Raw genomic sequence first — 144,179 nt, 5'->3', positions numbered from 1 at the left:
GGTACCATGGCCCAAGAAGTGCGTCACAAACTGTTTTCACTCCAAAAATAACTCACTTAATTTAATATTTCTAGATGCTGGCAACTACCTTCCCAATAACACAAAAGAAATAGTAAAGCCTTATCTCGCTGTACAGAAGCCAAAAGGCACAAAAGTTTCACCCAATCACTCCTCTGGGAAGCATCCTGTCCCACGAATGGCTCTCGACACTCAAATGTGGCAAAGACCCACCTCCTTCTTATTTAGGCAGTTGCACCTGTATCTGCCAAGATGCCAGAATGTACTGGAAGTGGCTCAAATACCTGCCAATAAGCCTCCAGGGGGCGGAAGATGTAGCTGGAAAATAAATGTGCCAGTGACCATGAAAGGGAGTTAAAAAGAAAAAAATGGGGAGGATTCTACTAAACTCTTTTTGATTTTACGACTGTGCGTAGATTTTTGACTTATGTGGTCTCTCTCAGGGATGTTTTGTGTGGTTACAAAGAACCTGACAGAAATAGCTTGAATACAAACTTCATCCATTCTCAAGAAACTTGATTTTCCAAAATGGTAGAAGTGTGCCTTGGGCAATTGTAGGTGCCAGCTCCTGTGGCTTTCGTTCCGTCCTTCTCCAGGAAGTATTAGATGGGACCAACATAGTTGGAGAAGCACGTACTTTCCTGTTATGGAAGATGTGTATCAAGTTTGCACCAAAGCAAACAGTGGTAATAATACATGGTCCGTTCTTTGAAAGAAAACTTCTCTAATGGCCAGAATTGATTTCATTCTGTTAAGGAGAATACCGCTTAGACTTCTGGTTAGGAATGGGAGAGAAGGCATTTTCCATTCCCTGGTGCAGAAAACTTATAGCGACCTTATAGGACAGAGTAGAACTGCTCCATAGGGTTTCCAAGGCTGTAATGTTTACATAGCAGCCCTGGTGGTGCAGAGATTAAGAGCTCAGGCTGCTAAACAAAAGGTTGGCAGTTCAAATTCACCAGCTGCTCCTTGGAAACCCTATGGGACAGTTCCACTCTGTCCTATAGGGTCACTATGAGTCAGAATCGACTCGATGGCAGCGGGTTAGTCTTTATGGAAGCAGACTGCCACATCTTTTTCCTGTATAGCAGCTGGTGGGTTCGAATCATCAACTGGATGGCAATGGGTTTGGGGTGCCCAGGCATCTTTGGTAACACTGGAGATGATTTTCAGAAGAGGATGAGCAAAATAACAATAAAATTTCAGGGACTCAACATAACTGAAAACGGATTCACTTTCTGACTTGCTGATTACCTCAGGGGAAGTTCTTGATTTGGCTCGGTCTCTTCTTTAACACCTCTCAGTTAAAAAAGGGGATTAGCAGGCATTAAGGAGAGAACAGGCCTTGGGCTAGAACTTTGGCCAGCAACAGCATTTAATTAGAAGGCAATTGAAAACAATACATTGTTTAAAATTCCTAATGTGATAAATGATACAAAGATAACTTTTTAAGCATATTTGTTTAGGAAAAAAATGTGAATTGGCTTAAAGGCAAATATTAAGGAAATATCTGTAAACAGTGTCCTCTGGATATGTGCTGGGGAATTCTGTTGTTTCTCTATAACCTCCTTTTTGCCCATTTATTCCCAACCTGAAGGTAGAGAGGAAATGTTTGAATTAGATTTTAATCTGCTGAAAATTCTTTGAGGTATAGGACAATGGTCCTTTGGCTTTTCCCTTCATTTTTAGAGTCACCGGTTGTTTTAATAAGATAATCTGTAAGATTCGTTGGAGATGTAAATGTTCACTTTTTAGATGAGAATGCTGGGTCTCAGAGAGGTGATGGAATTTGTCCAAAGTCCCAGGGTTAGTAAGTGGCAGAGCCAATACAAAGGCCTGTTTGTCATCTGCTGAGTGAAGCTGCCCCAGCAGGTTGGGGGCAGTATCCCACCCTTCCCCAATTTCAACTGCAGTTTCATCCTGCCAGCTCTAGCCTGTAGGTATTGGCCAATCGGGCCATCAGGATTCTCAGCTTGCCAATTCCAAGGAGGGACCATCTGGTGTGTGAGAAAGACACGGGTGATGACGACCTCAGGGATGAGATGACACCAATCCAAAGTCACTGGAGACCCTGCAGTTTCATTCTTCCAAAGAGCTAGTGACGATCTCTTCCTTCCTATGGCATGGGAGTCTACTCTGGTGTTTACTGTTCCCACAGCCCAGACCCAGGGTGGGCCTTCAGTGATTGCTTCCCAGCCCCACCCTGTCTAAACATGTGGCCTCTACTGAGCTCTTGTCAGCCTTTCTAGGAAAACTTCACCAAACTTAAAAAAACCAAACCCTTTGCCATGGAATCGATTCCAACTCACAGCCATCCTATAGGACAGAGTAGAACTGCCCATTTAGGATACAGTAGAACTGCCCCATACAGTTTCCAAGGAGTACCTGATGGATTCAAACTGCCAACCTTTTGGTTAGCAGACATAGCTCTTAACCGCTTTGCCACCAAACTCTACTACTTAAAAAAGCCCAAAGACGTGGTAACGAATGCCAAAGTGTCTCCATCACTTTGTTTATTAGATTGGGTCCCACTGACAGTTGAAGGCTTACTTTTTAACAAAAAATTTCAAGTGAAAAATTTCCGTAAGAGAAATTACTTCCCAGTCTCACTGCCCTGACAGGCACCTGTGCCCTTAGAGTGACATGCATATTATTGAGTATTGACTCATGGATGGTGTATACATTCAGATACTGAATTTTGCAAAGATTGCACCGGCTCACACTTATCCATTGAACTTTTCTTTTCTCACTTTGCCATCAGGGTGAGTATTCTGTAAAATCAAGTGCTTTGGTATCTACGAAAGAAATGCACATTGCCAAAAAAAGAGTCTGGCAATCTACTTCTGAAAAATCGGTACCTGAAAACCCTATGGAGCACAGTTCTACTTTGGCACGCATGGGTTCTCCATGAGTCACTATTGGCTTGACAGTAACTGGAGCTGGATTATTGTATGCACCGTCCAATCAGATTCACAAATTCAACAGGAGCTGTATCTAAATTCTACTGGAATGACACTTGAGATGGGATAGTGCATCTTTTTGGAAATTTATGTTAAGGATGTTCCCCTGTTACCACGTTTCAAACTCAGCAGCCTTGATTGGCCCTGTCTTAAAAGTTGCAAGCATCAAATGAGGAATCATTTGCATGAAGAACAGTGAAAAGATGGCTTTACCAGAAGGGGAGCAATCCTCTCCCTTTCTCTTCTTCTGCTCTACAATGTAGCTTCCTCCTGCTCTTTCATTCTTCAACTAGAAGTTAGGATGGAAGCGTCTGATACAGAATGAAAATTCATACTATGCTGTAAATTACTGATAGAAGATCACTTCCTGAGGACATCTGGTATTGGAACGAAAGAGTAGACACAGAAGTATGGGAGAAGGAGGACACAGAGGTTGAAAGCATAGTTGGAAGTCAGATTGCCTTTGTTTGAGAATCCAGTTCAACATCAACCTCTACAAGCCTCCATTTACTCATCTTCGAAATGGAAATTATAACAAGATCTTCCCCAGAGGTTTTGGAAAGTTCATATAACACCTTAGTATGTGCCTGGCATTAAACTTTTATGGCTTTTTTATTTTATTTATTTTGTTGTTATTTTTGAGAATATATGCAGCAAAACATATATATATCAATTCAACAGTTTCTACATGTATCATTTAGTGACGCTGATTACATTCTTTGAGTTGTACAACCACTGTCACTCTCCTTTTCTGAGTTGTTCCTCCCCCATTAACCTGAATTCGCTGCCCCCTAAGGCTCCTATCTAATCTTATGAGTTGCTATTATCAATTCCATACGGATATTACTTAAAAGAGCATAATGCTCAAGGCAGACCTTTTTATTTTACTGGTTAAGCTAAACTATTATTTGGTTTTAAGAAGACTTTGGGAATATTTTTGGTTTAAGGTTTAAAGATTATCTCAGGGCAGTGGTTTCAGGAGCTCATCCAACCTTCATAGCATCAGTGAGTCTGAAGTTCATGTTCAATAGTAACTGGGCACCATCCGGGTCTGGTCTCACGGCAAAAGAGGCAGTTGTTCATGGAGACAGGTAGCCACACATTCTATATGGTTTTGATATGCATGTAACAACAATAATAAAAATTGTTACTAGCTTTCGTGCATACAGCAATCTTTGCTCACCCCAAGCTAAAAAATTAGGGTCCTAGATGCTCTCTCTTGCCTGATGTATTTGAAATAGAATGAGTAGAATTCTCATCCCGTCTTATCTTGAATAAATTACTTCCTCTCTGTATTGAACAGGACTCTTTAGTTATAAGTGACAGAAACCCAACTCAAACAAAGGTAAGCATAAAATAGGATTTACTAGATCATGCAACTTGTATTATTGCCACCCCTTCTCCACTCCACCTTTTGATTGTGTTTCCATTGTGTCTTGTCCTCATCTTCCTATTGTACACATGGATGAGTAGATGGCTCCCAGACACCCCTGATTCATGCCTTCCAATTCTGTGTCCAAAAAACAAAACCTTTTTTCCCTTCAGCTCTAGATGAACAAAGTGTTGGGGAAGAACTTGGAATAACCCAGCTTGGAGCATGGAGCTAAAGCTAGCCAAGTACCACGGTTGTAGAACTGTGGTTCTAACGATCAACTGGATCTACATTATATGCCCAACCACGTCTCAGCAGACCCACTCTGAATGGAGAAGAGCGTATCCACAAAAGAAAGAGGGATATTGAAAGAAAAAAAAAAAGTTGTTCACTTTCAATCAGAGAATGAATTGCTCTATGTTGAAGGTTTTAGATCTAGACATCAGTGGTTCTCATTGGGGAACCTCAGAAAGGGAACTAAGCATATTACTTTTTAAACTTTTCTTTCTTTTCTCATATTTTATTGTGTTCATAACTCAAGACTTTGTATATCCTCCCAAGTCAGTAGTTTGTATGTGTGTTTTTAGCTTTGAGACCCTAATCCAGTTTAGCACATTATGATTGCTATGAGGAAGGGAAAAAATGACTGTCACTGGTGTGGTCCCTGTGTCTGGACCACATGTTCAAGTTTCCACCCTTGTTTAATTTTCACACCCTGAAGAAGTAGGGAGCTGGCTGACAGGGTTTCCAAAGAGTACTTCGTGGTCTTCTTTTCAAACCTAATCCTTCTCCATCCCTCAAATCCCACATTGTTGTTGTTGTTGTTATGTGCCCTCTGGTTGATTTCAACTCATAGCGACCCCATGTGACAGAAAAGAATTGTCCCAAAGGGTTTTCTAGACTGTGATCTTTATGGAAGCAGATTACCAAGTCTTTCTCCTGTGGAGCCACTATCACGTAATTGGCCAGCTTGAGCTTCTTTCAGTTAGCAATTGAGGGCTTAACTTTGTGCCATCAGGACTCCTTTCAAATTCCACAGGGCAGAAGAAATAGTATAGAGAACTAATTCCAAGAGAATAACAAGGGATGAAATCTGGGCTCTGCCACCTGTAAGTTCTGTGACCTTAGACAAATTTCTTTTGCCTGTCTGAACCTCACTTTCTTTTCCAGTGAAATGGGAATAAGGTTAAGTATTTCAAAGACCCGTGATTAGATTTAAAAAGATATTGGGGAAGGTTTCTTCTGCTTCCAGACAAGATAAATTAACAGGATTTGCCTTCTTACCTGAAATAAACATAACAAAAAACCCCAAACAAAATATATGGGAAAATGGTTTCCAAGATACTGGACACAAAGCAACAAAAGATAGCAACCCTTGAGAGACAGGAAGGAAATGAGGATGACAATGCAATTGTGCCAGTTTGCATCCTTGAGAGAGTTTGCTTGCTATGGTGCAGCAGAAACCAGGTAAGACTTCAAAGACTCCCCGAATTGAAGAGATGCTGCTGAGAGTCCAGGGAGACCAGGATGGTTAGAGTGTCCAGGACAGAGCTCTGGAGAGGCGAGAGCTACACTTAGAGGAAAGCCCCAAAGACCAGCAGAGAGTCTTTCTGGGTATTCAAGAGTGCTAATGAGCACATGCTCGCATGGAAACTGCCCAAAATATGAGAAAGAACCACCAAAAAGGATTAAAAGAAATGTTGTCTGGGACTCACACAGGCCCAGGAACAGTGCCTTTTTCCCCAGCTAGATTGGAAAACCCCACACCTGATGGGACGCTGCAGAGGACTCAGCAAAGTCTTGCCTCAGTACTGGGGGGCAATTAACCCTAGACTGAACATTGCTCTGGACCTACCTAACAAGTCATAAATGCCAAGGCCCCAAAACGTCACAATGTTTCTAAGAAATTAACTCCATGTCAGGCAATAGTCCACAGTAGCCAGGCAGTCTAGGGTAGGTAGGTCATCCTGAGACACCTAGTTCCTTCTGTCTTGATGCATCACCATCCATAGGTGCCGTCACCATTTAAGAGGTTGAAACTGGCTTCCCAGCCCAGAGGGAGGAAATAAAAGGAAATAAAACTTCCTCTATAGGACATGACCTAGAAAATGTACATATTCCCTCTGCTCATATCCTACTGGCCAGAACTGAGTCACAAGGCCAACCCTGGCTGCAAGGATGCCCATAAGCAGAGCCTAACCTCAGGGAGGATCACCACTCTAATAAAAATGAAGAACATAGGTATTGTGGGGTGATTACCAGTATCTGCCACACGGCCCCACTCCTGTTTATTCTTTATCCAATCCCCTGCTTATTTGACCCATTAGTAAACATCTGACTGCTCCGTAAGAATTTAAGCTCCAAAAGGATAGGGATCAAGTCCTCTGGTTCACCACTCTCTCCCCACACTTGCAGCCTACTATTTTTTTTCTTTTTCTTTTTCTTTCTTTGTTAATATGCTTTATTGAGATATAACTCACATACTATATTATGCACCCATTTAACAAGAACAATCCAGTGATTTTTAGTATATTCACAGGATTGTGCAACCAACACCACTATCTTATTCTAGAACATTTTCACCCCCTGAAAGAAACCCCAGATGCATCACCATTCAATCCCCATTTCTCTCTTTTCCCTTAACCCTAAACAACCACTAATCTACTTTACGTCCTCCCCACCATGTTCTAAATGCATGAAATAACAGCACATCTCAATTCCCAGCACCTTGTGCATAATAAGCACTCAATAAAAATTATTAGATTTTTTTAAATATATATATTTTCTGTAGTTATCCATTCTTAAGCTAAAGAGTCTCTTTAGAGATTTTTCTGAGTACACATTGCTACTGAGTGAACTTTATCTACCACCAATTTAGGATTCTCGTGCCCAGAATAAAAAAATAAAAGCCCACTGTCTAAAACGGGGAGTCCCTGGGTGGCACAAACCATTAACACGCTCAGCTTCTAACAAAAAGGTTGTAAGTTCAAGTCCACCCAGAGGTGCCTGGGAAGAAAGACCTGTCAATCTACAACCAAAAACTCAGCTACTGAAAACCCTACGGAGCACAGTTCTACTCTGACACACATGGGGTCACCATGAGTTGGAATCAACTTGAAGGTAACTTTTTTTTTTTAATCTGGAAGTAGAAAATATTCAGTAAATGTCAAGTGTTGTCTTAAGTTATCTCATTACCTCCATCACAGATATCTGTGAGGTGGATACAACTCTAGCTCCCATTTTACAGATACAAACCCTCAAGGCTGTCTCCACGCTGACTAGCTGACTGATTTTGAGAATTGTTTACCTACTTGTCCAACACAAATCTGTCCAACTTCTCAGTCTTAGCTAAGCTAAAGTGCAAAATCAATAAGTGGTACCTCTTAGTGAATGCTGTCCTGAGAGGGCTTAGACTGGCTTGGGTGTGCAACCTGTTCTATAAACAATATTTGTTTTTAAAGTAAGCCATTACAGAAGCTCCATAGACACATCTCAACTCTCTGAGGGACCAAACTGCTGGGCTGAGGGCTGTGGGAACTGCGATCTTGGGGAACATCTAGCTCAACTGGCATATCATAGTTTATAAAGAATACATTCTACATTCTACTTTGGTGAGTAGCGTCTGGGGTCTTAAAAGCCTATGAGCAGCCATCTAGGGTACTCCACTGGTCTCACCCCTTTGGGAGCAAGGAATAACGAAGAAAACTAAACATACAAGGGAAAGATTAGTCTAAAGGACTAATGGACCACATCTACCACGGCCTCCACCAGACTGAGTTCAGTACAACTAGGTGGTGCCCAGTTACAACCACTGACCGCTCCAACAGGGATCACTATAGAGGGTCCCGGACACAGCTGGAGAAAAATGAAGAACACAATTCTAACTCAAAAAGAAAGGCCAAACTTGCTGGCCTGACAGAGAACTGGAGAAACCCTGAGAGTATGGGCCCCAGGCACCCTTTCAGTTCAGTAATGAAGTCACTCCTGAGGTTCACCCTTCAGCGAAAGATTGGACAGGCCCACAAAACTAAGCAAGATTAAAGGGGCATAACAACCCAGGGGTAAGGACTAGAAGGCTGGATGGAACAGGAAAGCTGGTAATAGGGAACCCAAGGCTGAGAGGAAAGAGTGTTGACCAACGTCATAAAACGATATGTGTACTGTTTAACAAGAAAGTAGTGTGTTCTGTAAACCTTCAACTAAAGTACAATAAAAAAATTAAAAAAGAAAATGATAAAGTAAGCCATTATAACCTGCTGTCTGATCTGCCTGCCAACCACCCTCATATCAGGCATTTTGCCTGTGCCATCGTCTTCCCCAAAGTCACATAAATATCTACATCAACACTCAGAAGAACTGGACATCTTCACAGACAAGAATTTTTCTGCTCCTTAAGCTGTTTCCCAGCTTGCTTTCACAGTTGGCATAAATGCCTCCACAGATTCTGGCTTTTCCTACAGTAAACTTGTGTGCAAATAGCCAGAAGCACAGATACCCTCTCTAGGTGGGTTCTGGGTGCAGGGGACATGAAGACACTTGGAGTTTTAAAGCTTTTCATTTGTATTAATATATCCACTTAATGTACAAAAATGAAAATAAAAATTGTTCTTTAAAGTGTCTATCTCATAGCTCCTGGTCCTCTCCCCAAGACACAGAGTCGCCAAATGTTGCCGTCTGTACTCTCTCTCCTTTCCAAATGGTCCTTTCATAAAAGAACAATGGCCTTTCTTTCCAGACACCTTGTAGAAAGGGGAGATGAAGCCAAGCAAAGCTGGTAAGGGCGGCAGGACCTGCCTCAGAGGCACAAGTCGGGGGTAGGGGGCAAGAAGATGAGGGTGTCTGGGAGAAAGGCGGCACAGACTGCTCCTGTGGACTTTGATGTTCGAAGGCATGTGGAAGGCAGCCAGGGAAATTCAGATACACTTACCCAGTAATTGATTATTCAGCTGCATCTCAGAAACACACAGCTTGGCTGGGCCTCACAGCTATTGTTTCCTTTTGCTGCTTTTGGGGATGGGACCCAAGGAAATGCGGGGCAGAGATGCAGCCTGAGGGGCACCGGAGGTAAAAAGTCAGCCAGCCCAGTGAATCCTGTTGTTCAGTCATTTCCAAGCCTCTTTTTCTCATCCAGACTGAGATGGGCAGTGGTTGAGAGGCAGGGCTTGATAAGAAGACAGAGCCATGGATGAATGGGAAGAGAAGGAGGAAAAATGAGTGCAGACATTATGGACACATGGAATTTTTGTGGGTTTAATGATTTTTCAATTCTTTGCAGGGTGGACAATATGAATATGCCTTAACTCAGTGTGTGCGCGAGTATTTTAAGATAACGACTATTGATGCTGATCTGCCATGATGTTATTCCACTTCATGTTGACTTTCACTTAATTTCTGTATATACTATTGAAAGAGCTTATGAAATATTATACCAGTGTTCCCCTCAATGCAACTGTCTTGTTACTTTTTGACAGATGAACAATTGGCTATGATATTTTTTGAGTTAATAACTCCCACTAGTTGATATTCCTGAGCCTAATAGGCTAACACTTATGGACTAGAAGAAAAAACTTGGAGATCTTCCAGAATAGGGATTTTAGCTTGGTGTGCATGTTTGTTGAGGGAACAGAAAATGGGAAGGTATACATATAGGATTGTCCCAGGGGAAAGTTCAAGTATACACTTAAATGAATGTTCATGTATATACTTAATTTAAAAAAAAAAAATCCACTGCTTAGATTTAATATTTTTCAAACAATTTAATCTATCGGGAAATTTCAAGAGATTGATCTATTTACACTTATTAAAAAGGGAGTAATATTGAGTCCCAGAGTGATGCAAATAGTTAATACAATTGACTGTTAACCAAAAGGTTGGAGGTTCAAGTCCACACAGAGGCACCTTGGAAGAAAGGCTTGGTGACCTATTTCTAAAAAATGAGCCATTGAAAACCCTGTGGACCACAGTTCTACTCTGATATGCATGTGGTCACCATGAATTAGAGTTGACTCAATGACAACTGGTTTTGTGTTGACAACTTCTCATTTACAGACAGGTAAATTGATGCCCAGGGTGACTTACCCAAGGTAACCTAGCTAGGGGAAGTGGCAGACCTGAGATTTGAAATTAATTACTCTGACTCCAAACTCAAACCCCTTCTCAAGGTATCCATGTGTTTGGTAGCTGCAAATATATGCTTTAGTGTCTATTCTAACTGTCTCTCTGCTAAAAAGAGAAAAATGAAGATCCTGCGAATATTGGTTGATGTGCTACTAGATGTAGTAAGTGCTCAGTAAATGTTTGTTATGACTTTGTGCCAATCATTGTAGCATAGCATTTTATATGCATCATCTCATTTAAACCTCATAATTATGGTACAAGTTGGTACTATAACTACCCCCATTTTGTGGGTGAGAAAACTGGGTGTGAGAGAGGTTCAATATCTCGCCCAAAGCCACATAGCTAGCATGTGATATGCTCAAGATAAGAACTCATGCCACCTGGCCGTAGAGCTCATTCTCCTAATATCTAGGATCAGAGCTGTTTTTGTTCTAAAACAAGGTAAGCTCCAGGTCTGGTAGAGTTTTGGTAGAATTTGACCATTGTTCCTTCTCAGCGTTCTAACTATAGCGTAGCATGTAGTGAGCTGAACATCCCAGAAGGGAATCAACCAGGTAGAGAATGTCCACCAAGAAAAGATGCCTCTGATTTAGGGTGAAGCTATTGACCTCTGTGAACCTAAGATCTTTTCAATACCGGGTGTCTACATTCTCATGCTTTGCTTTCAATGTCTTGCCTGTTGGCTTTTCAACTACTAATTTTGGCTTCTCCACTTGTCTCTCTCAGAATGTGGTATTGGTTTGTGTCACTAATGGGTATATGGTCCTGCCCCTACCACTAGGTTGCTTCCACAGAAAGACATGTAGGAATTCTAGAGGGAAGAATTTCTGAGAGTTTAATGTTTCTTTTTCTCATCTCAATGAATCTATGAATAAATAGCATTCACAGAGCAAACCTTTTGCTTGAATCCCAGCTGCTACGACGATATTACCTAGGTTGTTGCAGGATGTTAAAAACAGAAAAGTAAGAATCTTTGTTTGGAAGCTGCCTACCACACCGAAATCTAGCAGGCTGCTGGAAGCATTGATTATCTGAACAGGAAAGAACTTCGGTTATCAGCTAAATGATACCTTACTTTTGACAGAAGAGAAAACCAGATAGCAAGCAAATTGCTCTACGTCACAGAGCAAGTTGGTGGGAAGTCAGCACTAAACTTTGACAGGTACACCTCTGAGATCTTCCTGAAGGCTTCTTCCATCCGTCAATGCATCCATTTAACAAACTTCTATTAAGGATCTTTTTTGCCGTTTTCTGTGCTAGATGCTGGAGATTAAAAGATAAAGACTCCCCAGGCCCTGTGTTCTGGGAACTTATTGTCCAGCGGGGAGGAAGACATGTATCTGACAATTACACTGATTTCATAATCACCATAATACAGGCTATAAGAGTCTACGGAAACACAGAGAAGGAAGCAGTTAAATTTTCAGGGAAGGCTTCCTGGAGAGAGGTACATTTGACTTAAGCTTTGTGGGGTGAGTAAGAGTTTGCTAGGTGGCCTAGCAGGAAGAAAGAGAAGCAATTTAGGAAAATGGCACGGATATGTGAGAGGCCATGTGGAGATGAGAGAGAAAGCCTTAATCTCACATATATGCTTAAAAAAGGGGGGAGAAAGAGATTTAAAAAAAAAAAAAAGTAGAAACATTGGCTACCTCAGAAATACTATTGGGCTGTGGGTATCTCTAGAAAACCTTCTACACAGAGGAATCAATGGAAATGTGGTCAGTCTGGAATAATTGTTTTAAAACAACCCAAAATATCTAAGGACTGATCTATATGACTTACCCCATCTCAGCAGCTTGATCTTGTAAGATGATTTTTGGTGTCAAGAAGGAAGTGAAAAGCTACAAGTGTGGGGGGAGGAGCACTGGGGAAGCATAACATTTTCTTGACATATTCTTCTGTGGGTATGGCTTAAGGATGTGGTCAAGGCCATATACACCTTAGTGACCTCAAGTGACACCATATTCTGAAAGAAACCAAAACTAGTGGCTCAAAAGCTAAGGGGCGAGGCATAGGAAGCAAATGTCATGAACAATAGTTGTTTGCACCATAGATTTGCAACAGTAGTTACTCCATGTGAAGATCCAAGAGTTCTTCTGACTGAGCCTATCCTAATGTACCTGAAAAGCCCATTTCATAGGGGTCTATGGTTGCCATGAGTAAAAAATGTGCTCCATGTGGTTAGAGTGGCAATAGATTGGGCAGCTCAGTGTACTTGTTAAGAAGACCCACATACATCAACAATTTCAAATGGTCTTTCCATCAGTTGTACGTGGCAGGATGCAATGAAGACAAACTGAGGGTTTACAGTTCCAGAAGGGGTCACATGTCTCTTTGAGGAGAAAGTGGCTAGATTTCCTTTCTCTTCAGCAACTATCTTTCCTAGACATGCTTCATGTTTTATTTTATTTTTTCCAAAAGATTTGCTTCAGGTCAGCCAGAGAGAGGAGCTTTGCTTAACTCAAGATTTGGCACAGATAACTGAAGTGGAATAAATTTTGAAAGGTCCAAAATGTGGGGTCTGGAATGACTAGCCAAAGTTGCTTAACTTTTTTTCCATACAAAGTGAGAAACTATTCAAAAAGGTATTGAAAAGTCTATAATGTCTATAATTATTTGATGGATATAATTACTTAATGCATGTAACTATTTGATGCCTATAAGGGGATACATAGCTCTCAATGTGAAACACACACACACATAGTCATGCTGTTGTTGTTTGTTCCTGTCAAATTGATTCCAACTCACGGCAACCCTACGTGTTACAGAGTAGAATTGCTTCACAGGATTTTCTGGGATGTGGGTGTTAACAGAAGCAGATCACTGAGGCTTTTTTTTTTTTTTCCTGCTGTATCACTGAGTGGGTTCAAACTGCCAGCCTTTAGGTTAGCAGCTGAGCTCAAAATGTTTGTGCCAGCTAGGGACCTTATAGTCATACTATGTGCCTACTATGTGTCAGGCAATGTGATCCATTGAATCCTCATAAGCACTTTACAATATCCACAACAATGGACTCAAACATAACAATGATCATGAAGAAGGAACAGGAATGGGTAACATTCTGTTTTGTTATGTATAAGGTCACCATGAGTCAGAGCCAACTCAACCACACCTAACAACAACAATTATTATCTTCATTTTATAGACAGAGAATTGAAGCTCAGGAAGTTTAGTTTATGGAGGTCTTACAGCTTACAAGAGACAGAACTAGGACTTGAACCCAGAGACGTCACTCAATTCCCAAAGTGATGACAAGTAACTAGGCAAAATGAAACAAAGTAAGCGGCAGAACATGTGAAGGGAGAGCACCCGCATGTAAGGAATCATCTCCTAACAATTGTCACCAGTGGAATCATTTACAATTGGAAAAGACAGGCTGCTGGAAGGGATAAGACTGCCCTGGCAAAGACAAGTAGCGTCTAGATCTCTGCCTCTCACTGTCTCTGTCCATTCCCCAAGCTGCTTGACGGGTTTCAGCTGATTCCGGACGTGCCCTGGAGGAAGAGAAAACTCATGGCAACCCTAAAGGAGGACAATTAGGTGTCACATTAGCTTCCCTCATGACTTCATCATTGAATGTCTCTCTCTGTTGAAATGTTTAGAAAATAATCCCAGACAGATTTCTGGAATACATGGGATTTGGAGATTTTTAAATAAAGGACATTTTACTGAGAGCAAGGGCAAGTATTGACTCATTCGAGGAAGTACATTCTCAAGGTTATGCCAATGGATTCTGGGAGTTTAATTCCAGCTCTGCAACTTTCCGTCTGGTTGGGCATAGACATGTGGACTCTTCCCCAAGCTTCTCCCTAGATCTCCAATGTCTAACTTAGAGATGGATGGAAAGAACCACTGGTCAGTGCCACTTCTTCTAATCTTCTTCCTTCCCCTGGCCCTGCTCTTCCCTTTTCCCCAGAACACTCTGCCACAGATAACTCTGGGAAACTTTGATGGGGGGCTAATCTTGACCTTTGTTCTGTTAGAAATAACCAACTCACAGTGTCTGATGGTGAGGTCATGGGAGCATCTTGGTGTCTAGAGACAAGCATTAGATTATTTCAACATTTGCAGCCCCTCCCCATTCTTCATTACCTTGGATATTCCAGTGTTGACCAGATGATTGTCCCTCTTGCTCTCCATAGTATGAACAGTTATTTCCAGCATCCCCCAGACTTTCCATTGGTGCTTTTGCATCCCAAACATGCCTCAGTGTTCTCCAACTTTGATTCTGCTTTGTTTTTATTTCTTGCTCTGTATAGTCTTTAAGTAGTCCCCTGATGGTGTGTGTATGTGATTTCATATCACGAGAATGGTGCGGCCATGGCAGTGAGGCATTATGGTATATCATAAATCAACCACCGTTTTGGGAAACGATGACAAGTATGATTTATAGGCTATTTCAGCTCTGGTTTTCATATAGCTATTCACAATTTCATACAGCTGATTCACAATTATTCCTTGGAGGAATAAAAAGTAAAAGAAAGTACAGTGTGGGTGGTAGTTTCCCTCCCCAAAAACTCACGATAGTCATCATCTCCATATAGGAAAGCATATATTTATGCTTTCCAATGGCCAAATGTTATCCATGGCAACTGGGAAACTCTCAGAGCTGGAAGAAATGAGTCAACTGAAGATACTTTTCCTTGACCTGGGTAAAACAAGCCTAATTGTATGTATCGGTCAAGAGAATTAGAAGATTGCCATTAATTTATGGTAGAGTAAATCTCCAGAATGTAACTTAAAGTATCAATATAGAAATTAATTAGATAAATATTGATGCTCAACTTTTGTTTACACTAAGAAGCAGCAGAAAATGTGATTGATTTTACCAAAAGGGATTTCTTTTTAAAAATATAACCCTTCTGGCTTGTCTTTCTTAGCTAGCGTGGAGCATATAATTTATCATCCGAACTGGGATCCTCTTGAGTGAAAAGTGGTATTTTTAATTACTCCAGGGAACAGGGGCAGCTCTAGGCAAACTGGAGCATACTGTGACCCTAGCCATAGCTCTTATCGCATGTCCTGGTGACCACTGTGTATTGTTCATCTCATCACTAGTTCTTTAAGACTAAGATGTCTTAGTTGTCTTTATTCAGAGCCCATTTTATTCTATGCTTAGGGCTGAGGATGTTTGTATTAAGTCAAGGATACAGTAATGTTTGAAATAAATTCACCCAGTGTCTTGGTATAAGGTGAGCACTCAATAAATGATATTAATTAATATATATTAAATATAAAAATGATCACAGCCTATCATGGTTTAGGCAGTCAGCATCTTTTGCAGATGCTCAAAATCAATAGTTTTCAGGACACTTTACTAAAGTCTTTTGTTAGTATTTTTTGCACTGGACCTCTTCTTGTGCTTTTCAAATGTAATCTTACCCAGATCCCTAATACATGAGACAAACAAATGCAATTAGCATAAGCATGCTGGCAGAAACCTCTTCAGCACTTGTAGCACCCAAAAGAACAACTTCAGATCCAAATGCTTCACTTGGAGCAAAAGTCAAACACTACAACTCTAAATAAAACTGGATTAAAATATGAAAATATTAACTAAACATGATTTGGAGAAAAATGCTCAACATGTTCAGCAAGTTCAGAAGTGTATTAAGGGAGAATTAAGAACAATTTATCATTCACTAGAGTCTTGGTTTTCTTTAAAGTTCCAATCACATGGATATAGCAAGTTGAGCTCCTGAGTGATCCCTGTGGCTGAATTTCAGAGACAGAAAAAAAAAAAAAAAACCAGAAGAAGAAAAAGGTTACTACAATTTCCAGCATTTGTTCTTAGAATCTTTGAGACCCAACAAACATGCAATAGGAAAGAGAGCTTTCGGAATGAGGTCTATGATATTCTTCTTAAACTTCTCCTTCTATCTGGCCAACCAAGTCCTTGCTTGGACTCTCAAATCTTGTGTTGACAGCAGTTGTTCTTTTGAATGTTTGCTGAAGTGTAAGTAGGTGCTTTCATTTCATTGTGATCCCAGAGTATTCGATAGGATGTTCCGGTTAGGGACTGTGAGGGTTGGACCAAGGGTTTAGATTCATTGACTCCTTCTAGAAGAAGCTTCTTTCCTAATTCCACAAAGCCAGAGTTGTCTGGAGTAAGCCTGAGCCAAGGTCACAGTGAGACCACGCCCAAAAACTTGCCAGGGCCAACACAAGAGAAAACAGCCAGCCATGGGTAAACCAATTGGGGCTTCTCCCCCTTCGTGAGTGTCCTTTTTTGTCTCAGTGGATCTTGGACCATCACTGTGTTAGTTTTTCATTATTGTGTAATAACTTACCACAAACTTAGCGACTTAAAACAGCATATTTATCATCTCAGTTTTTGTGAATCAGGAATCCAGGTACAGCTTAGTTAAGCTCTCTTCTTCTGAATCTCTCACAAGGCTGCAATCAAGGTTTTGGCCAGAGCTGGAATCTCAACTGTAAGTTTGACTGGAGAAGAATCCACTTCCAAGCTCATGTGGCTATTGGCAGAATTCAGTTCCTAGAGGATTGTTGGACGGGTGCCTTGTTCCTAGCTGGCTGTTGGCCAGAGGTCATCCTCAGTAAGTACCTTGTCACATGGTCCTCTCCATTAGGGCAGTTCAAACATGGTACCTTGCTTCATCAAAGCATACAAGGGAGAGAGCCTGTTAGCAGCAGAGAAACCACAATTTCATTGTCTTTGCTTTATTCTATTGGTTAGAAGCAAGCCACAGGTCCTGTCCACACTCAAGGGGAGGGGATCACACAAAGGCATGAGTATCAGAAGGTGGGAATGACTGGGGACCATCTCAGAGGCTGCATGCCACAATCTGTTTGCTCTTAGGGACTCATTTGAAGCAGAGGAAGAACTAGAGGTCAACACATCACCAAACAAGGCATTCAAAGCCTACCTCTTGCAACTGTTCTCTAGCCTCTTGAGATACCACTGTTCCTTTGGAGGCCTCTTCTCTCTTCTGCAAGCACAGAGTATAACAAGTCTTCTAGCCTTGGTGTCTGCTCTTCTCTATCTAGAAATCTCTCAACTGTATCCACAACTGGCTTCTTCCCAATCTTCAGGCCCCAACTTAAATGTCACCTCCTTCCAGAGGCCTAACCTGGACACTTACTGAACACCTATTTATTGAGCTTGAACTATGTGTTAGGCATTGTATGGCATACCCAAAATAATAAGAAAAATGAAAACAAAAACAGAATCTGTGACCTTAAGGAATTCTTTATTTAGCAGGAGAAGCAAAGAGCCAGAATTTACTATGCCGTATTGCAATATTGTATGAGAGAGGTAAGGGCAGGGTGCAGAAGTAGTGAACCAAGTCATATTGGCTGCAGGAAACCCACTAATTTGCCCTCAAGCTAATGGAAAATTCCCCAGCTTGGTAAAAGAGTCCTTCACAACTGGCATCTTTGTAGCCTCCTTTCTTCTTACTACACAACCCAGTTACAAAGAGAAAAGGGTTAGGTGTGGAATCCTTGCTGGATTTGTCCATACTCCCTTTCATATGTTGCTCCCTCTCCTAAAACTATTCCTTCCTGCCTGTTGAACTCCCACCCGTCCTCAGAAGAGTTAAATGCTATCCCTTTTAAGGAACTTTCCCCAAATCCCCAGAAACTTAGGTGGCTACCTGCACCATGTTCTCGTAATCCTCAGGACATGACTTGGATAGCATGTGCAGCACAAATCATACTTGTGAATGTGTCTCTGTCATTAAACCATGAGCATGTTGGTGGCAGGAGATGTGTCTTCTTCATCTCTGTCTCTTAAGTGGGTACAGAGCAAGGCTGTCACCCACAGTCGCTCAGTAAACGTGTATGAAGAGCGAATAAGAAAGAATGATTCCAGGTAGCAGGAAGGCCCTTTTTTTTTTTTAACTCTCTTAGGATATGCCTCACTCACCCTGATCTTTCCTTTGGGTTCATGTAAAAGTCAACTGAACTTCTGGCTGCCTGAATCTCCACATCTATGTTTGCAAGGCCCAGCTATCCTATAGTTGGTGAGAAGTTTTAACCTGTCCACTCAGAAATTAGAAACTTGGACATCCCCTACCCCTTCAGAGAGTTTAGGCTGGTCTTTCAACCCCAATCTGAATTGGATACATCAGTCTTTAAAAAAACTTAAGTTCCAGCATGAAATTCAGGGAGGAAAATATTGTTTTCACATTCAGGGGTGGGTTTCCAGGACACAAATTTTTCTGTCTAGTTAGGATTGCTTTCTTCCTGTTAGGACACTCAGCCAATGCCTTTCCACTCCATCACTGTTGTTATTGGGTGCCATCAAGTCAATTTCAACTCACAGTGATCCCACATGACAGGCTAGAACTGCCCCATAGGGTTTCCTAGGCTGTAATCTTTACAGAAGCAGATTACCAGGTCTTTCTACTGTGAAGTCACTGGGTAGGTTTGAACCAACGACCTTTTGGTCAGCAGCCAAGGAATTAACCCTTGCACAACTAGGGCTCCTTACTCCATTACTAGTGTTCTGAAATAAAGGAATTGCTTTATTGCCTGGGTTCTCTGTGATCTTTAGGGTATAAATTTACAATGTGATCATATTTTATATGCAACCTCCAATGCATTTCAAAGTGGTGAAAACATGTCTTTTCTGAGGTGTTAAAATTTAATACGTTTTAGAAAGTCTCACTATGTGATTATTTCTGTGCTTTTAACCTAGCCCATATAGATGGTGTTAATAAAAATATCAAATGCAAGTAAAACTTTGCTGAAAATAATTCAAAAACAGTTGCAGCAATAAATCAACAGGGAAATGCCAGAAATTCAAGCCAGATTCAGAAGAAGATATGAAACAAGGGATATCATTGCTGATGTCAGATGGATCCTAGCTGAAAACAGAGAATAGCAGAAGGATGTTTACCTGTGTTTTATTGACTATGCAAAGGCATTTAACTGTGGGGATCATAACAAATTATGGATAACATATTGAAGAATGGGATTCCAGAACACTTAATTGTGCTCATGCAGAACCTGTACATAGACCAAGAGGCAGCTATTCACACAGAACAAGGAGATACTGCATGGTTTAAAATCAGGAAAGGTGTGTGTCAGGGTTGTATCTTTTCACCATACTTATTCAATCTGTATGCTGAGCAAACCATCCCAGAAGCTGGACTATATGAAGAACGTAGCGTCAGGATTGGAGGAAGAATCATTACCAACCTGCGATATGCAGATGACACAACCTTGCTTGCTGAAAGCGAGGAAGACTTGAAGCATTTCCTGATGAAGATCAGAAACTACAGGCTTCAGTGTGGATTACACCTCAACATAAAGAAAACAAAAATCCTCACAACTGAACCAATAAGCAACATCATGATAAACGGAGAAAAGATTGAAGTTGTCAAGGATTTCTTTTTACTTGGATGCACAATCAACAGCATGAAAGCAGCAGTCAGGAAATCAAACAACATATTGCACTGGGCAAATCTGCTGCAAAAGACCTCTTTAAAGTGTTGAAATGCAAAAATGTCACTTTAAGGACTATGGTGCGCCTGACCCAAGCCATGGTGTCTTCAGTGGCCTCTTATGCATGTGAAAGCTGGACAATGAATAAGGAAGACTGAAGAATAATTGACGCCTTTGAATTATGGCGTTGGCAAAGAATGTTGACTATACCGTAGACTGCCAGAAGAATGAACAGATCTGTCTTGGAGGATGTATAGCCAGAATGCCCCTTAGAAGCAAGAATGGCAAGGCTTCATCTCATGTACTTTGGATGTGTTATCAGGAGGGGCCAGTCCCTGGAAAAGGACATCATGCTTGGTAAAGTAGAGGGTGAGCAAAAAAGAGGAAGACCTTTAACGAGATGGACTGACACAGTGGCTGTAAAAATGGGCCCAAATATATCAACAGTTGTGAGGATGGTAGAGGATCAGGCCATATTTCGTTCGGTTGTACTCAGGGGTCACTATGAGTTGGAACCAACTTGACAGCACCTAATAACAACAGTAGAAATAATGGTAACAATAACTACCATTTTGAGCATTTGTTATGTGTCGTGGACTACGGTAGGAACTTTCTGTACAGACTTTCACTGTATTCTGTGAAATCTCTGAGGTTGATATTAACTTACACCTTTTACAAATGAGAAAATTTAGGCTCCAAGAAGAGTCTGAGGGAAGACAAAGAAGATATAAACTTTAAGGGAGCCAGTAAGAGGTCTCTGGTGGTGCAAACCATTAATACACTTGGCTGCAAACTGAAAGACTGCAAGTTTGAGTACACCCAGAGTCACCTTGGAAGAAAGGCCTGGTGATCTAGCTTCACCTATCAGCCACTGAAAACCCTATGGAGCACAGCTCTACTCTGACACACACGGAGTCATCACGAGTTGGCAATGACTCAGCAGCAACTGGTTAAGCAGAGGCTTCCTTCCTAGCTGGCTGTTGGCTAGCAACCACCCTCAGTTTTTCTACTCCCTTATCTGCTGTATATAATCTTTACGGAAAATGAGAAATCAAGGGCTGCACCTGAGGATACAGAATCAGTGACTTACATCCACACTAAGATACAAGAGACTAATAACTTAAATCTACACTAAGATACAAGTGAGGACAGGTTTCAATATAAAGAGGTGGCAGGAAAGATGGAAGGTGGATGGGAAATCAAACCGAGGACTCCAGATGACTAAAGAGATAGGAAGGGGTCATCTCTCCCCCATCAGAAATCACCCAGACAAGGAAGGTCTGTTGCACTGAAGATAAGACTGTTAGTAATTGTGACAAATTCTCCTACTGTTTGGTCTTGTTCATTCCTTCATCCATTCAGAAAGTATTTTTCTGTCTTTCTATGTTAAAGTATTAGATAACATGCCTAATCTAAACAAATACTCTTCAACATCTCATATGGAAAAAACTACAGTTTCTTAGAAATTAAATATTTCAAAAAGTCACCAAAGACCCAATTTATTTCTATACTTGTGGCTAAAAATCTATTTCTTACATTATTAAGTAAGGATGAATGAGCATATGTAAGTAATTCTTTCACAATTTTGCAGCACCTCAGGGTAGGTTCCTATAATCTTTATCCCTCACACCCTGTCTCTCTGTATAACTGAGGCCACTTGAGCCCACCCCAGGCTCCAGGGCCACTGTTTCAGTTCAGCACTTGATGGTCTGACTGCTCAGAGACCGTGCCCAGAAAAAGTTTTGGCCTTGCCCTGGGACCTGGCCACTTCCTGACTAGTACTGTTCTGAGAAAGACATGGCCCCTCTTAAGGACTGCTACCGTATCTTTTGTTTTCCCTGTTCCCTCCTTTTGCAATGAGTCTTCCCAAGGCTCTCTGTTGCCCAGTGTCTGCTTAGATTTCTTGGTATTGCCTCCTCTCATGACAAACATGGTGATGTGGAATCTGTCCTCATGTCTCCCTGCTTTCATTGACAAGAAAGTGGAGAAATACCACAGCCTCAAAGCTGCTTTATATGTATATATTTTTAAAATAAAAATTAAACTTTCTTCTCAAAGTGGAGAAGTTTCCAATTAATAAAAGGTTCTGAATGAGACTTCTAACATTCCAATACCAAAACCCTGAATGGCCAATGAATATTTATCAGTGCTGTTCTGAAACCCGCAGAACAGACATTCCACATGTGCGGCAGAATAGCGAACCCCACAAATGCCAGGATTTTCTAGAAGTTGGAAATTAATATCCGTACAACTTTGAACTATAGTTTCCTTGTCAGAAAAAAAGATCAGAATATATACATGTTCATCCTCAGTGCCACAGTTTTAAGCAGTAACATTTGGGTCATCTGAATTAGAATGTCCAACAGGGATGGATGGATGGTTGGACGGACGGACGGACGGACGGATGGATGAACATAGATTACATATATAAATGGTGGGTGAGTGGATGGATGGGTGGATGGACAGATGGATGGATGGATGAATGAGTGGATGGACAATCAACGATTAGTTTAAGTGGCATTTTTCTCCTCCATCACTACTGTTATTCAAAAATTACCATAAAAAAGGGGTCTGACACTACAGAACAGCTAAGTATCAGAAAAGAGGTTTCAACATGAGAAGCTGCATCATTCTATGTGAAGTCACCAACTAGGATGGTAATAAGGAATCTGAGAAAACAGACTTTATTATACTCTTGGGGTAGGTCTAATGATAGTGATGTACATTCTCATTAGAATGTGGGTGGGATCTGAGCCCTGGTCATTAGTAGCCTTTTAACTTCTCAATGATCCAAAATTTCTGTTTGTTTTCCCACCTGAGAAATCCAAAAACAATATAAATTTTCAAAGCAAAAGTCGGTTACCTATATTCTGAGGGCCGAGTGTGGTGGAGTGTGTTCAATTCCCTCCTACCCTCCCACAACTCCCAGTGCTGGCCAAGGCCCTTTTGGAGTGAAGAAAAAGAGTCACTGGAAAGGAAGGGTAGGAGGTGCTGACAGTGAATTACAATTTGCCTACACAGTAAAGGCAGCACTTAGGGAAAAAATCAGAGGGGCTGGCCCTGCGGAGGTGAAGATGATGCTGAACATGGGCCAGGGAAGAACAGGGTGGGGATGTGGCATGTTTTGTGTTAGATTAATAGACAGTAAATGGAAAACATAAAGGAATACCAACAGGTCATGGGATATTAGTAGCATATAAAAGTCAAAGAAACTGCCTTATTTCAGTTGAGGAGACGTTGACCTGCTTATGAGCCTCCCACCAGGATGAAATGCAACCTTTCTTCCTTATGGAGCCCAGAGGGAAGCTTGGGGAAACGAAGCTTCTGTTTGTACAACTTTGCTCAAAATATGTCACTCATCCTCAGGCCAGCCTCTACCCTCTTTGCAGAGACACAGGGAGTCAACGTTTATGCCCCTATCTTGACAATCAAGGCAGAACACAATCACATGCCAATTCAGATGATAAATAAAGGCACTGTTCTTCAAGCACTTACTATGTGCCAACTTTCAGCCTGTGAGGTGGGTATCCTTATCTTCATCTCAAAGATGAAAAAACTGAGGTTCAGGGACTGTAAGTCACTCGCCCAAGGCTTGATAAAGAATCAGAAGCAAGTTAATGTTTCAGTCCCAGAAATCCCAGCTATATCAAGCTTCAAGGACTATGTTATTTCCACCATAGCCCATCTTTGAATTAAAACCAGGAAGGGGGCTGAGGGAAAGGAAAGAGATCAGAGTGACATGGCATAATTTCAAAACTAATAGTGCTTTATAATTTTAACAAAAATAGAAATTGTCAGCACTGTTGGGAGACAATTCTCCATGGGTCTCATACATTTCTGCACGTCGTGAGCAGAGGCCTTATTTCTGCACTATATTAATTTATACCCAAGAATGTTTGGGTGGCAAATAGGCTTGAAAGATAGAGATAGTATCTTCCTCTGGAGCTGAGAGAGATAGTATCTTCCTCTGGGTCTGCTTTGAAATATTGAGTAGTAGGGTGAGACCAAGTATAGAAACAAATTAGAAAAAAACTACTAGACATGCATACCACACTGGGGGTTTCTGGCACCAAAACAAAATTCAGATGCCCTACTGTAGCATATCTGAGTGTGTTCAGGTAACGTATCCATTCTCAGGCAATGCAGCCTGAGAAATATCTTAGACAGCTGACATGCCCTTCTCACCAGACCCCAGTTTCTGAATAAACATCGTCATTCCCTAGCCACCATATATCTATGAAATGAGGACACTGAGTTAGATTAATAACCCTTGACTAAGTTCTTAAACCAGTAACTAGAAAAGGACATCATGGGTGGTGAAGTAGAGGGTCAGCGAAAGCAAGGGAAACCCTCAATGAAATGAATTGACACAATAGCTGAAACAATGGGCTCAAACGTACTAATGACCATGAAGATGGTGCTGGACAGGGAACATTTTGTTTTGCTGTATGTAAAGTTGGAAACTCTGGTGGTGTAGTGGTTAAGTGCTATGGCTACCAACCAAAAGGTCAGCCGTTCAGATCCACCAGGTGCTCCTTGGAAACTCTATGGGGCAGCTCTACTCTGTCCTATAGGGTCGAAATGAGTCAGAATTGACTTGACGGCAATGAGTTTGGTTTTTTATACATAAAGTTACCACAAGTTGGAGCCAATTCATCAGCAGCTAACAACAAACAACTGCAACAAAGCTCTAAAGTGCAAGACATTTCTGAGATCCTATGTACCTCATTTCACTGAATTGCGAAAATAACGCTGTGAATTAGGAAATATTGTCCTCATTTGGTAGGTAAGGAAATGGAGGCTCAGAAAGGTAACTACCACATGCAGCTCACACATCTGGTGTGTTATTTCCACCATTGCCCATCTTTGAATTAAAAGCAGGAAGGGGGCTGAGGGAAAGGAAAGAGAGTCTTTCTGAACCCATGCCTGTCATAAGCTCTCCTGGCACAGTCCATTTTTCTCTTGCCACCAGTTAATTCATCACTATTTTTGAAACACACAGTTTCAATTCTTTAAAACACTTCTTTAGACAAAGAACTTTGTGCTAGTAAGAAGAGGCAATTGTCACTCGGCGTTAAAACACACACATACACACACACAAAAAAAAACCTGTTTAGCTAATGAGGAACACCAATTCAAGCAAAGACGCACTCTAGGACAAATGTAAATTTATTTTTTTGTCCTTAATTACCTGAAGTCCATATTGTGTAATCCAAGCCTCCCCACAGAGAAGATGCAGTCTACGTAACTCCATTTTTTTCTTTTTCCAATTGCAGGAGATATGAGGACCTGGGAGTGGCCTCTTTGGAACAAAAGAAAGAAGACATGACGTCAATATGCTTTAAAAAAAAAAAAAAACCAAACCCATTACCATCAAGTCAATTCTGACTCATAGCAACTAAGCCAAAAAATATAACCAATTCCTTCTACATCAGGGTTGAGGTCAAGCTGCAAAGTACGGCTGCTAAGACAGTGTGACTGTCATTCTCAAAGGCATCTTATATTCTGACAAAGCCCACTTTGGGGAAGAATCATTGTGGAGTTCTTCCAGAGGAGTGGAAAGCTTACAAGCCAAAAAGGTTGGATCTCACTTGTGCCTCTCACCAGCTGAGGACTTCTTGGATGCTTCAACTCTCTCCTATGTCCTATTTTTCATATCTGCCCACTAGGATCTCTCTCCAGTGATGTAACAGGATATAAAGGACTCTGTTTCTTTGTGAAGGCTGCAGCTGTGAAGTTGACATTCTACACTTTGGCAAGTGGAAATGCTCTCAGGGTACAGCTGATCCATGTGTTATCATTTCCCTTGGCCAAAAGACCCATCGAAGAGAAATTAACAAGTGAGCTGCACTTCACATAGAACCTGTGACAAGCAGCATGCTGCCAGGGTCTCTCCAGAAACCTGCATGGAAACAGATGCCCAGTTCACCAAACAAAGCAGTGGCCCAAGGCTTCTGACAGAGAGAGGAAAATGGAAATTGGCCACACCAGTGTGGGAGGCAGGGTTGGAACTGGCATGATGACTCAAAGCACAGATTGATGAGGCCAGATCACTGCTGATCTTGGCAGGCCCTCAGAAGTAATCGCTTCCTGAGGAGGCAAAGTCCCTTCAGCGCATTAGTGTTTTTCATCATGACCAACAGGCAGGCAGGCTGCACTTCTCATATTTAAAAATTTTCAAATAAATGTTAATTACATTCCAGACCTGGGAAACCTAAGCTATCCAATCTGGCTCTTCTGAAATATGTATACATAATGGCCACTGGGGTGAAGGCAAGACTTGTAGGATTTTTCCTCTTGTCCTCAGCACCTTGGGTATAATAGGTGCTTGGTAAATGGTGGGAACAGGAAATGAGATTGTAACCTCTGCGGTAGCATGAACAATGTCCTGTCCATCCTTATTTTTTTATAGCTCCAAATACCAGGGCTGAATATATCAGGTGTCCAAAATAGTTGTGGATTAATCATTCCCAAAGTACATTATTTTTACATTTGTTTTCATTTTTAAAGGAGGGGGACAAGTTGGAAGAAGATTGCCCTAGGGAATGAGACAACAACAAATTTGGAAGTCAGAGTGGCCCACAAACTAAGCACACACAGACACATAAACACACATACACACACACTGAAGTCACATATTATTTAGGTGTAGGATTTTAAAGTCATCATGTAAATTAAAAAATTATTTGTAATATAAAATTACCCTTAAGAAATCAAAGAAGGAGTTTGGGGTGGGGGAAGAGTAGAAGAGAAGTGATATTTTTGTAATGCAGCCTGGGAGGGTATCAAGAGGAAGGCTTGGAACTGATACACTGCTGACTGCTAGAGACAAAAGTGCTGAGATGACAGCGAGGGATGAGGTCAGAAGGTTCCACTAGATTCTTCTATGCTCTTCTATGAAATGAATTTGAGTGGTGCCAAAGCTATATAAACTCAGATCCTGGGAGAAAGGCTGGGGAAGCTGCTGACTTACAAGGCATTTCCCTGCCTCCAAGCTAAAAATAATAATACATGGCACCATATTATCTTATGAGAAATATTTGAGATGTTCTGCACTTTCTGACCATAACCACATTGACAGACAAGAAGTACTGTATGCAGTATAATGATTTTTATACTGATTTGAACTAAAAGAGGAGTCCAGAAATACTCTGGTATTTTATGTTAATACTCTGATATTGTATATTAAAGTGCAGCATCAGCCTTTCTCATCAAGTTCTAATTCCAAAGTCTTTGATCCATGCTTTGTATTTTAATTCGAAAAGGAAAACTAGAAATCTAAGCAGGACTTCCCCCAGGTCACCTTCCCGAGTTTAGTCTTGCTCTCGGATCCTCCCCGAGCAAGTATCAAGAGAAGATAGGGGTTACTGGAGTTCCCGCTGCATGCTCCCAGTCTCCACTGATGACTACACACAATAGAGTTATTTAAACCTCTCTCATAAAAAAAGTCAAGAGGTTTCTACAATTAAAAAACAAAGATAGTCCAGAAATTATTCTTTTTTGCTGTGTAGAGCAGCCTTTTAAGGGATGCAGTGGAATGTCTTACTCTGAGGGCTCTAAAATTTACCCAACCCTCTCACTGGAAAACATACAGAAAGATTTGCATGTGATTTCTGGGGTTCAGAGTCCCCTGAAAATCCATGGTCTTTCCTCTAGAAAGAAAGAGTTTGTTAAGCAAATCAACTGTGCATAGAAATTGCTCTTTGAAGTAAGTAAAACTCCTACTTCCAAATGGTTTTGTTTCTCATGGATAAGTTCCCATTTTGATAAAGTTACTAAGAAGGCTTATGGAATGAAGTAAAAAAGATCACCTCTGGGATTTTCATTCTTCATTACAGTGTCATAATGATCATGTCTTTGGGAGAAGTTTCAGGGGAACTGAAAGGTTACACTAGGTTCTCCCTGGGTGAACTTGGACAAGACATTTCTCCTTCTCAAGTTGCAGTTTATTCATCTGTAACATGAAAGGATTGTGCTATATAATCTTTAAAGATCCTTCTAGCACATAAGAGAACTAATGCCTACAACCCAGACCCTGCAGGAATTCTGATAGGCCTTCCCTGGAGAGAAACCAATAGTTAAACTGATGTTTATGTGAACAAAAAAGTGAGAGATGCTTTGCTTTCTGCAGACAAAGCAAGAGTGAACAAAGACTGTGCTTCGATGGAGAACTGAGAAGAAACCAGTTGTCTAATTTTGCCTCAGCATCTGCTTTGAGAGTTAAAAGATGTTCTTGAGTTAAAAAATAAAATAAGTCCTCAAAAGGATCAACAGTGATAGAAAGGTAACCATACTCATTTGCAAACATGTCTCACAGAGCATCAGAAAGAAGACACACCAGTCTCTGTTTTACTCTTAGTTCCGCGTTGACATTGTCACCCCTTCTACTGAGATTACTCCCTTGTAAAATGTAGCCTGGCCACAACTGGATAGGAGGGGAAAAGGAAAATGTGAATCATCACTTGTTAGTGATCATTATAGAGCAGAAATTGTGAATACATTATTTCATTTCTCAAGGGAATTCACTGAAGTGATGAGGAAATGGAGACTCAGTGATAAGACACTTGCATAAAATTAACCAAATCAAGAGTTATGAACAGTAATGTCAGCTCAGGTCTATATATTCCCAAAGCCCATCTACTTTTCAAGACACCAGGTTGCCTCCACGAGCATCTTATATGTGACTTCCACAAAGATATTTCTACATCAGAAAGCAAAGGGGACCTGAAGTTTTACACATGACCAGATCTGTAAATGTCCAACACTGCCAAAAGGCCATACGTGTTGCCTACAAAGACTAAAACAAAGAGGGATGGCATTAAAAACCACAGTTTTCTGGAGGGCACTATGCTGAGTAAAATAAGGCAATCACAAAAGGACAAATATTGCATGAGACCACTACTGTAAAAACTCATGAAAAGGTTTACACACAAAAAGAAACAATCTTTGATGGTTATGGGGGAGGGGAAGGATGGGGATGGAAAAACACTAAATAGACAACAAATAAGTGGTAACTTTGGTGAAGGGTAAGATAGTACACAATACTGGGGAAGCCAGCCCAACCTGTACAAGGCAAAGGCATGGAAGCTCCATAGACACATCCAAACTCCCTGAAGGACCGAACTGCTGGGCAGAGGGCTGTGGGGACCATGGTCTTGGGGAACATCTAGCTCAATTTGCATAACATAAAGTTTATAAAGAAAATGTTCTATATTCTACTTTGGTGAGTAGCGTCTGGGGTCTTAAAAGCCTGTGAACAGCCACCTAGGATACTCCACTGGTCTTACCCCTTCGGGAGCAAGGAATAATAAAGAAAATTAAAGATACAAGGGAAAGATTAGTCCAAAGGACTAATGGACCACATCTACCACAGCCTCCACTAGACAGAGTCCACCACAACTAGATAGTGCCTGGTTACCACCACTGACTACTCTGACAGGGATCAAAATAGAGGGTCCTAGACAGAGCTGGAGAAAACTATTGAGCAAAATCTAACTCAAAAAGAAAGACCAGACTTGCTGGCCTGACAGAGACCGGAGAAACCCTGAGATTATGGCCCCCAGACATCCTTTCAGGTCAGTAATGAAGTCACCCCTCAGGTTCATCCTTTAGCCAAAGATCGGACAAGCCTATAAAACAAAATGAGACTAAAGGGCATAACAGCCCAGGGGCAAGGACTAGAAGGCAGGAGGGGACAGGAAGGCTGGTAATAGGGAACCCAAGGTTGAGAAGGGAGACTGTTGACATGTCATGGGGTTGGTAACTAACGTCATAAAATATGTGTACTAACTGTTTAATGAGAAACTCGTTTGTTCTGTAAACCTTCATCTAAAATACAGAAAAAAAAAACCCTGCTTAGGGAGAGACATTTATTCAATGATAAATGAGAGACATTTATTCAATGATAAATCACCGTATTGAAGACAGGACTTCTGGGCCAGCCTTTTCCACTAGCTAGTTATGAATCTGGAATAATCACTTAGCATATCTAAGCTGCTGCTCCTTTTTGTTAAAAACACAGGAAACTTTAGACCCCTTCCTCACTGGGCCTTTGTGATAATCGAACAGGATAATATACGTAAGGCACTTTTAAAAGAATAAAGCAGTGCCCTAGGAATGTAACTGCTGAGACTTTTTAAGATATATTCTAGATCTTTAGTTCCAGCCATTATTTCGGACAACTGGACCCAAACCACTAACCAGATAGTTCCCTAACCTATAGTTCACTATTTATTGTGGCTTCATTATTATAATCAGTAAAGAATAAAATATGAAATTAAAATAAAAGTATATTCTAGGTACTGATCCATTAGAATAGTCATGTGTCCCCTTACTAGCTGGAGACTCAAACATGAATTTCTAGTTTCACTTGGAAATCGAAACTTCTCTTTATTTCAGCATGCGAACCTCTTTTAGCCTAGCCCACATCTCTCTTCAATGCTCAGTTTCAAAACTTCAAATTGCTATAAGAATTTAGGGTCAGGCGTTTGCTGTCACACAGCTAACAAATGGTGGTGGTGTTCAAACCAAGGTCTGCCTGACTTAAAAGGTGATGTTCTTTTCACAAATGCTGCCCTGCCTCCTATAGCAACAAAGACTAAATATGAGAAATAAAGCTTGAAATTCCACTTGTCTGATTAATACAGAGTGCCTATCTAGAGATTTATGTTTGTTTTCCTACTAAATAAATGGTTACACCATTTCCCCAGCCAAGAATACACTAGGCTAATTAATAACAGCTTTCTTTCAAAGTCTACTGTATAGAAAAAATTCTATCCCCAGAGGCCAATCACTCACAAAGGCCATGGGTAGACCATTGCAAGAGTTCCTCAGACTTGGCCACGGATAGGCCATTGCAAGAGCTCCTCAGACTGCCGAGAGCAGCTATACATTGACATACTATCAGCCATTCACACCGGAGGAAAGATTAGTCTTTATGAGCGCTGGTGAATTGTCAAGCAGAAAATAATATGGAAAGGATAAAGGAAGGAGGAGGAAGGAGGGAGAGAGAAAGGGAGGAACTGGTGAGGAAAGAAAGAAATGCTGAGGGTCTACTATTTTCCAGGCACTTGCAAAAGCCTGTTGCTGCCAAATTGATTCGGACCCATAACGACCCTATAGGACAGAGTAGAACTGCCCACATATGATTTCCAAGGCTGTAATCTTTACAGAAGCAGACTGCCAAGTCTTTCTCCCATGGAGAGGCTCGCGGGTTCAAACAGCTGACCTTTCAGTTAGCAGCTGAGTGCTTAACCATTGCACCACCAGGGCTCCTCAGGCCCTTGATACATAACTTGTACACAATGCTTCATTTAACAACATAAAACTGTTCCATTTTTTGTTCTGTATTTACCACTTATTTGAATAATTTAAATCAACTTTGAGATATAATTTACATACAATAAAATACAGTCAGATGAGTTTATTCACAGATGTATGCATCACCATAATCATGATATAGAACATTTCCATTACCTTAAAATTTTCCCTTATTCCCGTTTACAGTCAACTCACCCAAATCCCCCTCACCTCCTACACTCAGGCTATCATTGATCTGCTTTCTTTCTCTATAAATTTGCCTTTTCTGGACATTTAATGTAAATGAAATTATATACTATGTAACCATTTGAATTGGGCTTCTTTCAATTAGCATGAGGTTCACTCATGTTTTACCAGTCTCAATATTTCATTCCTTTTTTTTTTTCCAATTAGTATTCCATTGTATAAATACTCCACATTTTGTTTATCCATTTACCTGTTGATGGATATATGAGTTTTTTCCGCTTTAGAGCTGTTACTGATGAAGATGCTATAAACATTGGTGTAAAATTCTTTGTGTGAACATATAATTTCATTTATCTTTGGAGTAGAATCTAGAGATTATCTAGGGATCTAGTTAGTTATCTAAGCAGTAGAATTTATCTAGGAGTAGAAATGTCAGGTTGTATATTAAATATCATGTTTTACTTTTTAAGAAATTGCCAGAGTTCTTAAAAGTGGTTGTACCATTTTATACACTCATCAGTGTGTGAAAATTCTAGTGGCTGTACATCTTTGCCAATACTTCTCAGTCTTTTTACTTTCAGACTTCTAGTGGGTTGGTAGTGATGTCTGATTTTAGTTTTAATTTGTATTTTCCTGATGACTAATGATCCTGGGCATCTTTTCATGTGCTATCGACCCTGATGTATCTTCTTTTCTGAAATGCCAGTTTAAATATTTTGCCCATATTTTATTAATTACTTGTCTTATTATTATTGAGTTACATATTTTTAAATATTCTGGTTGCCAGTCCTTTGTCAGATATATGTATTGCAATATTTTCTGTTTGTAGCTTGATTTTTTTTTTTTAATCCAGATGGTACCTTTCAAAGAGAAAAGACTTCGAATTTTGATACATTTAAATTAATCTTTTTAAAAGTTTTACGGTTTGTGATCTTTATCCCCTAATACATCTTTTCTTATACTTGGGTCACAAAAAATTTCACCTATGTTTTTTTCTTCTCATGTTGGCTTTTACACATAAATCTATGATTCGTTTCTGATTAATATTTGTATATGGTGTGAGGTAAGGGTCGAGGTCCTTTTTTCCTATTTGGATATCCAACAAATGGTTTACCAGTACCATTTTTTGAAAAGGATATCCTTTCTCCATTGAACTACCTTAGCACTTTTAATTGTGTGGGTCTATTTCTAGACTTGGCCTTCCATGAATCGGTTTACATGTCTATCCCTATGCCAATATCACATTGTCTTGATCCCTAGCTTTATAGTAGTTCTTGATATAATATAATGTAGTCCTCCTATTTTGTTCTTCTTTTTCAGAATTGCTTTGGCTATTATGGCTACTTTCCATTTCCATAAAATTATAAAGTAAGCTTGTCATTTTCCACCAAAAAAAAAAGCCAGCTGGGATTTTGATTGGGATTGCAGTGACTCTATAGATCAATCTAAGGAAAACTGTATCCTCACAATATTGAATCCTCTAATCCATAAACATAGTATATCTCTCCATTTATTTTATTCAACTTTTTTTCAAGAATCTGGACTACATTCTGGCTTAGATTTAAGGTCAAAAAGATATCTATTGAACCCAAATATTTCATTTTGAAAAATGTAGTAATAAACCATGTGCTTTTTTCATGTGGGTGCCCACTCTGCCCATTTCATCCAACTAGCCAAAGGAATGTCTTTGATTGTCAGTCCAACATCCTCCTTCCTCTCTTTTTTCCCCAAAGAAGAAATATTTTTTTTTTTTCTGGCTGATCAGAGGTTAATTTGAGTTAAATGAAAAAGTGCTGAAAGAGAGAAGGGGAAAAAGAAAAACAAAACAAGAAAGGGACACTGCATGGTTTAAAATCAAGAAAGGTGTGCATCAGGGTTGTATCCTTTCACCATACCTATTCAATCTGTATGCTGAGCAAATAATCCAAGAAGCTGGACTGTATGAAGAAACACAGGCCATCAGGATTGGATGAAGACTCATAAACAACCTGCGTTATGCAGATAACACAATCTTGCTTGCTGAGAATGAAGAGGACTTGAAACACTTACTGATGAAGATCGAAGACCACAGCCTTCAGTATGGATTACACCTCAACATAAAGAAAACAAAAATCCTCACAACTGGACTAATAAGCAACATCATGATAAATGGAGTAAATATTGAAGTTGTCAAGGATTTCCTTTTATTTGGGTCCACAATCAATGCCTCTAGAAAGAGCAGTCGAGAAATCAAATGACACATTGCACTGGGCAAATCTGCTACAAAAGTGTTATATAGATGGGACCAAATAAAGGAAGCCCAGGTCCTCTGTGTCAGACAGAGGCAAAGATTGCAGTGATGTAGCTGTAAGCCAAGGAATGCCAAGGATTGCTGGCAACCAACAGTAGCTAGGAAGAGGCCAGGAAGCATTATTCCCTAGAGACTTTAGAGGGAACATGGCCCTGCCAATGCCTTGATTTTAGGCTTCTATGCTCCAGAACTGAGAGAGAATAAATTTCTCTTATTTTAAGCCACCCAGTTTATGGTAATTTGTTATGGGATCCCTGGGAAAAAGCAGCCCAGGCACAATCTCATTTATTTCCTCAAATAAATTTACAGAGCAGGCATTATTGTCCTTATTTTACAGATGAAGAGCCTCAAGCTCAGAGCAGTTAAATAATCTCCTCAAAGCCAACATCTGGGACCATTTCAAGTCTGATTCTTTCCACAATACCCCATCATGTTTTATATAATAAAAGCTATTTAATAATAAGTTCTCAATTAAAATGATGAGAATCACTCTCAACTGTCCCAATTCATTTTTAAATGCTAACCACCTTTCATTTTAAGATGTCATCTTTAATGTGTTTACCGAGTCATGGTAAAAATATGAAAATATCCAGACTCCACTCTGGCAATGGCCTGCTTGTTTCTAACTTCATTGGGGACCGTAGTCCCACATGCTGGGAATGCCAAGTCATCTCCTTTAAGCACAGCACTAACAAAATCATTCACTTCTGATCTCCAACTCTTATTTTTATTAATTTATATTTTCAACCATCATTTTTTTGTGTCTTTACACTCTCGTATTATGAAATAATACATAGATTTAATGGAGATGGGCTTTGTCACAGTCAGAGGGCTGGATTTAGTGGTGTCTGGGCGGGGGGGGGGGCGGATTATTTGGAATAACTAATTGAAACCAAAGCACATTACCATTCCTTGCCTGCAACAATAAACACTAGGTCTTCAAAGGCTGACCAAGTTTCCAGTGAGTCCCAACAATAGCAGTTGTCATTTTCAAATGATGGTCCTTTTGAAACGCCAAGTGGAGTGAAGAAAAAGTGTGTGCTATTGCTGATTAGACAGGAATATGACTTACAGCGGCCTATGTTACTCTCTTGTCTGCAAATTTTCTGCCCTGATTAATTACAAAGAGTGCCAGAGCGTGTTGACGTTAGTTAAAAGCATTTGCTCTTTCCAGCCTGTCGTTATACCCAAATTAAGGATTTCTGTGTCGAGGTGAGGTCAGGAGGGTTCAGATCTGTTTTCCACTGATAAATCTTGCTGTCCCATAAGGATTAAAGGAACCCGAGGCTTTCATATGTAAAACTAATACTTGATCGTCTGTGTGTATACATCCGCATGATCAAAGAGCTCTTGGCCAAGTAGGAATGCCTCAAAGAGATAATAAGTAATTTGTTCACTACAAACATTACAATTATCTAACCCTCTACAAAGTACTGAGAATAAATTCTCTAATCAGAGTTAATTAGCATCCTTGTTGCTTTGGGTTTAGCTGACTAGGGCCCTTAAAGGCACAAGAACGTGCAGAAAATGACATGCCTTCTCTGAGCCAACTTCTTAAACTCTTTTTAAGTTAGTGGGTAGTTCTGCTCACCAATTAGCTTCAGGTCATTTACTTCAATTTCATCAAATCAGTTCAACAAAATTCATTGAGCTCCTCCTCGATATTCATTAACTCTTCCATTCTTTTATTTGTTGATTCTCTACTTTGTGCCAATCATCTTCTTACCTATTACCTATTGCTGATGAGTCAATTCTGACTCATAGTGACCCTATAGGTCAGAGTAGAACTGCCCCATAGGGTTTCCAAGGAGCAGCTGGTAGATTCGAACTGCAGATCTTTTGGTTAGCAACCTGAACTCTTAACCACTGTGCCGCCAGGGCTCCAATCATCTTCTCAATGCCCTCAAATTCACAAAACAACATGGGAGCCATAAAAAGGATGAAGCACAAGAACTCCAGGAGGCCAAAGAGAAGGGGTGGCCTGACCTTTCTCAGGTAGTGACATTCGAGGTTGTTTGGGAGAAAGAGTAGGAATTTAGTAGGTTTATATGAGGAAGAAGGGCATTTCAAGAAATATGAACAACAAAGTCATGTGAAATAATAACAGTAATAATAAAAATTAATTTATTTATTAAGAGCTAGGTCTTTTGAAGGCACAAACGGTTTGCACTTGGCTACTAACTGAAAAGTTGGGGGTTCAAACCTACCCAGTGATGCCAGTGAAGAAAGGGCTGGTGATTTGCTTCTGACATCCTTCATTTGGGATTACAGCCATTGAAAACCCTGTGGAGCACAGTTTGACACACATGGGCTCTTAATGAGTTGGAACGGACTTGATGGCAATGGGTTTGGTATGCTCCACGTGCTTTGCACATACTAATTTATTTAATCTTCAGCAAAAAACTATGAAGTAGATTCTATTATTATTATTCCTTTTTCACAGATGAGGAAACAGGATGGAGAGGGTAAAGTAACTAAAATAAGACACAGAGCCAGTTACAGGTTAAATCAGGATTTGAACTCATGCACTCTGACTTCAGGGTCTATATATTATACCAATTTTTAAACATACATGCACAATTTTTAATTACTTTGCTCAAAGTGGTCATGGTCTGTTGGGACTGAGGAAGCATAGACACAGCTAATCTTTTCTGTACTTAATACATACTTGGCATGAAGAAGTTCTACAAAGAAAATGCAAGAACCATGAAGAAGATGAAGAGATTTGTTCCAGAGGAAAGGTCAGGGAACCTCTTTGGAGGGGTAAGAGCTCTCTCTAATCTGAAGAATGTCAGCTGACCACCCAATGCCTCACTTTGCTTTGAAAACCAAATGACATGTGGATCAAGTGCCTCAGACAGCATTTGATGCCGGGGAGGTATTCGACTCAGGTCTCCTTACTTCTCCCCTCATTAAGCCTCCTTCCTGCACCAGATCTTCCCAGAGCCTCTGTTAGGGAGGCTCCTTTTCCTTTCTTGTGGTCCCATGGGATGTGGGGAGAGCTAATTATTATTTTTTCATGTAATTGCACTAATAGTGACAAGCAACTAGTATAGGTAGTGTTTTCTGCTTTTCCCACTTAAACAAAGGAGCCTAGGATTAAAAAAAAAAAAAGAGTTTACTCCTCTTTACCTTTAGGATAGCTAGTTCAGAATCATATTCTCACAGTGATGGCCCAGTGCCTGAGGAGTAGCTATTATTATATTAGATGTCTGTTTTTCATGCTATTTTCTCATTCTGTCCTTCCAAGCACCCTCTAAAATATGCATTGTCACCTCTATTTTATATAAGGAAACTGTTGCTTACACAGTTTATGTGATTTATCCATTGTCATATACTCCTACTACTAAAAGAAAGAGACTAATATTTTTTTAAACTGTAGAGTCACGCTGTTAAAGATTCCTTCTTATTAAGCTCTCCATCAATTTTAAAGAATTGAAGAATCACAAATCCAGGCCAGTTTCCCCTTAATTCTTCTAGGAGAAGAAGGTTTAGAAGATTTAGAGTGAAAAGTCTTGATATAAAGTCCCAATTGTGCATGCTAAACTCAAGTTGCATGGCATTTGGCTTCTCCAAGCATCCATTTCCTTCTCTGAAAAAAAACAATCCACTGCCGTCAAGTTGATTCTGACTCTAGAAGTTAGAAATAATGTCATCCTCCTCTCAAATACAGGTAACAAGGGGGGTAATGTATATGAAAGTGCTTTTTAAAATTACCCAAGTGATTTTATTATCCCTGTAGGAAAAAAAAAAAAAAAAGAACATAGATGATAAGAATTCTGGAACCTGTTTGGGGGCAAGTAAACATCTTTGACCCTCAGTTTCCTCCTCTGTGAAGTTCGTGGTTTGGGCTAGACGGTTTACAAACCTCTTATTCGGCAGGAGAACTCCTTTCGCAAATGAAATCTTATACCGACGCCCAACAAAGGTATAGGTCACTCTTCGATGTTTGACCATGGAGGTGGGTTTAATAATCTGTGACATTCTAGGATCCAGCAATCCTGTGCTGGAGGTCATCTATATAAAACAACAGTGGTAGATCCAAAAAGGGAGGCAATGCTATTGATACCTTAACTCTTCTATAGCTTTACAAAAGCTGCTAATTGTGATGAAATAGAATCCAAATCAAGTCATCAATGACCACGGTTCTTTAAATGATACACGGCCACACTCGTTCCAATCTTAGAGGGCCTGCAACATTTTCATATTGTTGAGCCACCAGCCTTCCGGTATGATCATCTTTGATTCCTCTCTTTCCTCACTTGATTTAATCAGTCCATCATACAACTTGTGGTTTTTACCTTCAACATGTATCTTAAATCCCTCCACTTCTTCGATTGCCACTTTTCAAAGCCAGACAGTGTACTAGTGCTATTGTCCAGACAACAGATGATAGAAACTTGCCTCCTCCCATCTACTTTCCACACAGCACCAAAGCAATATGCCCTCAATTGCAAAATGGCTTTTACATAAAATTCAAAATCCTATAGCCTCCAAGATCCTGCCTGGCATTATATCATGTCCCCATAACTCACTGGGTTCCAGCCATACTGCTGGCCCCTGACTCACAGGCCATCTCTTCTCTCTAGTCTTTCTACTTATCCTTCCATTTGGAATATTCTTTCCCTTGCCTTCTTTGCTGTTGGCCCACTTTTCTCACTCAAGCCCCTGATAGAGTGTTCTTTCTCAGAGGACCTTTCCCTGAACATCATCACAAGTTCTTCCCACCTATTGTGTAACCTGCATATTCCCTCCATAATCCTAAACACTTTTATTGATTCATTTGCATGTTTAGTGTCTTACCCACTCTCTAGAATAAAAACCCCAAGAAAGCAAGAGGACCTTAACTTTTTTCATTCACCATTGTAATCTCAGTGCCTAGAACAGTACCTGGGACACAATCAAGGGCGGATTAACCAGTAAGCGTGGTATGCACCGGCTTTCAGTAAGCTAGGTACCAAACCAAAAAACCAAACCCGTTACCGTCCAGTCAATTTCAACTCATAGGGACCCTACCGGACAGAGTACAACTGCCCCATAGGGTTTCCTGGGAGCAGCTGGTAGATTCGAACTGCAGATCTTTCAGTTAGCAACCGGAGCTCTTAACTAGTACCCAAGCAAGGTGCACACGAGCTTAATTGTGCTTATTTACTAATTGTAGTGCACAATTTCACGTGCGTACCTTGCTTATTGGATAATCTGTCCCTGGACACAAGACATGCTTACTAAATATGCGTTGAAAGAATGAGCAAGTGAATGTTCATTGACTAGGTTCTAAATATAACCATAAAGAACCACACTGTCTTAGTGTAGATCTATCAGCATGTTCTACTCTTCTGGCTTTTGAGCAGTTCTCTCAGCGCCTTTCTTCACCTAATAGGAGCCTGCGTAAAATGCCCCCAGTCCAATTTCTTCACTTATAAACGCAAGAAATCCATGTGTGGACATCCAGAATTGCTGTTGGGAGTGGTCAAATTGAGGCTTTACTTAAAATTTTCTCCTAATTTTTAAATAGTCATCTAAGTCCAATATTCATCAAGTCATGTGCACTCAGGCACAAGCATGTACATGTTTGTCTCTGAGCTACATAAAACAAGTATAGAATGGGCTTGGCAACAATTTCTATACAGCCTTACCAGAATATATGAGACAGTGCTCATACTGATGAATGTATTGGTATTATATCTTTTGCTTTAACAACTGATATCATATTGCTAGACAAGGGACACTATTCCCCATTGGTGTAATCCCTTAGAGTTTGCAAAGGCCTTTCATGTGCAATATTTTTTTTTTTCATATTAACGATGGACTGTGATCTGGGTATATGAGAATGCAGATTGTTACCTCTAGGTTATAGGAAACAAAACTTAGTCTCAGAAAAGTCAGGTAAACTCCCAGAGATTTTGAAATTCAAATACGGTGGGGCCAGCACAAAAGACAGTACTGTTTCCACTGTACCATGCTGCCTTCTCAGATCAACAATTGCCCAGTAGAGATTATAAACACATGGACCCTGAACACGGAAGCCGAGCTTACAGCAGCCCCCAACAAACAGGGCCCTTGATGCCATCTCTCCCAACTCAAAACAGTAGGGGAGAGATAAAAGCATAGATCGGTGGTTCTCAAATAAGGGCAATTTTCTTCCATAGGAGACATTAAGCAATGTCTGCAGACATTTTTATTGTCACAGCTGGGAACCGGGATGCTACTGGTATCTACTGGGTAGAAGCCAGGAATGCTGTTCAATATTCAGGATAGCTCCCCACAACAAAGAATTACCTGGATCAAATGTCAGTAGTGCAAAGGTTGAGACACCCTCACTTAGATTAATTGCCCTTAGGATGACAGGAGAAAGAAGGAAGTTGACTTGTTCTCTCCATTGGCACAGAATGATTCAGAACTATGAGTGGGGGGCAAGGGTAGGCTAACTACAATCCTATGAGGTGCTCTGCCTACCGGGACTGGGGCATAGGGCACAGGGAAGGGTCTGCTAGTACTTTGCTAGAAGTTATCCCCCATTTTATAGAGGGAATTGATAGAAAAATGAACTTCAACATATAAAAATCACTTTGTAGCCAAACTATTTTTTGTATTAGAATATACTTACTCTTGATGAATATGTTTTGAACATCAAATAATAAAGTATCCACTATGTGCAGGCTTTATGATATACCAGTGAACAGATGGACTCCATCCCTATTCTTCTGGAGTATACAGAAAAACAAATATGTCAATTCATAACAAGAAATATCAAAGGGAAATACCATCTAAAATGTTGTATAGACTAGATTTTTAAACTTTAAAATCAAACTATATTCTCAAGAATTTCTTTTTATGACTGTGACCTATGAAAAGAAAATCTTTGATAGACTCTCCATGTTTGAATAGTTTCTTTTTAACATGAAAAAGGAACTATCAAAATATTTAAAATATTAACAGTTTATCTGATATTACAATATTATAAACAATGTGTAATCCCTGAAACTCAAAGCTAGGCTAAATGTAAGTTTGCAATAATTTTCAACACACGTATTTTTCCAAAGTACAATCGCCAAACAAATGGTAGCTTGGGATGAGTACTCCGTTTTCACTGTGAAACTGTAAATCCATCATCTGTGAGAACACTGTAAATTATGCATTCAGGGGAAATTCCTCTAGCTTGGCCTGCTGAGTGAATCCAAGAAAAGCAGTAGGAAAAATGACTTACTGCTTCTGAACACTGACCTAAAACTTGTACAGATACGTCATTACTAGAGAGAACAGGCAGAACATGAGAGATTCAGTAGCAAAATTCAAAACGCACTTCTAGGAGTGATGAAGAGAAGACAGAGGTAGGAAACTGATGCCAGCGTTTTCATTTTTCCCCCTAATCAAAGGCACCTTTGGAGAAACTGATTTGCACTCCTTGAAATACAACTTTTTGATACATCAAGGTCATACACACCATAACGTTGAAAGAAACCAGGTGTTGCCTTGTCTCAATTCCACATAGATTCTTGGCAAAAGCATATCTGTGTACATTAAATGCCAAGTAAATAATATAAAAAGTACATGAAAAAATTATCAAGTCTGAGATGATCAGCCAAAGTTTTATCCTATATGGTCCAGATAATAAAGTGCTTAATTAATGAAGATATGGGAATGGATGTTGTTAATGTGCTGAGGACAGTCCTTTCCACATATAAACTGAAGCTAGAGTCAAAAGATTTGCTGGCCATCTCTGAACAGGATTGGTAATGTAAAAAGTATATGAGATTATGGGTGTTGAATATAGGCAGAATAAAAACAAACAAACCCCTTGCTATCCAGTCAATTCTGGCTCATGGTGACTCCATGTGTTACATAGAAAAACTGTTTCATGGGGTTTTCTTGGCTATAATTTTATGGAAGCACATCAACAGGACTTTCTTCCACAGTGCTGCTGGGTGGGTTTAACTGCCAACATTCAGGATAGTAGTTGAGCATCAACTGTTTGTACCACACAGGGGCCTGATCAGAATAATGTTCTCCAAAGACACCCATGCCCTAATCCCTGGAAACTGTGAATATGGTCCCTTACGTGGCAAAAAATCCTCACAACTGGACGAATAAGCAACATCATAATAAATGGAGAAAAGATTGAAGCTGTCAAGGATTTCATTTTATTTGGGTCTACAATCAATGCCCATGGAAGCAGCAGTCAAGAAATCAATTGACATATTGCATTGGTCAAGTCTGCTGCAAAAGACCCCTTTAAATAAGTGTTAAAAAGCAAAGATGCATCACTTTGAGGACTAAGGTATGCCTGACCCAAGCCATGGTATCTTCAACTGCCTCATATGGATGCTAAAACTGAAAAATGAATAAAGGAGACAGAAGAAGAATTGATGCCTTTGAATTACAGTGTTGGCGAAGAATACTGAATACACCACAGACTGCCAGAAGAACATACAAATCTATTTTGGAAGAAGTACAGCCAGAATGCTCCTTAGACACGAGGATGGCGAGACTTTGTTTCACATACTTTGGACATGCTATCAGGAGGGACTAGTTCCTGGAGAAGGACATGATGCTTGGTAAAGTAGAGGGCCAGTGTAAAAGAGGAGGACCCTGGGTGAGATGGATTGACACAGTGGCTGTGACAATGGGCTCAAATATAGCAACGATTCTAAGAACCAAGCAGTATTTCATTCTGTTATACATAGTGTCACTGAGTCAGAACTGACTCAACAGCATCTAACAACAACAGCAACATGGCAAAAGAGACTTTGCAGATATGATTAAGTTAAAGATCTTGAGATGGGGAGATTATCATGGATTATTCAAGTGGGCCTAATATAACCACAAGGGTCCCTATAAGTGGAAGCAGGAGGGTCAATGTCAGAATGATGTGATGTGAGAAAAACTCAGCCAAACATATCTGGCTTTGAAGATGGAAGGGGGCTATGAACCGAGGAATGCAGTAGCCTCTGAAACCTGGAAAAGGCAAGGAAGTGGACCCTCCTCTTGAGCGTCCAGAATAGGATGCAGCCCATCGAGACCATGATTCCAGCCCAGTTAGACCCGTGTCAGACTTCTGACCTCCAGAATTGTAAGATAATAAATCCATGTTGTTTTAAATCATCAAATTTGTGGTAATGTTTTACAAAAGCACTAGGAAACTAACACAGATTTTATTTGGAATGTTTGGAATATGTAGGCTGGTTTTGTATCCGATACAGTTTGATCGCAAGAGGAAAAGACTAAGTCCGTATAGACGGAGAACTTTTTCTGTGCTTAAAAAAAAAAAAAAAAAATTTTTTTTTTTTTAAGCTTAATGTAGCATAATTAAAGTAGTAGAGGCTTTAGTATCAGTAAAACACAAATCCAAACCATGGCCCTGCCATCTGCAAGCTGTATGACCATGGGCAAGATGCAAGGTTTTAAAAACCTTGATTAGCCAAAGTTTTATCATATATGGTCAAGACATTAAAGAAAATTCTTAATAAATGGGGATATGGGAATGGCCCATGACCCATCTCTCCGTTTGTTGTACTGTAGTGATCGCACATTGTTTTGATGCTAGAAGCTATGCCACCAGTATTTCAAATACCAGCAGAGTCATCCATGGTGGACAAGTTTCAACACAGCTTTTAGACTAAGGCCATCTAAGACTGAAAGGCCTGATGATTTACTCCTGAAAACTGTCCAGTGAAAACGTATGGATCACAACAAAACACTGTCTGACTCACTTGCTTTGGACACGTCATCACTAGAGGAAGACACCATGTTTGGTGAAGTAGAAGGCCAACCAGGGTGTGGGAGACCCTCACTGAGATGGATTTGCAGAATAGCTGCAACAATGGAATTGAACGTGGTGGTGACTGTGAAGATAACGCAGGATGGGTAACACTTTGTTCTGTTGTATATAAGATGGTTATTAGGGCTTCAAACTGGTTCATTCTGGTTCTAACCCCTGAATAAGAATTTGCATTTCTAACAAGTTCCTTGCTGAGAATTTGCATTTCCATTCCAGATATACTGAATCAGAGTCTACATTTTAACAAGATCCCCAGGTAATTCTTATGTGTAACATTCTGAGAACCTGTTAGAAATGCAAATTCTCAGCAGGGGTCTGAACCAGAGGGAACCAGTTTGAAGCCCTGGTTGCCATGAATTGGAGTATACTCAAGGTCATCTAACAACAATGACATGGGAATGGAGGTTTGCTAACGTGGGAAGGATAGCCCTTTCCTTTGATAAACTGAAGCTTAGGTCCAAAGATTCACTGGCCATCTCTGAACAGGACTGTTGACCATAGCAAGTACTGTAAGTTATTTTTCTGCAACATGAATGTACTAACACCTACTTCATAGCATAACTGTGTGAGTTAAACTAGACACTGTATGTAAAGTGGCTGGAGCATAGATATAGTCTACCAATGTTTTCAGAATGAATACAGGCAGATGTGCTTATTCTATGTAGCCCAAGAGCAGAGACATAGAACCAACATGAGTGTGACGAGGAAGTTTGGCTCACCCAGGGGAATACGTGTAATAGTTAAGAGACTAGGCTAAAAAAAAATATAACCTCGTGTGACCTTGGCCAAGAAGTTCAGCTTCCTTGAGCTTCGGTTTCTTTGTCTGTAAAATGGAGATAACATTAATATCTTTCTCAGTGGATAAATAATTTAATATAAGCAAATACTTAGAAAAGTCTGACACATCAAAAGCACTCAATAAATGTTAGTTATTATTTTATTTTTACTGTAATTATTATCTGGGAGGACTAACCAACACTGTTCTCATTCAGGATGTTTTGGGAGATGATGAGCTGTCAGCATTGGCCATATTGAATCAAAATATGGAAAACCACCATTTAAGAAAGCTATAGGAAGGCTTTTTTTATAGGAAGGAGCTATGCCTTAGCTAGAAGGTTGCTAAGATCCCAGGCATCTCTTGATTGTAGCCATAACTGGAGGCCAAATTCTTACCTGCTGAAATATGCAGGACCTTCAGAAAGGCCTCCCACTTTAAATTCTAGCTGAGCCAAGTCATAAAATTGCACTCCTTTCTCTGGTCCATTTCTTGGCAGGCAGGCTTTTTAGCATCCTGCAGCAACTCCCCAAGCCTCGGCAACATCTTAGGCTAGTTCCCATCATGCTCCCTCCTAATAAAGTGCAAGACAAATTGGTAGCTGGGGGAGAGAAGTGTCTTGTGTTACATTCTGTGCTCACGTACTATTCCGTCTGTGATTTACAACTCAGTAGAGGGGCGGGCTATAACTCAGGATGAGGGAGCCAGTTGAATAAAAAGTTGAGAATGAAATTAGAAGCATCACATAGCAGCTATACAGACCAGAGACCCTTTTCTATTTTGTGTGTGTGTGTGGTGGAAGCAGAAGCTAAGAAAACCAAGAAGACATAATAAAGGCGATAACCTGAAACTGTGACCAAATGTACATAAATAGCTGGGAAAAATTGCAAAAGGATACAACTAGTTTTGCCTCTTAACATAAAATCATGCTGGAGACTATCTCAGGAACCCCCACAAAATTTAGCTTGCTCATTTACAAAATTAATTCTGAGGGGGAAAAAACACAATAGATATTTTTGTAGGTTTTTCTAATACACTTCTCCTCAGATGTCAAGTTTATATCCTTTTTTTTTTTTTTTTAAATTAGAGTCTCCTGTATCTCAAAATCTGGAAATAAGGTAGCAACATTGATGCTTTCTAAAACATTTTATCAAACTTTTCTGATTAATCATATTCTTAAGGTGCTCATATATACTCTTAAGTTTCTGGGAAAAAAGATATAACTTTTTTTAAACTACAAAAATATCAGAATTAAATATTATAAAAATTAACCTATACTTTTGTGTGTATGTGCCTAAATAAGTAAAACACATTCATTGTTGGTACGTGCCACCAAGTAGGCTCCGACTCATAGCGATCCTATATACAACAGAACAAAACGCGGTCCAGTCCTGTGCTATCCTCACAATGATTGTTATGCTTGAGCCCATTGTTGCAGTCACTGTGTCAATCCATCTCGTTGAGGGACTTCCTCTTTTCTGATGATCCTCTACTTTACCAAACGTGATGTCTTCTAGGAACTGGTCCTTCCTGATAACATGTCCAAAGTATGTGAGAATAAGTCTCACCATCCTCACTTCCAAGGAACATTCTGACTCCACTTCTTCCAAGACATATTTGTTCATTCTTTTGGCAGTCCACGTATATTCAATATTCTTCACCAATACCATAATTCAAGGGCATCAATTCTTCTGCACCGTTCCTTATTCACTATCCAGCTTTTGCATGCATATGCGGCAATTGAAAATACCATAGGTTGGGTCAGGCACACCTTAGTTCTCAATGTGACAGTTTTACTTTTTAACATTTTAAAAAGGTCTTTTACAGCAGATTCACCCAATGCGATAGGTCGTTTGATATCTTAACTACTGCTTCCATTGATTGGGGGTCCAAGTAAAATGAAATCCTTGACAATGTCAATCTTCTGTTTGTCATAATGTTGCTTATTGGTCAAGTTGTGAGAATTTTTGTTTTCTTTAGGTTGAGGTACAATCCACGCTGAAGGCTGTAGTCTTTGCTCTTCATCAGTAAGTACTTTAAGTCCTCTTAACTTTCAGCAAGTAAGGTTCTGTCACCTGCATATCACAGGTTGTTTATGAGTCTTTCTCCAATCCTGATGCCTCATTTTTCTTCATATAGCCCAGCTTTCTCAGATTATTTTGGTCAGCACACAGACTGAGTAAGTATGATGAAAGGATACAACCCTGACACGCACTTTTCCTCACTTTAAACCATCCCTTTCTTCTGTTCAAATGACTGCCTCTTGGTCAATGTATAGGTTCCCACATAAGCACAATCAGGTGTTCTGGAACTCCATTCTTTGCAATGTTATTCATAATTTGTCATGATCCACACAGTTGAATGTCTTTGTGTAGTCAATAAAACACAGGCAAACATCTTTCTGGTATTCTCTGCTTTCAGCCAAGATCCATCAGACATTAGCGATGATATTTCTCTTTCCATGTCCTCTTCTGAATCTGGTTTGAATTTCTGGCAGTTCCCTGTCGATGTACTGCTGCAACCACTTTTGAATAATCTGTATCAAAATTTTACTTGTGTGATAGTAATGATATTGTTTGATAATTTCTGCATTCTGTTGGATCATCTTTTTTAGGAATGAGCACAAATATGGATCTCTTCCACTTGGTTGGCCAGGCAGCTGCCTTCCAAATTTCTTGACATAGATGAGCAAGCACCTCTAGCACTGCATCTGTTTGTTGAAACATCTCAATTAATATTCCATCAATTCCCAGAGCCTGTTTTTTGCCAATGCCTTCAATGATGCTTGGACTTCTTCCTTCAGTACCATCAGTTCTTGATCTTATGCTACCTTCTGAAATGGTTAACCTTAACCAATTCTTTTCAGTACAGTGACTGAGAATTTCTTCCAACTTCTTTTGATGCCTCTTGCTTTGTTCTATATTTTCCACAAAGAATCCTTCAATATTGCAACTTGAGACTTGAATTTTTTCTTCAGTTCTTTCAGCTTGAGAAATGCCAATCATTTGCTTCCCTCCTGGTTTTCAAACTCCAGGTTTTTGACCATTTCTTTATAACACTTTGTCTTCTTGAGCTGCCTTTGAAATCTTCTGTTCAGCTCTTTCACTTCATCATTCCTTCCTTTCCCTTTAGTGACTCTGTGTTGAAGAGCAAGTTTCAGAGTCTCTTCTGACATCCATTTTGGCCTTTTCTTTCCTGTCTTTTTAATGACCTCTTGCTTTCTTCATGTGTGGTGTTCTTGATGTCATTCCATAACTTGTCTGGTCTTTGGTCATTAGTGTTCAATACATGTCAGATCTATTCTTGAGATGGTCTCTAAATTCAGGTGGGATATGCTTAAGGTTGTATTTTGGCTGTCATGGATTTGCTCTAATTTTCTTCAGCTTCAACTTGAACTGGCATATGAGCAATTGATGGTCTGTTCCACAGCCAGCCCCTGGCCTTGTTCTGACTGATGATATTGAGTGTCTCCATCATCTCTTTCTACAGACGTGGTCAGTTTGATTCCTGTGTATTCTATCTGGTGAGGTCCATGTGTATAGTCACGATTTATGTTGTTTAAACAAGGTATTTGCCATGAAGAAGTCATCGATCTTGTAAAATTCTATCATGTGACCTCTGGCATTGTTTCTATCAACAAGGCCATATTTTCCAACTTCTGATCCTTCTTCTTTTTTTTCCAATTTTCACATTCCAATCATCAGTAATTATCAATGCATCTTATTTGCATGTTTGATTCCATGCAGAAGTTGGTAAAAATCTTCAGTTTCCTGATCTTTAGCCTTAGTGGTTGGTGCATAAATCTGAATAAGAGTTGTATTAACTGGTCTTGTAGGCATACGGATATTATCCTGTCACTGACAGCACTGTACTTCAGGATAGATCTTGAAAGATTCTTTTTGACAATGAATGTGACGCCGTTTCTCTTTAATTTGTCATTCCCAGCATATTAGACCATAATATCTCATTTGAAACAGCCAATACCAGTCCATTTCAGCTCACTAATGCCTAGAATATTGATGTTTATGTGTTCCGTTTCATTTTTGACAACTTCCAACTTTCCTAGATTCATTCTTTATACATTCCATGTTTCAATTATTAATGGATGTTTGCACCTGTTTCTTCTCATTTTGAGTCATGTTACATCAGCAAATGAAGGACCTGAAAGCTTGACTCCATCCAGACATTAAAGTTAACTCTACTTTGGGGAGGCAGCCCTTCCCCAGTCTTATTCTGAGTGCCTTCCAACCTGAAGAGCTTGTTTTCTGGCACTATGTCAGACAATGTTCCACTGCTATTCATAAGATTTTCACTGGCCAATTTTTTCAGAAGTAAACCACCAGGTCCTCCTTTCTAGCCTGTCTTGGTCTAGAAGCTCAACTGAAACCTGTCCACCAAGGGTGACCCTGCTGGTATTTGAAATAAGGGTGGCAAAGTTTTCATTATCGTAGCAATACGCAATCCGCCACAGTATGACAAACTGACAGATGTGTGATGGTGGCGGCCCATACAGGGAACAACCCGTGATCTTGGAGTTATCGGCACCAAGATTTATTAGCTGATTTACGTAATTACACTGAAGTATGCTGCATCTCAGTTAAAATAACAATCTAATGTACAATTCTAGTGCCATAGTTAAAACTCTGCTTGTCTGGAAACACCTGGAACAAAATTTAGTGGTGAAAATCTAGGCCTACCTTTCTACCACAAAGGAAAAATACATGAAAATGTTCAGTGGGCAGAGTATAACAGACATCTTGCTCCATCTGTCCAGGCCAGCTCATTGCCAATTCACTCTAGGACATATAGGTTTAGCCTCTGAACTGCATAAATTTGGTGGTGGCCAAAACTCACCTACTCATCTATGGATAAGAATCAGGAAACTGAATTTAAATCTTGAAATATGACCCATGACCACACATCATCCACATCTAAGAGAAATTGCACCTGGCTTTATAAGAACCATGTGGTTAATCACACTAACCTATTCTCATTGAGTTGATTCCATCTCATGGTGACTCCATGAGTTACAAAGTAGAACTGTTCCTTAGGGTTTTCTTGGAAGAAAGCAGGCCTTTCTTCCACGGCTCTGCTGGGTGGGTTCAAACCGCAAATCATTACGTTAGTAATTGAGTGCAAACGATTTGCACCACCCAGGGACCTTTTGGTCAACCATATTAATGAAGTTAAAATTACTTCTTAATTTTGTTCAGTCATGATTTGAACTCGACAAAATAGGAAATCACTCAAATACTACCGAAATAACTTGAGCTGATAAAGAAAGTTCTTCCTAAGGGATGAAACACAGTATGGAAAGCCTCCTCTTTATAGGAATTGATGAATGTTCTGAACCTTCACTACTAAAATTTTATTCATGCTCTTATTTCTTCACTGAACAAATAATTTTTGAATACTTACTATGTGATAGCCCCTAAACTCCTTCAAGTGTCAGTAGGCATCTTTCACTGGACAAAATGGAGGTTTCAAGGAGTAATGGAGGAGAAAAGAAATGTAAATAACTAAAATGGACATGAACAAATTATTATTTTTATTCAAAAAAGAAACGCGCTCAATGGAGGGCAGTCTTGACATTGTGACTGCATCTTGCATGTGATGAAGAGGACTATAGATTTCACTTACCATCCCATCCCAGCCCTATCCAAAGTGGAACAGAATGATGGACAATGCACTGAAGGGTGGGACTCTGAGAAGAGGAACAAAGGGGCTAAAGGGTCCAAATGGCCATCAGAGAAAAAGGGAGAGAGAAGTTGTAATGTTCAAGAATAAGGGGCTCTAAACCAACCATAGGAGCCCAGGTGGCACAGTGGTTAAAGTGCTTGGATGCTAACCAAAAGGTTGGAAGTTTGAACCACCAGCTGCTCTGGGGGAGAAAGGTGTGGTAGTCTACTTCTGTAAAGATTTACAGCCTTGGAAACTCTATGTAGCAGTTCTCTGTTGTATAGGGTTGCTTAGAGTTGGAATTGACTCAACAGCAATGGGCTTAGCTTTTTGGATTTTCTACTGACCATGAAGGAAAGGGTGGGCAGGTAAGGAGGCCCTGAGAGTCCATGTGATAAGACCTATGCCCTTTGATGGGTGGCTTGGGACTAGTTGAAGACTGTGTAGGAGCCATTCTTGTACCTTTCTCCCTCATAGATTCTGGATATATTGGAAAATAGGATCTGAACCTGAAATAAATGACAGCATAATATATTCTTAAGATGTTGTATATGTATTTAACCAACTAATTGAGGTTGTTTAATAAGAGGTAATAAAGTCCATTCTTAAATAGCTGATGATCTATTCATCCATCCATCCATCCAACCATCCATCCATCCATCCATCCATCCATCCATCCATCCATCCATCCATCCATCCATCCATCCATCCATCCATCCATCCATCTACCCACCCACCCACCCACCCACCCGGCCGGCCAGCCAGCCAGTCAGCCAGCCAGCCAGCCAGCCAGCCATCCTCCATTCAGTCATGATTAGTTTGTAAAAGCACCAGAAAAACTAGGACCTGTGACTCTTAGCTTTTGGTGAACTTTTCTCAGCTCTAAAGTTCCTCAGTTTGAGGAGGTCCCAGGAGATGTGGGAAATTCAAGGGTAAGAAGCCCAGCCCTGAGCCTTCTGCCCTTCCTGAGGGCAACAAGAAGCCAGCAGGAGAGGGTATCAGACTAGACCAGAAAACCTCATCCCTCAGGCAGTGAAGTATGTGAGATGAGAAATAAGAAAAGCCAGGAATGAAACAAAGATGCAGCACTCTTTACACTTCCTTTAGTCATTCTTACACACACATATGATCACCAGGAATGCCAAATGAGCTTCCCTAAATATTTCTCATGTGATGATTGGCCTTGGAATAATAAAAAAAGAAGGAAAATAAAACAATTCATTTAAAACTACTTCTTAATTGCCATTACTTGAGTTTTACTTAACATTTTTGTCTAATCATCACACAGCTTCAAAATTTATTAGAATAATAACTTATGATTAAATATGCTTATAGTTTACAACATGCTTTTACAAAGAGATCATCCTTTGATCCACAGAACAACTCTGCAAGTTAGGTGTTATTATTTTCACATTAAAAAAAAACCTGTTGCTTTTGAGTCACTTCTGACTCGTGGTGACCCCATGTGCATCAGAGTAGAACTGTGCTCCACAGGGTTTTCAGTGGCTGATTTTTCTGAAGTAGATCACCAAGCCTTTCTTCTGAGGTACCTCTGGATGGACTCAAACCTCCAGCCTTTTGGGTGGCGGTTGAGTGGCTTTAACCATTTGCACCCCCCAGGGATTCTGTTTCCACATTACCAACCTGTACACCTGCAATTTAGAGACGTTAAGAGATTTGTCCAAGAAAATGCATAATATTCTGTGTGCATCACCAATTTAAGCTATGTGATCTTCCAGTTCCCACGTTCTTCATTAATTGGTGCTAAATTGTACAGGATCATGCTACTAACATCCACCTTGGTGTGCTCAGTCCTCCTATCTTGCACTCATGCAGCATGACCTTCTACAAAAGAAATGGAAAATGTAAGGAACATTCAAAAAGAGCAGTAGAGGGTAGTTGTTAAGAGCTAAGCATGGGTGTTAAGCAGATCTAAAAGCAAATTCTGATTCTGGCACTTGCCAGCTCTTGATGGCGGACCAGTTAACTTCTCTCAGCCTTAGGATCCTCCTCTATACAGTGGGAATAAAAACAGTATCTACATCATTATATAGTTGTGAGGATTAAACACTCAAACAATTTGCATATGTTATCTACAGTGCCTCTCTGCCAAGCACTGTGCTAACAATGCTAAAGAAAAATAGTGACACAAGGGAGGTGGAGCTAAGATGGCTGAATAGACAGACGCTTCCGGTGAGTCCTCTTTACAACAAGAACCCAAAACAACAAGTGAAATGAGTATATTTATGACAAGCTAGGAGCCCTGATCATCAAAGGCAAGCTTAGAAAACAAACTGAGGGGCAGGGGGAGGAAGAGACGTTTCAAAAGCGGAGAGGAGTTACGGGACCTGAGTCACAAGGAGCCCTCAGGCACCATTCTGGGAGGGGTGGTGGTGGGCTGGTACTAGCAATTGGCCACAGTTTCCTCAAGAAGCAGCCAGCCACCCAGCCTACTCACAGATCCAGAGCCAGAGAAGAACAGTGCGGGTACTCTCGGCAAAAACTAAGTACTTACATATATTTTACCACCCCCTCCCCTACCCCCAAGCTGCCTTCAGTGGATGTTGATTCCCCTGGGCCTGAGATAGGCCCGGACGAGCAGCTAGAGCCATCCTCCCGGCCTTGGAGAAGGAATAAAATTTGCAATTATTTGCCAGCTCCACTAACCAGGGGAACTCAGGACAGAAGCAGCTCCTGTCCAGGCATAAATGGTCCATGGACTTTGAGTACCTTTCCCCTCCGCCTGGCATGGACCTGTGTGGGCCTATTTCAGGAGAATAGGCCCTTGTTGGCAGACTCCAACTGTTTCAGCTGTGTGGTGGAGAAGTGGGTGTTTGATGTTTGACATTGCTTTGCCTGTTAAACAGGGTACTCACCTACCCACATCTGGGGCCTAAGGACTGGTAGCTCCACTCAGGTCACCCAGCCACCTGCGACACGGGTCCAAGGATAACTGGTACCTTCCAGTCCTTACAACCAAAACCATTCTGTGCCCATGGTCCGTCTGCAGAACCCACCCACCTGTTCACTCTAGGGAACAGGAACACGCTTTCCTCAGAGACACATGAGGGATGATTCTCAGCCCCCTGCCTTGTTCAGAGTGTGACCCCTGCTGTAACCAGATACCGGTACCTACACCAATCACCCCTGCCACTCTAAGACTATAGGACAGAGCCTATACCACACACTTGATGATCAGCTACCTCGACACCTAAGATGAATTCATACAAGAAAAGTGAATGGGAGGCGGGGCCAAGATGGCGGACTAGGTGGACGCTACCGCAGATCCCTCTTGCAACAAAGACTCGGAAAAACAAGAGAATCGATCACATACATAACAATCTACAAACTCTGAACAACAAACACAGACTTAGAGACAGAAAACAAACAAATATGGGCAGACAGCAACCGTTTTCAGAACTAGGAGCCAGCGTACCAGGCAGGTGACCTTCGGAGCCCAATCTGGGGCAGAGCCCAGGGGGGCAGACGGCACAGAAGGGGGGCCCAGCCCTTCCCCCCCAAACCCATCCTGGGAGGAAGTCTAGCTTGTTGGCGCGGGAAGCGTAGCGGCGCAGCCGGAGGGAGAAGCACCCGGGAGGCAGTGACTGATCTGGGAATGGGGAGAACAGCGTCCCAGCCGGGAAGCCGTCCCGCCGGGAGTTTGGCGGGAAGCGGGCGGGGTGCGAGCGGGGGGGGGGTCAGCTATATTTCCCTAAAGCGACCCCGGGGCGGGGCCCACATGTTCGTGCGGGGGGACGCACACCCAGTCCGCGCGTGTGGCGCGGCACACCAGAGGGAGAAGTCCCCAGGAGGAAGTGACTGGTCTTGGAGCGGGGAAAGCAGCGTCCCAGCTGGGGTGCTGTCCCGCTGGGATTTGGGCGCCCGTGCGGGTGGGGCGTGAGCGCGGGGTCCAATTTTATTACCCTGAATTGACCCAGGGGGCAGGCCCACCTGGTCATGCGGGTGACGCCCACCCAGTTCGCGCGAGAGGTGTGGCGCACCGGAAGGAGAAGTCCCCGGGAGGAAGTGACTGGTCTCGGAGCACGGAAAGCAGCGCCCCAGCAGGGGAGCCGTCCCACTGGGATTTGGGTGCATGCGCGGGCGGGGCGTGACCATGGGGCCCAATTATATTCGCCTGAATAGACCCTGGGGGAGGGCCCACCCGTTCGTGCGGGAAACGCCCACCCAGTTCACGCGAGCAGTGCCGTGCACCGGAGGGAGAAGTCCCCGGGAGGAAGTGACTGGTCTCGGAGCGGGGAAAGCAGAGTCCCAGCCAGGGACCCGTCCCACCCGGATTTTGGCGGACGGGGGCGGAGCGTGAACGCGGTGTTCAGCTCTATATTCTGTGGTGCTACACTCCTAGGTCTCTGATCCCTCCCCCACCCTCCCCAGGCGGCTCCATTAACATCCGAATACCCGGAGCCAGAGGGAGAATTCAGATAGGGATCTGACTGCATTTTTTTTAGCTGATTACCTGGAAAATCTAGTTTCCCAGTGATGGCTCGGAGACAGCAGTCCATATCAAACCACATAAAGAAACAGACCATGACAGCTTCTCCAACCCCCCAAACAAAAGAATCAAAATCTTTCCCAAATGAAGATACAATCCTGGAATTATCAGATACAGAATATAAAAAACTAATTTACAGAATGCTTAAAGATATCACAAATGAAATTAGGATAAATGCAGAAAAAGCCAAGGAACACACTGATAAAACTGTTGAAGAACTCAAAAAGATTATTCAAGAACATAGTGGAAAAATTAATAAGTTGCAAGAATCCATAGAGAGACAGCATGTAGAAATCCAAAAGATTAACAATAAAATTACAGAATTTGACAACGCAATAGAAAGTCGGAGGAGCAGACTCAAGCAATTAGAATGTAGACTGGGACTTCTGGAGGACCAGGGAAACAACACCAACATAGCTGAAAAAAAAATCAGGTAAAAGAATTAAAAAAAATGAAGAAACCCTAAGAATCATGTGGGACTCTATCAAGAAGGATAACTTGCGAGTGATTGGAGTCCCAGAACAGGGAGAGGGGACAGAAAACACAGAGAAAATAGTTGAAGAACTCCTGACACAAAACTTCCCTGACATCATGAAAGACGAAAGGTTATCTATCCAAGATGCTCATCGAACCCCATTTAAGATTGATCCAAAAAGAAAAACACCAAGACATATTATCATCAAACTTGCCAAAACCAAAGACAAACAGAAAATTTTAAAAGCAGCCAGGGAGAAAAGAAAGGTTTCCTTCAAGGGAGAATCAATAAGAATAAGTTCAGACTATTCAGCAGAAACCATGCAGGCAAGAAGGGAATGGGACGACGTATACAGAGCACTGAAGGAGAAAAACTGCCAACCAAGGATCATATATCCAGCAAAACTCTCTCTGAAATATGAAGGAGAAATTAAGATATTTACAGATAAACACAAGTTTAGAGAATTTGCAAAAACTAAACCAAGACTGCAAGAAATGCTAAAGGAGATTGTTTGGCCTGATGACCAATAATATCAGGTACCAGGACAATACAAAGTCACAAAACAGAACGTCCTGATATCAACGCAACTCAAATAGGGAAAGCACAAAAACAAACAAATTAAGACTAAATCTAAAAAATAAATAAATAAACAAAATAATACACACAACAGGAAATCATGGAAATCAATAGATAAACGATCACAATAATCAAAAAGAGGGACTAAATATAGGAGGCATTGAACTGCCAGATGGAGAGTGATACAAGGCGATATAGAAGGATACAAGTTAGGTTTTTACTTAGAAAAATAATAAGGTAACCACAAAAAGGAATATCAATTCCATAACTCAAGAAAAAAGCCAAGAAAAACGTAACGACTCAACAAACACAAAGTTAAACATTATGAAAATGAGGATCTCACAAGCTACTAAGAAAAACGTCTCAGCACAAAAAAGCATGTGGAAAAATGAAATGGCCAACAACACACATGAAAAGGCATCAAAATGACAGCACTAAAAACTTATTTATCTATAATTACACTGAATGTAAATGGACTAAATGCACCAATAAAGAGACAGAGAGTCATGGACTGGATAAAGAAACACGATCCATCTATATGCTGCCTACAAGAGACACACCTTAGACTTAGAGACACAAACAAACTAAAACTCAAAGGATGGAAAAAAATATATCAAGCAAACAATAAGCAAAAAAGAAGAGGAGCAGCAATATTAATTTCTGACAAAATAGACTTTAGACTTAAATCCACCACAAAGGATAAAGAAGGACACTATATAATGATAAAAGGGACAATTGATCAGGAAGACATAACCATATTAAATATTTACGCACCTAATGACAGGGCTGCAAGATACATAAATCAAATTTTAACAGAATTGAAAAGGGAGATAGACACCTCCACATTTATAGTAGGAGACTTCAACACACCGCTTTCGGAGATGGACAGGACATCCAGTAAGAAGCTCAATAGAGACACGGAAGACCTACTTACAACAATCAACCAACTTGACCTCATTGACTTATACAGAACTCTCCACCCAACTGCTGCAAAATATACTTTTTTTTCTAGTGCACATGGAACATTCTCTAGAATAGACCACATATTAGGTCATAAAACAAATCTTTGCAGAATCCAAAACATCAAAATATTACAAAGCATCTTCTCAGACCACAAGGCAATGAAGCTAGAAATCAATAACAGAAAAACTAAGGAAAAGAAATCAAATACTTGGAAAATGAACAATACCCTCCTGAAAAAAGACTGGGTTATAGAAGACATCAGGGAAGGAATAAGGAAATTCTTAGAAAGCAACGAGAATGAAAATACTTCCTATCAAAACCTCTGGGACACAGCAAAAGCAGTGCTCAGAGGCCAATTTATATCGATAAATGCACACATACAAAAAGAAGAAAGAGCCAAAATCAGAGAACTGTCCCTACAACTTGAACAAATAGAAAGTGAGCAACAAAAGAACCCATCAGGCACCAGAAGAAAACAAATAATAAAAATTAGAGCTGAACTAAATGAATTAGAGAACAGAAAAACAATTGAAAGAATTAACAAAGCCAAAAGCTGGTTCTTTGAAAAAATTAACAAAATTGATAAACCATTGGCTAGACTGACTAAAGAAATACAGGAAAGGAAACAAATAACCCGAATAAGAAACGAGAAGGACCACATCACAACAGAACCAAATGAAATTAAAAGAATCATTTCAGATTACTACGTAAAATTGTACTCTAACAAATTTGAAAACCTAGAAGAAATGGATAAATTCTTGGAACAATACTACCTACCTAAACTAACACATTCAGAAGTAGAACAACTAAATAGACCCATAACAAAAAAAGAGATTGAAACGGTAATCAAAAAACTTCCAACAAAAAAAAGTCCTGGCCCAGACGGCTTCACTGCAGAGTTCTACCAAACCTTCAGAGAAGACTTAACACCATTACTATTGAAGGTATTTCAAAGCATAGAAAAAGACGGAATACTACCCAACTCATTCTATGAAGCTACCATCTCCCTGATACCAAAACCAGGTAAAGACATTACAAAAAAAGAAAATTTTAGACCTATATCCCTCATGAACATAGATGCAAAAATCCTCAACAAAATTCTAGCCAATAGAATCCAACAACACATCAAAAAAATAATTCACCATGATCAAGTGGGATTTATACCAGGTATGCAAGTCTGGTTTAATATCAGAAAAACCATTAATGTAATCCATCACATAAATAAAACAAAAGACAAAAACCACATGATCTTATCAATTGATGCAGAAAAGGCATTTGACAAAGTCCAACACCCATTTATGATAAAAACTCTCACCAAAATAGGAATTGAAGGAAAATTCCTCAACATAATAAAGGGCATCTATGCAAAGCCAACAGCCAATATCACTCTAAATGGAGAGAACCTGAAAGCATTTCCCTTGAGAACGGGAACCAGACAAGGATGCCCTTTACCACCGCTCTTATTCAACATCGTACTTGAAGTCCTAGCCAGGGCAATTAGGCTAGACAAAGACATAAAGAGTATCCAGATTGGTAAGGAGGAAGTAAAGCTATCACTATTTGCAGATGACATGATCGTATACACAGAAAACCCTAAGGAATCCTCCAGAAAACTACTGAAACTAATAGAAGAGTTTGGAAGAGTCTCAGGTTATAAAATAAACATACAAAAATCACTTGGATTCCTCTACATCAACAAAAAGAACACCGAAGGGGAAATAACCAAATCAATACCATTCACAGTAGCCCCCAAGAAGATAAAATACTTAGGACTAAATCTTACCAAGGATGTAAAAGACCTATACAAAGAAAACTATAAAACTCTGCTACAAGAAATTCAAAAGGACATACTTAAGTGGAAAAACATACCCTGCTCATGGATAGGAAGACTTAACATAGTAAAAATATCTATTCTACCAAAAGCCATTTATACATATAATGCACTTCCAATCCAAATACCAATGTCATACTTTAAGGGGATAGAGAAACAAATCACTAATTTTATATGGAAGGGAAAGAACCCCTGGATAAGCAAAACATTACTGAAAAAGAAGAAGAAAGTGGGAGGCCTCACCCTACCTGATTTCAGAACCTATTATATAGCTACAGTAGTCAAAACAGCCTGGTACTGGTACAACAACAGGCACATAGACCAATGGAACAGAATTGAGAACCCAGATATAAATCCATCCACGTATGAGCAGCTGATATTTGACAAAGGCCCAGTGTCAGTCAACTGGGGAAATAATAGCCTTTTTAACAAATGGTGCTGGCATACCTGGATATCCATTTGCAAAAGAATGAAACAGGACCCATACCTCACACCATGCACAAAAACTAACTCCAAGTGGATCAAAGACCTAAACATAAAGACTAAAACCATAAAGATCATGGAAGAAAAAATAGGATCAACCCTAGGAGCCCTAATACAGGGCATAAACAGAATACAAAACATTACCAAAAATGATGAAGAGAAACCAGATAACTGGGAGCTCCTAAAAATCAAACACCTATGCTCATCTAAAGACTTCACCAAAACAGTAAAAAGACCACCTACAGATTGGGAAAGAATTTTCAGCTATGATATCTCAGACCAGCGCCTGATCTCTAAAATCTACATGATTCTGTCAAAACTCAACCACAAAAAGACAAACAACCCAATCAAGAAGTGGGCAAAGGATATGAACACACATTTCACTAAAGAAGATATTCAGGCAGCCAACAGATACATGAGAAAATGCTCCCGATCATTAGCCATTAGAGAAATGCAAATTAAAACTACGATGAGATTCCATCTCACACCAGCAAGGCTGGCATTAATCCAAAAAACACAAAATAATAAATGTTGGAGAGGCTGTGGAGAGATTGGAACTCTCATACACTGCTGGTGGGAATGTAAAATGGTACAACCACTTTGGAAATCTATCTGGCGTTATCTTAAACAGTTAGAAACAGAACTACCATACAACCCAGAAATCCCACTCCTCAGAATATACCCTAGAGATACAAGAGCCTTCATACAAACAGATATATGCACACCCATGTTTATTGCAGCTCTGTTTACAATAGCAAAAAGCTGGAAGCAACCAAGATGTCCGTCAACGGATGAATGGGTAAATAAATTGTGGTATATTCACACAATGGAATACTACGCATCGATAAAGAACAGTGACGAATCTCTGAAACATTTCATAACATGGAGGAATCTGGAAGGCATTATGCTGAGCGAAATGAGTCAGTTGCAAAAGGACAAATATTGTATAAGACCACTATTATAAGATCTTGAGAAATAGAAAAAACGGAGAAGAACACATACTTATGTGGTTACAAAGGCGGGAGGGAGGGAGGGAGGGAGAGGGCTTTTTATTGATCAATCTGTAGATAAGAACTGCTTTGGGTGAAGGGAAAGACAACACTCAATACAAGGAAGGTCAGCCTAATTGGACTGGATTAAAAGCAAAGAGGTTTCCGGGATAAAATGAAAGCTTCAAAGGTCAGCAGAGCTGGGGCTGAGGTCTGGGGAACTTGGTTTGAGGGGACTTCTAAGTCAATGGGCAAAATAATTCTATTATGAAAACACTCTGCATCCCACTTTGAATTGTGGCACCTGGCATCCTAAATGCCAACAAGCGGCCATCTAAGATACATCAATTGGTCTCAACCCACCTGGAGCAAAGGCAAAGGAAGAACACCAAGGTCACACGACAACTAAGAACCCAAGAGACAGAAAGGGCCACTTGAACCAGAGACCTACATTATCCTGAGACCAGAAGAACTAGTTGGTGCCCAGCCACAATCGATGTCTGCCCTGTCAGGGAGCACAACAGACAACTCCTGAGGGAGCAGGAGACCAATGGGATACAGACCCCAAATTCTCATGAAAGGACCATACCTAATGGTATGATTGCGACTAGAGGAATCCCAGAGACAATGCTCCCCAGAACTTCTGATGGCACAGGACAGGAACCATCCCCGAAGACAAATCATCAGGCGTGAAAAGGACTGGTCAGTGGGGGGGAGAGAGATGCTGATGAAGGGTGAGCTAATTAACTCAGGTGGACACGGGAGAGTGTGTTGGCAACTCTTGACTGGAGGGGGGATGGGAAGATAGAGAGAGAGGGAAGATGGCAAAATTGGCACGAAACGAGAGACTGTAAGGGCTGACTCAATAGGGGGAGAGCAAGTGGGAGAAGGGAGTAAGATGTATGTAAACCTACATGTGACAGACTGATTGGAATGGTAAATGTTCACTTGAAGCTTAATAAAAATTAAAAATAATAATAATAATAAAAAGTGAATGGACTCCTAGACTGATATACCGGATAACAGCTCTAACCATCTGGGGACAGGACGTCAGAGCTCCAAAAGTAAAAATAAATAAGCTAGCTTACTCAAGCAAAACATCTGAGCATATCAAAACAAAACAAAGCAAGAAGCTACGACACAGTAAGCAAACATAAAATAAACTAATACAATAACTTATAGGTGGCTCGGAGACAACAGTCAATATCAAGTCAAATAAAGAAACAGACCATGATTGCCTCAGCTAGCTCTCAAACAAAGAATCCAGGGATCTTCTAGATGAAACTGCCTTCCTGGAATTACCAGAGGCAGAATACAAAAGATGAATATACAGAACCTTTGAAGACATCAGGAAGGAAATGAAGCAATATGCAGAACAAGCCAAGGAACACACAGATAAAGCAATTGAAGAAATTAAAGAGGTTATTCAGGAACATAATGAAAAATTTAATAAACTGGAAAAATCCATAGATAGACAGCAATCAGAAATTCAGAAGATTAACAATAAAATTACAGAATTAGACAACTCAGTAAAAAGCCAGAGAAGCAGATTTGAGCAAGTGGAAGGCAGAATTTCTGAACTTGAAGATAAAGCACTTGGCACTAGTACATTTGAAGAAAACTCAGATAAAAGAAATAAAAAAATGAAGAAACCTTAAGAATCATGTGGGAGTCTATCAAGAGAAATAACCTATGAGTGATTGAAGTACCAGAACAGGGAAGGATAATGGCAAATACAGAGAGAATTGTTGAAGATTTGTTGGCAGAAAAGTTCCCTGATATTGTGAAAGATACGAAGATATCTATCCAAGATGTTCATCGAACCCCACATAAGGTAGATTTTAAAAAGAAAGTCACCAAGACATATTATAATCAAACTTGCCAAAATCAAAGAAAAAGAGAGAATTTTAAGAGCGGCTAGGGATAAACGAAAAGTCACCTACAAAGGAGAGCCAATAAGAATATGCTTGGACTAATCGGCAGAAACCACACAGGCAGGAAGGCAATGGGGTGACATATAAAAAATTGAAGGAAAAAAAAATTGCCAGCCAAGAATCACACATCCAGCAAAACTGTCTCTCAAATATGAAGGTGAAATTAGGACTTTCCAAATAAACCCAAGTTTAAGAAATTCATAAAAACCAAACCAAAACTACAAGAAATAAAAATTGTACTCTAACAAATTTGAAAACCTAGAAGAAATGGATGAATTCCTAGAAACACACTACCTACCTAAACTAACACAAACAGAGGTAGAACAACTGAATAGACCCATAATGAAAGAAGAGATTGAAAAGGAAATAAAAAAACTCCCGACAAAAAAAAAGCCCTGGCCTGGATGTCTTCACTGCAGAGTTCTACCAAACTTTCAAAGAAGAGTTAACACCACTACTACTAAAGGTATTTCAGAGTATAGAAAAGGACAGAAAACTCCCAAACTCATTCTATGAAGCCACCATATCCCTGATACCAAAACCAGGTAAAGACACCACAAAAAAAGAAAATTACAGACTTATATCCCTCATGAACTTAGATGCAAAAATGCTCAACAAAATTCTAGCCAATAGAATTCAACAACATATCAAAAAAATAATTCACCATGACCAAGTGGGATTCATACCAGGTATGCAGGGATGGTTCAACATTAGAAAAACAATTAATGTAATCCATCACATAAATAAAACAAAAGACAAGAATCACATGATTTTATCAATTGATGCATAAAAGGCATTTGACAAAGTTCAACACCCATTCATGATAAAAACTCTCAGCAAAATAGGAATAGAAGGAGAATTCCTCAACATAATGAAGGGCATTTATACAAATCCAACAGCCAACATCATCCTAAATGGAGAGAATCTGAAAGCTTGCCCCTTGATATCTGGAACCAGACAAGGATGCCCTTTGTCACCAGTCTTATTCAACACTGTGCTGGAGGTCCTAGCCAGAGAAATTAGGCTATATAAAGAAATAAAGGGCATCCAGATTGGTAAGGAAGAAGTAAAAGTATCTCTATTTGCAGATGACATGATCTTATACACAGAAAACCCTAAAGAATCCTCAAGAAAACTACTGAAACTAATAGAAGAGCTCAGCAGAGTATCAAGGTACAAGATAGAAAAATCAGTTGGATTCTTCTACACCAAGAAAAAGAACACTGAAGAGCAAATCATCAAACAATACTATTTACAGTATCCCGCAAGAAGATAAAATACTTAGGAATATATCTTACCAGTGATGTAAAAGGCCTATACAAAGAAAACTACAAAACACCACTGCAAGAAACCAAAAGAGACCTACATAAGTGGAAAAACATACCTTGCTCATGGATAGGAAGAGTTAACATTATAAAAACATCTGTTCTATGAAAAGCCATCTGTAGATACAATGTGATTCTGATCTAAATTCCAACATTTTTTAATGATGGAGAAAAAAATCACCAACTTCATATGGAAGGGAAAGAGTCCCTGAATAAGTAAAGCAGTAGAAAATGAAGAACAAAGTGCGAGGCCTCACTCTCTGATTTTAGAACCTATTATACCACCACAGTAGTCAAAACAGCCTGGTGCTGGTACAACAACAGATACATAGAGCAGTGGAACGGACTGAGAATACAGACATAAATCCATCCACATATGAGCTGCTGATATTTGACAGAGGCCCAAAGTCGGTTAAATGGGGAAAAGACAGTCTCTTTAACAAATGATGCTGGCATAACTGGATATCCATCTGCAAAAAAATGAAACAAGACCCATACCTCACTCCATACACAAAAACTAACTCAAAATAGATCAAAGACCTAAATATAAAACCTAAAACGATAAAGACCATGGGAAAAAAAATAAGGACAATGGTAGGAGCCCTAATACGTGGCACAAACAGTATACAAAACATTACTAACAATGCAGAAGAGAAACTAGATAACTGGGAGCTCCTAAAAATCAAACACCTATGCTCATCCAAAGACTTCACCAAAAGAGTAAAAAGATTACCTACAGACTGGGAAAAAGTTTTTAGCTATGACATTTCTGATCAGCGCCTGATCTCTAAAATCTACATGATACTGCAAAAACTCAACTGCAAAAAGACAAATAACCCAATTAAAAAATGGGCAAAAGATATGAACAGACACTTCAGTAAAGAAGACATTCAGGTAGCTAACAGATACATGACGAAATGCTCACAATTACTAGCCATTAGAGAAATGCAAATCAAAACTACAATGAGATTTCATCTCACTCCATCAAGCCTGGCATTAATCCAAAAAAACACAAAATAATAAATGTTGGAGAAGCTATGGAGAGACTGGAACACTTATACACTTCTGGTGGGAATGTCAAATGGTACAACCACTTTTGAAATTGATTTGGCGATTCCTTAAAAAGCTAAAAATAGAACTACCATACCATCCAGCAATCTCACTCCTTGGAATATATCCTAGAGAGATAAGAGCCTTTATACATACAGATACATGCACACCCATGTTTACTGCAGCACTGTTTACAAAAGCAAAAAGATGGAAGCAACCAAGGTGCCCATCAACGGAAGAATGGATAAATAAATTATGGTATATTCACACAATGAAATACTATGCATCATTAAAGAACAGTGAGGAATCTGTGAAACATTTCATAACATGGAGGAATCTGGAAGGCATTATGCTGAGTGAAATTAGTCAGTTGCAAAAGGACAAATATTGTATAAGACCACTATTATAAGAACTCGAGAAATAGTTTAAACAGAGAAGAAAATATTCTTTGATGGTTATGAGAGGAGGGAGGGAGGAAGGGTGGGAGAGGGGTATTCACTACATAGATAGTAGATAAGAACTACTTAAGGTGACGGGAAGGACAACACACAATACAGGTGAGGTCAGCACAATTGGACTAAACTAAAAGCAAAGAAGTTTCCTGAATAAACTGAATGCTTCAAAGGCCAGCGTAGCAGGGATGAGGGTTTGGGGACTATGGTTTCAGGGGACACCTAAGTCAACTGGCATAATAAAATCTATTAAGAAAACATTCTGCATCCCACTTTGAAGAGTGGCATCTGGGGTCTGAAATGCTAGCAAGCGGCCATCTAAGATGCATTAATTGGTCTCAGCCCACCTGGATCAAAGGAGAATGAAGAACACCAAGGACACAAGGTGATTATAAGCCCAAGAGACAGAAAAGGCCACATAAACCAGAGACTACATCAGCCTGAGACCAGAAGAACTAGATGGTGCCCGGCTACAACCGATGACTGCCCTGACAGGGAACACAACAGGGAACCCCTGAGGGAGCAGGAGAGCAGTGGGATGCAGGCCCCAGATTCTCGTAAAGAGACCAGAATTAATGGTATGACTGCGACTAGAAGGACCCTGGTGGTCACGGCCCCCAGACCTTCTGTTGCCCCAGGACAGGAACCATTCCCGAAGCCAACTCTTCAGACATGGATTGGACTGGACAATGGGTCGGAGAGGGATGCTGGTGAGGAGTGAGTTTCTTGGATCAGGTGGACACTTGAGACTATGTTGGCATCTCCTGCCTGGAGGGGAGATGAGAGGGTAGAGATGGTTAAAAGCTGGCGAAATGGCCACGAAAAGAGAGAGTGGAGGGAGGGACCGGGCTGTCTCATTACAGGGAGAGTAATTGGGAGTATGTAGCAAGGTGTATGTAAGTTTTTGTATGAGAGACTGACTTGATTTGTAGACTTTCACTTAAAGCACAATAAAAATTTAAAAAAAAAAAACAAGAAAAGCAGCAACTAGAAGTACGAACAGCAGCAGCAGTGGTAGTAATAGTAGCATAGTAGCAGTGTTAGCGCTACCAATAGTAACAGTAATAGTAGAAGCAGCAGCAGTAGCAACAATAGTAGTAGCAGTGAAGTAATAATACTGTAACAGTAGCAGTAGCAGTTTCCTAGCAGCGATCATAGTAGTGGTAGTAATAGTTATGACATACTCAGAGTAATAATAATAGTAGTAGTAATCATAGTAGGAGTCATCATAATCATACAGTAGTGGCAGCAGCAGTAGTAACAGTAGTAATACTGTAATAGTTGTAGCAGTTTTGTAGCAGTCACAGCAGTAGTGGTTGTACTCATCATTGTCATCATCATCATTATAGTCATATTATGACTCATGACTCATAGTGTAAGTCATGACTCAAACCATAAGTCATATTTACAGCAGTAGTGTAGTTGTTGTTAGGTGCCATCCAATCGGTTCTGACTCACAGCAACCCTACGTACAACAGAACAAAACACTGGTCCTGTGCCATCCTCACAGTCATTACTAAGTTTGAGTCCGTTGTTGCAGCCACTTTGTCAATCCATCTCATAAAGGGTCTTCCTCTTTTTTGCCAACCCTCTAACTTACCAAGCATGATGTCCTTCTCCAGGGACTGGTCCCTCTTGATAACATGTCCAAAGTACAAGAGACGAAGTCTCACCACCCTTGCTTCCAAGGAGCACTCTGGGTGTACTTCTTCCAAGACAGACTTGTTTGTTCTTCTGGCAGTCCATGGTATATTAAATATCCTTCGCCAACACCATAATTCAAGGGCATCAATTCTCCTTCAGTCATTCTTATTCATTGTCCAGCTTTCACGTACATATAAGGCGATTGAAAATACCATGGCTTGGGTCAGGTGTGCCTTAGTCCTCAAGCTGACTTCTTTGTTTTTTAACACTTTGAAGAGGTCTTTTGCAGCAAATTTGCCCAATGCAATATGTCATTTGATTTTTTGACTGCTGCTTCCATGGGTGTTGATTGTGGATTCAAGTAAAATGAAATTCTTGACAACTTCAATCTTTTCTCGGTTTATCATGATGTTGCTTATAGGTCCAGTTGTGAGAATTTTTGTTTTCTTTATGTTGAGATATAATCCACTCTGAAGTCTGCAGTCTCTGATCTTCATCAGTAAGTGCTTGAAGTCCTCTTCACTTTTAGCAAGCAAGGTTGTATCATCTGCGTAAAGCAGGTTGTTAATGAGTCTTTCTCCAATCTTGATGCTTCAGTCTTCTTTATATAGTTCAGCTTCTCGGATCATTTGCTCAGCACACAAATTGAATAAATATGGTGAAAGGATACAGCACTGATGCACACCTTTCCAGATTTTAAACCATGCAGTCAGAATCAACTTGACGGCAATGGGTTTGGTTTTGGCTTTAGTATCCCCTTGTTCTGTTCAAACGACTGCCTCTTGGTCTATGTACAGGTTCTGAATGGGCACAATTAAGTGTTCTGGAATTCCCATTCTTCACAATGTTATCCACAATTTGTTATGATCCATATAGTCAAATGCCTTTGTGCAGTCAATAAAATACAGGTAAACATCTTTCTGGTATTCTCTGTTATTTGCCAAGATCCATCTGACTTTAACAATGATATCCCTTGTTCCACGTCCTCTTCTGAATTTCTGCCATTTCCCTGTCAATGTACTGCTGCAACCACTTTTTAATTATCTTCCGCAAAATTTTACTTGCATGTGATAGTAAGGATATTGTTCAGTAATTTCTGCATTCTATTACAACACCATTCTTTAGAATGGGCACAAATATGGATCTCTTCTAGTCAGTTGGCCAGGTAGTTGTCTTTCACATTTCTCAGCATAGACAAGTGAGCACCCCTCTTGCTGCATCCTGTTTGTTGAAACATCTCAACTGGTATTCCGTCAATTCCTGAAGCTTCGTTTTTGCCAATGCTTTCAGTGCAGCTTGGACTTCTTCCTTCAATACCATGACTTCTTGATCATATGCTACCTCCTGAAATGGTTGAACACTGACCAATTCTTTTTGGTACAGTGACTCTGTATTCCTTCCATCTTCTTTCAGTGGTTCCTGTGTTGTTCAATATTTTGCCCATGGAATCCTTCAAAATTGCAACGTGAGGCCAGAATCTTTTCTTCAGTCCTTTCAGCTTGAGAAAGTCTAAGCATGTTCTTCCCTTTCAATTTTCTAACTCCAGGCCTTTGCACATTTCATTATAATATTTTACTTTGTCTTTAAGCCACCCTATGAAATCTTCCATTCAGCTCTTTTACTTCATCATTTCTTCCATTCATTTTAGCTACTCTACGTTGAAGAGCAAGTTTCAGAGTCTCTTTTTAAATCCACTTTGATCTTTTCTTTCTTTCCCTTTTAGTGACCCTTTGCTTTCTTCACGTATGATGTCTTGATGTCATCCCACAATTCGTCTGGTCTTCAGTCATTAGTGCTCAATGCATCAAATCTATTCTTGAAATTCAGGTGGGATATATTCAAGGTCATATTTTAGTTCTTGTGAATTTGTTTTAATTTTCTTCATCTTCAACTTAAACTTGCATATGAATAGTAGTAGTAGGGATACTAAAAGGTGTCTGTGGCTAAGACTTGATAATCTCTCAACCAAGTAACACGGAAAGAAAAACGGCATCAAGAAACACGTGCAAAGGCCAACCTTAAGTTCGATGTGTTTGAAGTTACCGTTGAGGGCACCTGGCTTCAGAAAATATTTCAGTGGAAGAAAAAAATTTTTTCATTTCGATAATCGGAAACCACTAATGAACAAAAGAAGCCCCACATAATCACTGTATTTTACTACACAGCAGTTAGAAGCAGTGGCAGTGAAAGACAGTTCGGTGCTCATCAACTCCTGCCACCTAGACATTATTTCTGCATTGTGTGGAAAGCTGCAATCACAACCAACGCACATAAACATTATTGTTTCTACCTCCACTTTCTCTTTCAGTTTTCTTTCTACCAATTTCTGAAAGCAAATGGGGCCAAATAAATTTTTGTTACTAAGAAAACAAAAATAACAGTTTCTTGAAGTCCTACCAGGTATCTGACCCCATGGTAGGTGTACATGGTGTCTGCATTTGATCACTGGCTCTGACCTTTGACGGTATAAGGAAATCAGAGCCTTAAGAAGCCAAGCAGCTTAGCCACTGCAAGAAAGCTGGAAACAAGGATGAGCTATGAATGAAATTCAAGTCTGTCTGACTTTTCGATTCCATGTCTTTCCCACTAATCTATGCTGTCCCTGAAAATGCACATTAGAAAGCTATTTGCCTTAAAAGTAAGACATTTCTGAAAAGGCACATCCAACTCAAATTTAAATTTGTGTTCAGCATTGCAGCTATTGGTGTCCAAGCACTGTCCTCATCCTCACTGTGCTCACTGGCTTCTGCCTGAGGCCTCCTCTGGCTGCTGAGCCCACTTTACCTGCCCACATGCATGTGCAGCCCTCCAGAAGTTCTGGAAAATCCATAAGGGCTCAGGAACAGCCCTCAGCTTATGACTGGAGGGAGTTGGTGTATAAATACCCCAGCTGCCTCATTCTCAGAAGGGGAACTCCAAGCAATTTGTTCTATGGCAAGATCAAGCTCCAGTGATCAGGACATTAACTGCCTTGATAACACGTCTTTATCAGCTGCGTTCCCTTTCCTAGCTCACTTTCTATTGTTAGTTGCCACTGAATCAACCCTGACTCATGGCAACCGTATGCAGAATGGAAGATAACATTGCCTGGTACTGTACCATATTCATGACTGTTGGTACGTTTGAGTCCATAATTGCAGCTATTTTAGAGTGTCTTCCATCGTAGGAGGCTCATCTTCCAGCACTATATTGGACAATATTCTGTTGTGATCCATTGGGCTTTCATTAGCTAATTTTTGGGCATAGATTGCCAGGCCTTTCTTCCTAGTCTGTCTTAGTCTGGAAGCTCTGCTGAAACCTGTCCACCATGGGTGATTCTATTCGTATTTCAAAAATAGGTGGTATAGCTTCCAGCATCACAGTAACACACAAGCTCTTACGGTATAACAAGCTGAGAGATGAGTGGGTAGTGGTCCTACTTCACTTACTTAACCACCTTATTGATGGTTCCTGCCTTTCCCAGTAAAGCTGCTTACACTCAAATCCTTGGTCAGGATCTGCTTTTAGTGGAGCCCAAACTAAGGTAAGCATCAGAGCAAAACTAGTGCATGTGAACTCTGTTCATGAATTCCATCCTACAATTGGAGGACCACACCCATTTTTCTAAGCCCTTCTGTATTTTTTTAATTAGTCAGAATTACGCCCAAGAAGTGGAGGCTCTAAGTTAAATATAACACATTATTGTCACAGTTGCATTATTTGGAGAGAACACTTTAGACTGTGTCTAGGTTTTTGTAGCTTCTAAAATTTCTATCAATTTTTCCATTGTTGCAAGACAGCAAGATTAATTATTACCAGCTTTCTAAAGGGGAAAAAAAAAAACAGATCCAAAACATTTCAGATATAATACAAATCTGAGTGAGGGGGAAAAAAAATCTCAGCCTTCCAACTATGTGTCACAGAGGAAACCAGCCACTTGAGCAAAAGACTGAGAGGAAGATGGAGAAAAGTAGTGGTGGTAGAGGGGGCACAGGAAAGCATACTGACTTGAGTTTCGGGGGTATTCATAGCAATTTAGATGCAGCTAGATCCTTTCTGGACAATAGTTTTCTAGAAGAATGTTCTTACCAAAACTGGGAAAGGAAAAAAATGGAACGAGAACTTATATCTCTTATGTGCCTATTAGGATCAATGTAAAGGAAATGAAAATCCTCACAAATGGGTCCATAAACAACATGTTGATAAACAGTGAAAAATTGAGTTGTCTAGGATTTCATTCTACTTGGATCAATAATCAATGTCCTTGGAAGAAATCAAATGATGCATTGCATTGGGCAAATCTGTGGCAAAAAAAAAAAAAAAAAACCTTCAAAAATATTAAAAAGATGTCACTTTTATGACCAAGGTACACCTGACCCAAGCCATGGTATCTTCAATCACCTCATATGTATGTGAAAGCTGAACATGAAAAGTAAGACCAAGAAGAATTGATGCATTCGAACTGTGGTGTTGGCAAAAAGTATTGAATATACCATGAACTGCCAGAAGAACGAAGAAGTCAGTCTTGGAGGAAGTACAGCGAGAGTGCTTCTTAGAAGCAAGGACGCCGAGACTTTGTCTTGCTTACTTTGGATATATCATCAGGAGAGACCAATTGCTGGTGAAGGGCATCATGCTTGATAGAGTAGGGGGTCAGTGAAAAAGGAGACCCTCAATGAGATGGATTGACATGGTGGCTGAAACAATGGGCTCAAACATAGCAATGATTGTGAGGATGGCACAGGACCAGGCAACATTTCATTCTGTTATACGTAAGGTCATTAAGAGTTGGTGCAGGCTCGACAGCACCTAATAACATTAGGATCAGCCTTCCAGTTACTTCATATACTGTATTTTTTTATGCAAATAACACATGCGTTATATTATTTTTGCCAACCAAACAATCCCCCCTCCCCCAGCGCATTATTTTTGTAAGCATTTTACGTATGGGCACATTATTACATGGGCACGTTATTTGCAGAACAAAATATGGCATTCTATTTATCAATTACTACTTCATATAAAATTTCTTTTAGGATCATTAGCACCATTTAAATGGAATGAAACAGCCCAAGAGAACTTACTGTAGGTAATAAGGCATATTTAGCAATTGGCAAAGCTGGAGTTCAAAACCAAGTGTAACAGACTCTATTGTTATTGTTAGGTGCCGTCAAGTAGGCAACAGACTCTAAAGCCCATTAATTTCAATAGTATACTACTGCCCCAGCAAAACTGCATGGGAATTATATCACGTCACACACAGTGTGCAAAGGATTTCCATTAAGACTGACAAATAGAAAGCAGCCGCCACAAAGCCAGGAACTGGCCTGGCACTACCAGCCAGGGCTTTGAACAGGTTCATTGTGGTTCAACCCCTTGCTGAAAATTTGCATTTCCACCCCAGATATACTGAATCAGAACCTACATTTTAACAAGACCCCCAGGTGATTTCATATACACATAAGAAGAATTTTGACCACATAAGAATGACCTGGTGATCTTGTTAAAATGTAGATTCTGATTCAGTATTTCTCGGGTGGAAATGCAAATTCTCAGCAGGAGGGCAAACTGAATGAACCGGTTCAAAGCCCTGCTATCAGCTAAGCCTTAGTGTGGTTAAGAGCTGGCCAACACTCACAGCTGTGATATTTTCTTGTTGAAAACAATTTCACAGAACACCAACATTGGACAAGGACACACTGCAACCAAGATGGAGCAAGACAAATACAAATCCACTCCATAATCAAGTACACTGTGCTAACAACAACAACAATAATAATACTTCAAAAGACCAAACATCACTCTCTCTAGGATTAGACAAGTGACTGCGTCTGCTTGAACTGTGATTTGTTCCTCCTGCCTTCTAGGTAGGAATTATTAAGATACCTACTCACAGAATTACCTTTACATCCTGACCACATCCAATCCTGAACAAAGTCCCACTGCCTAGAACCCTCCCAACCTCACCTAACAGACGCTCATAAGAAGTCCTTGCAAACATCCTCTTACTGAGAAAATTCTCGGCTTCCCATATCATGTACATTCTCTCTTGTTACAGCAAGTTAGTAAATTCAGCTTTGTTCAACCACAGATGTGTCCCTGGTGGTCTTTGACTGAAGGGCATAGAGAGTATATTCATTTATTCAATAAGCATTCTCTGAGTCAAGCACAGTCAATAATACCTCTTTGTTTTAACCGCAGAAACAGACATGAATCTTATCCTCAAAAACAGTACAGCAAAGCATATTCTAAACTCAAAAGCAATTTTATAAAATCCAGAAAGAAAATATCAATAGATTTAATAATACACATATTCAAAATTCTCCTTAATTTTGGCTCACACCAAAATGATAGTAAGCATTGTCACTGAGTGTAGTCACAATGTGGAAGAGAATGAGAGTGGGGTCATCAGAAAAAATGAAAAACAGAGATTCTGGGGGTGGGGGGAGGTGGTGGAGGGGAGGCTTTAAATATTACTAGGAAGTATTTCTGATTGATTGGATTGAAGGTATTTTTTATTCTCTTCTTTGACCCCTTTGATTTTTCCTCCCCATTACTTACAATGAATATATATCACTTTTAAAATAAAAATAAACATTTTATAATTTTTTTTTACATTTAACTGTTTAATTCTTATTAAATTTATTTGCAGATTTTGTTTTGAAACTTAATAGAAGATCAACCAAATATAGCCGACAGACACAACCCATAGCTCTCTTTTACCAGGCCCTTTCAGGTTTGCAGGAGGTGGGGTGGGGGGGAGGGGGAGAGGGGGAGGGGACTCCTGAGAGTTATGTGTTTTGCAGGAGGTGTGGGAATGAAAAGAGTCAGGGAGACCCGAAGTCCTCTGCATATAGCCCAAGCCTGTTAAAAAAAAAAAAAAAGAGGTACAGAGAGGGGAACAGGCTCAATGAGGCCATCAGTATGAGCTGCCTTAGTTTCCTCCCCCAGACACAGAACTAAATGGAACTTCAAGGGTGGTCTGTAGAGTCTAATTACTCCCCTGGTAGGAGCTCTCAGAGCCGACTCAAACACATTAACTACTATATGTTTTTAGACACAGAATAATCCAGTCAGGTCTCAATTTCATGCAATTTTATTCTTTTTAGTAAGGCAATTAAATCACATTTTACATCTGGTAATAAATTAGTGGATTTTATACATTTGTAAGACTTTTCATAGAACTCTCTTCATGAGGATCACATTGGCTTAGTGGTTAATAGCATGAACTTAAGAGTCAGTTCCATTACTCCCTAGCTGTGTGACCTCAGGGAAGTTATTTCATCTCTGTGCCTCTGTTTCCCCATCTGCAAAAATGGAGATAATAAAAGAACCTACCCCTTCAGCTTTCTTAGGAGGATGACATAAGTTAAAATGTGCCAGGTGCTTAGAACAGTGCCTAGTAAAAGGATATGCCCTATGCAACTGTTTGGTATATTAAAAATACACAGGAAACATTTCTTGATTGGATCAGGTATACTCAAGTTTGCGTCAGGTGACAAAATTTCTTGTTTGTTTTCTGCAGTGACAAAAACAAAAAACAGAAGGTTCATTTGTTTGGTCAAATATGAATACACAAAAGAAAAAACAAACAGTGGTCCAGATCTCCTTTAAAAACCCTTTGCTGTCGAGTCAAATTCTGCCTCATAGCAACCCTACAGAACAGAGTAGAACTGTCCCATAGGGTTTCCAAGGCTGTAAATCTTTACACAAGCACACTGCCATATCTTTCTCCCATGCGGAGTGGATGGGGGGTTCGAACTGTCGAACTTTTGGTTCTCGGTTGAGCCCCTAATCACTGTGCTACAAGGGCTCTCCACCTCCTTTGCCCACCCCTAATCCCAAGAAGCAGAACACAACATGGTGATTCTAGGGTCCCAATGAACAGGGAGGACAAGGCTGTCCCAGACAGGAAGCAGAGGGAAGGAGAGGGCTCAGAGAAGCAATGACTAAGGTGGCTAGCCTGGAGAAAGAGAGGTTCCCCCAAACGTGGAAGGGGACAAAGTTTGGGAGGGCTGAGAGTCATGGGAAACAGAGCCCAGCTTCTGGCAAGGATCCCCAGGAATTGGTAGGGTGTTGATGCAGTGAGGGAGAGATGCGTTGTCACTAACCTTCAGGGCTGAAGTGCAGGACTAAGGTGTGGAAAGGTAGGTAGACAAATCCATACAGATGCTTGATAACAGCAAGATGGAGCAGGAAGAGATAAAGAACCATTTGTGGAAGATTTACTTTGTCCTAGGCACTCTGCTAGTTTAGGGGAGAATGGAATCATCATTTCCATTCACAGATAAGAAAACTAAGAGTTAAACTAGCTCAGGGTTATGCAGACCTGGATTCTAATCCCAAACTCTCGGTATTCTATCTGCGTATTCATGTCCCCTATTGCCCATTATCAGTAAATACGGGAGGTGGTGTATACAATATCAGTCAGGATGAGGCAAGGCTTCACCTGCCTAGTTGTCAGCTGCAGGACTCCTGCAATTTAGGTGAACTCCCTGTCCAGTCCTCTTGGCCAGCCTGTACAAAGGAGTTTTTAATTATAGATTTAAGGCTCTGCATTCTATTAAGCTTCAAGGAAAGGAGTGGTGTGAGCAGGCTGGATAAAATCCTAATATATTAGACCCAATCCATGGAGGTCAATTTGATTTCAGCAAAAGGTACAGGCTTTGGTGTCAGAGAGAATGGGGTTGATTCCAGCTGGGATTACAAGCTGTGTGTTATAGGGTCAGTGAATCACTCTAGCTGAGCTTCTTCCACTTTCTCTATAGTGTAATTAGGAGCCCTAGTGGCACAACAGTTAAACACCCAGCTGCTAACTGAAAGTTGGTGGGTCAAGCCCACCCAGTGGCTGTATAGGAGAAAGACCTGGAAATCTGCTCTCATAAAGGTTATAGCCTAGAGAGCCCTATGGTGCAGCTCTACTCCATCACATGGGATTGCTATCAGTTGGAATCAACTTGACAGCACCGAACAACACCACAATAGTGTAATTACTATCATTCTATATCATATAATGCTTTTGTGAGGGTTGAAAAAGACAGTGTAAAATACTTAACTTGGCACTTAATTAATACCAGGTTCTACCTGCTCCTCCCCAAGTGTATATTCAAGTTTTCTTGTTTTTTCTAAGAGGAACCTAGACCTTGAAGGGCACTGCCCACAGCCTCACAGGCTAGATAGTATTTGGTGTCCAGACAGACATCTCTTAGGTGACCTCTTTAAGTCCTCACTAGTTCCTCACTGAGATTCCCAGTAATTATTTAAAACGACACCAAGAGAAGAACAACCAGACATGAAGACAAAGAATGTTAGTTTTTCTAACAGCTGGAAAAGAAAACAAAACGAAGAAAAATATTCCCCACGAAATTCTTATAGTAAAAAAAAACGTAAACCATGTTGTGTTTAACCGGGGTCATGCAGTAAGTTCACACTGTACTTGGGGCATATATACCTTGAGATTGTTCACTTGCTTCGGCACAGAAAGACAGTGTTCATTTTCTGATGGTTGCTCTGAGCTGTGGCTTTGGAGAGTGAGAAAAGACAAATTCCCAAAGTTGAAGACTAAAAAGAAACAAGGTACAATCATGGGAATTAAGAATAAAAAGACCATCTTGGGCAGAGTTATTATATATTCCTGGTGAGGTTGTACAAGTACTTTCCAGCTGTGAGCTGCTACGAGGGTCTGGGCCAAGATTCTCACAGGGGAGCCCCATGTATTGCTACAGTGAAAAGAGCAGAGGCAATGGTGGACCAATTGTTCTCAACTAGAGTCAATTTTTTTCCCCACAGGACATTTGGCAATGCCTGGAGACATTTTTGATTGTTGCAACTGGGGGGAGGTGCTACTAGCCTCTAATGGGTAGAGGCCAGGGAGGCTTACTAACTGTTTCATAATGCATGGGTCAGCCCCCGCCGTGCTCCCAAAAAGAAATTATCCAGGCCAAAATGTTAATAGTGCTAAGATTGAGAAACTCTGAGTAAAGCACATGGGGAAACGCACAGCCTATCGCTGCGGGCAACAGATGAGATTTGATACCTAAACACAGCAACATCTGATCCTGAGTCCTCTACTTCTGATGATGGCACTTCCCTCCTCTAAAAGCCATGTATATTCCAAGCTTCCAATCTATATTTCTTTTTTCCCTCTCCCCTGACACTGAAAACAAATCATCTGTCAAGTCCTAAACACGCCAGACACTTTTCTAAGTGCTTTACAACATTGTCTAGTAAGTCTAATTGAATTCTCATGATAACTCCATGTGGGATGTGTGATCCTGATACTCATTTTACATACCAGGATACTGAGGCTCAGAGAAGTTAAGTGAATTGCACAGAGGCACACAACTACAGAGTAGCACAGCCAGGATTCAAACCCAGGAATGTCTGATTTCATAACATCAGCTCCTAACTTTTCTGCTGTACTTGCTTAACCTTACTGCCTGGGCAACCCCAGCAAGTTACAGAACACCCCCTAGGCTTTAGCTTCCTATTAAGTGGGGATAATTATAGCTTTATGAGTTTGCATGAGTTAAAGAAAATATAAGGCAAGAACCTAGCATAGTACCTGGCAACATCATCCAGGTTCCTTGAGAGCTCAGCAGATAACCAGGGCGATTGTGCCCAGGAAGTTCTAGGACTGTTTCTGTCTCCAATAAATGCAGAGGTTAAACTCAATGGTTTTCAAACTTTGATTTTTATTAAGAGGACCCTAACTTCCAGTAAAACCTTACATATTTCTCAAAAAAATGACCAGATAGAAGCAGAAGTATCATAGAGGAGGGGTAACAGAATTTGTGCGGTCCTCAGAAGATTAAAAAAAAAAAAAAAAATTTTTTTTTTTTTTTTTTTTTTTCAGAAGATGGGTTTGGAGCTTGATTTTGATCCACCATGGTGATTTCCATTATAACAACTGCTCCTTCTGCTAGGTCATCCATGCCACTGCTGGGCACTGGCCATCTGTAATTAGCTCTCAGCATGGCAGTACCTGAGAGAGAGACATTCCTCTCAGCAGATCTCTCTGCTAACCACACATTTTTTTTTTAATTTTTATTGTGCTTTAAGTGAAAGTTTACAAATCAAGTCAGTCTCTCACACAAAAACTTATATAGGCCTTGCTACATATTTCCAATTGCTCTCCGCCTAATGAGACAGTGCACTCCCTCCCTCCACCCTCTCTTTTCGTGGCCATTTCACCAGCTTCTAACCCCCTTACCCTCTCATCTCCCTTCCAGGCAGGAGATGCCAACAGTCTCAAGTGTCCACCTGATCCAAGAAGCTCACTCCTCATTGGCATCCCTCTCCAACCCATTGTCCAGTCCAATCCCTGTCTGAAGAGTCAGTTTTGGGAATGGTTCCTGTCTTGGGCCAAGAGAAGGTCTGGGGACCGTGACCACTAAGGTCCTTCTAGTCTCAGTCAGACCATTAAGTCTGGTCTTCTTACGAGAATTTGGGGTCTGCATCCCACTGCTCTCCTGCTTCCTCACGGATTCTCTGTTGTGTTCCCTGTCAAAGCAGATCCATGCAGGGGTGAAAGGTATTCAAAGTCCACGGACTGTTTATGCCTGGACAAGAGCTGCTTCTGTCCTGTGCTCCCCAGGTCAGTAGAGCTGGCAAATTATCTTTCCCCCATTTGTGAATTTATTCCTTCCCCAAGGCTGGGAGAATGGCTCCAGGCACTCAACAGGGCCTATTGCAGGCCCAGGGAAATCAACAGCCTCTGAAGCCAGCTTGGGGGTGGGGAGCGCAGTAAAATATATGCAAGTACTCAGCTTTTGCTGAGAGTGCCTTTCTTCTCCGGTCCGGGAGATGTGAGTAGGCTGTGTGGCTGGCTGCTTCTCCCTGAGGAAATTGCAGCCGAACGTTACCACCAGCCCACCTCAGCCACTCCTGGGAATGGTACCTGAGGGATCCCAGTGATTCAGGTCCAGCAACTCCTCTCCGCTTCTGAACCATCTCTCCCTCCCCCTGCTGCTCAGTCTGTTTTCTAACTTTGCCTTTGATGTTCAGGGCTCCTAACTTGTTATAATCATTTCACTTGTTTTTTCCTGTCCCTGTTGTAAGAGGGCTCGCAGGAAGCATCTGGCTATTCTGCCATCTTGGCCCCGCCTCCTCTAACCATACTTTTGACCATAACTTCTCCTAAAGTCCCGAACTTAGTGTCCAAATTCCACAGGTATCACTTAGTTATCATGCACCATTCAAGTTATCTCCCTCTAGGGTGCAGCCTTGAAGAGAGGCCACACCTACCTGCCTGTTTGTCTTATCATTCCTCTGCTTCATTCTACCAACCCCTTCCCCTGCTGCCATTCCATCCTTTTCTTGAGGAATCCTCATATTCTTTCTTGAATATAGCCATTCCCCTTTCCACCAACCCTTGGATAACCTTCCCCTCTTGGAAAATTCAACTTTATAGCATTGATAAGCACAGATTTTCAAAAGAAAAGCCCTGTTAAGTCTCCCCATCAGCTTTTCCAGATATGATGAGAAGGCCCCTGAGTAAGAGTAGAAACATCATTCCCTTCTCACCTTTCCTGAGTGTAAGGGGAAAAAAACAAACAAATAAAAACAATCCTTATCTCTTCATTTCATCATTGTTTTAGTGATTAACCACAAGAAGTCCAATTTTCTGGAACCATTCATTTTTTAATCTCACTGGTTTCAATGTCATTCTCCCTCACTCTGCATTTCCAAGATATCCACCAAGAAAAAGAGAAAGAACTCATACTATACATGAGGGCAACTGCATCCCATCCATTCTCCCCAAAGTGCATGATCAGGTCATAAGTAGGGAGATTAATGTGATTCTGAGCTGGGAAATGTGCTTCTTTAAGATTATTAACGAGGGTAGCTTGGAATTTAAAGGACTTTGCAAACACAGCGGTTTAAAAAATGTATTTTCTACCTTGTTTATGAGACACAAACATATATAATTCAGTTCAAGGGTTGAGATTTTCTGTTATTGCATGCCAGGGGTTATTTATCACAAGTGCAAATAATTCTCCAGTAAAAATTATCCCCATCTTATCATCCAAATGCACTTCCCTCCACATCATTCACGTCACATTGAATTCTGAGGCCATAAAATTTAAACCATGAAATAAGTCTTCCTTTGGATGGCAGCATATGGTGTGTGTTGGTTGGTGTTTTTTAAAGCACAATCAAATTTAGCATTGTCAAAGACTTTGCCTCCCAACTTCTCAGTTGGTGACTCTAGTGTCTGAAGTTGATAGGAAATTGCACATGCAATAAAATATGAGATTGCAAAGGAGAGACAAAGCCAAAGTAAGCAGCAGTACACCAGTGTAGAACCCACATTCAACAGCCAGTGCCTCCATGTCTATCACACTGATTGAAGCCATCCAAAGGTGAAAATATAAGCTTTGAGATATGTGAGCCTTAAGGAAGACAGCTAAGGTGTCCTACTCAAAATATAAGATGAATGTCCACAACTGTGTGCTGGATTGTTCTAAATAGGTTGAAAACCCGGCAGGTTGGATTAGTTGTGCGAAAGGAATCTGAACTCCAATTAGTGAACTTCTACTGTGAGGGACATCAGCACATTTTTCTTTATTACATAGAGGACTTTTTATTAACATCCATGAAGAAGCAAAAAATATATATAAGAAAAGAAAATAAAAAATATGGATTTTTTGTGCTTTTATTGGGAAAATAAAACCAGATTTCAGGAAACCTCAATTTTCAAAAAAAATATTGCCCTTCAACAAGGCCAATACCGAATGGGTCCAAGTTGAGTCCCATGACACTATGCAACTTCAGAAAAATAGTAAGAAAATCAAGCAGTACAAAAGCAAATAAAAATCATCCCCATTCTGAGAAGCAGGAAGTCAAAACAATGCTATGCATTTATCTTTAATAAGGATTCTATTTAGATGTGATCTGTCAAATATTTTGAGATACATGTCTGTTGTTTTTGCAAAGGAAAGTGTGGAATGTTCATTTTTCCTTCTATGGAACATATTTTTATGATCCCTCAATCTTGTTTTTCTGTTCTTCATCCACAAATAGGCTTTGGTTGCTAAGCTGAACTGTTATACACCACCATGGGCATAACCACGAGCTCTAGCGTGCACGTGCCATACCCATGCTCAGAGAGGTGGAACGACTTGCTTGAGGTTACACAGCAGGTAACTAAAATAGAAAGCACTGGTCTGGAAATTAAGAGCCTTGGGTTCTAGTCTGGAGCTGGTAGGCTTAAGCTCCACGCCTTAAAATCTCATGAGATTTGTACATTTGCCATCTTCCAAAGCAAACTTCTCTCATCACACCTTGTTTCTTTACTTGCCTTCTGCATCCATGAAATCCTGTAGCCAGTTTTCCTGTGAACTTGGACCACTTCTGCAGTGTACTTACAACTGAAGCTTCTTTCCTCCCATCAACCACCAAGCCCCTGGTATCTTTAAAGAGCCCTGCTAAATCTCTTCTCCTCCATTAATTCTTCAGTGATGAGGTGTGAGCCAGGGCTCTGCCTTCCCATTGCAAGGATTAGCACATGGGGTGCTGAACCGAAGAACACACAGAATCAGTTCATCTGGGACCTGACTGGATATGCTAGAGAGAGTTCCAGCTGCTTAACTTCTGCTCAACTGTGCCCTATTCTGCATATATCCTCAATGTCATTGTCTTAGTCTTTGGAACTCATTTGGATCTCCCTTTAGAGCCATCGGCAGCTGATGAGGGAGGTGGTGTGGGGAGGAGAGCCCTCCTTTACAAATATTCCTCTACTCTATTTCAACTATTAATGGGGGGGGGAGCTAAGCAGATGGTCTCCAACACGGTGGGGTTTTGGGGTATATCAGAAAGCTTCCCAGGTTCAAGATCACCTCCTCAGCAATTACCTAAGGTTTCTGCCATGCACACCACTCCCTAGGGCCCTCCAGGAAATGCACACATTTTTAAACAGTAATATGTTACAATAATACAGTCTAGTATAAAGTATTCTAGACTAAGAACAGTTTCCATCTCATCTATAACACATGCTGCAGGTGCAAGTTTCGGGAAAGCATTTACTCTCCAAATGCCATTTTTTCTTTCTAAAATGGACTTAGAAATACTTGCCCTGTTGATCTCACAGGGAATGAGATGGTAATTAAATTAAACCATGTATGGACAAGCTTCATAAATTTTTAATTAAGGGAAATATACATACAGAAGAATGTACCATTCAGAACCGTACACATCAATAAATTTGCACATACTGAACATACCACATAACGAGCACCCAACTCAACAAACAGAACATGACCCAAAGCCACCATTGCCCCCTTCCAATCACTATCAAGGGTGGTGATAAGGGTAACCACTATCCAGATTCTAATATGAAAGATTAGTTTTACCTACGTTTGTATTTTATATGAAGGGGATCATGCTGTATGTATTCCTTTGCCTCCCTCTCTTTCACCCAACAATATGTTTGTAAGACTCAGTCATATTGTTGCACGTAGTTTTAATCATTTGGTGTCATTGTTGTATAATTCTCCATTATGTAAATATATCACAGTATTTTTAAGCCATTCTGTTGATAAGAATGTACAAATGGTGCTGCCAAGCAATTCATACACTTAAAACACACAAAAGTCAGATATTATTAATATTATTGCAAGACCACGCCTAGCAGACATCAGAGGACTTGGAAGGAGGATATCTAGCAGTGAAATTGTAGGGGTAAAAGAAAAGATCCAGGATGAGTGTTTTCTTGGTGAAGAGTAAGTATAAAATACCAAGCATATCACAAATGTGAGATGCTGGCAATTGTTTTAAAATTTAGCCATTTATTTCACCAAATTTTTATTAAGATCTTACAATATGCCAAATGCTGCCCAGTATTTCATATGATTATAATAAAGAACCCATAAGGTAGGAAGTGTAGATATTCTTATCCCCATTTTTTTCACACTGAAGCCCAGAGAAGTGTTCATTAACCAGTTGATTGCAGTGGCAGAGCTGAGACTAGAGGAAATTCATACTTTGGATCATTCATTTACTCAACAAATATGTATTGAGCTTTCAGGATATGCTAAACACTGCACAATGTGTTGGAGATAAAATATGCTAAAAGATGGACGCCCTCCTGTCACTTACAATGTAGTCGAAGTGACAGATGTTGACGAGCAGTCACTTAGGTGAATGTAAAATTAGAATGGCCCTAAGTACTTACAAAGGAGAGGGGCATGGTGTTCCCAGAGGGTAGTATAGGGATTTGACAGGGAGGGTAGGGTAGGCGTCCCTGCAGAATTGGTGGTTGGGCTGAGTCCTGAAGAATGTACTGGAGTTGACCAGATGAATAAAGAATTCCAGGTGAAAGGATCACAATAGTGAAAAAGCCCTGTCTGTGGAAGGAGCAAGACAGGTATGAAAACTTGAAAGATGGCCTGGAGCCACTGTAAGGAGTTTCATCTTTACACGAGAAGTATGAAAACAGAAAAAAAAAAAAGTTGCTCTTCAGTCAATTTTGACTCATGGAGACCCCATATGTGTCAGGGTAGGGCCGTGTCCCATAGGGTCTTTCGATGACTGATTTTTCAGAAGTAGATCATCAGGCCTTTCTTCTGAGGCACCCCTGGCTGGACTTGAATCACCAACCCTTTGGTTAGCGGTGATAGAGTTAACTGTTTGCACTGCACAGGCAGTCCTACTGAGAGTAGTAGGTTATTTATGGTGTTCCAGATAGCTCAAGGTTATTCCCAAAGCACCATGAAGCTCAACAAGCAAATATGATCCAACATGGACTCCCCGTGCGCCATCTATGTGAAGGGCACTGAAATCTGTGCAACAAAAAATTTTAAATAAAACTTTAATGTAAATTTTTAGAATAAAATTAGTCTTTGAATATACTTATGGAATCTCCTTAAAACGGTAAACTAAAGGTAAACTCACTTTGCAAACGGAGGGACCATTGGGGTTCTCTGCCTGCTGGGCCTCCTTACAGGTTTTCTGAGAAGGGGGCACTGGTTTTGCTGTCCATATGCACAGTGACTGGGACAGGCAGTGGGGAAGGAGGCACCAGAAAACAATGCTGAAGAGGAGACTCCTTACCCCAGGGCTTACCCTCTCTGGCTCTCATGACTCCCTCTCTGTGGCCACCTGCATGAGCTCAACATCACCTTGGGGACTGCAACGTGAGGTTTCAGTTCTTCAACAGGATTTGAGGTTTTGCTGGCTGCCAAAGGACACTAAATTTGAGAGGCATTGCCTTGCATGGAGACCCCCCAGAGAAAAGAGCAGTGCCTGGATTATTAAAGTTCACTGCCACAATATGAAGGGTTTTCTCATTTGATAATAATGGTATTTTTAAAGTCATTGTTAACTATTCTGAGGGCCTTTCTCCAAGAGCATGAAACAAGCCTTATGTTTCCTATCAAAAGGAGAAGAAAAATAAGGCTCTACAATTTCTCACATTAGAGGTGGTGTCATATACTTCTTTTTTGCAGTGTTTGGCAATCTTGGTGTATTTGCCTTTTTATTAGTTACATTCTCAAGCCCAGCAAAGGTTTGGCTCCTCCAATGTGTTTTGAATTAGATTCATGAGAGCTGTAAAAAAAAATAACTGGCCAGAATTAAGCTAATAAAGTCCTGAAGTCTAAGGAATTGCTGATGTTGTGAGGGTTAAGTACATTTTTTTTTTTTTTTCCTATCTGAGAATTCTACTACGTGGATTGAATATATGTTTTCACAGAATCATAGACTTTTAAGAATGGAAGGAGATTAGAGGTCTACATGGTGCAATATTCCATCTGATGCTCTAATCCTTTCTATGATGCTTCAGTTGAATGGTTTTATTTTCTCCCTGTTGATCGAACATACACAGATACTTGGGGTCCATCAACATCATTTTGGACACCAACTTTGTCGCTCAGTGTATTATAATCCAGCTCATATTTTTCTGGTTTTCTCAATGACTATCATATGCCTGGCTGAAACCACGGATACTATAGCCTCAGTATTTCCCTCCCTCGCAGTTTTACTCTGAAACAAGGAAGGCAAATTAGTTTAACATGATTTGCTCTGTGTTGATTCCTAATAATCACGGCTTCCTTTTTCAAGCTCCTTTTAAATATTTACAAATCTCTTGATATTAAGGCAATCAACTAACTTTAAACTGCTATATGAACAGAGGCTAAAAATCTTCAAGTCCAAGTGCTGCTGTATGGAAGGTAATGTTTGCAAAGGAATAAAGTGAAGGAAGAATAGGCAAAGTCAAGGGTCTTTTCAAAGTTTCCTGGAAGAAATAGTTAGGAAATATAGATGACATTCATTTTCAATATTTGCATATTGAGAATTGAAAAGTGCTCATATTTCTAGAGGAAGAGACATTTTACCAAAAAAAAAAGGGGAGGGAATTTTCAAATCCAGCTTAAGCATTATATGATGAGTCAACATCCAACTAGACAAAATTTTGCAGTATTCAACTTTGTAAAACAGTGGACAGGAAATCAACAACAAAATTCTGTTGTTAGCATTTTATCAAAGATATTTTAAATCTACTTCCAGCTTGTGTCCTTGAGTCAGGACAGAAAGCACTCACTTTCCAAAGAAATGAGAATTGTCGACTTTATATTACTTCAGCAGTAAGGCAAGGAGGATAGAGACAGACAGACACAGGTAAGTGAAGGTAAATCTAGACCAAAAGATACAGAAGTTTTCCACCAAAGACAGATGCAAATAAGCTAACAAGACTTTTTTTTTTAGCCTTTTGTTCTATTGAAAAAAAAATTTTTTTTTTTATCATGGTAAATGGATTAAAGTAAATAAATCTCATCAGAATAGTATGTTATCCAGAAGGGTCCTTCTGATTTCTTGATCTTTTAGAGTAATGGCAATAAGTAACTTGGAGAAAGCCATTACAGTAATGCTAAGGCACTTCAAGACAAAGAAAATTATATTCGTACTATTGCGTGAACGAGGCACACCAGGCAACAAAGCGCAATGTGCTCAAGGCCAGAGTACTGGGTTGAGAAGAGGCAGTTAGGAACCAGGCGGCTCACCTGTTCCCACTCTGAATCCTGCAACCTCACTACATGGCTGAGGTTCTAGTCTGTGACCTGGGCATGACTGAGTACGGAGACAATATCACGCAAATGCTCAATGCCAACCACCGGCATTTTCAGGTTGTGCACACGAGGAAACCAACATGGCTTGAGGGACTACTCTGCGTCAAGCCTGTTACTTACTTTGTCTCTTTTAACCTGACAGTGACAATCTTTTCTGCATTTTACGCAGGGGAAGTTGCTTAACCTTCCTGGATCTGTTTCTTCAAAGGCCCTTAGATGGTAACTGGAGGATTGGAATTTAGCTTAGCCTGGCCTAAAAATATGTTCTATTTGTTAAGCCTTTGGCATAACACAGGGAAGGACTGCTTCTGAGAATAAATTGATTCTGTCTTCAGGATCTTGCCTGGACTGCCTGCAGAGCTCACGTTGTGATATGACACTCAAATCCGGAAGTAGAAGAGCTGTCAGAGGTTCTCCACCCATACCGTCTTTCAGGCAGGTATGTCCCCCACTGCTGCCTAGGCAAGTCCAGTAATGGGCACCTATCCGCTCTCATGGACGGAAGCTTATTGCTGCGGAGTCAGGCCTAACTCATGGCAACCCACGTGTAGCAGAGCAGAACCGTACTCCACAGGGTTTTTGGTGGCTGATTTTTATGAAGTAGATCACCAGGCCTTTCTTCCAGAAGGGTGAGCTCTAACTGCCAACCTTTTGGTTAGCAGCCAACCATGTTAACCATTTGCACCAGTCAGGGACTCCCATAGATAGAAACTCATCCCTTAAAGGACCTGGACTCCATCTCCCTCTAACCAACACCCGTTGGTCCCATTCTGCTGTCCGGGGTAATACCCCATACATCTATTCTTTCCCCAAAGTGTCAGAATATATAAGTATTAATTTCAATACTGCAACTAACGCATTTGAGATACACACTCTTTTAAACAGCCAAATTAATGTCTTCAAGACTCTGAAAGTTAGAGAATATCTTGGTTTAGAATAGAAATCAGTACTTTTCACCTCAGAGCTGAAAGATGGGACAATCTGACATGGATAGAACTGAAATAAAGAAATAAGAAGGAAATAATTACAGAAGAGAATTGGGAGTTTGGAAGAGAAAAGAGGGAAGTTTTGGCAAAGCGGAATAGATGCTGCAAAGTACATTTAGGTCTTTTAACCTCAATCATTCCATCAGCAAATATTTGTTGTGTTGAGCACCAGGCAGAACCCTAGGAATGTAGAAATAGAAGACATTTGCAGCCCCTCAAGAACTCTCAGCCCAAAAGGCCACATGAATAACTATCATCATTGAGAGTGCAGCATGGATTAATGCCAGGGTGGAGGTTAGCACAGGGACCAAAGAGGAGCACAGAACTCAGTGTGGGTGGTGGGTCATGGGGGGGATCATCAAAGTCTTCAGAGGAGTATGGGATAATAGGGAGCTACGCAGTAAAGGCAAGAGAGTGAGAGAAGGCAACTCCCTCTCAAGGTAACTGTTTTTGCAAGGATAATGGCATGGAAAGCATAGTGTAGGTAGGAAATTGCATGTAAGCCAGTAGTCTTTTATCTACTTGTGGATTTATTCCAAAAATAGTTACTGAGTGTCTATAACAGGCCCAGGATGGGGTGAACACAATAGAAGCAACCCCTGTCTTCCTGGAGCTTGCGGTGTAGGAGAACTTGCCAGACTTTGTCAGAGAAGGCATCCTGGGAGCGGAGCTGCTTCCTACCACAGTCTCAGGCAATGGCTGAGAGAAGAGAGGAAAACAGCTCTCTACATTATCCACTCAGGGAAGACATCCAAGAAGAACAAATGCTTCTCTCCACACCTGAGGTGTTAGCTGATTGAGGAGAAGAAAGAGCTGACCCTTATGGCTGATTTGAAGATGTAGGAAGACTGTAACAAAGTGGACCTGACATTGAAGAATGGTGTGTTTGTACCCACGTGGATTTAAGCATTCACATTCATTGTCCCCAGTGTTGCCTTTTGACATGAAGGAGTCATTTGCAGTCGTTTCAAACTGGAATGAACGTGAGGGATCATTGGTCGCAGTGGCTTTCAAACATTTTTAATCACTGAAACCGTTCTTCAGATAAAATATTTGGCGATTTCCAGCATGCAAATCAAATAAAAGTGGGTGTACTCATTTCCTATTGCTGCTGTCACTAATTACTAAAAATTTAGTGGCTTAAAACAACCCAAATTTATTATCTGAAGGTAAGAAGTCTTAAAATCAAGGTATTCAGCTGGGCTGAATTCTTTCGAATGGCTCTAGGAAAGAATTCATTTCTTTGCCTATTTTTCAGCTTCCAGAGGCCACCTGCATGTCTTGGCTGGTGACTCCTTCCTCCAGCTTCAAAGTCAGCTATGTATCATCTTCAAATCTCTCACTGTGCCTTCTTTGCCTCATCTCCTTCTCTGGCTCTGACCCTTCTGCCTCCCTCTTAGGATGACCCTCCTGATTACACTGGGCCCACTGAACAATCCAGGGTCATCTCATCTTAGGATCCTTAACTTATTCAAAACTACGAAGTCCCTTCTGCCATGTAAGGTAGCATCCACACGTTCTGGGGATTGGATGTGGATGTCTTATTCAGCTGAATACAGTGGGTTTGCTGTGGTTGGAGTGCAGGCAGAAAGCAGCAAGCCCTAATGTCTAGAAACCTCCTGATGCTGCACAGACCACAATTTTAAAGCAACAGATCAGGGGCCTTCCTTAGATGACAGATAAGGAAATAAAAGTCCAGAGGCAGGAAGTAACTTCCTGTACGATCTATAAGGAAAGATGCAGGCCTAAGATTGACTCCTGATCTGATGCCCTTTCTTCTATACCCACTACATTAAAGGATCTTCTATGAACAATACTAGGGGCATTGATGGTTCCACCTTCCATGTGTGAGACCCAAGTTAGATTCCCAGCCAATGTACCTCACGCACAGCCAGCACCCATCTGTCAGTGGAGGCCTGCGTGTTGCCATGATGCTGAACAGCCTGCAACAGAGCTTGCAGAGTAAGACAGACTAGGAAGAAAGGCCTTGTGATTTGCTTCCGCTAATCAGCCAATGAACTCTCTGTGGATCACAATGGTCTAATTCGCAACCAATAATGGAAATGGCTCAGGACCGGGAAGCATTTCGTTTTGTGGTACAGGGGTCACCATGAGTGGGGGGCCGACTTGACCATAATAATACCAACAACAATAAAAACAAATGGATTTAACGCAGTACAAGCCATGATCACAATTGCCATGTAGCTCTGCCAAACAAAGACATAGATGAGGCTCCCTTGGGCCCTGGAAAGCTGGCCCCCTGTTATGAGTTGGAAGGCCTTCCACTGTGGAAGCGTCTTTATGAAGAAAAGCCCTGTTGCTCAACAGCTAACTGCTTGTCGTAAAGCACAGTCTGGGCTATTCTATTCAAAACCCAAGACCCCTGGCAGGGTCCATGGAGACCAGAAGGCCTGTAAATGGTCCAGGTGCACGGTAGAGGTTGTCCTCACATTCTTGGCCTCATTAGTAACCCGTCTGCTCCCACAACCCCCCTCCTTACTTCATGTCATTTACCACTTTTTTCCTTAGTCTCAAATATGAGTCACAAGTTAAAGATGTTGCAAAGGACTAGACTCTCTGACATTTGGGGGATCTGGTGTTTATTAAATTGGGAGATTTAAACTGGTTGTGATTTGTTCTTGATTTAAGGCAGTGACAGACAAATGCCTGAAGTGTGTATGTGTGTGTGTGTGTGCGTGTGCGTGTGTGTGCATGTGTCAGTTGTGTGGTGTACATGTGCCTGTGTGTGCATATGGCATGTGCGTGCATGTGTGTGCGTGTGTATGTGCATGCATACGTGTGTGTGATGTACGTGTGTGGTATTTGTATGGCATCTAAGACACAGGCACATTTGGGGGAATAAACAGTTTAAAAATCCAAGTAGCCACACGTTGGAAGGAAAATAAATGCACATATGAAATCAATTATAATATGAAATAAGTGGGAGCAGCTGGCCACCACACAGGGGTCCACCATATTGATGCCACCGTTTCTGGTGGGCACACTTCTGGAGACGTGTGATATCCTAAAATGGCCTCCAAGAATGGGTGAACAGATTGTTTCAATGAGCTAACCTCTGGAAAGACACAGAGTGCAGCTTGGGGGAAATAGACTGGCCCCACCTCTACCCCTTAGCTTGGCTGACCATGACTGGTCACAATCATCTGGCCTTCTCAAAGCAATTTAGCTTATATTATTGAACACCTACTACATGTCAGGTACTGATAGGTTTTGTTTTTTTTTTTAATGTCTTTTAATCTTCACAACAATGAGTGAGGTGGGTACTATCCTATAATTAAATTTATTTCACAGATTAAAACAATTGCAACTCAGAGATGTTAAGTAAATTGACTAAGACCCTTGTTAGGTGGAGAAGGTGAGATTTTAACATAGTTCTCTCTGATCCAGGAGTCCTTGAGTGGCTCAAACAGTTAAGTGCTCAACTACTAACTAAAAGGTTGGCTGTTCAAACCCACTCAGAGATGCTTTGAAAGAAACACCTGGCGATCTGCTTCCCAAAGTTTGCAGCCTTGAAAATCCTGTGTAGCACAGTTAAGCAGTTATACTCAGACACACACAGGGTGGCCCTGAGTCAGAGCTGACTCTACAGCTACTGGTTTGTTTTTGTTTGTTTGTTTTATTTGACTCCAAGGAGTTCCTGGGTGGGGCAAATGACTAATGTGCTCTGCTGCTAATCGGAAGTTTGGAAGTTCAAGTCCACCCAAAGGGACCTTGGAAGAAAGGCCTGGAGATCTACTTTTGAAAAATCAGCCATTGAAAACCCTATGGAGCACAGTTCTACTCTGGCACACATGGGGTTGCCATGAGTCAGAATCAACTCAATGGCAATTGGTAATAGTCAGTGAGAACCTCAGGGAGTCTGGACATGAACCAGACCAAGATTCTCGTACAGACTGCATCCTACTAAGGGGAGGGAGATCCAAATAGTCAATGGGTGAGCAAATAAATAAATAGTTGAAGATGCTGGTGTTAGGGGAGACACAACCAGGTTGCTATGGTGGAGAATAGCAGCTACAAAGAAACACACCATTTTTAAGGTAGTGAGTTTCCTGTCACCAGAAGCATTACGTCAAAGGTTGGAGGAGCAGCAGATGATCCTGCCACTACTGGAAGCTGCTAAAGGCTGAGGGAAGCAGGTACCTACCAGTCTGATTCCTTTCAAAGTCCATTCCAACTGCAGGCAGGATATGACTTTCCCTGAAATAATAGGTAGGATTCTGGAAGAATGGATTTGGGTGACTGATTGGTATACACGAATGCTGGGTCCATGCCAGGAAAGTATCAAGCTTCGTATTATAGTTATTATTGAAGGAGAAACAATAGGAGAGAAAGTATTAAAATGGTTGGAGGTGGGGAGGCTGGGGGGACACCAACGCCATCCAAAGTAATGGCAGGAAAAGCGGAAAGCTCCAGGTTCAGGCGGAGTTCAGGCTGGGCTGAGATTGTTATCGCAGCCTAATCACTCAGCTCTGCAGAGCCTGGCCCACAGGAGAACCGTGGCTGATTACCCTGCTCACACACTGGGTCCAGTGCCCCTCCAGAGCAGACAGGGAGGAGAGATGTCCGGTCTGGGCTGGAAACAGTATAGGCACTTAAGGAGCACTTCATCTTAAAAGCGGGACTGTTTTGCTTTTGTCAAACTGGTTAATTTGTCCCAAATGTTAAAAACCTCTCATTCTCTTGAAAGATTGGCCGTCTACAGATTCAGTGTGCAAACAGCCAGACCAGGGGAGAGCTAAACCAAACACTTCCTCAGTCTCAACTCTGTCCATAGTGAGAAGAGATGAGTGATTTTTGCTTGCAGCATGAAGCAAAGCTGAGGTAAGCACAGGGTTGACATGGCAGCCCCTTGTGCAGATAAGTCACCAAAGAAGCCTAGAGAGAGTTTTGTAACCAAGTTACCAGAGATACTTTGGAGGCTAAAGCCCAGTCTCAGCATTATTTTTATTTTCTTTTAGAGTTCTGGTTTAATTTCACCCATTTAAGTCCCTGTGGTTGTATTTTACAGAATGTTAGGCATCAATAGTTATCTAGTAATTAGGTTAAAATAATATCTCCGAAATCAGCTCAGCCAACTTCAGTGCCCCCTGTCCAATAATGGCATCCTCAGTTCATGGTTTTTAATCTGAAGTTAAGAATTTTCAAATTTTTTTACAATCTCTTTCTGCAGAAAGGAAGGGAAAAAGGATTGTGTTTTGAAGATTTTTAAGTCTGGTGAAATCCCAAAACTTATTAAAACACACACAAAGACACACATACAGGTACACACATACACATACATGCTCATGAAATCCCTTGGCTAACCCTATGTGGAAGAAGATTGTTGTGGAAAATAAGATGCCTTCCAAGACCAATGACTGGATGCCTAGAAAGGGACTTTATCAAAATGCTAAAAGTTAGACACGCTGTATCACCACTGGTTTCCCTATAACCCCATGCCGTGTTAAGCTAAACATTCTGCAGAACAGCCTTCTCTGAAGACCCTTAATCAGTGACTACCGTGACGCCTGGAACAGAGCAGGGTATTTGTTGAATAAACAAGCAGAAAAATGAGCCAAATACTCAATAACTTACTTTTGAGATACCATTCTTAGAGAAGCAGTCACTGAAGAATATGGTTTTTATTCATTGCTGTACATATAGATCAGGCCAGATCATCACAGAGAAATACACCTGAACTCTAATGATTCGGCCCGTTGCATTTATGCTTTTATCCAATGATATGTTGATACTATGTCATAGGCTTAAATTTTAGGACATCGTAAAAAGCAGTCATGAAGTAGGCATTATTCTTTAATGAATATAGGCTTTCTGTCAAGAATGGTGCCCCTATGTATGTGGAATCCACCTATAAGAACCCATGGGCGAAATTTCTCCTGTGTTATTATTTTTTTTTAAAAAACGTATTTCTCTTGGAAAACCGCTTCTTGTTGTTATCTTACAGATACTCAGAAGAAACGTGTTTGGTTACATTGTTCATTCTCCTTGACCACAGGGTCTTTGAGTATAATGAGTGACCCAACTCTAACAGCTGTACAGAGTCTTCACCACCACACTGTACTGCCACTTGAAGGCACAGTCTTAGAGAATGGGCTCGGAATCAGACTGTTCTTGTTAGGTGCCATCAAGACAGTCCTGGCTCATAGCAACCCTATGTATAACAGAACAAAACTTTGCCTGGTCCTATACCATCCTCAGTAGTTGCTATGTCTGAGTCCATTGTTGCTCCCACTGTGTCAATTCATCTCATTGAAGGTCTTCCTCTTTTTCACTGACACTCTACCTTACCAAGCATGAGCAGGAACTGGTCCCTCCTGAGAACATGTCTGAAGTATGTGACATGAAGTCTCACCATCTTCCCTTCTAAGGAGCACCCTGGCTGTACTTCTTCCAAGACAGATTAGTTTGTTCTTCTGGAAGTCCATGGTATATTCAATATTCTTTGCCAACACCATAATTCAAATCTTATCCCAGAAAGCAACTTAATGATAAATGGAGAAAAGACTGAAGGTGTCAAGGATTTCATTTCACTTGGATCCACAATCAACGTTCATGGAAGCAGCAGTCAAGAAATCACACAATGTATCACACTGAGCAAATCTGTTGCAAAAGACTTTTTTAACGCATTAAAAAGCAAAGGTATCACTTTGAGGACTAAGGTACTTTTAACCCAAGCCATGGTATTTTCAACTGCCTTATCTGCATTGCAAAAGCTGGACAATGAATCAGACTGCCTGGGTTCAAATCCTAGCTACGCTACTTCTTAGCTGTGGAAACAAGATACTTCACTGAAACAGTGAAAAGTTGCTTCATCTCTACCACCATGACCCCTACTTACTATGTCTGAGTAGCAGAGAAAATAAATTTAGCACAGAACCAGGAATTTTTCAACACTCTTGATAGACATTTTCTCATGTAATATAACAACAACCCAGTGGGGTAGGTACTATTTTCCTCCTGTGTACCCCCTCCCCTATTTATAAGTCTAAACACTGAGGCTTCTGGAGATTGAACACATTGCCCAAGTTCACGCAGATGGTAAACAGAAGAGCCAGGTTTGAACCCAGTTCCATTGTCCTATAGAGCAGTGGTTCTCGACCATGGCCATTTTGCTCCCCAGGGCACACTTGACAATGTTGGGAGACATTTTTGGTTGTCATAACTGGGGGGAGGGTGCTAAAGGCATCTAATGGATAAAGGGGAGGGATGTTGCTAAATGGTCTACAAGGCACAGGGCAGCCCCCCACCACAAAGAATTACCTGGTCCAAGATGTCAATAGTGCTGAGGTTGAGAAACCCTGGTCTTGCCTCATCAAGCCTGTGCTGTTGACTATTATCCTTCCACATGGCATTATTGTTTTCTTATCAATAATTTCCTTTCAGCACAAATCCCTCTATGGTTTCAATCTTAGTGTACTATGAGTGGTTTTGCAAGTTATCTCAAGGCTTTCTGCAACCAGGTGGGAAATATACAAAGTTACAGTATTATGGTATTTTAACATGGACTTCTCTCTCCTATATATTTAGAACTGTGAAATGTCAGGTTTCTCAGGAGAAGGGAGCTCATATCCATTTTCTCTTATAATCCAATAGAAACTGAATGAAGTGAGGAAAACTCCTATCATACCCACGTTACAGCGGAGTCTCTGATTTACCCAAGGTTAACCAGCTAGAAAGCTCTAGGATTGAAACTAGACAAGCCTCTTGTTCCCAAATCCTGCGTACTTCTCTACAGCAGAGTTTCTCAAACTTCAGCAAGAGCTTACATCAACTGGAGGACTTTTTTTTTTGTACTTTAAATGAAGGTTTACAGAACTAACTAGTTTCCCATTAAGCAGCACACGTATTGTTTTATGATATTGGTTAACAACCCCATGACATGTCAACACTCTCCATTCTTGCTTGACCTTGGGTTCCCTATTACCAGCTTTCCTGTTCCCCTCCTGCCTTCTAGTCCTTGCCCCTGGGCTGTTGTGACCCCTTAGTCTCATTTTGTTTTATGGGCTTGTCTAATCTTTGGCTGAAGGGTGAACCTTGGGCGTGACTTCATTATTGAGCTAAAAGGGTGCCATACTCTTGGGGTTTCTCCAGTCTCTGTCAGACCAGTAAGTCTGGTCTTTTTTTGTGAGTTAGAATTTTGTTCAACATTTTTCCCCAGCTCTGTCCAGGACCCTCTATTGTGATCTCTGTCAGAGCAGTCAGTGATGGTAGCCAGGCGCCATCTAGCTATACTGGACTCAGTCTGGTAGAAGCCATGGTAGATGCGGTCCATTAGTCCTTTGGACTAATCTTTCCACTGTATGTTTAGTTTTCTTCATTTGTCCTTGCTCCTGAAGGAGTGAGACAGTGGGGTATCCTAAATGGCCATTCACAGGCTTTTAAGACCCCAGACGCTACTCACCAAAGTGGAATGTAGAACATTTTCTTCATAAACTGTTTTATGCCAATTGAGCTAGATGTTGCTCGAGACCATGGTCCCCCACAGCCCTCAGCCCAGCAATTCAGTCCCTCAGGGAGTTTGGAACCCTGACGGCATAGCGGTTAAGTGCTACGGCTGCTAACCAAAAGGTTGGCAGTTCGAATCCACCAGGCTTTCCTTGAAAACTCTATGGGGCAGTTTACTCTGTCCTATAAGGTTGCTATGAGTTGAAATCAACTCCACGGCAACAGGTTTGTTTTTTTGTTTTGGTGGCTTTTTTGGTTTATGGGGCTTCTGTGACCTTGCCTTGTACAAGTTATGCTGGCTTCCCCAGTGTTGTACACTGTCTTACCCTTCACCAAGGTTACCACTTATCTATCGCCTATTTAGTGTTCTTCCATCTCCACTCCTCCCTTCCCTCGTAACCATCAAAGATTGTTTCTTTTTGTTTGTAAACCTTTTCATGAGTTTTTACAGTAGTGGTCTCATACAATATTTGTCCTTTTGTGATTGACTTATTTCACTCAGCATAATGCCCTCCAGATTCATCCATGTTATGAGATGCTTTGCAGATTCATCATTGTTCTTTATTGTTTCATAATACTCCATATGTGCATGTACCATAGTTTGATTATCCATTCGTCTATTGATGGGCATCTAGGTTGTTTTCATCTTTTTGCTATTACGAACAATGCTGCAATGAACATAGGTGTGTATATGTCTATTTGTGTGACCACTCTTTTCTCTAGGATATATTCCTAGGAATGGGATTGCTGGATCATATGGTATTTCTATTTCTAGCTTTCTAAGGAAGTGCCATAACATTTTCCAAAATGGTTGTATCATTTCGCATTCCCACCAGCAGTGTGTAAGAGTTCCAATCTCCCCATGGCCTCTTCAACATTTGTTATTTCCATTTTTTTTTTTTGATTCGTGCCAGTAATGCCAGGGCGAGATGGTATCTCGTTGTGGTTTTGATTTGCTTTTCTCTAATAGCTAGTGACCATGAGCCTTTACTCATGTGTCTGCTGGCCGCTTGAATGTCTTTATTGGTGAAGTGTCTGTTTATTTCCTTTGCCTATTTTTTAATTGGATTATTTGCCTTTTTGTCATTGAGATATTGGTTTTTCCTGTAGATTTTAGAGATCGTCCTTTGTCTGATTTGTTAATAGCCACAAATTTTTTTCCCAGTCTGTAGGTTCTCTTTTGGTGAAGTCTCTTGATGAGCGTGTTTAATTTTTAGAAGATCCCCATTATCTAGCTTATCTTCTGGAGTTTGTGTGCTGTTGGTGTTGGTTATGGTTTATATCCTGCTAATGCTGCGTATCAGAGCCTCCAGCATTGATCCTATTTTTTCTTCTATGAACTTTATAGTTTCTGGCTTTATAGTTAGGTCTTTGATCCATTTGGAATTAGTTTTTGTGTATGGTGTGAGGTATGGGTCCTGCTTCATTTTTTTGCAGATGAATATCCAGCTTTGCCAGCACCATTTATTAAAAAGACAGTCTTTTCCCCATTTGATGGACTTTGGGCTCTTGTTGAAGATCAGGTGACTGTAGGTGGATGGATTTACATCTGGGTTCTCAATTCTCTTCCATTAATCAATGTGTCTGTCTGTCATTGTACCAGTACCAGGCTGTTTTGACTACCATAGCTGTATAGTAGGTTCTGAGGTCAGGTAGTGTGAATCAGGAGGACTTGTTTTTTAAAGCTCTGATCCCACCTCCAGAGTTCTGATTGAGGACATATGGACTGGGGTCCAGGAATTGACATTTTTTACAAGCTCCCCAAAGGTTTTGGTATGGTTGTTACAAAGACCAAATCTTGAGGAATGTCCCCGGGTGATGCAAATGGTTAACATGCTCGGCTGCTAACCAAAACGTTGGAGGTTCAAGTCTACCCGGTGGTGCCTCAAAACAAAGTCCTGAAGATCTACTTTGGAAATATAGGCTGTTGAAAACCCTGTGGAGCACAGTTCTACTCTGACACATGGGGTGGCCATGAGTCAGAACCAACTCAATGGCAACTGGTTTACTGATTTGACAATATATCACTATATCATGCTGAATATGAAGTGTATTTAATGGCAAAAATATTGGTTTTGTTTACTAAGTAATAAAAATAAAAAAGGAGAGGTAGGTAAATACACATATGTGTACATATGTAGAAGGAAGGCAGGCAGCTTTTGTGGTCTCTGAAGGGTAATGAAAAGAGTGCCAGCTCAAGCATCATGTTGTTGTTGTGTGTCATTGAGTCAATTCTGACTCATAACAGCCCTGTATGACATAGTAGGACTGCCCCATAGGGTTTCCTAGCCTGTAATCTTAACACAATGGCTGCGACAATGGGCTCAAACATAGCAAGAATTGTGAGGATGGCACAGGATTGGGCAGTGTTTCTTTCTCCTGTACATAGGGTTGCTGTAAGTTGGAACTGACTTGACAGCACCTAACTAACTACAACAACAATCTTTTCAGGAGCAGATTGCTAGGTCTTTTCTCCCAAAGAGCTGCTGGTGGGTTCAAACCACTGACCTTCAGTTAGCAGTCGAGTACTTAACAGTTGTGCCACCAGGGTTCCTTTTGAGCATCATAGTAATGTGAATTTCAACCCCAACTTTGCCACTTACAGCCTTGTGATCTTAAGCTTCTTCTTGGCCTCTTCAATCCATTCTTCTTTCATCTGCAAAATGGAACTGAAATTATCTCCTTTTTAGAACTGTCATCACCATTAGTCATTTACATATTTGACCCACTTACCATACTACTGAGGTCCACTGAGCTACACTCACTAAATGCCCTTTGTTATTGTTGTTTGCAGTCAATGTCTGACGGGAGTCTGTTCGGCATAGTTCTCTGACACAGCCGCCTGAACATGGTGGCATTTCCCCTTTGGCAGAATGAAGTGCGTCCGTAATCCAGCAGCTCGACTAGATAAAACACCATCCCCCTAACGCATTCCCCCTGGTCACTGAACTGGAATAAGCGGCATCACAAAAGCATCTGAAATATTTCTAAACTTATAAACACGCCTAGAGCCAGAGCCTGTCTTCCCAGCTCTGATGAGAGAGCGCCAGCAGCCCCTTTGTCATCTTTTCTTTTTATCTGATTGGGCTGTGAGAAACACCTCCATGAACGAACTGAGAGATGTCAAGAAGTGGTCAGGTGATCACAATTAGAGTTTTCCTTTACAATTATATGATTATTTCTGTCTGAAAATCCTATCCCAGTCAAATACATGCAGCCCCGGCAGGTGGTGGGAGCTCCCCCAAGCTCTCCCACAGAGTTTGCGCTGGCCAGGCGCAGGACCAAATGCAGAATGAGCAAGGCCTGGTTCCTGATGCCGGACAGCACCGTTTAGGGAGAAAGGTGGCCTCAGTCATTACATTAACACATGTTTACTGACTCCTACACTGCATTGCGCCTGCACACATGGCCCTGTCCTCACAGTGCTTAGGTCTAGTGCAGTGTCAAAATCACGGGTGGGGGTGATACAGATTGAATTGCATCTCCCCAAAATATGTGCTGAAATCCTAACCCCTGTAAATGGGGTCCCTGGATGGTGCAAACTATCAAGGTGCTTGGCTACTAACCTAAAGCTTGGATGTTTGAGTCCACCCAGAGGCACCTCAGAAAGGCCGGTGATCTACTTCCAAAAAATCAGTCACTGAAAACCCTGTGGAGCACAGTTGTATTCTACTCTGACATACATGGGGTTGCCAGGAGTCAAAATCAACTTGAAAGCAACTGGTTGCTTGGTACTTGTAAGTATGACCCTGTCTGAAATAGGGGGTTTCTATTGTCGTGTTAATGAGATCATACCAGCAAAGGGTAGTTCCTACACCTAATCCCTTCTGAGTTATAAAAGATCAGAATAGACATAGAGAAACACAAAGGGAAAAGAAGGCAGACAACAGAGACAAATGCATCTATAAGCCAGGGAATGCCAAGGCTGCTGGCAGCTACTAGGAGTGGAAGTAGACAAGAAAGGACCTCCCCTAGAGCCGTACCCTGAATCTACACTTAGAGCCTCCTCAACTGTGAGAAAATACTTATCCATTCTTTAAAGCTACCCACTCAGGGTTACAGCAGCACGAGGTAACTAAGACAGGGAGATAGGGAGGCATTCTACAGGATACCTGGCCAGTCCTCCCCAATACAGTCAAGGTCGTGAAAAACAGAGACTGAGAAACTGCCACAGACCAGGGAAGAATGGGGAGGTATGACAATTAAATGCAATATGGCATCCTGGATTGGATCCTGGAACACAAAGAGGAAAACGCTGGTGAAATCCAAATAAAGTGTGGAGTTCAGTAGTATTGTTTTGGCGAATGTCCCAGAATAACATAAGATGTTAACAATGGAGATGCTGTGTGAAGGAGGTATAGGAATTCTCTGCTATCCTGGCAGTTTTTTCTAAATCTAAAACTACTCCAAAATAAAAAGTTTTCTTTAAAAAAAAAAAAAATCACTCAGGAAGTTGTTGTGAAACTGTAGCTCTCTCAGTCCCTATCCCAAACATTCTGACTCGGTAGGTCTATGTTTTGTTTCTTAGACTGGAAAGAACAGAACCTGGTCTTGGCCCCTGCCCTTTTTGAGGCCTGGATGGTTTGCTTTCCTTCTATTAAATGAGATATCATAGGTTCTCCCAATACTCTCCTTTTTAATTTCAATTTAGCCAGAAAATAAATAAATCTAATCTAGCCAGAAGCACAGTGGGTGTTTCAGTTTGGATAAACTAATGGAAGAGTCTGCTAAGAACTAGTTTCAGTGCTTTGCAAAGTCATCCAAAATTCAAAATGCCAGAAAGACAATGTCTAATTGGCCAGGTGTGCATCACCTGCCACCTCCGCTTGATGAGAAGGCAAAGTGTCTTCCCATCCTAGCAAAGCAGAATGCAAATTGGGAAATTCCTCACAGGATAGTCAATATGCTGTTTCTAGGAAGAACAGGAATAAATGCTGAGCAGCACAAAGCACAGGTGTCCACACCTGGTAGGGGACAGAAGAATGTGCATTTTAACAGGACTAACCGCCCCCCCCCCCCACCAGGTGATTCTTTGTCAGGTGATAGAAGGGTCTCCCTTGAGAATCACTGGTCTATTGGGGCAGACAGACACCAGGATACAAAGCAGATATAATTGGTGCTCTAAGGAAAGCGGAGCATGTAATAGGAGCCCAGAGAGGGAGAGCCCAATTTGGACCACAGATGAGGGAAGAAGGCATGGTGGAAAAAGTAACAGTGTGGTGGGTCCTGCAATATGGGCAGGGTTTCAGAAAGTAGAGGATGGCAGTATGTGGAGGTCCTTATTCATATTTTCCCTTTGAAATAAAAAATCAGAGAGGAGGGGAAGAGGACCAGTCATGGCCCAGCGTGGCTGGCCTGTGGAGTGCATGGAGAAGTGTGGCGAGAGATGGATTAGAATAACATCCAGAGGGAGGAGGGCCTCCCATACATCCTGCAACCACTGCCCTGCCCAAGGAGTCTGCTTCATACAGAGTAATTAGCATGATCCTTCCCGTTGTCATTGAGTTGACTCTGACTCATGGTTACCCCACGTGTGTTAGAGTAGAATTGTGTTCTATAGGTTTTTCCAGTGGCTGATTTTTCAGAAGTAGGTCACCAGGCCATTCTTCTGAAGCACCTCTGAGTGGACTCTAACCTCTAATCTTTCAGTTAGCAGCCGAGGTGTTAACTGTGTACACCACTCAGGGACTCCAACACGACCCTCCCCTGCTCAAAAAACTTCCTGGGTTTCCCATTGTGATTAGATTGATTACAAACTCCCTGATAGAGAATTTGAGAGAATGAGGCTAGATGCAGGGAGATGAGGAAGGAAGATGGTGGGATATGTCTGATGACAGTCTTTCCTGAGCATGGAAAGATGATGAGAGATTTAGCATCAGCAGGACTTGGGAATGGAGTGGACAGAAGTAATGAGGGAGAGAAGCCTTCTAGATTCCAAGCAGGGGACCAGAGGTGGATGGATGGGTGTACTTGTCCTCTAGAGCTGTGCACAGATCTTATGGTCCTGGAGCAATGCTGGACAGGGAGAGCCGCTAGAATGAATGCCAGAAGATCTGTCAAGATGAACTGAAAGAGCCAAGGCCCATGCTGGGACCATAGTATTGAGTTTCAAATCTGAAGGGCGAAGCAAATGCCCTACTCAAAGACTGAACAGTGCAGTCTATTGCCAGAACGATCACAATCTGGTGCAAGAAAGAGGTTAAGAGGGCAAGGATTGAGACTGTGAGTAGTAGGTGAGCCCCATATCCTCTCTTTATGTGATTGATGTTCCTGGTGGATGTGCTGCAGGCATTGGTATTAGGCTAAAAGGACTCACAGAAACATCTGGTAGATTTAAGCTTGGTTGATTGCAAGAATGGTGGAGAAATCACCTGAAATAGGGAAGCAGGAGGAGGGGCTGGTTTGGGGAATGATACCTTGGACTTGTTCCTGAGCTAGGACAGGAATTAAAGCCTTTACCTGGTTGTACCCACTCTCAGTCCTTCAACAAATGCTTATCAAGTGCCTCTCTTAGAAACTGGGCATACAAAATCCCTACTCTTGTGGAGCATAGATTCGAGGAGGGGATCAGACACTAGTGAATACATAGTATAATGCCAAGCTGTTTCTAGAAAGAATGGGGACAAATTCTGGGCAGCAGCAGAGTAAGGAGATTGGAAACACATAGAGAAACTTGCTGTCACGCTGATTTTGTTTTCTTTTGACTCAGGATAACAAACTTTGCAAAATATAAGGAAAGATAATTAGATCATTTCAAAAATGGATTGTGAATTAACCAGGTAGAGTTTGGAACATGAGGGGATCAGGTTGTGGGATCAGAAAGATGCAGGTTGGAGTCTCAGCAACTCCACCATGTGACCCTATGCAAGTAACTTCATCTTTCTGAAACTCAGGGGCTTTGCCCGTAGAAAAGGCATAAAAATACTTCTTTGAAAGGTTGTGCTGAGGGTTAGGAGTGATATATGTAAAGTGTTCATACAAGTCAGAGTCACTGGGTGGTGCAAAGGTTTAATGTACTTGGCTGCTAACCCAAAGGTTGGAGGTTCAAGTCTATCTAGAGATGCTTTGGAAGAAAATCCTGGTGATCTATTTCTGAAAAACCAGCCATTGAAAATGCTCTGGAGCACAGTTCTACTTTAACACGCATGGGATCGTCATAAGTCAGAATCAATTAGACAGCAACTGGTAACTGGTTAGTTCAGGTCATCATATAGGTGGTCAAAAAAGGGGTTAAGTTTTTTTTCCTCTCCTGGGTGAAGAGTAATGAAACTCCAGTCAGCACTATTTACTCCCTCTCTCTCCTGACAATCTGAATTGAATTTAATGGCTGGAGATGATTCATGAAAATGCCCGGGTTCTTGTCCTTGCTGAGGTCTAATTACTTAATTCTTTCTTCTACTCTGCAAGCTAGCCCACATGCTCCTAGTAAATTTTTTTTTTTTTTTTGCTACTTTATCCAGAGAATTTCCAGTTGCTTGTATCTAAAGAGCCTTAACTAATTCAATTAATACTAACATTATTAGTAGTGTTTGTACTCCTAATAGGGATTGTTATAAATGTCATATATTAGTATTATTACTCTTAGTAGTAGCAATAATGCTAACATCTTTCTGAGCACCAGTACAAATCTTACCTGAGTCCTAGGTTTGGGGCTGAGGGTAAAGAGGATAGGACAGCATATTTATTAAGAGATCCTAGATTTTCCTCTCTAAATCCTTAAAAATTGAGACATTGGCTCTGTCTAAAATGCATAGGGCATATACCAAGATCCTGACCTAGAGAAGAAAGACTGAAGCTTAAACTATTTTCCTGTGTGCCATAAAGAATGGGTAAGGAAATTCCTAAATCCTGGATTTGAATGCCCATCTCAGAAGCACAGAGCTCAGAAGGGAAGCAGTGGGAATTCCAACCATAAAGATGTAAGCGTGTTAAGGATGGAAAGGCCCTTGGAGGTCAATGGACTATTCCGTTTCTTAAACAAGGACAGACACATATCCCCATTCCATGCCAAATTTGATTATATTGTGTCCCAGCTCGGTGCAAATTTTACTTGGGGGATGTTATGTTACATCAGAAGAAACACAAACACACATGGATTTTTGTGTATTTAACCTGAAGAAATTTTGCTTTTAAGTTCAGCTGGCTTGTGTCTCACCGCCAGCTGTTCAGGTTGGCTCCAACACATTCTGCAGATTGAGGCCCAAAGAGAGGAGACCCTTGACCAGGGTCACACAATGACTCAGCCCTGAAACCAGGCCTCCTACCCTCCAACCCAACTTCAGTTAAGGGGGAAAGAAAACATCGTGGTAGCTTTTGTTTTCGTTATTTTTTAATCAAGTATAATTTTATATCTATCTATCCATCTATCTATCTATATTCTTGGGGTTTAACTGGCAGTTTGAAGATGGTACACTCATTCTGTGAGTTTTGTTTTTTCCACAGTGTGGCTCTCTCCATTCAAATCCCAGCCCAGGGCTGAGGAAGGATAGGACTGGGCAGGTCTAGCTTAACACAAACTAAAACTACCATTTGTTTATCAAGCCCTGCTGGTTTGCTGGGTACAGCTGAAGTACCTGTCATTTCTATTATAAAAGTCTTGAAATTGGCTTGGGTAGTAGAAATCTGAGCCATCAAAATAATTCTAAATATAACCTGTATCTACTGGGAAGCCTGAGATGAGAGCTCCTTGAATTTCCTACAAAGGTTTCTTTCACAAAGTTTCCTCCCCTCTGCAATGAAAATCTTAGCCATTTTTTTCTTTTAATTGTTAAATATGGAGGATGACCACTGGTAGCATGTTGGTATATCTTCTTTATGCCAAATTATGTGAATTTTAAATTATTTTTGTCATATGTATGTGTAAACATTTTCTCCTGAATTTTCCACTTAATATTTCCCGAGAATCAAGTGATGTTACAATGAACCCTTCTTATATGTCATCTAGGAAGAGCTACACAATTTTATACATTGAATAGCTGTATCACTATCCTCTTGTTGTGAGAAATTTAGATCATTTTCGATCATAATTTAGTTAATAAATTTGAGGCATTTCTCTTTCCCCCCTTAGCTCTTCAGTAATAGAAGAGCTAACATGTAAGACTCTTACATGTAATATCTGAATGTGGCCATTTTATTTTATTCTTGCCAGCCTGGGGAATATCATTAAAGAAAAAAATCTTTGCCATTATAATATAGAAAACGCAACAGCTTACTTTTATTATTTTCTGTTTACTCATGAAGTTGAGCTTTTATCCATGTTTTCCAGTGGTACTATTTCTTCTTTGGTGAATTTTACCTTTGTATTCCTCATGTCCTTCCATCTTCCAAGGCTCTTCTTATATCCTCTTTCTCCCATCAGAGACTTATGCTGTCCCCTTGAAGTAATCCATCTCCATTTCTACTGTCCTGGAAAGCCTCAAAGATCGAATTCATGGGACAATAATTAAATATGGATATAATGAAAGCACTTCGGTATAGGTATTAGCTTTCCAGCTAGAGAATGAGCACTAAGCTTTTTTCCTTAGGCACAGAAACTCAGTCATTGCCGAAGGCAGGGAGGAGTAAGGATGGGAAGTACAGTGGACAGGCCAGTTCCTTGAGTCATGCTCCTGGTTATCTCACCCATAATGAAGCTGGGAATCACAGCAGAAGACAGAGACCAGGAAACCCTGGTCCTTAATCTGAGTAAGTAACTCCACTCCATGATTCCACATTTCAGGCCATCATGGCTTCCACCCTAACTCTTTATGAACTACAGAAAGGATGTAACTGGGCTTCGTAGTAATACATTCAAGGCTTTGCTGTGGTGGGCTAACTCATTGATAAAAATCTGGAAGGTATTCTATAGATTACCCAACTTTTAAATAATACCAGATTTCCAATATAAAGGTCAGTTGCATAGTAAACCATAGTTAAGAAAATGTAACACTTGAAACAAAGCTGGGAGCTCATGAACTAGTCCTCTAGCTGGCTGATATTTCCAATGACCTTGTAGTAACAGGCACTTAAGAAATCGATGACTCTGCAGCTTTCCCTGTTTTCGTTATGGTGTCTCATTTATAATGAACAGGGTGATTATGCTTCCAATTTCATTAATTAGCACAAACCATAGATTGATATGCTAAGCTACTCCTAGTACTGGATGTGGGAACAGCGATCTCTCCAGCCCGGTTGCTTTTAATTAGTTTTGTGCTCTAGGCTTATCTAGTCCCAGAAAATGAAAGCCATAAATTTTTCAATATGTGTGCCAGATTGTATGTGTAATTCAGTGGAAAATCCCGAACAATAAAGAAGGAAGCACTGAAATTATTAGTAGAAAGTTCAGATGACATTTTGCAAACTCAAGAACTCCTTATTTAAACTGTTTGAATCTCAAATCTCGGAGTGTAGCTTATCAGTACCTGAAATTATTTTATAGGCGCAATGCTGTCAGCCCCAAAGACTAGGGCTGTACTCAGGCCACGTTGGTTTGCTTCCAGAAGAATTATGTATATTAAGGAATCCGACACTCAGTGCCTGTGAGCCATCACTCCAAGAATCAGTACATCCAGTCCGATAAGGCAGGCGGGCAGGCGGGCGGACGGGCAGACGGACGGACCAACGGACGGACGGACCAACAGATAGAATGTGAGTATGCATGTGGTGCCGGCTAACATCCGCTAAACACTACTCTGTGTCCTGAAATCACACACTCTGAGCATTTCTTCATTAGAACCTTATGCATTAGGTGTTATCCTCATCCATAAAATAAAAATGACGATATCAGCATCTAAAAGTTAAGCAACATGTCCAAGTAGTGGGAGAGCTAGGATATGAGCTCAGCTTTTTCCAATACACCAGGATGCATGAGGCCGCCCCGTCCAAAATTAATAATTATCCTTCTTACGTGTAGACAGCTTCAAGGATTTATAATATGCTTTCCATACATTTCTACTCTGTCCTGTAGGGTCACTATGAGTCGGAATCGACTCCAGGGCACTGGGGTTTTTTTTTTTTTTTGCGTTTGTTTTTTCTTTTTCCATACATTGGCTTATATTGTATATCCAAATTGTGAAGTTATTACCCTGTTTTAGGAAGGATGAGATTAAGACTCAGAGAAGTGAGATTTTAGTTAGGGAGGCAACTACGGGTAACACAGAAGCAAATTTAGCAATACTGTAGTCTTAAGGTACGAAAGTCTACTTAAGTCATTCTTCTCCTTCACACCTGTGATCCTTAGGATATAATCTCAGCTCCTCAAGGGGGAAGCCAAGGTCTCTGGTGACCCAGCCTCAGCGTACTCTCATCTTTTCAGCCTCAAAACACTTGATTCCAGCCAATATGAACTCTTTTTAGCTCCTATATATCACCATTACTCTAAGCATTGATTGTGTTTTGTGCATAGATTTGAACAGTAGTATTAACTGGTCTTCCTTATAGGTATATGGATATTATCCTATTACTGACAGCATTGTACTTACTGGTCTTCCTTGTAGGTGTATGGATATTATCCTATTACTGACAGCATTGTACTTCAGGATAGATCTTGAAATGTTCTTTTTGATGATGAATGCAACGCCATTCCTCTTCAATTTGCCATTCCAGGCATAGTATGTAATGTCATACTATGATTGTCTGATTCAAAATGGCCAATACCAGTCCATTTCAGCTCACTAATGCCTAGGATATCGATGTTTATGCATCCCATTTCATTTTTGGTGACTTCAAATTTTCCTAGATTCGTACTTCGTATGTTCCACATTCCAACTATTAATGGATGTGAGCAGCTGTTTCTTCTCATTTTGAGCCGTGCCACATCAGGAAATGAAGGGCCTAAAGGCTTGATTCCATCCACATCATTAAGATCGACTCTACTTTGAGGAGGCAGCTCTTCCCCAGCCATACTTTGAGTGCCTTCTGATCTGAAGGCACTCTCAACTTAACCCTCTGCCCAGCACAGGGCTGACCCACAATGAACACAGCCCAGTGATTTGACTAACCTTAGAATTTTTATTCCCTTTGCAGGTAGACAGATTAAAAAAAAAAAAGCCTAAGAAACTTAGGGAAGACTTTTTGGGTGATGTAAGACTAGAATCTGATCTTAAATGGTGGGTTGAATTTGCAGAGAAGAGTAGAGAGGAAAGGGGATCCCCAATTCAGGAAATAGCATCAGGTCCTAATGAGTGTTACATTTTCACAGAATAGGGAAGAACTTGGATAGGTTTGCACTGGTGAGGAGGAATAACAATAATAAGACTTAACATTTATTGAGCATTTATCACGTGCCATATACTGTTCTTAGACTTGTATATGTATTAATTCTTACAATCCTCACAGCAACTGTATGGGATGTAAATTAACCAAGGTCATACAGGTAGAAGGTAGAAGAGCTAGGACTCAAATGAAGGTCTTCCTTGTTTTAAAGCACTTGTTCTTTCCAGATAGATTGCTACACAATACAGACATTGGGTCTGTTACGTAGTTAATGGGGAGAGTGGGATAGGATAATTAAATCTCATTTCTTTTGAGAAATCAAGGATATACAATCAGCCAAAATGCAGATGTTATGGAAGGATTCTGAGCAGGAATCAGCGGGCTTGATGAAATCAGTGCTTTTGGAAGACTCCTCTGATACCACAATGAAGGCAAGAGATGGAGAGAAAGAGAGTTGCAGCCAGAGAAAAATTAATACGCTATTAATAAGCTCTCTAGGGGAGAGAACAAAAAGGAAGAAATGGCTATAAAGGGTATTTGGAGTGAAAGGGAGGGGGGAAAACATAGCAAGTCACTCCAATAATTAAGAATGTTTTTCTAAAGCAATAGCCCTGGAAAGTGGTGTGCTGGTAAACCTTTAACAACTGACCCTGGTAGAAGCCCGGCTTTGTAGGGACATGGTGTAAATGTTCCCACTATGGCCATAGAGTAAATACTCCCAGTGTGGCAGATTTTAAGCCACTGTGGCATTTCTGAACACAGAGTTGGTGATGGGTTCACACAACCAACTCTTGCAAGACCCCACTGGCCCTGAAGCACAGGGGGCCCAAGTTGAGGGCAAAGCAAAAATGTCCTAGGGCTTACGGGAAGCTGCTCTATCCTCATGCACAACAATTGTCACCAGGGCCAAAGGAAGTGACTGGAGAAGCTAGTATGTAGGATGGGTAATAAACGCAGCAGCTTCTATTTATCAAGTGATTTCCACGAGCCATGTACTGAACAGTGCCAACACAGTGTCATTTAATCCTCAACACCACTCTCAGAAGTAGGTATTAATTTCCTGCAGAGGAGAAAACAGGCTTAGAGAGGTTAAGTTGCTTAGCCAAGATCACACAGCAAGTAGGTAAATGGTTGAGCGATTTAAACTGTCTTCCTGATACCAAAACTATTTCTTTTCTGTGACCCTTCTGATCAAATCAGGGAAAGAGGATAGAGGAGGGAGGGAGAAATTAGATTGCCTCCCACAAGTATAAAACAAAGGCACACAGGCTGTGTATGCTGAAAACTCACATCACACCAAACAGGAACGCTACAGAACCTATCTCCACCCCTACTCCAGATTTCTAATATGACTTTTCTTACAACCTTTCCTCTAGATTCCTGAAAGAGAAGAAAATGATAGAGCAATGTGAAAATGAGTTATATCTATTTCACAGTAAATTAATAGCCTCTCTCTGTATCTGTGCATTAGACACATATCTAAAACAGAAATACAGCTCCTGGCCCAGTTTCCCACTTCACAGTCCTGCATGACTTATTCCCTAGTCACTTCATATTGCTTAAATGAGATATTCCTGAACCCAGCAGCCTGAGGGGACAATGGGGTTTCACATTTAATATATGTAACACCATCATTGTCAACCAGCATGCAAACTATCAAAAGACCATATTCAGAGTGATGATATATATGCAGAGCCATCAAAACAAACATGCCTTGTTTCTGCTGCTGATTCTTTTAGTAAAGAAGGGGAATGCTGTTAAGTTTGCTGGCTAAGATCAAGAATTTCATAGTCACCCAGACTAGGATTTGAGGTGTCCACATACAGAGGAAAATAAATGTTGGAAAGTCCATAAGAATCCCAGAAAGAGGGGAAGGCAATTCAAGGTCATGGGAACAATCAAAATTTAGAGTCCAACTTGGATGGTGGTATAGCCAGCCCTCAGGTTGGCCCCCAGAGATACCTATCTCCTGGTATTCATGCCTTTGTGCAGTGAATAGAACTGACTTGTATAATCAATAGGATATTTCAGAAATGACAATGTGTGCCTTCCAAAGCTAGGTCATAGAGGACACGGCAATTTGTGCCTTGCCCTCTTATATCACACCTTCTGGGAGAAGCCAACCACCATTGCATAAGGACACTCAAGTAATACCATGGAGAGGTTCATGGGGCAAGGAACTGAAGCCTCCAGCCAAGAGCCGACACCAACCTTCCAGTCATGTGAGTGAGCCACCTTAGAAGTGGATCCTCCAGCCTCAGTCATGCCTTTAGATGACTGCAGTCCCCGCAGACATCTTGACTGCAACCTCATGAGATACTCTGAGCCAGAACCATCCAGTTAAGCCACTCCCAAATTCCTGCCTCACAAAAGCTGTTCGAGAAAATAAATGTTTATTGTTTTAAGCTGCTAAGTTTTGAGGTAATTGGTTACACAGCAATAGGTAGCTAATACAGGTGTGACTTGGGTTGGGTTCTCTATAAGCAGACCCTGAGACTGAAATTCAAGTGGACATCATTTATCGAGAGAGTTATTTTCAAGACAAACCCATAAGGGAATGAGTAAAACAGGGTATATGACAACATTCTGTTGTGATCCATTGAGTTTTCATGTGCTAATTTTTGGAAATAGATCATCAGGCCTTTCTTCCTAGTTGTCTTAGTGTGAAAGATCTGCCGAAACCTGTCCACCATGATGACTCTGCTGGTATTTGAAATATTGGCTGCATAGCTTCCAGCAGCATGGCAACACATGGCTAGATAGTCACTAACAACAAAAACAGGGTAAGAAGGGGAAGGGGCTGAGCAAGGGTATGGCCTCAGGTAAATGTTAATCTTAGCCTGATCATGGCAAGTTGTAGAGCATAAACCACAGCAGCGAGTTGTCCTCTTGAGGCAGGGGGACCAAGTTTTGTGCTCCTGCATCACTTGGTCCTGGGCTGTAGGCTACCCCATTTTGGGCAGAACTTCCTGGATGAGATAGTTCTTACCAGTGGAGGAAATGCTCCCCAAAAGCCATCTCTCTCTCATTGCGCTGGTGCTACAGGATTCTACCTCTCAGGGCAATGCCCAGTGGCATCACTAGGGTTGGTGTCACCCCCCGCATACTAATTACCACAATATTGTAGCTAAAACATCAGAAAATTTGACAAAACCAGTGACTATAAAAACAACAGCAGCAATGAAAATAACAGTGTGTGCTTGCAGCCATGCAGACGAAACCACGTAATCTGAAGAATCATTGTAATTGGGCAATAATGACAGCTGTGACTGGAGCGCATTAGGCTTGTTTCTTCTCTGTCTTTGCCCCCGGAATACCTATATCGGATATATCAAGGTGCACCACTGATTTGTATGCACTGTGATCTGTATTCTCTGATAGAGTGTCTGCTGTGGCAGGTACCCAGTAACTACTGATCTAATAGTTCATAATCCCTCCAATCTGATATTTTTCCCCCATTGTATAATTCATTGTGGCATTTAAGATTTTCAACATTCTCGTCCACAACATCAGGTACTAAGTACATGTTTAAAGCCTTTTGTTGAGTGAATGAAGGGAAAATGTGCCACTTTCTTTTGTTGTTGTTATGCTGTTCAGTGCCATTGAGGCAGTTTCAATTCACAGCAACACTATGTACAACAGAACGAAAGCCTGCCCAGCTCTGCGCCATCCTCACAATCATTGCTATATTTGAACCATTGTTGCAGCCACCATATCATTCCATCTTGTCAAGGGCCTTCCTCTTTTTCACTGACCCTCTACCTCACCGAGCATGATGTCCTTCTCCAGGGACTGGTCCCTCCTGGTAACATGTCCAAAGTACATGAGATGAAGTCTCGCCACCCTTGCTTATAAGGAGCATTCTGGCTGTACTTCTTCCAAAACAGACTTGTTCCTTCTCGCGGTCCATGGTATTGTCAATATTCTTCACCAACACCATAATTCAAATGTGTCCATTCTTCAGTCTTTCTTATTCATTGTCCAGCTTTCCCAGGCACACAAGGTGATTGAAAATATCTGGCTTGAGTCAGGCGTACCTTAGTCCTCAAAGTGACATCTTTGCTTTTCAACACTTTAAAGAGGTCTTTTGCAGCATATTTGCCCATTGCAATGCATTATTTGATTTCTTGACTGCTGCTTCCATGGGCGTTGACTGTGGATCCAAGTAAAATGAAATCCTTGACAATAACTTCAATCTTTTCTCCGTTTATCATGATTTTGCTTATTGGTCCAGTTTGGAGAAATTTTGTGTTCTTTATGTTAAGGTGCAATCCATACTGAAGGCTGTAGTTTTTGATCTTCATTAGTAAGTGCTTCAAGTCCTCTTCACTTTTAGCAAGTATGGTTGTTACTGAGTCTTCCTCCAATTCTGATGTTGCGTTCTTCATACGGTTCAGCTTCTTAGATTATTTGCTCATCATACAGACTGAATAAGTATAGTGAAAAGATATAGCCCTGACACTCACCTTTCCTGATTTTAAGCCATGCAGTATCTCCTTGTTCTGTTCGAACGACTGCCTCTTGGTCTATGTACAGGTTCTGCATGAGCACAATTAAGTGTTCTAAAATTTCCATTCTTCACAACGATAGCCATAATTTGTTATGATCCACACAGTCAAATGCCTTTACAAAGTCAATATACACAGGTAAACATCTTCCTGGTATTCTCTGTTACTTGCCAAGATCTCTCTGACATCAGCAATGCTATCCCTCATTCTACGCCCTCTTCTGAATCTGGCTTGAATTTCTGGCAGTTCCCTGTCAATGTAATGCTGCAATTGCTTTTGAATAATCTTCAGTGAAATTTTACTGTGTGTGATACTAATGATAATTACTAATGATAATACTAATGATAATTTCCACATTCTGTTGCATCACCTTTCTTTAGCATGGGGACAAACATGGATCTCTTCCAGTCAGTAGGTTGGGTAGCTGTCTTCAAATTTTCTTAGCAGAGATGAGACAGCATCTCCAGTCCTGAAACATCTCAACTGATATTCGTTTAATTCCTGGAGCTTTGTTTCTCTCCAATGCCTTTAGTACAGCTTGGACTTCCTCCTTCAATATGATCAGTTCTTTCTTGATCATATGCTACCTTCTGAAATGGTTGAATGTTGACCAATTCTTTTTGGTACAGTGACTCTATATTTTTTCCATCTTCTTTTGGTGCTTCCTGCATCATTCAATATTTTGCCCATAGAATCCTTTAAAATTGCAACTCAAGGCTTGAATTTTTCTTCAGTTCTTTCAGCTTGAGAAATGCTGAGTTTGTTTTTCCCTTTTGGTGTTTTAACTTCAGGTCTTTGTGCATTTCGTTACAATATTTTGTCTTCTCAAACTGCCCTTTGAAATCTTCTGTTCGGCTCTTTTGTTTCATCATTTCTTCCATTCACTTTAGCTACTTGACACTCAAGAGCAAGTTTCAGAGTCTCTTCTGGCATCAATTTTGGTCTTTTCTTTCTTTCCTGCTTTTTGAATGATCTTTTGCTTTCTTCGTGTATGATCTCCTTGATGTCATCCCATAACTCATCTGGTCTTTAGTCATTAGAGTTCAGTGTGTTGAACCTATTCTTGAGATGGTCTCCAAATTTAGGTGGGATATACTCAAGGTCATACTTTGGCTCTTATGGACTTGTTTTAATTTTCTTCAGCTTCAACTTTAACTTGCATATGAGCAATTGATGGTCTGTCCTCCAGTCTGCTCCGGCCTTGTTCTGACTGATGATATTGAGCTTTTGAATGGTCTCTTTCCATAGATGTAATCTATTTGATTCTTGTGTTTTCCATCCAGTGAGGTCCACATGTATAGTTGGCGTTTATGTTGATGAAAAAAGGTATTTGCAATAAATGAAATCATTGGTCTTACAAAACTCTACCATGCAATCTCTAAAGTCATTTCTATCACCAAGTCCATGTTTTTCAACTACTGATTCTTCTTTGTTTCCAACTTTCGCATTCCAATCACCAGTAATTATCAAGGCATTTTGATTGCATGTTTGATCAATTTCAGACTGCATAAGTTTGTAAAAATCTTTAATTTCTTCATCTTTGGCATTAGTTGTTGGTGCATAAATTTGAGTAATAGTCGTATTAACTGGTCTCCCTTGAGGCATATGGATATTATCCTATCACAGCGTTGTACATCAGGATAGATCTTGAAATGTTCTGTTTGATGATGAATGTAATGTCATCCCTCTTCAATTTGTCATTTCCAAGCATAGGAGGCTATATCATTATCTGATTCAAAATGGCCAATGCCAGTCTATTTCAGCTCACTAATGCCTAGGATATCAATCTTTATGCATTCCATTTCATTTTTGACGGCTTTCAATTTTCCTAGATTTATACTTTCGTACACTCAAACTCTTCTGAAGTTTTCTTTTAGATGTGGCACTTTAGGATGACAACACAATTCAGCCACACTGGCCTCCTTACCCTAGGCATGGTCCTACTACAGGACTTTTGCGCTTGGTAGTCCCTCTACCTTATATGCCCTTCCCCAGAGATCAACCCACTACCCGTCTGTCTGTTTGTAATACAGCACTGGCTTGTGTGTTGCTATGAGGCTGGAAGCTATACCACTAGTATTTCAAAAACCAGCAGGGTCACCCATGGTTGGCAGGTTTCAGAGGACAGGCAAGGATGAAAACCCTGGTGACCTACTGCTAAAAATTAACCAATGAAAACCTTATGGATCACAATAGGATACTGTCTGATATAATGCTGTAAGATGAGCCCCCTAGGCTGAAAATACACAGTGGCCACAACAATGGACTGAAGCATACAAACAATTGCGAAGATGACACAGGACCTGGCAAGGTTTCATTCTGTTGAGTCACAGTGAGTCTGAGACAACTCAAGTGCAACTAACAACAGATATCCACAGGGCTCACTCTCCCTTCTACTTCAAGGCATCAGGTACCCTCTCCATGAGGCTGCCATGTCTAAAATCTCACCAATGCATCTCCATTCTCTTCTCTGCTCTAGTTCTTTTTCCTTAGCATTTATCATAAAACTTACGCAATACTTTCACTATTTATCTTGTATATTGTCTGTCTCCTCCTACGAAGTTCCATAAGGTAGGATTATTGTCGTTTTTTTTCATTGTTGTATCCCTAGCACAAAGAGCCCTTGTTACACAGTGGTTTAAGCACTTGGCTGCTAACAGAAAGGTCAGTGGTTCAAACTCACCAGCCTGCTCCACAGAAGAAAGATGTGGCAGTCTGCTTCAGTAAAGATTATATTCTTGGAAACCCTATGGGCCAGTTCTACTCTGTCCTATAAGGTCTCTATGAGTTGCAATCAACTCTATGGCAAACATTTTTTTATCCCTATCACCTAACATAGGTCAGCACATTGTATATGCTCATTAACTATTTATTGAATTATCAAGTGAGGGAATGAATGATTTAAATTTGTCTTCAAATACAGGTTCTGCTACTCATTGGCAGTCTTAGTCCTACACCTGAGGAACTTTCTCTTTCACAGCCTTAGTTAACCAAAATGTTAACAGGCTACCTTTCTCTTTATTTTCTTGTCACTTTTCGCAAGCAAAATCTGATCTTCTCCTGAGAAAGGCAGAGCACCTCTGTTCAAAAGATGACTTTCAATCCAGGAGCCTGAAAAAACAGACTTGCTGAATCTTTCTGTGGGAGCCAAGTCGAATCTGAAATGCCCTGGGTTGCCTTAGCTGTCCCAAGCACGTCTGCTCAAGTGCTAATGAATTATTTCCATCCTTATCATAAACTGGGGTCAAAAGTAAGAGTATTGTTCTTGGACAAGAACACACATCCTTGGGAAACTCGCACTTGGTGTAACCTCCCCAGTAGGTCAGACTGTCTGTGTCTCTCTGGGGCAGACAGAAGGAGAGTTTGAATTACAGCGTCAGGAAGTTCCCTCCTCTGTGAGCGTGGACTTAGACTGCCCCTGGCCCCAAAAGGAAAAGTGGGCAACTTAAGGTGTCAGTGAAAGAACTCAGGTCCAGAAAATGTTACAGGATTCAACATCTATGGAATTTAAATTGAAAAATGTACATGTGTGCATGCATGAGTGTATGTGTGAGTATGTACGTGTGTGTGGATTGGAAGGGGAGGTGGCAAGGAATGTAGGAAAAGAGACTGAAATGCTCCTTGATCAGGACTTGAACCTCTAATTTAAAAAAGGTCTATTGACCTTCCCTATACAGTTGTTTTTTTTTTTAATACAGCTAGAGGAAACCCTGGTGGCGTAGTGGTTAAGAGTTTAGCTGCTAACCAAAAGATTGACATTTCGAATTCACCAGGCGCTCCTTGGAAACACTATGGGGCAGTTCTACCCATCCTATAGGGTCATTATGAGTTGGAATAGACTCAACAGCAACAGGTTTTTGGATACAGCTGGAGGATACTATCTGCCTGTCGCATGGTGTGACATCCAGTCCCCCTAGTTTCTATTTTCCTGGCTGTGCTTTGACTGATACATTTATCCTCTTTCAGAAAAAAAAAAAAAATTATTTATAGCATTTACAACCAGTGTTAAAAAAAAGTTACAATCAAAACACAGAGTAAAGAGGAGACTCGGTGATCATCAGCATTACTTAACGAATTAGATTCTGGTATGACAGTGAGACTCAGCGATGTAATCATAGGCTTTGTCATCAGGGCTAAAGACCACACTAGCATTTACTGTTTGTGACTTTAAGCAAGTTATTTTAACCTCTCTGTGTCACATTTTCATCGTATAAGAAATCTGTGTCTTAGTGTTGTTACAGGGAACAGAAATTATGCATTTAAAGTAGCAAAGCACAATTCCTGACGTGTAGAAGGCAACCGATTGTTACTTATTTTTATTGCATTCTAATTAGCATCAAGAATCTGAAAGATTTCAAAAGGACTAAAATGTCAGCATTTCTCAGTAGTGGGGAGAGAAATGCATTGCTTTCAATTCAGCAGAAAATGAGAAGAATGACACTTAAAATGATGAGCTATGAATGAAATATCATTACCTGAAAGAATGCTAAAATTTGAAAGAAGGGGGTGGAGAAGGCAAAAAGAAGAAAAATATGACAAAAATGTTTTTGCTTAAGGATTCTTTGGTATCACTCATCCAAGAAATGTTTATTTAGTTTCCCCTCCACCCAGGGCTAGGGGTGAGACACAGAAATAAAGAGGCATCACGTTGGGGACTGAGACCTGCAACGACAATCAGGAAACCTGGGGGCTGCTCCCTGCTCACTTCCCCTCTCAGAGCCTCAATTTCTCCATCTGCAAACTGATGACTAGGCCAGTGGCATGTACCTCAGAATCACCTGTGCACCTTTTAAAACACATACCTACTCAGGCCCCACCATTAGAGCCTGATTCGGTACATCTGGGAGAGGCCCCAAGACACTTATTCCTAAAGCTGCAGATTCTGACCTGTACCCCCGGATAGTCTTCTGGCCTGTGAACTCAAAAGCTCCCTCTGGCTTAAAACTCTTGCAAGCCATGGCTATACACCTACTGGAGGAGAATGGAGATGGGAGGGACCAGTGAAGGCTGCAGGGGACAGGGAAGGCTCCTGAAGAATAAATCACTCCAGCTTCGTAAGGTGGTTAACACCAGGATACGAATGAATGAGAAAAAGTCTTTCCAGGTAAAAGGAAAAGTGGGAATAAGACCTGGAGGTACGAAATGTCGATTTGTTGGTAGAACAACAACAACAAAAGGACAAACTATAAAAGTGTGTACAATAAAACACGCTGGGAAGTTTGACATCAGATCTAAAGGCCATCACTAGCATTTACTGTGTGTGACTTTAAGCGAGTTATTTTAACCTCTCTGTGCCTCCTTTTCATCATATAAGAAACCTTATATTTAAACATGAGTTTAAAACCCAATTCCATCACTCTAGCACCTTGAGTAAGAATTTATTTTCTCTGAGCCTTAGCTTCCTCATCTGTAAAAAGGGGACAATATTAGTACCTCTTTCATAGATTTGTCTTGAAGGCTAACTAGAAAAAGGTATTGTGCACCTATCAATTCTCTCAACAAATGAGGGGTATTCATGATCAAGGGAGCTGTGGTGGTGCAGTGGTTAAGCGCCCAGCTGCTAACCAACAGGTCAGTGGTTCAAACTCACTAGCCACTCTGTGGGATAAAGATGTGGCAGTCTGCTTCTGTAAAGATTCCAAAACCAAACCCATTACCATCAAGTCGATTCCCACTCATGAGACCATAAAGATTATGGCCTTGGAAACCCCATGAGGCAGTGTTACTCTGTCCTATAGGGTCACAATGAGTCAAATCGAGTTGACGGCAACAGGTTTAGTCATGATCATTGTCATCATTACTATTTACATCATTTTCTATAGATCTTCTTGGGTACCTCACCATCCCTTTGAATTCAATATGCCTATGCTTCAAGCTACTATGCTACTATGCTTCAAGCTACCATGCTAAACTTCCATAACCAAGTAGGTGGGAAAAATGGAATCCAGAGTCTTGAAGAACAACTAGAATGAATGGAGGTAGAAATGGAGAGACTCAGGAAGGGCCACACAGTAATTAGAAGAGCTAGAGCAGGACTTCACAGCCTCAGCACTATTGACAGTTTGTACCAAATAATTCTTTGTTGGGGGGAAGCTGTCGTATGCCTTGTAAGATGTTTAACATCTACCCACTAGATGACTATAAAAAAACAGTTGCCACTGAGTCAATTTCAACTCATGGCAACCTCCTGCGTGTCAGAGTAGAACTGTGCTCCCTAGGGTTCTCAATGGCTCACTTTTCAGAAGTAGATAGCCAGGCTTTTCTTCTGAGTCACCTTGGGGTAGACTTGAACTTCCAACCCTTTGGCTGGCAAATGAGTGCCTTAACCATTTGCACCAGCAGTAGCACTCCTTAGTTGTGACAACCAGAACTGTATCTAGACATTGCCAAGTATCCCCCAGGGGGCAGAATCACCCCTAGTTAAGAACTACTGACTTAAAACTTAGAGTAATGAAAATGGAGAGTTCTCAAGGGAAGGAGGTAGAAAAAGTGAACTAGAGAAACTTAAAAATTAGATTTAAAGGGAAAGCCAGTTTTAATAAGTGGGAGAAATTGGAGGGTAGTGTACTGCCTATTTTAAAATCTTACACCCACCTCTCACCAAGGCCTTGCCTTTCCTAGGTGCTCAGCAGATGTGAGTGAAGGAGATGAGCCCGTGAGGCTTCTTTATAGTAACACATTCCCTCCCAGATGGAAAGAGTGTCTGTGTCCAGATTACTAACCAGGAGTGCAGATCTTGGCTGATCACCAGAAGACTTTTTTCTTCCTTCAGTCACCACAGTTGCCTCGGAGATTCCAAAGTTTTCCACCCAGCCCAGCCTGACCTCTCCTCTCCCCACGATGCTCAGACAGCCTAGGGAAATCCTGGAGAGGGCCTGCCAAGGGCTGGGGCCCGAGGTAACAGATCTGCCTCCTTATCTACCAGCCGGTCTACTTCCCCCAATTCTTTCCAAGAGGAAAATTTACCAGGGCTGCCTGACAAAGGCCAGTTGGTCAAGAGTCAAGAGAGAAGAAGCAGGCCAGCTTGGCCGAGCCCTGGGCCACCATCCCCCATAACTTGGCTATATTGCCCTCAGGCCAGGACCAGGGAGTGGCAAGGAAAGAAGCTGCTAGTTTTTCTCAAAGGCAACCTGCCTTACTACACTAGCTAAGTCAGTCTCTCCCTTCTCTTCCTCCCCCTCACACTCTGAAAGAGCCCTCTGTTGTTTTTCCCATTCCATTTTGCCCTCATCTTCAAAGTCAGATGGTCAAAAGTGAGAGGATTTCCTTGAGTTGAAAACTAATTCAAATACTCCAGGTGAGCACTTTAAACAGCTGGTACAGTTAAGTATTATACTTTTTTTACAGTTAAGTATTATACTTAACTTCTAGAATGTTCTTTGTTATCCCTGCTTCAGCATTGACTACTTTGTTCTTAATCTGAGGCTTTGGTCCATGCCGTTTCCTGTATGGGAGATGTCACTGATTTACATTTTAAATGACCACTTGAGAATGTGTAACAGTTTTATGCCTACTTTTTTTCTTTTTAATCCTCAGCAACATATAACTCTGTGTCAGACACAGAGCTTAGTGAGGGTTGCCATGAATTGATAAATTAACCAAAGGTATCTGAAAACTAACACTTTGCTTTTTAACTTTGACTTGAATCTGAACACTTGCTCACTAGCTCAGCCTCTCACATAATCATTCCACAGTTATTTCCAGAAGGCCTACTGTGTGTTAGGCACTGCACCAGGGACTACAGCTACACTGGTGAAGACACCAACATCATCCCCAACCTCAGATTTAAGCCCAGCAGAGGGGCACACGTTTATAAAGAAAAATATTGTGTCTCTTTGGTATTCAAGAGCTCAGGCTTTTCACTGATTCAAACTGCGTTCCAAGTCACACAAATCACTGAGGCTCACAGTGTCTAAAAGTCCTATTCCTCAACAACCTGCACCTGAAATAGGAAAATAAAAGGCCTATGTTTAACCCAGAAGCCCTGGTGACGTAGTGATTAAGAGTTTGGCTGCTAACCAAAAGGTTGGCAGTTTGAATCCACCAGGCGCTCCCTGGAAACTCGATGGAGCAGCTCTACTCTGTCTTAGCGGTCACTATGAGTTGGAATCAGCTTGACAGGAGCAGGTTTGGTTTTTTGGTTTATGCTTAACCCAGACCTTCAAACCGGTTCATTCCAATTCAGTCCCCTGCTGAGAATGTTTGCCTTTCCGCCCCAGATATACTGAATCAGAATCTACATTTTAACTGGATCCCCAGGCAATTCTTAGGAGAATTTGCATTTCCACCCAGAGGTAGAACTGGAATAAGCTGGTTGGAAGCCGTGGTTTAACCAAACTCCTCTATTCTTGGCTTATTTTCCTCCTTAGTCCATGTAGGGCCCTTGTCCTTATTTGGCTTTGTTCCTTTTGTTTTTTCTTCTCCTTCTACCCACGATCCACAGTGCCATTCTCTCTTCCATATAAAAAAAAAAAAAAAAATTTTTTTTTCTTTTTTTTACTGTAAAGTATTTGACGTGCACCTTTTAATATAAAATGTAGACTATGTTTTCCGTGTGTGTGTGTTTAATTCACACTGATGGTTTTAGGCTCAAAATCTTATTGTTTCTTTTCTCAATGAAAACAATCCTTGTAAAATCTGTCCATGTTGCTGTATCTTACACATCTAATTAGTTAATTCAGGCTGCTGCGTAGTATTCCAAAGTGTATATCCACCATATCTTAATTAACCTAAGTTTCTATTGCCAGCAAAATGAAAGTCTTCAAATTCATTGCTAAAACAAACAGTGTCTTGATATTCACCCTAGCAGATCCGTGAGGGAATTTCTCTGGGAAATATCTATATCTATCTACCTATCTATCTATCTACCTAGAGATGGGATTACTGAGTCTTAAATGATATTTATAGTTATGTCACTATATGATTTCAGAAAAGCCAACATGCATTCACTCTCTGCTGCTCAATCAGGCTGGCAGTATTTCTAGAGAAAATATCTGAAGAAGACAATAAGGCTGTTCACAGATTTCCTCTCCTTCTCCACCTCCCAGGCATGTGGTAGAATTGTTCTCTCTGGCCTTTTCAAAGTGAAGTATGGCCATATGCCTTGCTTTGCCCAATGAGATGAGTGGAAGCAAGGAATGCCTCCTCCAGACAGATGTTCTGAGAGCCAGCACACAGCGCATCGCTTCTCCTCCTCCATGCTGATACAGAGACTTCATCAACCTGGATCTCTGAAAGACTGCAACAGACAGGGGCCCTACCACCACCCTTCCAACCAGCTGGACATGTAGTATCTGGGAAAAAAAAACCTTAACTTTTACTGTGTAAACTACTGACTTTTGGGGATTTTTTGTTATTACACCATAATGTAGGCTATCCTGACCAACTAAAACGAGGGAGAGTCAAAATGTAAACTCTATTTCAATGTTGAGAATTTTTAGAAAGCATTCTTATATATTATTTCCATTTACCATCACTGTACCAAACAAAACCAAATCCATTGCCACTGAGTGGACTCTGACTCATAGTGACTCTACAGGACAGAGTAGAACTGCCCCATAGGGTTTCCAAGACTGTAATCTTTACGGGTACAGACTGCCATATCTTTCTCCTATGGAGTAGGCTGGTGGGTTCCAGCTGCTGACCTCTGGGTTAGCAGATGAGTGCTTTAACCACTGTGCCACCAGGGCCATATGGAAAAATTTTCCTTTATCCCTCAGACTTGAGTTGCCTTTCCCCTCCCTCCCAGGCTCCCAAAGATTCTGTTCACAGACATGTTGAAATTTCTGTACATGATGTCTTGATCAGTGGTTGGTGACACCCAGTGGTCCCTCCACTTGACCAGGCATTCCTTGATTGCAAGGACCACAACTTCTCATCATGTCCACGCATGATAGAGAGTCAGCATTAGGAACATTGGTAGTGGTTAAATCATGCTAATTCAGGAGATTATTCTCCCCAGCTTACATCCACTAACCGAGGCTCAGAGAGGATAGGAAACCGGCCAGGTCACACAACCAAGAAGTAGAGGTGTCAGGACCAGTATTCAGGTCTCCTGCTTCCCAATGCAATGCAATTCCTCCTTGGCCAGCCTCAGAGGGAAACAGCCTATAATACTACCTGGGGCCTAGCCCCTCACTGCCTTGCCCTCCCTACACACAGACATGCACGGAAACTCAAGCACTGGGACTGAATAGATTCCCTTGCTTTTTTCCAAAGAATGTGAGAATGATGGGTCTGAAATCAATTTCCAAAAAAATTAGCATTTGGGCTGTTTCTCAGCATCTCCGTTACACATTTACTAATACTTCCTCTTTGCTCAATTGCACAAGGAACCCCACGAGCCTATTTCATCTGATGGGATATCATACACCATGATGTGAGCCCTGTGTCTCAGCAAATGTAAACAACTCAAACTGGAAAGTATCCTGGGAAGGAAGTACAGACTGGAAGGTACAGAGATACATAGGGAGGGTCCAGGTAGAAAAGGGGGACCATGTTTGGTTTACAATATAAATACTGAGCTTGAATGGAGAAAAAAAAACAGAATGACCCATTTCCTCGTGCATTATTATAAATGTCGTTAATGGTGATCCCAAAAGTACTTAGAGGCTTAGCAGATGGTGCAGCTTCCCTTATCAGTCCATCAGCTGGGCTAACATGACCTCGTAGAAATATGTTTTCCTCTGCTGCATCTGTGCAAATAAACACTGACAATTTCTAATACTGAGCTGCTTGCCCGTAAAGTGATCTGAGTGATGTAAACTTAATAATTCACAATGATGGCTCATCTCCAGTTGGACTTAAAACACCAATTTGCTAATCCCCCTGATTTTTTCCTTTTCTTCTTGCTCTTGACCCTGACAGATTATCACCCTGAAAGTGAGCTAATGGTTCTAAGCCAGAAGGGCCCATTGTTTCTAGGACTCAAACTTCCACTTCTCTGAAAAGGAATGATGGTTGTGACTACAGATGGCTGAAAGTGATCATTAGACCCCAGATAGCATGGATGCTACCCACATGGTACTCAAAACCTGGAGGTCTGGGAATGGAGGCTGAAGATTTAACCTGTGTGTATCTACAAATGGCCCCGAGGGATGCTAAGTATATGTTTGTAATGTGAGGAAGCCTAGGCCTTAGCATCAGTCTCAGACGAGATGATACAGCAGAGTGGTCGAGAACATGGGATCTGGAATCAGAAGGACCTGGGTTTGAACCCCTCTTCAATCATGCAGTACCTCAGTCTCCTTAAGTGACTTATTCAAACTCTCCCAGCCTGTCTCACAGCTCAACTGGAAATGGAGGATAATAGTAGTAGACTTAGAAAGGGTTGTTGTGCGAATTAAATAATTTGTGTTTAAATATCTAACACAGTGCCTCTGTGAACTATTACATTAATAATAAGGAGAAAAATCCAAAAGCTCATTGCTGTTGAGTTCATTCTAACTCATGGCAGCCCCATGTGTTTCAGAGTAGAACTTCACTCCATGGGGTTTTTAATGGCTGTAATGTTACAGAAATAGATCGCCTGATCTTTCTTCTACTACACTTCCGGGTGGATCTGAACTGCCAACCTTTCAGTCAGTAATTGAGCACAGTTTGCACCACCCAGGAGAAGAATTAAAAACAAAAAACCAAACCTGTTGCCAACGTGTCCATAGGAGAATAGTAACCATATATATTCCTACTGGAAGGATAGCCAGCCTGGGATACAACTTCAGAAACTGTGGCAGTAGCCCAGGACCCACAAGTCACTGGAACCTGGAGGAGAAGGAAATCCCAGATGAGAACAAAGTGTAATCCAGATGGATCAAAGAAGCCATCTCGGGAAGTGTTGGCAGTGTTGAGGCTCAGAGCACCATGGGCAACAGGGTAGCCCAAGGAGAAGATGGCTCAGGAGGAAGGGCCTGGCCATTGGAGCAGGTGAGATAGAGTAAGAGAGTGCTTTTGCTGTAAGAGCCAGCTATCTCTTGCCACTGAGAAGGCTGTAGCCCTCAAAACAGACTCCGAAGGAGTGATCAGAGCAGGGGCTTCTCCCAGGTCTATGACTGGCTGTTTCCCACCCAAGATCAGGGCAGTGGAGTCAGCCATTGTCTTGCTTAAAGCCCTTCAGTAACTTCCACTGCCTCAGGAGAAAAAGAAAACTCTTTTCCATGGGCAACACAGCTTCCAGGGTTCTCTGTCCTAACTCTCAGCATCAACTCCACCATGCTCTCTCTAACGCTCTCCTCCAGCCACACTGGCCTCCTTTCTGTTCACGAAGCACCCTAAGCTCTTTCCTAGCACAGGGCCTATGCAATGCCACTATCCTTTCATATTCAACCATCACCTGTGTACTTAGTGCCCATTACTCTCCAAATTTCAGTTCCATCATCACTTCATCCGAGAAACATCCTCACTGCCGTGGCCTCAGCCCCCACTGTCCTGTAGGCTTAAGGGTGAATGGCTTTCCAGGGCGACGGTCCCTGAGTGCCTCAAATCCCTTGTTAACTCCCTTAACCTCTGTAAGTATTTCTTCCTTTAAAGACTCCTCAAAAATTCCAATTTCTTGCTAGAATACTGGTTGATATGCTGTTGTTGTTAGGTGCTGTCAAGTCGGCTCCAATTCATAGAGACCTTATATATAACAGACAAAACATTACCCAGTCCTGTGCCATCTTCATGGGCATTATTATATTTGAGTTAAATGCTGTGGCTACTATGCCAATCCATCTCAGTGAGGATTTCCCCCACTTTCGCTAACCTTCTACTTTATCAAATATGATGTCCTTTTCTAGCAATTGGTCTTCCCTGATGACATGTCCGAAGCGAGCCAAAGTCTCACCACCATCACTTCTAAGGAGCATTCAAGTATTTCTTCTTCTAGAGACTCTAGAAAAACCCCAATTTCTTGCTAGAATCCTGACTGATATCTGCTCGCTAAATCAGACAAGAAAAAAATGTCAGGGATCCCAAGTTTACACTCGACACTCGAATCTCTATTCATTCCATGAAGTTTATGGGCTGCCCCCTCTGCTGCTGCAGCACTGGCTTCTAAGTGGGGCAGTCAGCATGTGTTAAGGCAGCTGAGCAGAAACTGTTGTGTGGCCAGTCAAAAAAGACAAGGTGGAGACAGAGCCCAACATCATCCAGCTCACAGTTCTCCTCAACTGTCCACACCTGTGCACAGCTGTCATCATGTGGAGTGGGGGGCAGGGTCCCAGCAGCCTTAAGCAAGTTAAGCCAAATAATTCCACAAAAAAAACCTTCAGCTGAGGGAAATGCCGAGAAGAGAAAGGGGGAGATATAATTACACTCCCTGACACAATTACCCAGGGACATATGAGGGCTCCCTGGTACCCCCGGGTTCTGCGTTTCACACAGAGATGACCTTTAGAACACAGGGCTGACTGGGAAACTGGAAGCTTTGCCTCTGGTTGGTGTGCAGAAATGCTAAGCCCTGCCCTTCCCTGCTGCTTTGCCATTCCAGCACGCCTGCCAGCAGCTGCCTTGAGGGGTTTTCACTCCGGAGGATCCTCAAAAACCATTTACATCATACACAAAAACAAAGTGGATTAAGAACCTAAACGTGCAAACTAAAACCAAAAAATTCTTAGAGGAACAAGCGGCACAACCAACACGGTCAGGCCTAACTTTTAACAATGGATTACCTGATAGAACAACAAAAGCACAAACAGCAAAAGACAAAATAAATAAATGGGACTTGATAAAAATTAAAAGCTTTTGCTCATCAAAAGACTTTACCAAGAAAGTGAAAAGACAAGCTGTCAATTGGGAGAATATCTTCGGAAACCGTATCTTCAATAAGAATCTAAAACCAAAACATATGTAAAACTTTGGCAACTTAACAACAAAAAGGGAAATAATCCAATCATAAAATGAGCAAAGGACTTGAATAGACATTTCACCAAAGTGGACATTCAAATGGCCACTAAACTCATGAAAAGATGCTCAACAGCATTAGTCATTAGGAAGAAACAAATCCCAATCACAGTGAGACACCATTTCATTCCAGAGCGACGGCTAAAATTAAAAAAAAAAAAAAAAAAAAGCAGAAAATAACAAATGTTGGCAAGGATGTGGGGAAATCGCAGCCCTTACACATTGCTGGTGGGAATGCAAAATGGTACAGATATTGTGGAAAACAATGTGGTGTTTCCTCAAAAAACTAAAAATAGAACTTCCATAGGACCCAGCAATTCCACTCCTAGGTATATAGCCAAAGGCTTAAAAGCACAGACTCAAGAGACATGTACACCAATGTTCGCTGCAGCACTACTCACAAAAGCCAAAAGGTGGAAACAACCTAAATGCCCATCAACAGACGAATGGATTAAAAAATGTGATATATACATAAAATGGAATACTGCTCAGCCTATAGAAGAAATGAAATCTTAATACATACTACAATATGGGTGGAACTTGAAGACATTATGCCAAGTGAAATAAGTCAGTCACAAAATGACAAATATTACATGACCTCACTTATATAAAAAGCCAAGAAAAGGCAAACGTATAGAGACCAAAGTTTAATAGTGGTTACCCGGGGTGGGAGGGAAGGGAGAGGGGGAGGATTTAACATGACAGAAAAATCTCACCGATTAAGGGTAGGGTTGCACAACCAATTATTGTAATTGATATCAATAAGTTGTACACATGTAAAAAATTGAATTGACAAAAGTTGTGTGGCAGATATGTTTATAAAAATGACAAAAAAAAAAAAAAAAAAAACGAAGAGTAGCTGCTGAGACTGCTTATGTGCAACCAAAAACCTCACATGATTTGGCTCCTTGGTTTGGGGGTTTAGGGTCATGGTTTCACGGGACTTTCCAGTTAATTGGCCAACTACGGTGTTTAGTGCTTCCGTTCTACCTCCTAGTTCACTGGGTGGTGCATGGAGTCTTAAAACCTTGCAAGCGGCCATCCAAGGCATAATAAGGGTCTCTAACTTGCCGAAGGGACAGAGGAACAAGGAGCATCAGGGATAGGAGGAGGATATAGAATGTGCGGCTAATTGTTTCCATGAACAACTGCTTCCTTTGCCGTGAGACCAGAAGAACTAGGCCATGCCTGGCTACCATTACTGAACATTTTGATTAAAGATTCCATAGAAGAATTGTGTTTAAAAGAGGGGAAACACAGAAAAGAATTTCAAATTCTCATGGACTCAGACTTTCTGGAGCCAAGGGGGCTGGATGAATCCCTGAAACTATTGCCCTGAGATAATCTTTATAAAGTAAACCAAAAATGTCCCCCAAAGTCTTCTTAAAACCAAACAGTACTTTAGCTAAACTAGCAAAAAAATGTCTGCCTTGAGCATTATGTTCTTTTAAGAACTATCTATATAGCATCAAACGTAAAACAGCAACTCGAAAGATTAGACAGGAACCTTAAGGGGCAGCTGAGTTTATGTTAATCAGGGAGGGATAAAAAAAATCGTTTACAGTCCCCCTCCTTTGTGGTGTTACCTACATTTTCCGAACACCATAGGCATGTGGCTTTCAACAAAATGATTCTGGTCTAACCCAACCAAGCAGTTGCCCTAAACCCAGAACCCGGTGCCGTCGAGTCGATTCCGACTCCTAAAGTCAATTCTAACTCATGGTGATCCCATGCTTGCCAGAGTAGAGCTGTGTGCCATAGGGTATTCAACGGCTAATTTTTTGGAAGTAGATCACCAGGCCTGTCTTCTGAGGCTTCACTGGGTAGACTCAAATCTCCAACCTTTCAGTTAGCAGCCTGGTTCATTAACCATTTGTACCACCCAGGGACTCCAATTCTGGCCTATTCCCCCTGCCCCCCAGAAATGTGCTGTTCAGCCTCCCCTATGGCTGAAAGCACCCAAAAGGGTTCCTGAGAGGTGACAATGTGAAGCTTCACATCCTAGAATCCCCTAACAACTTGGAAAGTTGACATTCATCTACAGAATCTCAGATCAAACTCCCTGGATCATGCATCACCCGACAATGGGTTCTGGTCTTAGCTCAGAGTGGGCCACAGGTACTTGTCTACTTCATACCTAGGAACTTTAGTGGACACTTGTCATTGTTAGCTGCCCAACAGCCAACCCCGCTTCATTTTCAGGCATGATGGCAAGCATGGCCTTATGGTAAATCCAGATAGTTTCACTCATACTAGGACAGCTGAAAGGTGACTCCTCTCACCATCCTGGGACAGCAAAGAGGAATAAAGTATGCTAACTTCAGCATATTGAAGTACTTCCTACAATTCTGAATTTTTACCAAACTGACTGCAGGTTGGAAAAAAAAAGTGGATTAGAATTCATTAATTCCAGGTGTGTGATAGTGACTTGCTATGTTACTCTAGCAGCTAGAGTATAACTATAAAATAATGTCAATCACAAGCCTTCATGATGAACTGAAGCCATCAAAGCAAAAGTCTCAATGTCAAGAGCACTGGGTATAGTAGTCAGTGTTGACATTACACCTAGATCCCCTTGAACATCTGCATTGCATGTGTGCACCTCTGGCTTCTGCAAGTTTTTTCTTACAGCAGCTAGCCACCGTAGCTCTTTTTCAGAGCCTAACCTGAACTAACTAACAGAGCTGGTTTTGCTCACAGGCATGGAGAGCCACAAGTTGCTTGGAAGTAATGTCCCACCCAGCTTCATTCCTGCAAGGGGTGCTTGTAACAAATGACTGACAGGTGCAGCAGTGGGAAACCCCAGTTTCCTTGCCTCAGATTCTAAGGAGTAGCCTGCCTGACAAAATTTCCCTTATGGGATCAGGCCAAAGCTCACCTCTGTGGGACTTTGCCTGAAACTACCTTCCTTAGCTTCTTCCCCTGGCTTGTCCTTTCCCCCACTCCCTTATGGCTCTCCCCTGGGAATCTTTCACTGCACCTGAATCCTCATCTCAGGGTCTCCTTCTGGGGTCATACCAGCCTCATCAACCCCGATACTCTACTCAGCCTGCAGCAGTTTTTTCAAAGTGAAGACAAGAAAGAGTACACGTAAGAATCAATTCAAAGAATAATCATTGGAATATGAAGTTCCAACACAGACTGTAGTACATTAAACACATTTAAGACCCTGTCCTCAGTATGTATGTGTGTGTATCTATTGCAGTGTTTTTCACTACTTTTGTGTGGCCTTTCTAGCCATAGTCTTGTAACTCCTACCCACATGATTGGAGGGGACCATGTGATGGGGTAATTGTGGCCCATCAAGGGAATGGGTCAGTTTTGCCTTAAAAGAGAGCCAATTTCACAGCAGAGAGGAGAATCCTACCACCACCAAGGAAGAAGAGCCAGGAGCAGAGAGTGTGTTCTTTGGACCCAGGATCCCTGCTCTGAGAAGCCCCTGAAAGCAGAAACTGAGAGAGAGAGCAAATTATAACCCTGATAACAGTGAGAAGAGGTGGCAGCAGAGACCCCGCAGCAGGAGACAGAGTGGTGGGCTTCCCAGCCCACAGAATGAGAAAGCTGAGTGCCTAGGGCCAGGGAAAAGTATGCCTGTGAGCGAGCACAGCTGGGAAGAGGCTGTCCTAATGGAAAAACTGTATCCTTGAGTGTTTCTGACCTGAATTGTAACCTTTTACTTCCCCAATAAACTCCATAATTGTGAGTGTTGTCTGTGAGTTCCATGTGGACACATTATAAGGAGTGAACAGTCCCTGAAGAAGGACACCATGCTTGGTAAAGTAGAGGGTCAGAAAAAAAAGGGAGACCCTCAACGAGATGGATTGACACGGTGGCTGCAAAGATGGGCTCAAACATAGCAATGAATGTGAGGATGGTGCAGGACCAGGCATGTTTTGTTCTGTTGTACACAGGGCTACTATGAGTTGGAACTAACTTGACGGCACCTAAGAACAACATATATATATGTAAATTCATAAATATTTACAGCCTTGGAAATCCTATGGGGCAGTTCTACTCTGTCCTATAGGGTTGCAATGAGTCAGAATCAACTCGATACCAGTGAGTTTGTTTCGGTTTTGGTAATCTTTACGGGAGCAGATTGCCAAGTCTTTTCTCCTGCAGAGCCACTGGTGGGTTCCAACTGCCAACCTTTCAGTTAACAGCCAAGTGCTTAAGCATTGCACCACCAGGGTGCCATATACATATATATATATGGAAACACTGGTGGGGTAGTGGTTAAGAGTTACAGCTGCTAACCAAAAGGTCAAAGGTCAGCAGTTCGAATCCACCAGGTGCTCCTTGGAAATAGGGCGGTGTCCTATAGGGTCGCTATGAGTTGGAATTGACTCGACAGCAATGGGTTTGTTTTTATATATATATATTATATATATATATATATATATATATATACACCAACACATACATACACACACGTGTGTGTATAAAATGGATGACTACATATATAAAATACATAATTATATATTATATATGACTATTTATATATTTATACTTAAAATATGAGTATATATAAATTATACATTCTATTATATGGTTATATTAATTATATATGTATATTTTTTTATATAATTACATACATATTTATATATTTTTTATATATACATATATTGGAAACCCTGGGAATCGACTCGATGGCAATGGGTTATGGGTTGGTGGCATAGTGTTTAAGAGCTACAGCTGCTAAACAAAAGGTTGGTAGTTCAAATCCACCAGGTGCTTCTTGGAAACCATATAGGGCAATTCTGCTCTGTCCTATACGGTTGCTATGAGTTGGAATCGACTTGATGGCAATGGGTTTGGTTTTTAATGGGTATACATATATTAATTATATATATATAAAAAATATATATATACGTATATATAATTAACCAGAAAAATGCCTAAATGCTAAACTTTCAGCCAATCTATTGCTGAAGCATAAAAGAGAAATCTTATGTTTCCCTTCTCTCAAAAGACAGTTTGTAGGAAAATGGGCTGGCATCACCCTTAAGGGGTTGAGGCATGCCTCTACAAACCAGAGTCTTCCTTCATTCCCCCCCCCTAGGTACCCAACATGTATGAAAACGTTTAAACGCTCATGGCTACTTCTATTTTGGGACCACTTCTTAGGAGTGATGTGGTCCATAGGTTTCCTGCAGTGAGACAGAGTGAAGAGTAGAAAGACTGTAGAGACAGAGCTATACGGTTCCTTATTAGCTCTATGGGGTTGGAATTCCAAATATTAAAGACTTGTCCGGTTTCTCTACCAGCAAAGTGGGATGGCCACCACTTTTGCTACAGGTTCATTGTTGTTGTTAGTTGCCATTGAGTCAATTCCAACTCATGGTGACCCCACGTGTATAGAATAGAACTGCTTCATAGGTTTTCAAGGCTGTGACCTTTCAGAAGCAGATCACCGTCTTCAGAGGCACATCTGGGTGGGTTTGAACTGCCAACCTTTTGGCTAGTAGTTGAGGGCTTAACTGTTTGCACCACCCAGGGGCTCCCAAAGGTTGATAAAAACCAAACCCAAACCCAGTGCCGTCGAGTCGATTCCGACTCATAGTGACCCTATAGGACAGAGTAGAACTGCCCCATAGAGTTTCCAAGGAGCACCTGGTGGATTCGAACTGCCAACCCTTTGGTTGGCAGCCATAGCACTTAACCACTACGCCACCAGTGTTTATAGTGGGGATTATATGTGTAAAATCCCTGGCACAGAGTTAAAACCAAAAACCAAACCTGTTGCCGTCGAGTCGATAGCGATTCTACAGAACAGAGTAGAACCTCCCCATAGAGTTTCCAAGGAGTGCCTGGTGGATTTGAACTGCCGACCCTTTGGCTAGCAGCCGTAGCACTTAGCCACTATGCCACCAGGGTTTCCAGTAAAATCTATTTTCTCTCTGTCCTTTACCTTGTTGTTGTTGTTACATATTATCAAGTTGAATTGTACTCAGAACCGGCCCATAGGATTTTCTAGGCTGTAATCTTTTATGGGGGCAGATCACCGAGTCTTTCTCCCAAGGAGCCACTGGGTAGGTTTGAACCACCAACCTTTTGGTTAGCAGCCAAGCACTCAACTGTTACACTACCAGGGCTCCTTGTCCTACACCTTACTTTCTCTTTTAAGGACTCAGACCTAAGGAATATAAAGACTGACTGAATCAGAAGGCTGAGAAATGGTCCAATTCAAGGGACTTTTGAAGTCAGATATTTGGTAATCTCCTTGAAGGCAGAGGCTAAATCTTTAGGTATTCAGTACAGTGCCTAGCCTGCTGGAGTTGCCCCAATGGATATTTACATAATAATAGTTGCTTAAGAAAAACATTTGGGTCTGTTTCCTTGGAGAGCTTGCCACCTTGTGGACAATGATGGAAACAGCACATCTCTGAAACCTGTGCGTTCCTTGGGTCTTCTGACCCAGGACAATTTTATCTGCTGCCTTCATAGCTGCTGAGAGATTTATGAGGGCTCCCTGAGCCTCCACAAGTGACAAGGTGTCTCCAAAGAAGGAAGAAGGAAAATTTAGAAGTTAAAAAAAAAGAATTTGGATACTAAAAAGATCAATGCATTTTCTTGGCTCTAATTTTTTTTTTTTTTTTTAATTCTTAGCTTAAGGAGCCCTGGTGTTGCAAATGTTTAAGTGCTCAGCTGCTAACCAAAAGGTCAGGGGTTCAATCCACCAGCTGCTCTGCAGGAGGAAAAACCTGGAGATCTGCTCCAGTAAAGATTTAAAAAATAGAAAAAAAATCTGTTGCTGTTGATTTCAATTCATAGCGACCTTACAGGACAGAGTAGAACTGCCCCATAGGATTTCCAAGGCTATAAATCTTTACAGAGCCAGACTGCCACATTTTTCTCCTGCGGAGTGGCTGGTGGGTTCGAACTGCCAACCTTTTGGTTAGCAGCCAAGTGCTTTAACCACTGGAACATCAGGGCTCCTTCCAGTAAAGATTAAAAAAAAAAGAAAATCCTATGGGACAGTTCTATTCTGTCACATGGGGTCTCTATGAGTCGGAATCGACTCAATGACACCTAACAATAATAACAATTCTTAGTTTAGAGACTCTATCTTGTCCTTGTAGTGGCTCTAAGAATTACAAGTGAAAATTATATTATTTCAAAGCATGTTAACCATCTACAAAAATAAGCTAAACCAAGTGACAAGGAAAAGATAAAGGCCATACTGAGTTGCTCTCAGTCCATTAGTAGCTGGCTTAATCATCAGGAAACTGTATAGAAATAGCTGATCTTTGCTGCCACCTGAACTTTCGAGGCTTCAGACAGGAAATCATCTCCAGGGAAATGTGCTTACCACATGCAACTGATTCTCTAAACAGTGGATATATTGATAAAAGGGAGCAGAAAGGAAATTCTAAATGGGGGAAATATCCTAGGCTCCCACTCAACGGTTCCATGATAAATGGAAAGAGTATTGCTTTAAAGATTATATAACTCTGTGTACAAATCTCGATTTGGTAATCTCGGGCAAATTGTACAGCCTTATAGTTTTATCATCTGTAAAATAAGTTGATAAGCTTTTGCCACACAGCCACTTCTAGTTACAGCTTCCAGGTCTACACCATCAGGAAGGTGTGGAGAAAGTCTGCAGTCATCCAGATGAGCAGATGTAAACCACACCACGCAACGTGCAAGGGCTTGGGCCTTGTTCATGACTCTGCATCATGTTGTCCCGCATTACTCAGATAATCACCCCATTTCACCAATTGGCTGTTTTCACAATGAGACCATGGAAGTCTGGGGTCAAAGAAGCACTTATTTAAAAATGCCCACAATTTCCTGAACAGAATTTTCAAGTAAAGCCAATCATGTAAGGAAAAGGCTGCCCACTTCCATCAATTCATCTCTGCCTCTGCTTCCTGACAGATCCCAATTAGCAACTGGGATCAGCTCCACTTGGGGAAACCTCCAAGGCCCGTGAAAAAAGAGGCACCTGAGTGGAGTTCCCTTGACGTGCGTGGGCTGACCTTGGCTTCAGCCTGCCTAGCAGTTATTTCCTGCACCAGAAGGGGAAACTGAAAGGACATTGATGTTGGTGGCAAAAGGCCTTGTGCTGGTGTTAGGTAAAAGTAAATTTGGGGGAGGGGTGTGACAAGAGATATTAAGACAGTTATGATAATGGACTCATCCCCCCCCCAATACCCCCAGAACAGAAGGAGACCCAGATCCCTCCACTTCGTTCTAAGTGTCTTTCTTTGCTTCTAAAGATGGTGGAAGATTCCAGCAGACTCATTTCCTGCCTACCGTGTTCGGAAGCTGGCACCAGTTTCACGGTTGTGGCCCTCTTGTTGAAATTTGATTACTTTCCTGTGTAATCCTTGAACAGAATCCTGAAGGTTAATACTAAATAAAGGAGCCCTAGTGGCACAACGCTTAAGTGCTCGGCTGCTAACCAAAAGGTTGGCAGTTCGAACCTACTCAGCAGCTCCATGGGAGAAAGACCAGGTAATCTGCTCCCCCAAAGACTGCAGCCTAGAAAACCCTATATGGAAGTTCTACTCTGTCACATGGGGTCACTATTAGTCAATATTGACTTGACAGCGCCTACCAACAACAACAAATACTGAATAACGGCTGGGCAGAACCAAGCAAGTTGACTGGGGAAATGAGACCAGTGGTGAAAAGTCTTCAATGGGAACCGGAAAATCTGGGGTGAGCTATAAAACTGGCAGCTATGGGCCTATGTCACCCTTGAACAAGGGACTTGACTTAATAAGCCTCAGTTTCTTAATCTATAAAATAGGCACACTATTCCTCACGGCAGATACCCTTAATAGCAAGTGAAATTATTCACTTCCTTTGGAAGTTTACAAAAATGCACATTGAAATGACATACGAAAAGTGCTCACCACAGTGCCTGACACTTAGCGAGTGCTCAAAAAGTGGCATTTTATCCTTATGACTACCCAGTAGGGAGAATATATTTGAACTTATTTTATGGAGGCAGCTCAATTTAACTTTTCCAAGATCACACAACCAGTAAGTATTGGGATTAGAGGGAGACGGAAAACCAGTTCTAAGCCCAAAGCTTCTGGGTTTTCCTCTGGGGCAGAGATTCTAAAGCTTTGGTGGGCATCAGCATCACATGGCAGCCCTGTTAAAAAGAAACATCCAAAAAAATTAACTAATGAAAAAAAAAAGTGAACGGACCGGGACCTCACCCTAGATTCTGATTCAGTAGATCTGAGAGGGGCCTCGGATTCTAACAGAAGTGGTCTTTAGACACTCTCCCATGGCCTCTCTCACTGTGAAGGACCATTCACATTTTGTTATTAGGTGCCAGGAATTGGCTCTGACTCACGGCGACTTTATGTATATACAGGACGAAACATCGCCCAGTCCTGTGCCATCTTTATAGTCACTGGAATTTTTTAGTCCGTTGTGGCTCTTTTGTCAATTCATCTCATTGAGGGTTTCCTTCATTTTCACTAACCCTCTACACTACCAAACATGATAATTGGTCTTCCTGATGATGTGCCCAAAGTAAGTAATAAGCTGAAGTCTCAAAATCCCCACTGCTAAGGAGCACTCTGGTTGTACTTCTTCGAAGGCTGATCTGTTCATTCTTTTGGCAGAACTGAGTATATTCAATATTCTTTGCTAACACCACAATTCGGGTGCATAACTCCTCTTCTGTCTTTCATTTTCATTGTCTAGCTTTCACGTGCGTATGGGTAACTGAGAAGATCATGGCTTGGATCAGGCACACCTTAGTCATCAAAGTGACATCTTCATATATTAGGCATTATTACTGCAAGCAGTAGTAGTAGTAGTAAAAAAAAGAAAAAGTTGCTGTTGCGTCTATTCTGAGTCATAGCAACCCTACAGGACAGAACAGAACTGCCCCATAGCGTTTCCAAGGAGCAGCCAGTGGATTCAAACTGCTGACCTTTTGGTTAGCAGCCATAGCTCTTAACCAGTGCGCCACCAGGGCTTCACAATAGTAGTATCCAAATTATATTAGTTTTCCCTTTTATAACTAAAGTGAAAATTCAGCACAGCTTGTTCAGAGATAACACAACCTCACACACACACACACAAAGAACAGATCTGATCCTACTCAATCCAGATGATGACAGAGAGTAAACTTACTAAAACTCTGAAGACCAAATAAATATGTATTTTAAATAAAATTATAACTTGAACATGTTTGATGAGTCTATAATTTTGACTAAGAAAAAAGCCTGTTAAATCTCTCAAGGAGTCTCTGGGCTTTAGAGAGGTTGTTTTAATACCATTGTGAAAGACTGGGGGAAAAAAACGAGATTCATTCATTCAGCAAACATGTACTGCTTATCTGTTCTGTGTTAGGCGCTGGGCCAAGTGTGAGGGATTCAGGAATTAACAAGGCTGGAAGCTTCATGAGGCCACAGGCCTTGTCTGCCTTGTTTAAGAAATAAATAAAAATTAGATAAAGCAAATAATTTCAGTTTGTGATAAATCCAAGAAAAAAAATCAGAGTTCTGTGACAGAACTATGGGGGGCCAGGGGATGTGGGTCAGAACGTTCTTCTCTGAAAACAGACATTTAAACTGAGAACAGAAGGTAAAAGGAGCTCAGGTATATGAGAAGCCAGACGGAGGGACCAGAAAATGCAAAGGCCCTGAGGCAGGAAGGAGCTTGGTGGATTCAGGGCACTGAAAAAAGCCCAGTGAGACCAAGTGTGGAAGGCCAGGGAGCAACGTGAGGCAAGGCTGGAGTGGGGCCATGGCAGGCCATGCAAGGCTACATGGGCCCTGCTCAGGAATTCAAATTTATTCCAGATACAGCAGGACAGTGAGGCAGTGAAAGGACAGTCTCAGTTGGCCTTCAGCACTTGGCTCTTCTCAAGTACTTCCCCCTTATAAAGGAGGAAGGAGGTCGCTTCCAGGGGCCACTCCCATCACGGGCTCTTCTGCCTCCCAGCCCTGCAACTTTTCATTTCTTCTCCTACAAGGCCAGTGTCTCCCAAAGTATTTCTTCAGGTAGCAGAAAAAGGAAGAATTCAAAATCTTATAAACAAGGCAGAGGAAAGGAAAATGGCAAGCGTTTATTGGTCTCTATTTTTTTTTATTGTACGCAGGCTACTGAAATTTCTGTACTAAAGCACATATTACAGTTAACTCATTTCCTTTTTGTCTTTTACAGCAGCTCTATGAGATACATACTTTCACTACGCCCATATTACAGAAGAGAAGCTAAAAGTCCTCTGGATAAAGTTACCTGTTCAAAATCACAGAGCTGGGATTCAAACCCAAGACTCCCTGATTCCAAGCATGGAGCTCTTTTCCATATTCCATAAAACCTCTTAGGCCAGTTGGAGGGAAACAGAACATTCGAGTCTGAGTGTATGGAGCGGGCTGGGGTCCTTCTTGCTTCTCCTCCTGGTGTCTTGCCTGGGAAATGTAAATAATTTAGAGTACAGGGGCTGGAGGGGTAATCATCCTGTCTGATTTCAAGGGCCACCCAGATGGGCTATAAGGACAAGGGGCTGGGACTCTGAGCCCTCTCCCCACCACCCACTGCCCTACACTCACTCCCCTTCTTGTAACCCATCTTCTTTCAGATTCTTGCCATTCCAGGGTTTTGAGCTTCCTTCTTCTAAGTCCAGGCCTTTCATCAGGAGAAAGCTGAAAGGTAAGGATACTATTTAGAAACCAAGTTCCTTGAGCAAAGAAAAACTATTACAGAATGAATAAAATGATACAGAGGCGGCACTCAATCAATATGTAATTATTTTTTTGTATGCAAAGTTCTCTTTTTACCGTATGCAAAGTTCTGTGCTAAGAGTAGTGAGGACTCAGAAGGCAGGAAACAGTAGTCAGATACTTTCATCATTATAAAAACCCACTGCCGTCAAGTCGATTCCAACTCATAACGACCCTATAGGACAGAGTAGAACCGCCTCATACGGTTTCCAAGGAGTGTCTGGTGGATTCAAACTGCTGACTTTTTGGTTAGCAGCCGTAGCTCTTAACCACTACATCACCAGGGTTTCCTTCATCATTATCATCATTATATAGGGCTTTTATCAACCATGTATGTTACGTCAGGCTCAATGCTAGGCCTAGAGGCACCAGGACGAATAAAACAGAATCCCTGATCTCAAAGGGCCTATGACCTGATAAAAGTGCTAAGGTACTAGTGGAAAGCAGCACTGAGCTGGGTGGAGAATAAGTAGCTAATGTCCCATATGTTTGATGAATGAATGAATGAGAAAAGAAACGAATACCATTCAGTTGAAGTGCTAGGGAAAGAAGGGTAAAACCGGGAGAGAGAGGACCTGCAGGAGAGTATTCAGGAAAAAGTAATTTAGTGAATGAATTGGCTTTTAGGTTTAACAAAATTCAGATGAGCGGGTATGTGAAGCCCTGCACCCTGGCAGAAGAGAATTTGTTCAGTTCTGAAAAAATACCCTCTCAGACTGGAGGGTGCAGTTGACCCAGAGGCAGGGGCTGCCTTGCAAGCTAGAGATGGGATGTAGCAAGGACTGTCCAAGTACCAATCACAGGTGAGGCCCTGCATTTAGGAGCCTGTCTCACATATCAGCTCACTAAGGCTCCCGCAGAAGTATAAGAAAGGTGCTTTTATAATCTCCATTTAACAGATGAGAACACTGAAACCACTCACCTACAATCCCAGGTAAGCACTGGAGCCCAGGTAGAATCCCAGGCCCTTGGGTTCCAGAGTAGGAGTCTGCAAACTATGGCCAAGTACCAAGGCTGGTCTGCCTTCTGTTTTATAAATAAGGTTTTATCGGAACATAACCATGTCCATTCATTCGCATCTTGTCTATGGCTGCTTCCTGCTACAAGGGCAGAGATGAGTAGTTACCACAGAGACTGTATGGGTCTGCAATGCCTAAAATATTTACTATCTGGCTCTTTACAGAAAAAAGCCTACCCACCCTGCCCTAGAGCTCACTCTCTTGGCTTGCCTGGTCCAGAAAGCTCTGGGCTGGCAGCATCTGGATGGAGCCCCCAGCCTAGGGGACATTCCCAGTCCTTGGACCCTGCCAGCGATTCCTTCCTCTTATGGGGCAGAGCTTGTGGTGAGGCAGAACTCAAGGGTCTTCCCAGGACGTATCAAGCCTTGTCAGAAAACATATCCCTTGAGTGCCTGAATTCCTGTGGCATCTCCACTATTTATATTGAAAACACCACAAGAACTCATTTTTCATGCTATTTCAGCTGAAAACAGCCCTGGCAGGACCACAATCTGGAGATCAGGATTGTGGGGAGAGGGTGTTTGTGCAGCGGGGCTCAGCCTACTGGGCCCCAGGTTGCCTGTCCCAGGTGCACTGGGCCTGGGCCAGGCTTTTTTCTGGGATAGTGGGCTTGAGGAATGAGGGTACGTTGTGAGGGGAAAAGGTGCCTCACTGGAAATGTTGTCTGCTCTGATCTAGAGAAGCATGAAAACATGAGCTGGCATTCACACATCTACCTTGTTCAACAATCTAACATGCGCTATTAATTGAAATAAAATGAAACAAAATGGAATCCAGATGTTAGTATATATTCACTTGCACAAAATTCATAGACAGAACAGCAAATGAAAATGCATCAAAATGTCCCTAGTAGTAAACGGCTAGTGGAGTTACATCCTTGTCTCTCTCTCGACCTCTTATTTTGGCTTTGTTTTCCTTTGTGGCACGTAGACAAAGAGAAAGAAAAGATAAAATTGTAACTTAGAATTATTTTGTGTTCTTCCCGCATAAGAATGTAAACTTCAATAGAGACAGTGGCTGCCTGGTTTATTATTCTATCCACAGCCTGGAATATAGTGGGCATTCAATTAATAGTTGTTGTTGCCACAGTGGTTAAGAGCTATGGCTGCTAACCAAAACAGCCAGGAGTTCAAATCCACCAGCTGCTCCTTGGGAACCCTACGCAGCAGTTCTGTTCTGTCCTGTAGGGTTGCTATGAGTCGGAATCAACCCAAAGGCGACTGTTTCTTTTTTTTTTTTTTTGAGTGAATAAATGGTTATATGTCTGTATATGTCAAATGATCCACAATGAATTTATACTACTGTCAGAATCATTAAAAACAGAGTATTTAAAATTATGTCCCAATCAAGTCAAAGAATGGAAACTAATGTCTTATTTAACACTTACTGACTGCCTACTATGTGTCCACATTACTCTCTTTCTTTCTTTCCCAGGAGGCCATTCAGGTACAGTATTCATAAAAAAAAAAAAAATGAACATTCAATTAATATCTCACAAGTAACCCTGACTACACAAATTGCACAAACTACCACCACCACGGATATCACCTACTTTGAGAAAGAGACACAAAAATAATAGAATTGCTACTCATCTTTAAGATATTAATGTTCCAATGAGCCCATTACCACAAGCCCCAAGAGTTTGGAATGCATTTTCCTGAGAGATAGTAAAACTGAATTGCAACCATAGTACAGAGGAGAACTGGAAGTTATCTTGGATAAGTTATTATACACCATTATGAGGCCAGCAATTTCTGTGAATAAGCAAGTTATAGTTTACGAAAGTTTCCAACACAACGCCTGGCACCCAGTATTCCTCATTCTACTAACTTTCATTGAGCCCCAAGCTCAGAAGATCAAAGTCAAAGCTCAAAGTGAACTTGAAAGTATTGGAAAGGTAACTACAAAACTGTTACGTAAGGAGAACTTCTTAGTACTAAGCATGAAAGTTTGAGGCAGATTTTGACTCATTTTTTTCCTTTTCCCAAACTTGTCAATGAAACCTTTATTTTAAAGGGCATTCATTAATGTCAAGTAAGAAAAGAAGTCCAGAGAAAAGCCAAGATTGCAAAATAATGGATGGCCTGATCTGCTTGCTCAAGTCCAACGTTCTGGTAAAATAAGACTGGAGCTTGGATGTAACAATAAACCCTGCCACTCTATGCTTTGACCTGCTCACTCTGACCCTTCTTTATTAAAGATGCCCATGGCAGTGATATTGTTACTTATTTCACACCTACCAGCTGGTAAGTTGTTTGAATGGTACATGGGGAAGCCAAGGGCAGCTGGAAAAATGAAAAAGACCTTCACAAAGTGAAATAAATATTCTTAAAAAGATACCACCCTCCACTAGCCATGTCCCTGAGCTATAAAAAAGAAAGAAAAAAAAATTAGCCCTATGCCACGTTGAGCCGCAGAATGATCTTTGCATGAGAGGCAGGGGTGGTTGAAACAAAAGGGCAGCCTGATGTAATTGATTCCACACTCTTTAAGAAAGAGTCATGAATGATGGATTACTATACATTATCTATTCATTTCCACAAATGAGTAATAATCACCTGCTAAATGGCAGGCCTAGGTGCTAGGGAGAAAAAGACCCAACAGTATCTGCCCTTGAAGACAAGTGGATTAACTCTTTGAAAACATGTTAAAATTTGCTAATGGCCTTCTATGAGCCAAGCTTCGTGCTAGGAGCTTCACAAATGTCAATCATCCATTCAGTAAGTATTCCTTAAGCCTCAAGTGAGTACAAGGCACTGTTACAGGCACAGGGGTTACACTAAACTGGCAAAAATCCTGTCTTTGTATATCTTATGGAAAGCTCAATATTAACACCACTCAGCAGATACTATCCACATTTTATGGAAAACTGAGGTTAGACATAACCTACACAACTTGTAAAGACCAGAGCCTGGACTTAGGCTCAGCTCACCTTCAGACTCTGGCTTCTTCCCCTGTACCAAGGACCAGCTGCAAATGCAAATGCCAGCAAGGGCCAGGCTGATGAAGACTGCAACAAGTGAAGCTTACGTTATAACAGCAACTTGTGTGTGTGTGTGTCTGTGTTCTTCTTTGTGTGTATATGTGTTTGACATAAACCCACTTTAAATATTTAGATACTGGCAATCAGTTTAAGTTAAAAAAAAAAAAAAACTATGTATACCAACATTTTGCTAGCTAAACAGTATGTATTTTGGTGTTCAGTCTGACACAGGTCTCCAGTTTACAAGCTGCTTTATTCTAAGTATTCTTTTCAGCAAATATTATGCATATTGAATAATATTTTAATGTATTTATTTAGAGCACCTAACAATGGCTTTTTCCTTTCCCTCTTTATAGATATGGGAAAACCTGGTGGCGTAGTGGTTAAATGCTATGGCTGCTAACCAAAGAGTTGGCAGTTCAAATCCTCCAGGCGCTCCTTGGAAACTCCATGAGGCAGTTCTACTCTGTCCTATAGGGTCGCTGTGAGTCGGAATTGACTGGACGGCACTGGGTATATTTATAGATATACCATGAAACCAACTACACAGATTTTAAGAAGTAGCTATCTCAAATAGCATTATACTCAAAGAACTAAATATAAGATGGGGACAAAAAGCACAATAACAATTTACAGTAGAGAGAGGCCCATCAATTCTCAAGATTGTATCTTGGATCTTAAAGAATGGGTCCAACTCAGAAACAGAGCGTTGGCAGAAACGCAGGTCAAGAAAAGATTAAGTGTCAGCAAAAGCTTGGAGATGAAAATGAGCGAGACATGTTTAAGGGAGTGTAGGGTTGCTGAGTCGGAATCGACTTGAGGGCACTGGGTTTGGTTTTGGATTTTTAAGTATAAGAACATCGATAGAGTAAAGAGGATGACAAGGAATTTGTGGAGGATGAGAATATGCCAGAAGGCTGGGCTGAAGAAATGGACCATGTATAAAATGGGACAGTATCTGGCCTACTTCATCAAATCAGGTTGAGGGTCAGATTGAACTTTTGAGGGAGGAATTGTGCTGTGTCTTTTGATATCCCCTACATCTAACACACTGCTTAACATGTAGAAGACTTCCAGTAGAAAATTTAATGAAATCATGTCATATATATGAAGACATTTTGACTAATACAAAGTATGCACCATGTCAGCAGGTTATTAATATTGATGAGGAAACTATTTTCAAAGGAAACTTATATAGGACACCTGAGAGAAGAATAACAAATTGAGGGTCTCTGGCAATTGTTAACACTGCTGTCAAAGTTCAGCAGGCATTTCCTTCTCAAAAAACAATGAAGGGAAGCCCATTCCATTGATTCCTGACTCAACTGGGGATATTAAGCCGAAAGAGGAAGGGGAATGAAGGTTAACATGCAGCTCATTTTGGATTTCAGAGTCAAGAGACACACCCTACTCTACTCCATATCCGTTGCTGTCGAGTCAATTCTGACTCATAGGGACCCTATAGGACAGAGTAGAACTGCTCCATAGGCATAGCTTCTCCTAATAAAAAAGCACTAGCTCTTGGTATTAGAAAGCAAGAAGTTTTACATTCATTGAAAACTATGGTTTACTTTCAAAGGATGACAGCATGACCTTTGGAATCAGATAGACCTGTGTTCAAATTCCAGCTCAGCCACTTAACTAGCTCTGCCACCTTGGACAAGTTACTGAGCGTCTCGAGCCTCTCTGTAAGAGGACAAGGCAGAGAAAGCAGTGCCCAACTCATACAACTCTCGTGAGAGTGACAGGAATAATGTATAACAACACCTAATTCTGCTCACGCAAATCCCAAATTCGAGACAGAATGATCTCACTCGAACGAGACATCAAAAGGCAAAAGGCCAATTTCTGTCAAGCTGAAAACCTCTCTCACAAAGACTTCATCTAGGATGTAAATTGGTTCTTGATAGACATCTATTTTCTGACTCCTCCTAATTGTGCTATGCTGCCTTCACACGTCGATGTTGTCCTCTGCAGGGTAACCCATAGCCACAGATTGCCCACAGCTGTCCCAACCACATGAAAGGCCCAGACACTCCCTGGTGACCTCCTGGCACAAGGTAGTCATTCATCAAATGCTAAAAGCTCGACACCAGACACACAATGAAAGGTTAGCCCTTGGTTTTTATTGCATTGTTATTAGCTCTCCCTGTCTGCAGCCATTTGATCAGCACAAAGTTTTACACTGTTTACAAGTGTTGGAGAGTCCTGGCCCTTTCTTCTTATTGACTTTTACTTGTACCATTAATCTTTAAATTTTCAACAGAAACTTCAGGCAGCAATGAAAATGAAATGCTGCCCTCTGCTATGTGCCTCAAAAGTCCTGCTGGATTGTATACCTCTAAAAGAGGTCTGTCCCTGGGTGATGCAAATCATTAATGCATTCGGCTGCTAGATGAAAGGTTGGCTGTTTGAGTCCACCCAGAAGCACCTTGGAAGGTAGACCTGGCAATCTACTTCTCAAAAATCAGCCACTGAAAACCTTATGAAGCAGTTTTACTCTGATAAACTTGGGGTTACCATGAGTCAGAATTGACTTGATGGCAACTGGTCTGTTAGTTGTAAGAGGTCTAGGTATGATGGGGTGGGGTGGAGGAAGAACAGCCATTACCTATTCTATGGAAACATTGAAACTGTTATTTTTGTGACACTGCTTCTGCACTCAATACCAGCCACATGTGTCAAAAGAATTTAGCAGCATTTAGCATACTATGAGCATTCAAAAATAAGCAGTGGTTATTATTATTATTAATTTTATTTGGTTGTTTTCCATAATTTGTACGTTAAAGAAAAAAGAATACTCTATATGTGAAAGATAGGAAGTGACTTCTGAAGTAAATAACACCCTCCATTGATATTAATTGTGACAGAAGTATTAGACCAATGAAAGAAATAGCTAATGCCACTATATAGTCTGAACTTCGCAGTGCTGAACGAGGGCATGATGCAAATTTATTATATTTCTTACTGATGCCATATATGAATGGAGAAGAATAAATGGAAAAATAATTGTTTTTTTTCTACACTTCTTTTAAATCATTTTCTAGATTAGTGTTATCAAATATAACTTGGTTGTACTTGAAAATTTCTGTATGTGCACTTGGTCTCTGGGTGGCATAAATGGTTTGTGCTCGACTACTAACTGAAAGAGGTGCCTTGGAAGAAAGGCCTAGCAATCTACTTCCTATTCTACTTTCGAGGCAATTACAGTCTGGAAAACCCTATGGAGCTCAGTTCTACTCAGCAACACATGGGT

Source organism: Loxodonta africana, chromosome 21 (assembly GCF_030014295.1).
Source record: "Loxodonta africana isolate mLoxAfr1 chromosome 21, mLoxAfr1.hap2, whole genome shotgun sequence".
NCBI lineage: Eukaryota > Metazoa > Chordata > Mammalia > Proboscidea > Elephantidae > Loxodonta > Loxodonta africana.
This window is presented reverse-complemented; position numbering follows the sequence as displayed.